At 44.7% G+C, this 144,179-nt stretch overlaps 1 non-coding gene across 1 annotated transcript; it reads left to right on the top strand.

Annotated features, from left to right (window-relative positions):
- Positions 1-40,431: 40,431 nt before the first annotated feature.
- On the top strand, positions 40,432-40,505 carry Trnat-ugu. The gene has a single exon. It is a non-coding gene; the product is annotated as a tRNA-Thr (tRNA).
- The last annotated feature ends 103,674 nt before the right edge of the window (positions 40,506-144,179 follow it).

The following is a 144,179-nucleotide window of genomic DNA, read 5'->3' on the forward strand; positions in this document are numbered from 1 at the left end:
GGGTGTGAATGTCGCTGATCGATTTGTTAATCAGGTGACATCCAGGTCTAGAAGAATTTGAATGACCCTTTTCGATTTGTTAGTCAGGTGACATCCAGTTCTAAAAGGGTTTGAATGTCCCTGATCGATTTCTTACTCAGGTTACATCCAGTTCTAGAAGGGTTTGAATGTCCCTGATCAATTTGTTAGTCAGGTGATTTCAAGTTCTAGAGGGGTTTTAATGTCCTTGATCGATTTGTTATTCAGGTGACATCCAGTTCTATAAGAGTTTGAATGTCTCTGATCGATTTGTTACTCAGGTGACACCCAGTTCTTGAGCGGATTGAATGTCCCTGATCGATTTGTTACTCGGGTGACATCCAGATCTAGAAGAATTTGTATGTCCCTGATCGAATTGTTACTCAGTGATATCAAGTTCTAGACGGGTTTTAATGTCCCTCATCGATTTGTTACTCAGGTGATATCCAGTTCTAGAGGGGATTGAATGTCTCTGATCGATTTGTTACTCAGGTGACATTCAGTTCTAGAAAAGTTTGAATGTCCCTGATCGATTAGTTACTTAGGTAACATCCATATCGAGAAGAGTTTGAATGTCCTGTTCGACTTGTTAGTCAGGTGACATCCAGTTCTAGAAGGGTTTGAATGTCCCTGATCGATTTGTTACTCAGGTGACATCCAGTTCTAGAAGGATTTGAATGTTCCAGATCGATTTGTTACTCAGGTGACATCCAGCTCCAGAAGAGTTTGAATGACCCTGATCGATTTGTTACTCAGGTGACATCCAGCTAAAGAAGGGCTCGAATGTCCCTGATCGATTTGTTACTCAGGTGACATCCAGTTCAAGAGCGGTTTGAATGTCCGTGACCGATTTGTTAGTCAGGTGACATCCAGCTCTAGAAGAATTTGTATGTCCCTGATCGAATTGTTACTCAGTGATATCAAGTTCTAGAGGGGTTTTAATGTCCCTGATCGACTTGTTACTCAGGTGACGTCCGGTTCTAGAAAGGTTTGAATGTCCCTGATGGATTTGTTACTCAGGTGATACCCAGTTCTAGAGGGGTTTGAATGTCTCTGATCGATTTGTTACTCAGGTGACATCCAGTTCTAGAAGAGTTTGAATATCCCTGATAGATTTGTTACTCGGGTGACATCCGGATCTAGAAGAGTTTGAATGTCCCTGATCGATTTGTCACTCAAGTGACTTCCAGATCTAGAAGGGTTCGAATGTCCATGATCGATTTGTTACTCAGGTGACTTCCAGCTCTAGAAGGGTTTGGATGTCCCTGATCGATTTGTTACTCAGGTGACACCCAGTTCTTGAGGGGTGTGAATGTCGCTGATCGATTTGTTAATCAGGTGACATCCAGGTCTAGAAGAATTTGAATGACCATTTTCGATTTGTTAGTCAGGTGACATCCAGTTCTAAAAGGGTTTGAATGTCCCTGATCGATTTCTTACTCAGGTTACATCCAGTTCTAGAAGGGTTTGAATGTCCCTGATCGATTTGTTAGTCAGGTGATATCAAGTTCTAGAGGGGTTTTAATGTCCTTGATCGATTTGTTATTCAGGTGACATCCAGTTCTATAAGAGTTTGAATGTCTCTGATCGATTTGTTACTCAGGTGACACCCAGTTCTTGAGCGGATTGAATGTCCCTGATCGATTTGTTACTCGGGTGACATCCAGATCTTGAAGAAAGAATGTCCCTGATCGATTTGTTACTCAGGTGACCTCCTGCTCTAAAAGGGTTCGAATGACCCTGATCGATTTATTACTCAGGTAACATCCAGATCTAGAAGGGTTCGAATGTCCTTGATCGATTTGTTACTCAGGTGACTTCCAACTCTAGAAGGGTTTGAATGTCCCTGATCGATTTGTTACCCAGGTGACACCAAGTTCTTGAGGGGTTTGAATGTCCCTGATAGATTTGTTAATCAGGTGACATCCAGGTCTAGAAGAATTTGAATGACCCTGTTCGATTTGTTAGTCAGGTGACATCTAGTTCTAAAAGGGTTTGAATGTCCCTGATCGATTTGTCACTCAGGTGACATACAGTTCTATAAGGGTTTGAATGTCCCTGATCGATTTGTTACTCAGGTGACATGCGGTTCTAGAAGGGTTTGAATGTCCCTGATCGATTTGCTAGTCAGGTGACATCCAGCTCTACAGGGGTTTGAATGTCCCTGATCGATTTCTTACTCAGGTGACATCCAGTTTTAGAGGGTCTTGAATGTCCCTGATCGATTTGTTAATCAGGTGACATGCAGCTCCAGATGGGTTCGAATGTCCCTGATCAATTTGTTACTCAGGTGACTTCCAGCTCTAGAGGGGTTTGCATGTCCTTGATCGATTTGTTACTTAGGTGACATCCAGTTCTTGAAGAGTTTGAATATCCCTGATAGATTTGTTACTCGGGTGACATCCAGATCTAGAAGAGTTTGAATGTCCCTGATCGATTTGTCACTCAAGTGACTTCCAGATCTAGAAGGGTTCGAATGTCCATGATCGATTTGTTACTCAGGTGACTTCCAGCTCTAGAAGGGTTTGGATGTCCCTGATCGATTTGTTACTCAGGTGACACCCAGTTCTTGAGGGGTGTGAATGTCGCTGATCGATTTGTTAATCAGGTGACATCCAGGTCTAGAAGAATTTGAATGACCCTTTTCGATTTGTTAGTCAGGTGACATCCAGTTCTAAAAGGGTTTGAATGTCCCTGATCGATTTCTTACTCAGGTTACATCCAGTTCTAGAAGGGTTTGAATGTCCCTGATCAATTTGTTAGTCAGGTGATTTCAAGTTCTAGAGGGGTTTTAATGTCCTTGATCGATTTGTTATTCAGGTGACATCCAGTTCTATAAGAGTTTGAATGTCTCTGATCGATTTGTTACTCAGGTGACACCCAGTTCTTGAGCGGATTGAATGTCCCTGATCGATTTGTTACTCGGGTGACATCCAGATCTAGAAGAATTTGTATGTCCCTGATCGAATTGTTACTCAGTGATATCAAGTTCTAGACGGGTTTTAATGTCCCTCATCGATTTGTTACTCAGGTGATATCCAGTTCTAGAGGGGATTGAATGTCTCTGATCGATTTGTTACTCAGGTGACATTCAGTTCTAGAAAAGTTTGAATGTCCCTGATCGATTAGTTACTTAGGTAACATCCATATCGAGAAGAGTTTGAATGTCCTGTTCGACTTGTTAGTCAGGTGACATCCAGTTCTAGAAGGGTTTGAATGTCCCTGATCGATTTGTTACTCAGGTGACATCCAGTTCTAGAAGGATTTGAATGTTCCAGATCGATTTGTTACTCAGGTGACATCCAGCTCCAGAAGAGTTTGAATGACCCTGATCGATTTGTTACTCAGGTGACATCCAGCTAAAGAAGGGCTCGAATGTCCCTGATCGATTTGTTACTCAGGTGACATCCAGTTCAAGAGCGGTTTGAATGTCCGTGACCGATTTGTTAGTCAGGTGACATCCAGCTCTAGAAGAATTTGTATGTCCCTGATCGAATTGTTACTCAGTGATATCAAGTTCTAGAGGGGTTTTAATGTCCCTGATCGACTTGTTACTCAGGTGACGTCCGGTTCTAGAAAGGTTTGAATGTCCCTGATGGATTTGTTACTCAGGTGATACCCAGTTCTAGAGGGGTTTGAATGTCTCTGATCGATTTGTTACTCAGGTGACATCCAGTTCTAGAAGAGTTTGAATATCCCTGATAGATTTGTTACTCGGGTGACATCCGGATCTAGAAGAGTTTGAATGTCCCTGATCGATTTGTCACTCAAGTGACTTCCAGATCTAGAAGGGTTCGAATGTCCATGATCGATTTGTTACTCAGGTGACTTCCAGCTCTAGAAGGGTTTGGATGTCCCTGATCGATTTGTTACTCAGGTGACACCCAGTTCTTGAGGGGTGTGAATGTCGCTGATCGATTTGTTAATCAGGTGACATCCAGGTCTAGAAGAATTTGAATGACCATTTTCGATTTGTTAGTCAGGTGACATCCAGTTCTAAAAGGGTTTGAATGTCCCTGATCGATTTCTTACTCAGGTTACATCCAGTTCTAGAAGGGTTTGAATGTCCCTGATCGATTTGTTAGTCAGGTGATATCAAGTTCTAGAGGGGTTTTAATGTCCTTGATCGATTTGTTATTCAGGTGACATCCAGTTCTATAAGAGTTTGAATGTCTCTGATCGATTTGTTACTCAGGTGACACCCAGTTCTTGAGCGGATTGAATGTCCCTGATCGATTTGTTACTCGGGTGACATCCAGATCTTGAAGAAAGAATGTCCCTGATCGATTTGTTACTCAGGTGACCTCCTGCTCTAAAAGGGTTCGAATGACCCTGATCGATTTATTACTCAGGTAACATCCAGATCTAGAAGGGTTCGAATGTCCTTGATCGATTTGTTACTCAGGTGACTTCCAACTCTAGAAGGGTTTGAATGTCCCTGATCGATTTGTTACCCAGGTGACACCAAGTTCTTGAGGGGTTTGAATGTCCCTGATAGATTTGTTAATCAGGTGACATCCAGGTCTAGAAGAATTTGAATGACCCTGTTCGATTTGTTAGTCAGGTGACATCTAGTTCTAAAAGGGTTTGAATGTCCCTGATCGATTTGTCACTCAGGTGACATACAGTTCTATAAGGGTTTGAATGTCCCTGATCGATTTGTTACTCAGGTGACATGCGGTTCTAGAAGGGTTTGAATGTCCCTGATCGATTTGCTAGTCAGGTGACATCCAGCTCTACAGGGGTTTGAATGTCCCTGATCGATTTCTTACTCAGGTGACATCCAGTTTTAGAGGGTCTTGAATGTCCCTGATCGATTTGTTAATCAGGTGACATGCAGCTCCAGATGGGTTCGAATGTCCCTGATCAATTTGTTACTCAGGTGACTTCCAGCTCTAGAGGGGTTTGCATGTCCTTGATCGATTTGTTACTTAGGTGACATCCAGTTCTTGAAGGGTTTGAATGTCGCTGATCGATTCGTTACTAAGGTGACATCTAGCTCTAGAACAGTTTAAATATGCCTGATCGATTTGTTACTCAGGTGACATCGTGCTCTAGAAGGGTTCCAATGTCCCTGATCGGTTTGTTACTCAGTTGACTTCCATCTCTAGAAGTGTTTGAATGTCCCTGATCGATTTGTTACTCAGGTGACATCCAGTTCTAGAATGGTTTGAATGTCCCTGATCGATTTGTTACTCAGGTGATATCCAGTTCTAGTGGGTTTTGAAAGTCCCTGATAGATTTGTTACTCAGGTGACATCCAGTTCTAGAAGGGTTTGAATGTTCCTGATCGATTTGTTACTCAGTTGACTTCCATCTGTTGAGGGGTTTGAATGTCACTCATCGATTTGTTACTCAGCTGACATCCAGATCTAGAATGGTTTGAATGTCCCTAATCGATTTGTTACTCAGGTGATATCCAGTTCTAGTGGGTTTTGAATGTCCCTGATCGATTTGTTACTCAGGTTACATCCGGTTCTAGAAGGGTCTGAATGTCCCTGATCGTTTTGCTAGTCAGGTGACATACAGCTCTAGAAGTGTTCGAATGTCCCTGATGGATTCGTTACTCAGGTGACTTCCAGCTCTAAAGGGTTTGAATGTCCCTGATCGATTTGTTACTCAGGTGACATCCAGTTCAAGAGCGGTTTGAATGTCCCTGATCGATTTGTTAGTCAATTGGCATCCAGCTCTAGAAGGGTTCGAATGTCCCTGATCGATTTGTCACTCAGGTGACTTCCAGCTCCAGAAGGGTTTGAATGTCCCTGATCGATTTGTTACTCAGGTGACACCCAGTTATTGAGGGGTTCGAATGTCCCTGATCGATTTGTTAGTCAGGTGACATACAGCTCTAGATGAATTTGAATGTCCCTGATCGATTTGTTACTCAGATGATATCCAGTTCTAGAAGGGTTTATTGTCCAAGATTGATTTGTTAGTCAGGTGACATCCAGCTGTAGAAGAATTTGAATGTCCCTGATCGAATTGTTACTCAGGTGTCATCCAGTTCTAGAGGGTTTCGAATGTCCCTGATCGATTCGTTACTCAGGTAACATCCAGTTCTAGAAGGGTTTGAATGTCCCTGATCGATTTGATACTCAGGTGACATCCAGCTCTAAAATAGTTTGAATGTCCCTGGTCGATTTGTTACTCAGGTGACATCCAGCTCTAGAAGAGTTTGAATGCCCCTGATCGATTTGTTACTCAGGTGATATCCAGTTCTAGAGGGGTTTGAATGTCGCTGATCGATTTGTTAGTGAGGTGATATCCAGCTCTAGAGGACTTTAATGTCCCTGATCGATTCGTTACTCTGGTGACAACCAGGTCTAAAGGGGTCTGAATGTCCCTGATCAATTTGTTACTCAGGTGACATCCAGATCTAGAAGAGTTTGAATGTCCCTGATCGATTTGTTAGTCAGGTGACATCCAGCTCTAGAAGTGTTTTAATGTCCCTGATCGATTTGATACTCAGGTGACATCCAGCTCTAGAAGGATTCGAATGTCCCTGATCGATTTGTTACTTAGGTGACTTTCAGCTCTAGAAAGGTTAGAATGTCTGTGATCGATTTGTTACTCAGGTGACATCGAGTTCTAGAGGGATTTGAGTGTCCCAGATCGATTTGTTAGTCAGGTGACATCCAGCTCTAGAAGGGATTGAGTGTCCCTGATCGATTTGTTACTCAGGTGATATCCAGTTCTAGAGGGGTTTGAATGTCCTTGATCGATATGTTACTCAGGTGACATCCAGCTCCAGAAGAGTTTGAATGACCCTGATCGATTTGTTACTTAGGTGACATCCAGTTAAAGAAGGGTTCGAATGTCCCTGATCGATTTGTTACTCAGGTGACATCCAGTTCAAGAGCGGTTTGAATGTCCCTGACCGATTTGTTAGTCAGGTGACATCCAGCTCTAGAAGAATTTGTATGTCCATGATCGAATTGTTACTCAGCGATATCAAGTTCTAGAGGGGTTTTAATGTCCCTGATCGATTTGTTACTCAGGTGACATCCGGTTCTAGAAAGGTTTGAATGTCCCTGATGGATTTGTTACTCAGGTGATACCCAGTTCTAGAGGGGTTTGAATGTCTCTGATCGATTTGTTACTCAGGTGACATCCAGTTCTAGAAGAGTTTGAATATCCCTGATAGATTTGTTACTCAGGTGACATCCAGATTTAGAAGAGTTTGAATGTCCCTGATCGATTTGTCACTCAAGTGACTTCCAGATCTAGAAGGGTTCGAATGTCCATGATCGATTTGTTACTCAGGTGACTTCCAGCTCTAGAAGGGTTTGGATGTCCCTGATCGATTTGTTACTCAGGTGACACCCAGTTCTTGAGGGGTGTGAATGTCGCTGATCGACTTGTTACTCAGGTGACATCCAGATCAAGAAGAGTTTGAATATCCCTGTTCGATTTGTTAGTTAGGTGACATCCAGTTCTAGAAGGGCTTTGAATGTCCCTGTCGATTTGTTACTCTGGTGACATCCAGATCTAGAAGGGTTTGAATGTTCCAGATCGATTTGTTACTCAGGTGACATCCAGCTCTAGAAGGATTCGAATGTCCCTGACCGATTTGTTACTCAGGTGACTTCCAGCTCTAGAAGGGTTTGAATGTCCCTGATCGATTAGTTACTCAGGTGATATCCAGTTCTAGAGGGGATTGAATGTCTCTGATCGATTTGTTACTCAGGTGACATTCAGTTCTAGAAAAGTTTGAATGTCCCTGATCGATTAGTTACTCAAGTGACATCCATATCTAGAAGAGTTTGAATGTCCCTGTTCGGCTTGTTAGTCGGGTGACATCCAGTTCTAGAAGGGTTTGAATGTCCCTGATCGATTTGTTACTCAGGTGACATCCAGTTCTAGAAGGGTTTGAATGTTCCAGAACGATTTGTTACTCAGGTGACATCCAGCTCCAGAAGAGTTTGAATGACCCTGATCGATTTGTTACTCAGGTGACATCCAGTTAAAGAAGGGTTCGAATGTCCCTGATCGATTTGTTACTCAGGTGACATCCAGTTCAAGAGCGGTTTGAATGTCCCTGACCGATTTGTTAGTCAGGTGACATCCAGCTCTAGAAGAATTTGTATGTCCCTGATCGAATTGTTACTCAGTGATATCAAGTTCTAGAGGGGTTTTAATGTCCCTCATCGATTTGTTACTCAGGTGATATCCAGTTCTAGAGGGGATTGAATGTCTCTGATCGATTTGTTACTCAGGTGACATTCAGTTCTAGAAAAGTTTGAATGTCCCTGATCGATTAGTTACTTAGGTAACATCCATATCGAGAAGAGTTTGAATGTCCCTGTTCGACTTGTTAGTCAGGTGACATCCAGTTCTAGAAGGGTTTGAATGTCCCTGATCGATTTGTTACTCAGGTGACATCCAGTTCTAGAAGGATTTGAATGTTCCAGATCGATTTGTTACTCAGGTGACATCCAGCTCCAGAAGAGTTTGAATGACCCTGATCGATTTGTTACTCAGGTGACATCCAGCTAAAGAAGGGCTCGAATGTCCCTGATCGATTTGTTACTCAGGTGACATCCAGTTCAAGAGCGGTTTGAATGTCCGTGACCGATTTGTTAGTCAGGTGACATCCAGCTCTAGAAGAATTTGTATGTCCCTGATCGAATTGTTACTCAGTGATATCAAGTTCTAGAGGGGTTTTAATGTCCCTGATCGATTTGTTACTCAGGTGACGTCCGGTTCTAGAAAGGTTTGAATGTCCCTGATGGATTTGTTACTCAGGTGATACCCAGTTCTAGAGGGGTTTGAATGTCTCTGATCGATTTGTTACTCAGGTGACATCCAGTTCTAGAAGAGTTTGAATATCCCTGATAGATTTGTTACTCGGGTGACATCCAGATCTAGAAGAGTTTGAATGTCCCTGATCGATTTGTCACTCAAGTGACTTCCAGATCTAGAAGGGTTCGAATGTCCATGATCGATTTGTTACTCAGGTGACTTCCAGCTCTAGAAGGGTTTGGATGTCCCTGATCGATTTGTTACTCAGGTGACACCCAGTTCTTGAGGGGTGTGAATGTCGCTGATCGATTTGTTAATCAGGTGACATCCAGGTCTAGAAGAATTTGAATGACCCTTTTCGATTTGTTAGTCAGGTGACATCCAGTTCTAAAAGGGTTTGAATGTCCCTGATCGATTTCTTACTCAGGTTACATCCAGTTCTAGAAGGGTTTGAATGTCCCTGATCGATTTGTTAGTCAGGTGATATCAAGTTCTAGAGGGGTTTTAATGTCCTTGATCGATTTGTTATTCAGGTGACATCCAGTTCTATAAGAGTTTGAATGTCTCTGATCGATTTGTTACTCAGGTGACACCCAGTTCTTGAGCGGATTGAATGTCCCTGATCGATTTGTTACTCGGGTGACATCCAGATCTAGAAGAATTTGTATGTCCCTGATCGAATTGTTACTCAGTGATATCAAGTTCTAGAGGGGTTTTAATGTCCCTCATCGATTTGTTACTCAGGTGATATCCAGTTCTAGAGGGGATTGAATGTCTCTGATCGATTTGTTACTCAGGTGACATTCAGTTCTAGAAAAGTTTGAATGTCCCTGATCGATTAGTTACTTAGGTAACATCCATATCGAGAAGAGTTTGAATGTCCCTGTTCGACTTGTTAGTCAGGTGACATCCAGTTCTAGAAGGGTTTGAATGTCCCTGATCGATTTGTTACTCAGGTGACATCCAGTTCTAGAAGGATTTGAATGTTCCAGATCGATTTGTTACTCAGGTGACATCCAGCTCCAGAAGAGTTTGAATGACCCTGATCGATTTGTTACTCAGGTGACATCCAGCTAAAGAAGGGCTCGAATGTCCCTGATCGATTTGTTACTCAGGTGACATCCAGTTCAAGAGCGGTTTGAATGTCCGTGACCGATTTGTTAGTCAGGTGACATCCAGCTCTAGAAGAATTTGTATGTCCCTGATCGAATTGTTACTCAGTGATATCAAGTTCTAGAGGGGTTTTAATGTCCCTGATCGATTTGTTGCTCAGGTGACGTCCGGTTCTAGAAAGGTTTGAATGTCCCTGATGGATTTATTACTCAGGTGATACCCAGTTCTAGAGGGGTTTGAATGTCTCTGATCGATTTGTTACTCAGGTGACATCCAGTTCTAGAAGAGTTTGAATATCCCTGATAGATTTGTTACTCGGGTGACATCCAGATCTAGAAGAGTTTGAATGTCCCTGATCGATTTGTCACTCAAGTGACTTCCAGATCTAGAAGGGTTCGAATGTCCATGATCGATTTGTTACTCAGGTGACTTCCAGCTCTAGAAGGGTTTGGATGTCCCTGATCGATTTGTTACTCAGGTGACACCCAGTTCTTGAGGGGTGTGAATGTCGCTGATCGATTTGTTAATCAGGTGACATCCAGGTCTAGAAGAATTTGAATGACCCTTTTCGATTTGTTAGTCAGGTGACATCCAGTTCTAAAAGGGTTTGAATGTCCCTGATCGATTTCTTACTCAGGTTACATCCAGTTCTAGAAGGGTTTGAATGTCCCTGATCGATTTGTTAGTCAGGTGATATCAAGTTCTAGAGGGGTTTTAATGTCCTTGATCGATTTGTTATTCAGGTGACATCCAGTTCTATAAGAGTTGGAATGTCTCTGATCGATTTGTTACTCAGGTGACACCCAGTTCTTGAGCGGATTGAATGTCCCTGATCGATTTGTTACTCGGGTGACATCCAGATCTTGAAGAAAGAATGTCCCTGATCGATTTGTTACTCAGGTGACCTCCTGCTCTAAAAGGGTTCGAATGTCCCTGATCGATTTATTACTCAGGTGACATCCAGATCTAGAAGGGTTCGAATGTCCTTGATCGATTTGTTACTCAGGTGACTTCCAACTCTAGAAGGGTTTGAATGTCCCTGATCGATTTGTTACCCAGGTGACACCAAGTTCTTGAGGGGTTTGAATGTCCCTGATAGATTTGTTAATCAGGTGACATCCAGGTCTAGAAGAATTTGAATGACCCTGTTCGATTTGTTAGTCAGGTGACATCTAGTTCTAAAAGGGTTTGAATGTCCCTGATCGATTTGTCACTCAGGTGACATACAGTTCTAGAAGGGTTTGAATGTCCCTGATCGATTTGTTACTCAGGTGACATGCGGTTCTAGAAGGGTTTGAATGTCCCTGATCGATTTGCTAGTCAGGTGACATCCAGCTCTACAGGGGTTTGAATGTCCCTGATCGATTTCTTACTCAGGTGACATCCAGTTTTAGAGGGTCTTGAATGTCCCTGATCGATTTGTTAATCAGGTGACATGCAGCTCCAGATGGGTTCGAATGTCCCTGATCAATTTGTTACTCAGGTGACTTCCAGCTCTAGAGGGGTTTGCATGTCCTTGATCGATTTGTTACTTAGGTGACATCCAGTTCTTGAAGGGTTTGAATGTCGCTGATCGATTCGTTACTAAGGTGACATCTAGCTCTAGAACAGTTTAAATATGCCTGATCGATTTGTTACTCAGGTGACATCGTGCTCTAGAAGGGTTCCAATGTCCCTGATCGGTTTGTTACTCAGTTGACTTCCATCTCTAGAAGTGTTTGAATGTCCCTGATCGATTTGTTACTCAGGTGACATCCAGTTCTAGAATGGTTTGAATGTCCCTGATCGATTTGTTACTCAGGTGATATCCAGTTCTAGTGGGTTTTGAAAGTCCCTGATAGATTTGTTACTCAGGTGACATCCAGTTCTAGAAGGGTTTGAATGTTCCTGATCGATTTGTTACTCAGTTGACTTCCATCTGTTGAGGGGTTTGAATGTCACTCATCGATTTGTTACTCAGCTGACATCCAGATCTAGAATGGTTTGAATGTCCCTAATCGATTTGTTACTCAGGTGATATCCAGTTCTAGTGGGTTTTGAATGTCCCTGATCGATTTGTTACTCAGGTTACGTCCGGTTCTAGAAGGGTCTGAATGTCCCTGATCGTTTTGCTAGTCAGGTGACATACAGCTCTAGAAGTGTTCGAATGTCCCTGATGGATTCGTTACTCAGGTGACTTCCAGCTCTAAAGGGTTTGAATGTCCCTGATCGATTTGTTACTCAGGTGACATCCAGTTCAAGAGCGGTTTGAATGTCCCTGATCGATTTGTTAGTCAATTGGCATCCAGCTCTAGAAGGGTTCGAATGTCCCTGATCGATTTGTCACTCAGGTGACTTCCAGCTCCAGAAGGGTTTGAATGTCCCTGATCGATTTGTTACTCAGGTGACACCCAGTTCTTGAGGGGTTCGAATGTCCCTGATCGATTTGTTAGTCAGGTGACATACAGCTCTAGATGAATTTGAATGTCCCTGATCGATTTGTTACTCAGATGATATCCAGTTCTAGAAGGGTTTATTGTCCAAGATTGATTTGTTAGTCAGGTGACATCCAGCTGTAGAAGAATGTGAATGTCCCTGATCGAATTGTTACTCAGGTGTCATCCAGTTCTAGAGGGTTTCGAATGTCCCTGATCGATTCGTTACTCAGGTAACATCCAGTTCTAGAAGGGTTTGAATGTCCCTGATCGATTTGATACTCAGGTGACATCCAGCTCTAAAATAGTTTGAATGTCCCTGGTCGATTTGTTACTCAGGTGACATCCAGCTCTAGAAGAGTTTGAATGCCCCTGATCGATTTGTTACTCAGGTGATATCCAGTTCTAGAGGGGTTTGAATGTCGCTGATCGATTTGTTAGTGAGGTGATATCCAGCTCTAGAGGACTTTAATGTCCCTGATCGATTCGTTACTCTGGTGACAACCAGGTCTAAAGGGGTCTGAATGTCCCTGATGAATTTGTTACTCAGGTGACATCCAGATCTAGAAGAGTTTGAATGTCCCTGATCGATTTGTTAGTCAGGTGACATCCAGCTCTAGAAGTGTTTTAATGTCCCTGATCGATTTGATACTCAGGTGACATCCAGCTCTAGAAGGATTCGAATGTCCCTGATCGATTTGTTACTTAGGTGACTTTCAGCTCTAGAAAGGTTAGAATGTCTGTGATCGATTTGTTACTCAGGTGACATCGAGTTCTATAGGGATTTGAGTGTCCCAGATCGATTTGTTAGTCAGGTGACATCCAGCTCTAGAAGGGATTGAGTGTCCCTGATCGATTTGTTACTCAGGTGATATCCAGTTCTAGAGGGGTTTGAATGTCCTTGATCGATATGTTACTCAGGTGACACCAAGTACTTGAGGGGTTTGAATGTCCCTGATCGATTTGTTAGTCAGCTGACATCCAGCTCTAGAAGAATTTGAATGTCCCTAATTGATTTGTTACTCAGGTGACATCCAGTTCTAGAGGGTTGTTAGTCAGGTGACATCTAGCTCTAGAAGAATTTGAATGTCCCTGATCGATTTGTTAGTCAGGCGACATCCAGCTCTAGAAGAGTTCGAATGTCCCTGAACGATTTGTTACTCAGGTGACATCGTGCTCTAGAGGGGTTCGAATGTCCCTGAACGATTTGTTACTCAGGTGACTTCTATCTCTAGAAGGGTTTGAAGGTCCCTGATCGATTTGTTACTCAGGTGACAACCAGTTCTAGAATGGTTGAATGTCGCTGATGGATTCGTTTCTCAGGTGATATCCAGTTCTAGAGGGGTTTGAAATTCCCTGATCGATTAGTTACTCAGGTGACATCCGATTCTAGAAGGGTTTCAATGTCCCTGATAGTTTTGCTAGTCAGGTGACATACAGCTCTAGAAGAGTTTGAATGTCCCCGATGGATTTGTTACTCGGGTGACCTCCAGTTCTAGAAGGGTTTGAATGACCCCGATCGATTTGTTACTCAGGTGATATCCAGTTCTAGAGGGGTTTGAATGTACCTGATGGATTTGTTACTCGGGTGACATCCAGTTCTAGAAGGGTTTGAATGTCCCCGATCGATTTGTTACTCAGGTGACAGCCAGTTCTAGAGGGTTTTGAATGTCCCTGTCGATTTGTTACTCAGGTGACATTTAGTTCTAGTAGGGTCTGAATGTCACAGTTCGATTTGTTACTCAGGTGACATCCAGCTGTAGAAGGGTTCGAGTGTCCCTTATCAATTTGTTACTCAGGTGACTTCCAGCTCTAGAAGGGTTTGAATGTCCCTGATCGATTTGTTACTCAGGTGACATCCACTTCAAGAGCGGTTTAATGTCCCTGATCGATTTGTTAGTCAGGTGATATCCACTGCTAGAGGGGTTTGAATGTCTCTGATCGATTTGTTACTGAGGTGACATTCAGTTCTAGAAGACTTTGAATGCCACTGATCGATTTGTTACTCAGGTGACATCCAGATCTAGAAGAGTTTGAATGTCCCTGATCGATTTGTTAGTCAGGTAGCATCCAGCTCTAGAAGGGTTCGAATGTCCCTGATCGATTTGTTACTCAGGTGACTTCCAGCTCTAGAAGGGTTTCAATGTCCCTGATCGATTTGTTACACAGGTGACAACCAGTTCTTGAGGGGTTTGAATGTCCCTGATCGATTTGTTAGTCAGGTGACAACCAGCTCTAAAGGGATTTGAATGTCCCTGATAGATTTGTTACTCAGGTGATATCCAGTTCTAGAAGGGTTTGAATGTCCCAGATTGATTTGTTAGTCAGGTGACATCCAGCTGTAGAAGAATTTGAATGTCCCTGATCGATTTGTTACTCAGGTGACATCCATATCTAGAGGGGTTGAATGTCCCTGATCGACTCGTTGCTCAGGTGACATTTAGTTCTAGAAGGGTTCGAATGTCCCTGATCGATTTGTTACTCAGGTGACATCCAGCTGTAGAAGGGTTCGAATGTCCCTGATCGATTTGTTACTTAGGTGACTTTCAGCTCTAGAAAGGTTAGAATGTCCGTGATCGAGTTGTTACTCAGGTGACATCCGGTTCTAGAAGGGTTTGAATGTCCCTGATCGATTCGTTACTCAGGTGACATCCAGCTCCAGAATGGTTTGAATGTCCCTGATCGATTTGTTACTCAGGTGACATCCAGTTCTAGAAGGGTATGAATGTCCCTGATCGATTTGTTAGTCAGGTGACATCCAGCTCTAGAAGAAATTGAATGTCCCTGATCGATTTGTTACTCAGGTGACATCCAGTTCTAGAGGGGTTTGAATGTCCCTGATCGATTTGATACTCAGGTGACTTACAGCTCTAGAAGGGTTTGAGTGTCCCTGATCGATTTGCTAATCAGATGACATCCAGTTCAAGAGCGGTTTGAATGTCCCTGATCGATTTGTTGGTGAGGTGACATCCAGCTCTAGAAGAATTTGAATGTCACTGATCGATTCGTTACTCAGGTGACACCCAGGTCTAAAGGGGTTCGAATGTCCCTGATCGATTTGTTACTCAGATGACATCCAGATCTATAAGTGTTTGAATGTCCCTGATCGATTTGATAGTCAGGTGACATCCAGCTCTAGAAGTGTTTGATTGTCCCTGATCGATTTGTTAATCAGGTGAAATACAGATCTAGAAGATTGTGAATGTCCCTGATCGATGTGTTGCTCAGGTGACATCGAGCTCTAGAAGGGTTCGAATGTCCCTGATCGGTTTGTTACTCTGGTGACTTCCATCTCTAGAAGGGTTTGAATGTCCCTGATCGATTTGTTATTCAGGTAACACGCAGTTCTAGAATGGTTTGAGTGTCCCTGATCGATTTGTAACTCAGGTGATGTCCAGTTCTAGAGGGGTTTTGAATTTCCCTGATGCGTTTGTTACTCAGATGACATCCAGTTCTAGAAGGATTTGAGTGTCCCTGATCGATTTGTTACTCGGGTGACATCCAGTTCTAGAAGGGATTGAATGTCCCGGATCGATTTGTTACTCAGGTGATATCCAGTTCTAGAGGGGTTTGAATGTCCCTGATCGATTTGTTATTCAGGTAACATCCAGTTCTAGAATGGTTTGAATGTCCCTGATCGATTTGTAACTCAGGTGATATCCAGTTCTAGAGGGGTTTTGAATGTCCCTGATGGGTTTGTTACTCAGATGACATCCAGTTCTAGAAGAATTTGAATGTCCCTGATCGATTTGTTTGTCAGGTGCCATCCAGCTCTGGAAGTATCGATTGACCCTGATCGATTTGTTACTCAGGTGACTTCCAGCTCTAGAAGGGTTTGAATGTCCCTGATCGATTCGTTACTCAGGTGACACCCAGTTCTTGGGGGATTTGAATGTCCCTGATCGATTTGTTAGTCAGGTGACATCCAGTTCTAGAAGGGTATGCATGTCCCTGATCGATTTGTTAGTCAGCTGACTTCCAGCTCTAGAAGAGTTTGAATGTCCCTGGCCGATTTGTTACTCAGATGACATCCAGCTCTAGAAGAATTTGAATGTGTCTGATCGATTTGTTACTCAGGTGATATTTAGTTCTAGAGGGGTTTGAATGTCCCTGATCGATTTGTTACTCAGGTGACATCCGGTTCCAGAAGGGTTTGAATGACACTGTTCGATTTGTTACTCGGGTGATATCCAGTTTGAGAGGGGTTTGAATGTCCCTGATCGATTTGTTAGTGAGGTGACATCCCGTTCCAGAAGAGTTTGAATGTCCCTGATCGATTTCATACTCAGGTGACATCCAGATCTAGAAGAATTTGAATGTCCCTGATCGATTTGTTAGTCAGGTGGCATCCAGCTATAGAAGTATTCGGATGTCCCTGATCGATTTGTTACTCAGGTGACTTTCAGCTCTAGAAGGGTTACAATGTCCTTGATCGATTTGTTACTCAGGTGACACCCAGTTCTTGAGGCGTTTGAATGTCCTTGATCGATTTGTTAGTCAGGTGACATCCAGCTCTGGAAGAATTTGAATGTCCCTGATCGATTTGTTAGTCAGGTGACATCCAGCTCTAGAAGAGTTTGAATGTCCCTGATCGATTTGTTACTCAGATGACATCGAGTTCTAAAAGGGTTTGAATATCCCTGATCGATTAGTTACTCAGGTGACATCCAGTTCTAGAAGGGTTTGAATGTCCCTGATCGTATTGTTACTCAGGTGACATCCAGCTCGAGAAGAGTTTGAATGTCCCTGATCGATTTGTTACTCAGGTGACATCCTGCTCTAGAAGGGTACGAATGTGCCTGATCGATTTGTCAGTCAGGTGACTTCCAGCTCTAGAAGGGTTTGAATGTCCCTGATCGATTTGTTACTCAGGTGACATCCAGTTCTAGAAGGGTTTGAATGTCCGTCATCGATTTGTTACTCAGGTGACTTCCAGCTCTAGAAGAACTTGAATGTCCCTGATCGATAAGTTACTCATTTGACATCCAGTTCTAGAGGGGTTTGAATGTCCCTGATCGATTTGTTACTCAGGTGACATCCAGCTCTAGAAGGGTTCGAATGTCCCTGATCGATTTGTTACTCTGGTGACATCCAACTCTAGATGAGTTTGAATGTCCGTGATTGATTTGTGACTCAGATGACATCCAGTTCTAGAGGGGTTCGAATGTCCCTGGTCAATTTGTTACTCAGGTGACATCCAGTTCTAGAAGGGTTTGAATGTCCCTGATCGATTTATTACTCAGGTGGCATCTAGCTCTAGAAGAGTTTGATGTCCCTGATCGATTTGTTACTCAGGTGACATCGTGCTCTAGATGGGTTCGAATGTCCCTGCTCGATTTTTTACTCAGGTGACTTCCATCTCTAGAAGGGTTTGAATGTCCCTGATCGATTTGTTACTCAGGTGACATCCAGTTCTAGATCGGTTTGAATGTCCCTGATCCATTCGTTACTCAGGTGATATCCAGTTCTAGAGGGGTTTGAATGTCCCTGATCGATTTTTTACTCAGGTTACATCTAGTTCTAGAAGTGTTTGAATGTCTCTGATTGATTAGCTAGTCAGGTGACATACAGCTCTAGAAGAGTTTGAATGTCCCTGATCGATTTGTTACTCAGGTGACATTCAGTTCTAGAAGGGTTTGAATGTCCCTGGTCGATTTGTTACTCAGGTGACATCCAGCTCTAGAAGAGTTTGAATGTCCCTGGTCGATTTGTTACTGAGGTGACATCCGGTTCTAGAAGGGTTTGAATGTCCCTGATCGATTTGTTACTCAGGTGACATCCAGTATCCTATACACATTCCGAGTTCTCCTACCAGCTCTGCCTGCTATTCTCTGGTCACAACACAATCGTCTCCGCTTCTTTTTATACTAACTGGTGTCATCTAGTAGCCATTTACGCATTAGATAGGGGTATCTGGATTCAGTTTGGGAGAAGGTGTACTTCCCCAAACCTTTCTTGCATTTCAGTTTCTCATACTTGCTTTCTCTCTTATAATTCTTTACTGATCTGTTCTGGATGTACCACCTCTTTTCTATACGCAGTGATTTAACAACCTTTGCCTCCGTACCGCTTCCGTGAAATTACACTATAAAGACTAATATTAGAGCGGTGCTCATATTAATTTTTGGGAGTGCCTTTTGATGCAGCTGAGGTATCGGTGTCGAACGACGTGCTCAAAACACGGTCCTGATAGCTAATTCTACTTAAACGGGGATTTTTCAGTTATTTTTAATTATTTAAGACATCAATAGTCATAAATCTGAACTGTCGTAATTCTTCTCCAAGATAATACTTTGTACCTGATAACAGAATCGTTTGATATGTATCACAATGTTTTGTTTGATTATAATTTTCACATTTTTCTAGTTATTTTTGTTATGTCATGTTTTCAATCCTACCACCCCCTACGCAGCTCTTTTCAAAGAAAATAAACTGTAAGATAAAAAAAGGGACGCACAATAAGGGAATTATCCAAATGGGACGGAAATTGGTAGAAGCGATGTACGTCTGCGGACGAACAGGTGACTACTGAAACTATGGATGATTTATCCAAGAGAAAGAGCATCACAAATTGAAAACGTCAATAATGCGTAGGTGACCCTGTGGCTCTCATACAACAGTTATTCGTCTTGCCATTGATAGACTCTGGAAGTCTTTCCGACGGATATCGTGACAAATTCTGTGAAACTGGCACGTTCCACTGTCAAAATCTCGAGAAGGTTGGAGGGCTCCTAACGTTCGCAACTGTGGAAAGATCCGGCGCCCTTGCTGGCCAAGTTAGGGGTTTAACAATCACGAAGACAAGCGGTAGAAACTCTCGCCGTGAGTGGGAGGGGATTATATTGCTGTAATTAAGCCCATGGTGGCTTGCCATGAAGGGCGACGAAACAGGCCGTTGAGTAACGTCTGTGTACTGCTGTGTTGTAAGAGTGCCGCGGATGGCAACCTAAGGGGAGCTTGATTCAAATGGTTCTGAGCACTATGGGACTTAACTGCTGAGGTCATCAGTCCCTTTGAACTTAGAACTACTTAAACCTAACTAACCTAAGGACATCACACACATCCATGCCCGAGGCAGGAGACGAACCTGCGACCGTAGCAGTCGCGCGGTTCCAGACTGAGGCGCCTAGAACCGCTCGGCCACCGCGGCCGGCAAAGTGGAGCTGCTACGGAAAGGAGTGGCATCCAAGCCCACCATTACTGGTTGTCGGGCTGTATCGCCGGCGACAGTTTGACATCCGACTACTGTCCAGTGTGTCTCAAGACACATCTTTGCTGGGCATCGGAGCTCATTGCGAAGCGGCACCGCCGTGTGGCCGGAGGACCAAGAGTGATTTTATAGCGTGGCGTTGCTTTTCACAGCAGAGCCCCTTTAGCTGTCATCCGCGTCACCGTTACAGAACAACGGCGATATTCTATGACCCGTTTTGTTGCCTTCATGGGAAGCCAAGCTTGGCATACCCCCCCCGCACACGGCGGTGATTTCTACTGCTTGTCTTCCCGCTTGCCAACCCCTACGTTGGTCAGCAAGGTCGACGGATCTCTCGCAATTTGAGAATGACATCTCGAGCTTTACGGACTCGGCCCTCCATCCAGCTTGGGATTTTGACGATCTGTCGCGTCCACCGTCATGTCCTGAGAGGGAGTAGGAAGGACTGCACGAATGCGCGTCATGGAACTCACCGACAAGGTACGTCGAGGACAACTTCTGCTAGTGGGCCGCCTGCTCTTCCCTTGCTTGGCTGAAAAGTAGGCTATTGAGAGGTTAGAATACGGAACTCGCCAGGAATCTCTGGGATCCGAGGAGGATACCATAAAGCGGGACATAGGATTACTATTACTGGAAGCACCCCCTGGCACATTCCCTGTGCACAAGTCTATCTACAAATCTTCTAGTAAACCTTCCGGGATGCAAGGTCGTGGTCCATGAGACTCTTCAGCTCCTAACGTTTCGTCCAGAGCTGCGCTGGACATCTTCAGAGGGGTGTTTCTCTTCCGGTGAGTCTTGCCGACTGACGGATCGGACGTCTGAGAGCGACTTATATATCGTAGAAAGTGGGCGTGACCAGAGTTACACGTGATATGCAGAGATAATCTTTGTCAGAGATAAAAATGCAGAATCTACAAATAATATAGTGATGTCCGAAACTGTTATTAACAAGTCAGACAGAGTTTTATCTCAAGACGAAATTTCAGTTCTTGCAAAAGGAGGAAACTACGCTATAACACCTCCGAAAGTTCCTGTTGAACATATTATTGCAAATGTAGAAGCAGGTATACGTACTCCGGATCGAAACCACCAGAGTATTATGCCGCAGTAAACCTCAGGAAAGTAATTTAACCAATGGCGAAAGAAAGGCTCTGAGAGATTTAAATGCAGATGAAGACATAGTGATTGTTCTTGCTGATAAAGGGAATGCTACTGTCGTTTTAAATACAGAAGTTTATCAAAGCAAAATTTTGAATCTTTTAACGTCAGGACAATACAAAAAACTTAAGAAAGATCCTACAGCCAGCGTACTATGGAAAACAAATAATCAGCTAAAATCGGCCACTTCTATTCAAAAAGAAGAAAAAAGAGCTTTATTGAAGACTGAAGCTATGTGTCCTAGACTCTATGGCCTACCCAAGGTACATAAGAAAGACCTTCCTCTGAGACCGATTGTTACTGCTATCAATTCTTCTACGTACGAAATAGCAAGATATCTAACAACTCGCTTACAACCATATATTGGAAAAACTGACTCATATATAAAGGACTCACGCCATTTTATAGAGAAAATTGAAGCTTTAATTCTGACTCCTGAAGATATTTTAGTAAGTTTCGATGTAGTATCTTTATTTACTATGATTCCAGTTAATGAAGTTATCGATTTTATAGCGGATATTTTTCCAGAAGATCAGACTGCTCTTTTCAGACATTGTCTTACTTCCAGTCATTTCCAGTGGAATAATGAATTTTATGAACAACTTAATGGCGTAGCAATGGGTAACCCATTGGGTCCTGCAGTAGCTAATTTCTACATGGAGAAATTCGAACAGTCAGCCTTGGAAAAAGCAGATAAGAAACCATCTCGCTGGTATCGGAATGTAGACGATACATTTGTGGTCTGGCCACATGGTAGAAAAGCCTTAGGCGAAGTTTTTGATTACCTTAATAATATAAATCCAGTTTACCATGGAGAGAGAAAATGATAACAAAATACCGTTTTTGGATGTTTTAGTTATGAGACAGACGGATGGAAGCTTGAAACAACAGATTTTTAGAAAAATAACGCACACAGACAGATACTTACATAAAAACTCTAACCACCATCCAAAACAGAAAAGAGGTGTGATTACAAGTCTCGTTGACAGAGCCAGACGGATTTGCACGCCGGAGTATCTAGACGACGAATTAAAACATCTGAAGCACGCTTTTGACAAAAATGGCTACTCAAAGAAAGAAGTAAGCAGAATTCTGCACCCAAACAACAAAAAGCTTAAGGACAAGTCCGAAAAACGATGGAAGAATACAGTCTCTCTCCCTTTTATAAAGAAAGTAACGGATCAGATTGGAAAGATGGTATTAGACCTGTTTTTAGACCAACGAAGAAAATTTGTCATGTTCTTCGGTCTGTAAAAGATAAACGCGCTCCTCTATCAGCCAGTGGCGTATATAAAATTCCGTGTACATGTGGTAAAGTTTATGTTGGAACAGCAAAAAGAAGCGTAAATACACGGTTAAAAGAACACAGAAGTCTTTGCCGATTAGGAAAAACAGATAAATCGGCTGTAGCAGAACACGCTTTTCAGCCAGGAAATCATCAAGTGAAGTTTTCCGAAACAAAAATTTTATCTACGACTACCAACTATTACCCACGGCTTTGTAGAGAAGCAATTGAAATATATAAACATAGGGATAGTTTTAATCGGAAAGAAGAGACCATGAAACTTAGTGATATTTGGACAGTAGCACTACAGAATTGCTAGACAGTTTTATCCGTGACGAGATTGCGATCGATAGTTAAGTTTTATCTCTGACAAAGATTATCTCTGCATATCACGTGTAACTCTGGTCACGCCCACTTTCTACGATATATAAGTCGCTCTCAGACGTCCGACCCGTCAGTCGGCAAGACTCACCGGAGGAGAAACACCCGTCTGAAGATGTCCAGCGCAGCTCTGGACGAAACGTTAGGAGCTGAAGAGTTTCATGGACCGCGACCTTACATCCCGGAAGGTTTACCAGAAGATATGTCATCCGATCGTGAAAGCTTTCATACTATGATCTATCTACAAAGATTCTTCATTTGGTTATAAGACTTCCTATTCTTCCTTGAGCCTAAGTCTCGTGGAGCACAGGCGCACAGGCGAGCGTGCCGGCCTAAGTGTAGATTACATCAGATCCTTACAAGTCCAGCCCCTGCCACAAAGTGACAATCGCAGTCCTCTTGCCGACGACTATGCAACGAAAGGTCTTCCCACTAGGGTGGGCAGCCCTTTTACAGACGTCTTTGCGCACGGCACTATCCTTCTGGAAGTTTGTATCCTTACGCATACGGGTGGGGCTGATCACGCGGGAGCGCGTGACACCCGCATGGCATACACGCATGATATTTCCACACTGACTGTTCAGAGGGCACTTTTCCTCGCTTATTCCGAGCCTAGTGGTGCTACAGAGTCCGCCCTTGTTGGCAGAACAAATAGTAAATAGTGGCTGCATCATCCGGTCACATACGCGCCTCTGCTGCTCTGGCTAAGAATTTATGTTCTACTATACTACTGAACTTAGCTTGTTTTTTTCTGCTTTTCGCGACAGATCTAACATCAGTTGGACAGCATTTGGCACGACATCCCTCAAGAGGACATCCAATAACTGTCAAAGAATGCCAAGCTGAATTACTGCTTGCAGAAGAAACAGCTCAGTTTGTGAATGTCTCTCTGTTCAATTTTCCTGAAATAGTGATCATTTGTTAACCTGTACATGTATCGGGTGCTTATAATTATTTTCCTATTTAACGCGTTATAACTAAACTAATGACTCTACAAGGACCAGAACTGGTAGCATTAATGTCAAGGACATAGGGAAGGGGATCCATACCATTTCGTGTCGGTAGCATTACTGCTACAAACGGGGCTCAATATGGCGCCCATTGGTGTCCAGAAGAGTCTGAGAGCGCAGGATCGCATTCTGCACAGCAGAACGAAGCATTTCCATAGGTATGTTGACTACCTCTCTTAATATGCTGCGCCGCAGATCAACACCTGTGTGAAAGTTCCCCTGGTAAACCGTGTCGTTCAGGTAGCCCAGCAACCAGCAACCACAGGGAATGAGATTAGGTGATCCTACCGGCCAGGCAATTGGAAACGATAGGCTGAAAAATCGATCGTTTCCATGTGTGTTTCGGATGTGCGGTGGGCCCCATCTTGCATGAAAACTGTTTAGTTCAATGCGTCTCTCTCCTGTACGGCGGGTCTGACGTGCTAGCGAAGCATATCGCAGTAACGCTGATCACTGACTGCTCGTCCTTGACCACCAAACTGTTCAAAAAAGAATGGGACAATGATGAACATAGCCGTCAAGCTACACCATACAGTGGCACATTCATCGTACAGAGAAACCTCATGCACAGTGACTGGAGCTCGCCAGGTTTCGAGAGGGTGCGTTTCTGGATGAGGTATTGAATATATTGCTTCCCCCTACTTATACCACCCGAGGAGATCACGAATGTAAAATTAGAGAGATTCGAGCGCGCACGGAGGCTTTCAGACATTCGTTCTTCCCGCGAACCATACGCGACTGGAACAGAAAACGGAGGTAATGACAGTGGCACGTAAAGTGCCCTCCGCCACAAACCGTTGGGTGGCTTGCGCAGTATAAATGTAGATCTAGTTGTAGATGTAGATGAGGTGAAGATCCCCACATTCAGCAATTCTGTGTGTCCACCTCACCCTCACCCGTCAGAGAAAAAAAGAGCTTCGTCTGTCCATAGAATGATCCAGGACCGCCCCTCCCCAACCTCAATACTTGCGAGAAAGTAGAGAGCGAAGCGAACACGTCGTCGTGCGTCCTGTGGTACAAGTTGCTGTACGATATGGATTTTGCACGGATACCATTTCAGAATGAATCGAAACACCTTTTATACGGTGGACCACTGGATGTTTAAATGTCATGATCCAGCACGCACACTGGCTGACGATCAAGAATTCGGTCTAAGGCGTTGCAGTCATGGACTGTGCGTCTGATCCCGGCGGAGGTTCGACTCCTCCCTCGGGCATGGGTGTGTGTGTTAGTCCATAGGATAATTTAGGTTAAGTAGTGTGTAAGCTTAGGGACTGATGAGCTTAGCAGTTAAGTCCCACAAGATTTCACACACATTTGAACATTTGATCAAGAATTGGCCGCAGCGTTGTCTGCCGTAGCAACAGCGATTTCACCAATCTTCTGTGGTGCAACAGGTCGTCGGCCTCTTCCCGGAGGGATGACCAGTCCTCCAGGTCATTCGAACTTCTTCATCATGCTACGCACAGCAGGTGGAGAAAGAAGACCCTTCCGTAATCCTATCATCCGGCGATATTCTCCAACATCAGCTGCAGTATTACTGTTGTTTTGACAATAGGGCTTCACCAATAATGCCCTGCTCCTTTTGTCCATGCTCATGTTGACACGTCAACAATTGCACTGCGGTTGGTCAGGTGTGTGAGACAATGAATCACGACCATTGATCACGGCACCTGGTGGCCATAGTTGGTACTGGACGGTGGCGCTGTGACGCATGGAAATCATGCACCCCATACTCTGGAAATTAATGCTACCGGGTTTGCTACACGTACATTAATCAGTTGCCTTGTTATAACGTGTTCAATAGGGGAAGTTTAATTATAATCACCCGGTATATCACATCTACCACTTTCTGTCCCATTCGGATAATTCCTCCGTGGTACTTTTTTTTTTAACTTAGAGTATATTACAGACGCGATTTGCATAGGAACAAAACAGACAGTTTGCCAGGAACTGCCAGTCTCATTTGGATAGACTGGATAATCTGTGTCGATCAATACAGCTTAATAAAAAAGAAGCACTGTCTGATTGGAAGGCTTCAATGTGTCCGCTTCTTATAATAATTTTGGTGGTGTTGCCTTATCAAATTGTGCTGCGTATTCTGTACCTGCTGCATTTGCTCATATTTTGCAGCTCATATTTTCAATGCCCGACGGGAATATCAGGCTGGGAAGCTTCATGCGTGTGTCTTTATTCTCAGCTTATTTACAATTAACATTCGGTACAACACATACCTACTACCTACCACCTGACCCAAACATCGATGATTGCGTATTTCAAATGAATGTTATGTGTATGAAGAGACGGATGCGACATTTGAAAGCTCTTGACTTAGCTCTTCAATAATCACCTGGGAAGGCGGCTGACGATTGTTTTCGGAGCCAAGTCGAGAGATTCTGACGCAACGCTGCAGTGCCAGATGGTGTCGCCAATACTCAAGCGTAGAATTTCGCGATTGGATGTTCTCAGATCCAAGCGTTTGGACGAAGTCTAGAAAATATCAGCCGTCGATCATGTGATAGAACTTACTGTGGGACCCTATGTGAAGTAATCGGTACCACGCTTTTACGTATTATACGGTAAACATTTCAAAGTATTGCAAATGTTAAAATATGACTTTTGGTGTACCAAATAACATTGTACACCAGATATACAAAATGCCACACCCATTTGGTCAACTACAGCTCATTTAAATGTAATTAAGAGGAATCATTGATTAGTGGGAAAGAATCATATCCTAATCATCAATTTTAAGAATTTTACAGAAAAACTAATCGTTTCATTTCTGTAGCTATCAGACAGTAACCACGTAGAAGTGTTAAGGTTAAAATCAGTTCAGTCATGAAATTAGAAATTAACTGTCAAAATTCGATTATTTCATAAAAAGTGAGAATTAATGTTTTGGATATATTTCTGGTTAACTGATGCATTGAAAGTTACGTTCACTCTCAAGAGACTATGTGTCTATAAAGATAGTTACCAGATTCAGCGTAACTAATACTTTAATTACGAGTTCTAGGACTTTCTCATAAATTATTTTGATCAGTTGGTCAGAATAGGATTGTTATGTAAAATTTGAACCTGAAAATCTATCTCTGAATTATATAAAGTATCCCAAGATATGTGAATGGCAAAATTCCTGTTGCAATTAAAGAGTTATTAATTATTTTGTATCAAGTATTGTTAGTCATTTCTCAAGCAGAATTTCGATACTAAATCTGAAAAGCAATTTTAGAAATGACTTTTGTTATAATCGCTCGTTTATTATCTTCAAAATTTTAACTAACCTCTCATGAAATTGTAACTCAGTGCGACTTTGTTGAAAAACACGTTTAAAGAACTTTTATTGTTAGTAAACTATATAAGCTGTGAGCCTAAGAGTTCGGGAATGGCATCAGAATGTAGTCGTTTTCAGTTAGTTCTGTGACTGATTTGTGAAGTTAGTTTCGTTGAGCTGCGCGTTGTGCAAATGTTCTGAAACAACATAAACATTAACACAAAATGCAAACCATGTGATAGTGTAAGTTATTTAACATCATCGGCTTTCCGCATTGACTCCAGGGATTTCTACAGTCAAGAAATTATTATGCACACTAATTAACACTGAACTGGTACAGAAAAGTCGTCGAAACCAAAAAGATAAGTACACACTCCTAGCATTTCATTGAATTTAAAACAAAGTCTACAAGTATGTTAATTGAACGTTTTTAGCTAGAACCTGGCAAGAAGAAGTATTTTAGGAACAGAATGGAATATCTTAGGCCGAGAGAAGCGGGCGTTTCTTCCCCTGTCTTCTGATTGGAGGGGACGTCTGTTCTTTCCAACAGAAGCAGTTTGGCGACTTGTCGGTTTGTCCATACAAAGTTACGTTGATTTCTGTATGCAGAGGTGAAGCAGTTTCTGTTTTGGGGGAGAACACTTGGAGACGGGCGAGACCAGTTATGGCAAGTAGTCACTGTTCCGTGATCCAGTAAGCAGTGATTTTTGCATGGGAAATGGACTAATTTCGAGTTAGTTTTCTCTGTAACGATGTACCTGCATTGTTCGAAGCAGCGTGGAATTCTCATAACTGATAATTTCGGTATTGTTTCCCCTAATCTCGAATGGCACCGAATTTTGCGTCTGATCGGTCACGAAATACACTCCTGGAAATTGAAATAAGAACACCGTGAATTCATTGTCCCAGGAAGGGGAAACTTTATTGACACATTCCTGGGGTCAGATACATCACATGATCACACTGACAGAACCACAGGCACATAGACACAGGCAACAGAGCATGCACAATGTCGGCACTAGTACAGTGTATATCCACCTTTCGCAGCAATGCAGGCTGCTATTCTCCCATGGAGACGATCGTAGAGATGCTGGATGTAGTCCTGTGGAACGGCTTGCCATGCCATTTCCACCTGGCGCCTCAGTTGGACCAGCGTTCGTGCTGGACGTGCAGACCGAGTGAGATGACGCTTCATCCAGTCCCAAACATGCTCAATGGGGGACAGATCCGGAGATCTTGCTGGCCAGGGTAGTTGACTTACACCTTCTAGAGCACGTTGGGTGGCACGGGATACATGCGGACGTGCATTGTCCTGTTGGAACAGCAAGTTCCCTTGCCGGTCTAGGAATGGTAGAACGATGGGTTCGATGACGGTTTGGATGTACCGTGCACTATTCAGTGTCCCCTCGACGATCACCAGTGGTGTACGGCCAGTGTAGGAGATCGCTCCCCACACCATGATGCCGGGTGTTGGCCCTGTGTGCCTCGGTCGTATGCAGTCCTGATTGTGGAGCTCACCTGCACGGCGCCAAACACGCATACGACCATCATTGGCACCAAGGCAGAAGCGACTCTCATCGCTGAAGACGACACGTCTCCATTCGTCCCTCCATTCACGCCTGTCGCGACACCACTGGAGGCGGGCTGCACGATGTTGGGGCGTGAGCGGAAGACGGCCTAACGGTGTGCGGGACCGTAGCCCAGCTTCATGGAGACGGTTGCGAATGGTCCTCGCCGATACCCCAGGAGCAACAGTGTCCCTAATTTGCTGGGAAGTGGCGGTGCGGTCCCCTACGGCACTGCGTAGGATCCTACGGTCTTGGCGTGCATCCGTGCATCGCTGCGGTCCGGTCCCAGGTCGACGGGCACGTGCACCTTCCGCCGACCACTGGCGACAACATCGATGGACTGTGGAGACCTCACGCCCCACGTGTTGAGCAATTCGGCGGTACGTCCACCCGGCCTCCCGCATGCCCACTATACGCCCTCGCTCAAAGTCCGTCAACTGCACATACGGTTCACGTCCACGCTGTCGCGGCATGCTACCAGTGTTAAAGACTGCGATGGAGCTCCGTATGCCACGGCAAACTGGCTGACACTGACGGCGGCGGTGCACAAATGCTGCGCAGCTAGCGCCATTCGACGGCCAACACCGCGGTTCCTGGTGTGTCCGCTGTGCCGTGCGTGTGATCATTGCTTTTACAGCCCTCTCGCAGTGTCCGGAGCAAGTATGGTGGGTCTGACACACCGGTGTCAATGTGTTCTTTTTTCCATTTCCAGGAGTGTACATCATGTAACGCGTGCCCAGTTGATTGTCAAGATTCTTCTCGTTGTCAGTCACGACCTGGCTTTGATGGTCAGCAATGGAAAGTGGTTAACTTTGCTTTCGAATCTTCGTGTGTGAGTATTAGCGCGTGATGTTGCGTTTCCTAGACCTATCCGACGCCTTGATGACAAATGATCAGTACGCTCCATCTGTGCAATACATGTTATTAATGCAGCTACTTGGTTTGCTAACTTTGTTTTGTAAACCCTCTTGGTCATTTTTGTAAAGGCCTCGTCGCTACTGCAGCGGAGGCTGAATTGCTACTGTTGTTACGGAAGGGCCGAGTTTGTGGGTACGTGAAACGGCTCCTGGTGCTGTAAGACAATTTCTCCCTGCCACTATTACACAGCTATGCCACAGGTCAGGTTAACAGGATAGGAGAACGAAGGTTCTACAACACACCAACAAATTAGTAACAGAGTTACACAAATGAGTTAAAAAGTTTTATTTATCTTTGTGACTTGTCGAATAGTGAAGTCTGCAACACTGCTTGCAATATAACACCAAAAGAGGCCCTCAATAGGTAAGAGCAAGTAATAATGAGTAACTTCACAGTACATCTACATCTACATCTGCATTACTACTCTGCAATTTAAGTGCTTGGCAGAGGGTTCGTCGAACCACAATCATACTATCTCTCTACCATTCCACTCCCGAACAGCGTGGGAAAAACGAACACCTAAACCTTTCTGTTCGAGCTCTGATTTCTCTTATTTTATTTTGATGATCATTCCCACCTATGTAGGTTGGGCTCCACAAAATATTTTCACATTCGGAAGAGAAAGTTGGTGACTGAAATTTCGTAAATAGATCTCGCCGCGACGAAAAACGTCTTTGCTTTAATGACTTCCATCCCAAAACGCGTATCATATCTGCCACACTCTCTCCCCTATTACGTGATAATACAAAACTAGCTGCCCTTTTTTGCACCGTTTCGATGTCCTCTGTCAATCCCACCTGGTAAGGATCCCACACCGCGCAGCAGTATTCTAACAGAGGACGAACGAGTGTGGTATAAGCTGTCTCTTTAGTGGACTTGTTGCATCTTCTAAGTGTCCTGCAAATGAAACGCAACCTTTGGCTCGCCTTCCCCTCAATATTATCTATGTGGTCTTTCCAGCTGAAGTTGTTAGTAATTTTAACACCCAGGTACTTAGTTGAATTGACAGCCTTGAGAATTGTACTATTTATCGAATAATCTAATTCCAACGGATTTCTTTTGGAACTCATGTGGATCACCTCACACTTTTCGTTATTTAGCGTCAACTGCCACCTGCCACACCATACAGCAATCTTTTCTAAATCGCTTTGCAACTGATACTGGTCTTCGGATGACCTTACTAGACGGTAAATTACAGCATCATCTGCGAAGAACCTAAGAGAACTGCTCAGATTGTCACACAGGTCATTTATATAGATCAGGAACAGCAGAGGTCCCAGGACGCTTCCCTGGGGAACACCTGATATCACTTCAGTTTTACTCGATGATTTGCCGTCTATTACTTCAAACTGCGACCTTCCTGACAGGAAATCACGAATCCAGTCGCACAACTGAGACGATACCCCATAGGCCCGCAGCTTGATTAGAAGTCGCTTGTGAGGAAGGGTGTCAAAAGCTTTCCGGAAATCTACAAATACGAAATCAACTTGAGATCCCCTGTCGATAGCGGACATTACTTCGTGCGAATAAAGAGCTAGCTGCGTTGCACAAGAACGATGTTTTCTGAAACCATGCTGATTACGTATAAATAGAGCGTTCCCTTCGGGGTGATTCATAATGTTTGAATACAATATATGCTCCAGAACCCTACTGCAAACCGACGTCAACGATATAGGTCTGCAGTTCGGTGGATTACTCCTACTAGCCTTCTTAAACACCGGTGCGACCTGCGCAATTTTCCAATCTGTAGGTACAGATCTATCGGTGAGCGAGCGGTTGTATATGATTGCTAAGTAGGAAGCTATTGTATCAGCGTAATCTGAAAGGAACCTAATCGGTATACAATCTGGACCTGAAGACTTCCCCGTATCAAGCGATTTGAGTTGCTTCGCAACCCCTAGGGTATCTACTTCTAAGAAACTCATGCTAGCAGCTGTTCGTGTTTCAAATTCTGGAATACTCCATTCGTCTTCCCTGGTGAAGGAATTTCGGAAAACTGCGTTCAATAACTCCGCTTTAGCGGCAGAGTCGTCGGTAACAATACCATCGGCACTGCCCAGCGAAGGTATTGACTGCGTCTTGCCGCTTGTGTACTTTACATAGGACCAGAATTTCTTCGGATTTTCTACCAAATTTCGAGACAATGTTTCGTTGTGGAACCTATTAAAGGCATCTCGCATTGAAGTCCTTGCCGAATTTCGCGGGTCTGTAAATTTTAGCCAATCTTCGGGATTTCGCGTTCTTCTGAACTTCGCATGCTTTTTTCCGCTGCCTCTGCAACAGCGCTCGGACCTGTTTTGTGTACCATGGGGGATCAGTTCCATCTCTTACCAATTTATGAGGTATGAATCTCTCAATTGCTGTTGCTACTATCTCTTTGAATTTGAGCCGCATCTCGTCTACATTTGCATAGTCAGTTCGGAAGGAATGGAGAGTGTCTCTTAGGAAGGCGGCTAGTGACACTTTATCCGCTTTTTTAAATAAAATTATTTTGCGTTTGTTTCTGGTGGATTTGGAAGAAGCGGTATTGAGCCTAGCTACAACGCGCTTGTGATCACTAATCCCTGTATAAGTCATGATGCTCTCTATTAGCTTTTTTGTGGCTAAGAGGTCAAGTGTGTTTTCGCAACCATTTACAATTCGCGTGGGTTCGTGGACTAACTGCTCGAAATAATTTTCGGAGGAAGCATTTAGGACAATCTCGGAGGATGTTTTCTGCCTACCACCGGTTTTGAACAAGTATTTTTGCCAACATATCGAGGGAAGGTTGAAGTCCCCACCAACTATAACCGTATGAGTAGGGTATTTATTTGTTACGAGACTCAAATTTTCTCTGAACTGTTCAGCAACTATATCATCGGAGTCTGGGGGTCGGTAGAAGGAGCCAATTATAAACTTAGTTCGGCTGTTAAGTATAACCTCCACCCATACCAATTCGCACGGAGTATCTACTTCGACTTCACTACAAGATAAACCACTACTGACAGACACAAACACTCCACCACCAATTCTGCCTGATCTATCTTTCCTCAACACCGTCTGAGACTTCGTAAAAATTTCTGCAGAACTTATTTGAGGCTTTTACGTAGTAAATGGGATTTATAACTGTCTGTTTATTTCTAAGGCTTTACTAAACGACGTTCCCTAAATCAGCCCTGGACGATGATCAATAACCAAGTGGATGAGAGCTGCTCTTCTGTTTTCCGAGTAGGATTCTGTCCTTTTTCATCCGGCCACTGGCGCATTGTACTCGGCTGGAAATTGGCCGAGGCGAAGTCGATATCTTCATCCTCAACGCCGCCCGTGGCGCTGGAGGAACTCGGGGAAGTGGCGAGTCTCTATAGCACCGGCACCAGCTCACGTCTTTGAGCCTGTGGTGCTTTTGCCCTGGATGTGTCTTGTTCGGGCGACACACCACTTTGCCCAAAAATACACGCCATTACCTTTTCCAGTTCCACGTAATCTAATCCCTTGCAGCCTGTGAGATAAAATTATTTGATCTACTTAGAAAAATGTTATCCCTGATCAGTCGTTCTGAAGTTCACTAGTAAAAATTCCCATTCTTTAGGGTACAGATTAGGGCTAATAACCAAAATTCAGAAAACGTCAGACGATTTGGCATTCACAAGAAAATAAATGATGGTAACCAAGTTAATAATGCACAATTAATGCTGAACTACCCAAAGTCCTTGTTATGAGGAGGAGGAAACTTCGTTAGAAAACACGAAGCTCACATTTAAATGTTTGTGCAAAAATTTATTTAGTAACGATAAAGAGAATTTAAAGATGGCAGTTTTGCCACACCCGGTTATGTGATCAGCTTATGTATATCCAAGCGATTGTGGCTAAATAAAGAGCATAGATTAAAATTACATGAAACTTTTTCGATTCTTAATATATTCCTTAATTCTGATTCGTGTCGTGGAAACGATGCCAAAAGCCACCAGAAAGAAAATATGCAATGGTTGTCACGTCATGTGGACCAGTCTAGTCGACTAACACTGACAGTTACAGGTGAGCCAACTCTCACCGTGGCACTCAGTTGTTTTACTGTAGATTAAAGGTGGCAACACTGATGCTACATCTACATGGATACTCTGCAAATCATATTTAAATTCCTGGCAGAGGGTTCGTCGAACCACCTTCACAATTCTCTATTATTCCAATCTCGTGTAGAGCGCGGAAAGAACGTACATATCTTTCTGTACGAGCTCTGATTTCCCTGATTTTAATTGTGGTGATCATTTCTCCCTGTATAGGTCGGTGTCAACAAAATATTTTCGTATTCGGAGGAGAAAGTTGGTAATTGGAAGGCAGTCTCCTTAGTAGGTCTGTAACATTTTCTAAGTGTCCTGGCAATAAAACTCAGTCTTTACTTGGCCTTCCTCACAACATTTTCTATGTGTTCCTTCCAATTTAAGTTGTTTGTAATTGTAATTCCTAAGTATTTAGTTGAAATTACGGCCTTTAGGTTTGACTGATTTATCGTGGAACCGAAGATTAACGAATTTCTTTTTGCACTCATGTAGATGAGCTCACACTTTTCGTTATTTAGGGTCAACGGCCAATTTTCGCACCATACAGATATCTTTTCTAAATCGTTTTCCAATTTGGTTTGAACTTCTGATGACTTTATTAGTCGATAAACGATAGCGTCATCTGCAAACAACCTATGACGGCTGCTCGGATTGTCTCCAAAATCGTCTGTATAGATAAGGAACAGCAGAGGGCGTATAACACTACCTTGGGGAACGCCAGAAATCACTTCCATTTCACTCTATGTCTTTCCGTCAGTTACTGTGAACTTTGACCTCTCTGACAGGAAATCACAAATACATTCACATAACTGAGACGATATTCCATAACCACGCAATTTCACTACAGGTCGCTTGTGTGGTACAGTGTCAAAAGCCTTCCGAAAATCCAGAAATACGGAATCAATCTGAAAGCCCTTGTCAATAGCACTCAACACTTCATGCGAATAAAAAGCTAGTTGTGTTTCACAAGAACGATGTTTTCTAAATCAATGATGACTGTGTGTCAATAGACCGTTTTCTTCGAGGTAATTCATAATGTTAGAACACAACATATGTTCCAAAATCCCGGTGCATATTGACGTTAATGATATGGGCCTGTAATTAAGTCGGTTACTCCTACTACCTCTCTCGAATTTTGGTGTGACCTGTGCTACTTTCTAGCACATGGAGCTAATGCATCAGCATACTTCAAAAGGAACCTAATTGGTATACAGCGTAGACCAGCAGACTTGCTTTTATTAGGTGATTTAAGTTGCTTCACTACTCCGAGGATATTTACTTCTACGTTACTAATGTTGGTAGCCGTTCATGATTCGAATTCTGGAATATTTACTTCGACTTCTTTTGTGAAGGCATTTCGGGAGGCTGTGTTTAGTAACTCTGCTTTGCCAGCACTGTCTACGTTAGTATCTACATTGCTAACGCAGAGAAGGCATTGATGGTTTCTTGGCGCTAACAAACTTCACACACGACCAGAAAATCTTTGGATTTTCGGCCAGATTTCGAGACAAATCTTGGGGATTTTGCATCTGTTTAATTTTGCCATGTTTGTTTCGTTGTTTGTGCAACAGTGATATGGCTCGTTTTGTGTGCCGAGGAGGATCAGCTCCATCGTTTGTTAATTTATTTGGTATAAATCTCTCAATTGCTGCCCATACTATTTCTTTGAATTCAAGCGACATTTGGTCTGCACTTACATTATTAATTTGGAATGAGTGGAGATTATCTCTCAGGGAGGCTTCAATTGAATTTTTATTTGCTTTTTTGAATAGGTATATCTTTCACTTATTTTTGGAGGATTTGGGGGTTACAATATTCAATCTCGCTACGATAACTCTGTGTTCACTAATCCCTGTATCTGTTTTGATGCTCGTTATTAACTCAGGATTATTTGTTGCTAAGAGGTCAACTGTGTTTTCACAACGGTTTACTAATCGCGTGAGCTCCTTAACCAACTGCTCGAAATAAGTTTCAGAGAATGCGTTTATCGCAATTTCGGATGATGTTTTATGGGTACCTCCGGAATTAAACATGTATTTTCGCCAACATATAGAGGGTAAATTAAAGTCACCACGCGTGTAGCCGCCTCATGACCTATTCAGCGGAACCCTAAACCCAACCACCCTTTGGAGCAAGTCGAGGAATCTGCAGCCTACACGGTCGCAGAACCGTCTGAGCGTTTGATTCAGACCCTCCACTCGCCCCTGTACCAGAGGTCCGCAATCTGTCCTGTCGACTATGCTGCAAATGGACAGCTCTGCCTTCATCTTGAAAGCAAGACAGGCACCCTATGCCACTTCTGTTAGCCGCTAGATGCCAGAGAGGATCTCTTCTAACCCAAAGCGACACACATCATTGTTTCCGACGTGAGCCACCATCTGCAGCTGGCTGCACCCTGTGCTCTTCATGGCGTCTGGGAGGACCCGTTCCATATCTGGAATGACTCTACCCGGTATGCACACAGAGTGCAAATTGATTTCCTTTCCCTTCTTGTCAGCCAAGTCCCTAAGTTGCCCCACAACGCGTCTAACGTTGGAGCTCCGAACTACAAATAATCCCACCCTCTGTGATTGCCCAGACCTTGCTCAGTGGTTTCCTCCTAAACAGGACAAGTGACGGCATCTGGCTCAGCGACAGCGTCAGCCACAGACCGTATCTAGAGACTATTTGTCAGACAAACGGGGGAGGCCTTACGTGCGGCCGCCTAGGAAGTTTTTCGCTGCCTGCTTAGCCCTTGGGCGACTTCCGACTCGATCACAGGTCAGGGGTCAACTTCAATGCGAGCAGTAACTGACCTTGCCACCGGTGAGGACCTATCGGAGGATCTGGAGATGCTTGACATCTATTGGAGCCCATGGCCAGCCCACAACAGTCGTGCCCATCCACTGCAGCCCCAAGCTGTGTAACCGGAGCCATCAGATCCTGGAGCTGAGAGCGAAGTGGCACCAACTTGGCTCGCATCTGCACACAACAATCGCAGTCCCAGTCCATACAAAAAACCGTGGCAAACTAAACTATGCAGATAAATGGACTATCAACACGTGCTGTGCAACTCTGCTGTAGATCCTGACGATAACGCAGGAACTGATAGATTAATATGCAGCGATTCAAAATCTAACTACCGTACCATGCAGGTGAAACTAAATAATTCACCCCTGATTAGGAACTTGTAATATGTTACAAAATCGGTTTACTTTCCGAACAAACGAAAACGCGAGAACTGTGGCTATTAGATATTAAATTAACACGCAGGAACTCAAGAAAGTAAACTGTTAAAGCACACAGATGATACTGTAAAATTCGATCCTGGTTAGGAACTCGTAAAAGTCACAATATCGGTTACTTCCCTGTTGCTGTTTGTCTCTTGGCCGGCTACTGCTGCCTGACGATGTATCTCAGTGCATCTCACTTATTTGTCGCTTACAGATGGAACGCAAATACATATTTCGCAGATATGTTAGTTGTTATTTACACAATTAAAAAAAGCATCGAACATAAAATGAGTGAGTGGATGTGCGTCACGAGAGAAAGACAACCACCCAAAGTAAGTTCAGCCAAAAGAGTGGTGGATTTGGGATTTCATATCATTTGCGGAGGTCATATTAATGATATTTCTCATAAGCGTAGGCAGATCACAGCTGGTCAAAAGGCTTTTTGTTTGTCACCAGCGTTGCGATTGGTTTGATGCGACCCACCATGAATTCCACATCCGTGCCGTTCTCTTCACTGCAGGGTGGCACTTGCTGCCAACGTCACCAGTTCTTTGTTCAGTGTACTCCAATATCTTTCTTTCCACACAATTTTTACCCTCTACAGCTCTTTCTGGCACCATATCAGTTGCACCATGATTTATTAACGTATGCTACATCAGCCTGTCTCTTCTTTTTATCAGTCTTCTCCACATATTTGCTTCGTCACCGAATCTACGGAGAAGCTCAGTCTATATTCGGGGCTGTTTCTTTAAGCTTAATCACCGTTCATCTGGAGCAATGTTACTAAACTCGCTAAGTATATATCACACTGTCTGGAAAGAAATACACGTAGCGGCTCCAGTTGTGAGGATTATGGTGAGTGTCTAATGATACGAATAAAAAGAACCATAATTATTGATCACCAGTAACAACTTCAAACATGTTACTCATTTACAAATAGTACGTACTGAGTGTAACAGAAATACTTTGGAGGTGAGACTTCCAATCAAGTGGACATGGGATGGATCCGTTACTTACAGGTAAAAGTTAGCCAAAATGGAACTCTAGAAGTAAATGAAATGAATAATGGTACTACCTGCAGGCAAAATATCTATCGCGTAGGTATGGGCGTTGAGCACTCTTTAACGCCTGGAGTAGTTTCAATTAATTTTGACTCACACGTCACTTAGCAACTGAAAGAATAAAATACCTATGCGATGGTAAACCAGTAGTACCCGTATGAAGGGATTGTTAATGAGAAGAAGGTGCACTGAAAATCTAAACGCACCTTGTGGACATCTGGAAACAATTCAACCGAGCTTGTAAATTAAGTAATTTGTACTACTATATAAAGGCAACACGTTTTTGCCAAAAATCTCGAGAATTTATTAACGAATTTACTTCAGATATCTGGAACACTAATAAAAGTTCATACGGACGTAGGGTACACATTTTTAATACATATAGTGTATAAGTATATAGACTACGGAAAAAGGCAATTTTGTAAGGTCTCGAAAAGATCTTGACCGACTGACATCAAAATTTTACACAATATTCCAATAAACATCTGGACAGACGTAATTTCGCACGGTACTGAGAAAAATACAGACTGACATAGCCCACAAAATTTTTCAACAACAATGCACAAATTTCCAGATAAAACCGATAGTGAGAAAGAAAATACTGCTGTGTTGCGAAAATGTGCGATTTCGTTTTATTTCTCGCTATCAGATTGAACTGAGATAACAGCATTGGAACCATTAGTTTCTGTCACATACTCGTATATTTTTCTCCTTACATATAATTTTAAACAAAAAATATTTACACATCTATGTGCTGCTTTGTTTTCTGCCTCTCAGTTGTTTTAAAAGGAAACAGAAAAGTTTTATTTGTGGCTTACCAGGCTATGGTTAGAAAATAACCACGGAATTTGAATTGTCCCAGCTTTGTGATCCTACCCGTTTGCTGACTAAAACCATACGAAATGCTGTCGTTAAAGCTACGATCCTCACAGATTCTGCAGTAAAAGAAGTCTCTCGAACCCAGTACGTCAATGCTGCAAACAGAGTTAACCATTCATTTTAAGTGACTTTGCCGGCCTTTGTGGCCGAGCGGTTCCAGGCGCTTCAGTTTGGAACCGCGCGACCGCTACGGTCGCAGGTTCGAATCCTGCCTTGGTCATGGATGTGTGTGATGTCCTTAGGTTAGTTGGGTTTAAGTAGTTCTAAGTTCTATGGGACTGATGACCTCAGATGTTTAGTCCCATACTGCTCAGAGCCATTTTTTGTAAGTGACTTTGGTTGGCAATAACAAACAAGGCTCAACGTGTGCGACAGTGGGAGAGAGAACATTGCCAGAGGGTGATGGGAGATGGGACAGAGAGGGAGGGAGGGGGTGATGGGACAGAGAGATGAAGAGAGAGGAGGTGGAGATGGGATATAAGAGGAGAGAGTAGGGGGTGACCAGACTTAGAGAAGAGGGGAGAGGAGGGGGAGATGGGACTGAGAGGAGAGAAGAGGGGCAGATCGGACAGAGAGAAGAGGAGAAAGGATGCGGAGATGGGACAGAGAGGAAGAGGGAAGAGGAGGTGGAGAGAAATAGGTTGAGGAGGAGGTGGACCGAGAGGGGGGGGGGACAGACAAAGAGATAAATAAAGGGGTGAGAAGAATTACAGAGAAATAGGGGGGAGAGGAAACAAGGTCGTACATCATTCAGTAATTGTGAGGCATTGCCTGGTTCGCTTGTTTACTACCTAGACAGAAGCACCCACCAGCTCGTGTTATGACGGACTTCATGCAGCTGCCGCGCGGTGTAGCCATGCGGTTTCAGGCGCCTTGTCACGGTTCGCGCGGCTCCCTCCGTCGGAGGATCGAGTCCGCCCACGGGCATGGGTGTGTGTGTTGTCCTTAGCGTAAGTTAGTTTAAGTTAGATTAAGTAGGGCGTAACCTTAGGGACCGATGGCCTCAGCAGTTTGGTCCCATAAGACCTTAGCACAAATTTCCAAATGTACTTCATGCTGCATGATACTCTAGAGCATATGCAGCAGGAGTCTTGTGTTGACTTGGTACAATGCGACAACTGGTGAAGGAAATAATTATGACCACTGCCCAAGGCGAGACAGAATGCCACCTGATAGCACGACCCATACTTGACTATGCGCATACTGAATGCCATCGTTAGTTGGGATTACAGTGGCCAGTGGGTCATCGAAATTGGATAGTGAATTAATTGAAATGTGTCGACTGGTAGGGTAAAGCGGTTTTTTTGTAATACTAAGGTGATCCTCTTGTGTGGATACGCTGTCATCGAGGCTAAAGGCTGTTCGAATTACGCAACGCACTACGGACGCAGGCCAGTACTGGGGTAGACAGTATTATTATACAGCGGACACTCGCCTGGTCTGGCTCGGATTTTTGGAGAAATCGAAAGCATCATGACAGTTGGGCACTACGTGAGCATAACAGTAGACCACCAGCACCCATTCACCCTTGATGTGTTCCCGACGGTGACTCCATCTGCCAGCACAATACTGTACGTCTTACAAGGCCGAAATCATGCTACAGTCGTATGAGGAGCACGATAGTGGGCTCATGAAGTCTTCGCCAACAAATCGCCTGATCTGACCCCAATGTGACACATCAGAGTCGCTATCTGACGTCATTTCCGCGTGCATAAACCACTCACCCGTAATTTATGGGCTTTGTTCATCGACATATGGCGCCATATTCCTCCAGACATCAACCAGACAGTCATCGAATTGTACGAAGATGTTATCTGTTCCCGAAAGAACAGATACCACTGATGACCGTGCAGCTTCTCTAGAATGAAATGATAATTAAATCGAAACCCTTAGCTGTCGACAGGTGTTGTTGATATACATCAATGGGGACAGCTGAAAATGTGTGCCTCGACTAGGACTCTTCTGTGCGAATGCGCACACTTTGCCTGAACTCTTACGGGACTCGTCAGATTAGTTTGGCGCGAGTAATGAGTGAATGGGCAAATATCTATTAGAAACACTACGAATGTAGGTTGTAGACAGTTGGAAATGTGTGTCTCACGGGAGGCGTGACGGAGATAAGTCCGTGTAGTTGCGCTATCCTCTGTATCCTCGGTGGCTCAGATGGATAGAGCGTCTGCCATGTAAGCAGAAGATCCCGGGTTCGAGCCCTGGTCGGGGCACACATTTCAGCTGTCCCCAATGATGTATATAAACAACACCTGTCGGTAGCTGAGGGTTTCGGTTCAATTATCACTTATCTAATTTATACCACCCAGAATCCCTGTTGTACTGCGCTCCAAAGGTGAACCAACACGCTATTACGCAAATGTTCATAATTCTCATTATTGTGGGTTGTTGAAGGTGCCAAGATGACTCAAAAGTGATGAAGCATATTCGCGAGCCCACAGATAAAACTGTGCAGCCAACAGTTCGACTGACAATTGGGACAGACTCGTGAAAGAACTGGGCCAGGGTTTTAATTACCATACACATCATCCACCATATGGCAAACTTTGTTGCCATTAAAAAACCAGTACATATACTAAGAGAACGAATTTCAGAGGGAGTTTCCTGTTCGGAATAACAGGCATAGTAATGGATTTATCCGCCGCCACCAGGCAAGCGACTTTCAAGTAAAATGTCTCTCCTGTACGGCAATATATATAATACACTGAAGAGCCAAACAAACTGGTACACCTGCCTAGTATCGTGCAGGACCCCACGAGGACGCAGAAGTGATGCAACACGATCTGGTGAGGACTCGACTAACGTCTGAAGTACTGCTGGAGGGAACAGACAACATGAATCCTGCAGGGCTGCCCATAAATGTACAAGAGTACTAGGGGGTGGAGGTCTCTTCTAAACACCACGTTGCGAGGACCCCCATATGCTCAATAACGTTCAAGGAGTTCGGTGGCCGGCGAAAGAGTTTAAGTTCAGAAGAGTGTTCCTGCCGCTACTCTGTAGCAATTCTGGAAATGTGGGGTGTCGCATTGTCCTGCTGGAAATGGAATGCACAATGGACATGAGTAGATGCAGGTGATCATACAGGTTGTTTGCGTACGTGTCACCTGCCAGAGTCGTATCGAGGGTCCCATATGACTCCATATGCACACGTCCCACACCATTACAGAGCCTCCACCAGCTGGGACAGTCCCCTGCTGACATGCGGGATCAATTATTTCGTGAGGCTGTCTCCATACCCGTACACGTCCATCCGCTTGATACAATTTGAAACGAGACTCGTCCGAAAATGGTTCAAATGGCTCTGAGCACTAGGGGACTTAACATCTGAGGTCATCAGTCCCCTAGAACTTAGAACTACTTAAACCTAACTAACCTAAGTACATCACACACATCCATGCCCGAGGCAGGATTCGAACCTGGAACCGTAGCAGTCACGCGGTTCCGGACTGAAGCGCCTAGAACCGCTCGGCACCGCGGCCAGCAGACACGTCCGACCAGGCAACATGTTTCCAGACGTCAACAGTCCAATGTCGGTGTTGGTGGGCCCAGGCCAGGCGTAAAGCTTTGTGTCGTCCAGTCATCAAGGGTAGACGATCGGGCCTTTGGCTCTGAAAGCCCATATTGCCTATGTTTCACTCAATGATTCGCACGCTGGCATTTCTTAATGACCCAGTATTGAAAACTGTAGCAATTTGTGAAATGGTTGCACTTCTGTCACGTTGAACGCTTCTCTTCAGTCGTCGTTGGTCCTGTTCTTGCAAGATCTGTTTTCGGCAGCAGCGACGTCGGAGATTTGATGTTTTAGTGGATTCCTGATATTCACGGTACACTAGTGAAAGGGTGGTATTGGAAAATTCCCACTTCATCGGTACCTCGGAGATGCTGCGTCCCATCGCTCGTGCGCCAACTGTAACACCCCGTTCGAACTCACTTAAATCTTCATAACCTGCAATTCTAGCAACAGTAACCGTTCTAACAACTGCGCCAGACACTTGCTGTCTTATATACGTGTTTCCGACCGCTGTGTGGGATACTGCCAGTTTACATATCTCTGTATTTCAATACGAATGACTATACCAGTTTCTTTGGCGCTTCAGTGTAGATGTACGAGTACAGGTCGGAGACGCATGGTTGACGACATACGGAAGTATGGATATGGCCGTGAGTCGTGCACCGATAGCCAGAGCGTCCAAGGCGACGTGTGAAGCTGGAAATGTGGGTTTGAGTCCCAGCCCGACACAAGTTTTCACTGTCGTCATTCCAGTATACAGCCGATGGTTGTCACTAGTCGCAAATGCAAATACATTTCATAATGGCTGTAGTCGCCACAGTGGTTGTTCTTTCGGACATGTGTTTATATCTGAAGGAACACCGCATAGTCATTCGGAATAGCAGACACTGCTATATCATGTGAACAAGATTGAAGAACACTTAGAATGCAAAACATCGATCAAAATTGTTAAACACCTTTAGGAACATCTAAAGATGGAAGAAATCGTTTCCCCGCACCTTTATATTCTGACAAATTGGTATAAATTTGTAACTGGGTAAAGCGAGTTCATCAGATAACAATAGAAACAAAAAAAATCTCTTTGTTCAGCATCTGTTATCATCTTCTCTCGGCCTCTCGTATTTCTAAAGTTTCTAACAGCCCCATCACTGAGAATAGGTAATATGCTCGTGTGAGATTTGCCCTTCAGAATTTTCCATTCAGTGGGCTCTTAACATCATTTTACTACCGAGGTAAGTGGCATAAAGCACAGACTTGTTAAAGCCTTCATAACACAAGCGTTCAAGGTGAAATGCTATACCAACGTGTAGTAATTCTCGGGAAAGCTTTGTACAGAATTACGCGTCTCGGTATATGCCATGTTTACTACCGTAAAATGGAGCTATAATGTTGCATATGGTATTAAAGCTCCCCCGCCTGCCCTAGCATTTACTACCGGCGAGGAAATAAACAGTTTTAACAGCCAAGTCACGCCTCTAGGAGGAGGAATCAAAATTCCCCACCCGTGCAGGTGGGGATATGAATAAATGGGCCATTATACATGCGCCACGTTCCGCCGATCGTCTGTTTCGGCGGGAGACACGGATATGGGGGGGGGGGGGGGGGGATATCCACAGCTTCTCTCTGCCTCCCACACCTAGCGTCATTGTGTGTGAAGCAAGTACTACCAGAACAGTTTTTGCGACACTGAGGTACGAGTAAAAGTGTTAGTGTAATTACTAATACGTCCTCTCTGTATTCAACCTCTTACACTAGCTTACACTTTGGAAATAACGAAATGGCGGTATTCTACTGACACAAGCACACCAACATCTTTTATCATCTTTTCTTTGAATTATATGCGTGCAATGGGTATAAGTACACACATTTCTGTTGGTGTGTGAGGAGCGTGAACTGAACTATATTGCAACAGTCTTTACATCTGGAAATTACTGATTAAATTCATTACCAGCTGTAGGTTTTTATGTTGGTTAGTACCCCCAAGTAAATTTGGCAAGATCAAGCCATTAATGCTAATTTTCCCCGGGGGAGCAGGTAGTGTGTTGAAGTAGTGACGTGTGGATGTAAACAGTTAGTCTGCTCTGACAGGTGTGGTCCTCATAGTGTTGCAGTGCGAGCGTGCATAAAACATCAGCTGGTGAAGTCTGTGACCTGTTTGTGGGAAGATTGTTCGACGTAGACAAAAACAACAACCACACTATTGTGTGTACATATTAAGGTACGACATAAAAAAATATCAGCACCCCATCACACCCCATATATTCAACCCTCACGTCACACAAATGTTATCAATAAGGGTTTCGATTTATTAGCCCGTAATTTTTAGATGATCGTCCAAAAACAAGGAAAACATAGGATAGTAAAATACTAGGCAACTAAGTTACAAAGGAATCTAACGTCCATACACAATTATATCTACGTGTGTGTCAGCTACAAACATTCACGTTATATTTCTTTCCAATTAAAAGTACAAATTACACATTTTCACATGTGTTGAGCAAATACTCAGAAAAACTGACTAATCTTTGTAGTCTCAAATAATCAGTAAATTTCTTTTCAACTGCATTCGTATATCGTTCACGTGCACTATGATCAGGCTAGTATTTCACCAGCATTTCTTCGTCCTAAGCTATCTCCACCAGGTGTTGCAAATGTGCCATTACTCTCTTCAGCCTATGTGCGTGTCAAAATCTCTTCAGAGTCCCTGAGCGCCAACTTTGTCAGATATCCGTATCGTCACTGTAGACCAACAAATCGCTATTGCTTCATCATCAGAAGTCATACGAGTAATGCAGCCAGCATCATCCTCACTTCAGAGCCAGCCACTTAGCAGTGTAACACCACCTCAGCTTACTGGGTGCTTCACTAACGCCTTCACATCAAATTCTGAAGCAATGCTTTTCTACCGTTCTTTATTCATCCTGCTCTGGACAACTAAATTTTTTTTTTCCCTATCCAGTTATTTCTCTTTGATGCCAATTTTCCATCTATAAAAAACGAGGGCGATACAGTACTTAAGTGGTTGGTAAGGAAATTTGTCTTCTGTAATTTCTATGCGTTAATTTGCCAATATGAGAATTTATTTCCAAAATAAACTTATTGCATTGTTCTTAACGATATTTTTCATGCAGGGATAAAATGATAATGAATGCAACCTATAATTTGAGACTTTGTATCTGCAAATGTATTCCTTTCTTGTAAAATTGTGCATTGTAAATTTTACGGCGTATATTGTTTCATACTATGTCCATTAGGTCAAAATTTATGTGTGTGTGTGAGTTGTAATTGTAGGAGAGTGGAGACAGTTGTAGGTGAAGGCGATGGAAGTCTATTATTGTGGAAATTGTCCTGTTATGCTGTAAAAGAAATATTTTGAAGTAATATTTAGATTGTAGTTCGTGAAGAAATGTTCGGAAATAAACACTGTAACGAGATGAGTTAAAGTGAAGTATGAATGTAATTAAGAGTTCTGCAGGAGACTGTGTACTGGCGTCATCGTAGGGTTTGTTGGTGGACATTTATTGGCAGAGTTACGCATTTAAATTATTCAAAGACGATGGAGGTGGCCCAAGAAAGGAAGAAGGCAGATGGACTTTCTTGAGGAAGATTTTCGAGAAAGGACAAAGAATGCAAGGAATAGAGGGAAGGGGAATTCGTTTAAGGATGGTAAGCAACTACATCGAGTTTGAAGGAAACTTAACTGCTTGAACTCTTATTGGAGATGTGCGGGTGCAAACAGGCAACAACAGACAAGAATAATTTTATTTGTCCTGTCTTTACAGAGAAAGACTTGTGCCTGAAGTGTCAAAACGTGGCGTAAAAATAAAAATTTATATTATCTTGGAAATTCTACAAAAAAGTTAGACCTGTTTATTTTGCGAGAGCATAGCAAGTATTTCTGCTTGAAAGTAAAGCTAAATGAGTATGTACAACACGTTCACATTTTGAAGACCATATCTACATATTAGTTAAAAATTACGTCGAACCCCAACACATATTAGTCGATGAGGAATTTAAAACATCACTTTCTAGTGAAGTTGATATTCAGAACAGTATTGTGCATTGAAATTTTATCTTCATTTAGCTAAATAAAACAGGAGTCTCTGCCATTTTTCCCAGTCTTCTCAGCTCAGCTGTGACAGGGTGGTACAGGAATGCACAGCATCCAACGACAGAAGACGCGCAACAACCAGAGGCAGGAGAATATTAGTTCATTTTTGGTTACCGGATATTAAGTAAGAATAAAACTTGTTAGCAGAGTCAACCAACTAAAGAAATATATGTTAATGAAGTTACACTGCGAAACATAGACCCCTCTGACAAAAACATTCAAGTTCTTGGCTTGCCACGCTGACATTATATGCACAGTCCTATCACATTAATGTGACTATCTGTCAAAAGCCTGAATAACCACCTTCTGCAGCGCATAATGCTGCGATCCATACAGGAAGAGAGTCAGCGAGGTTCTGGAAGATATTGAGCCCCACTGACTCCAATACAGTGGTCAGCTGTGCTAGGTTTCTCAGTTGAGCATCCAAGCTGTGAACAGTACAATCGAAGTGGCCACGCAAATTCTCGACTGAGTTTTATTCAGGGAGTTTGATGGTCAGCTGCCTACAGTAAACTCAGCCTGGTGCTATTCGAACCACACACGTACATTGCAAGCTGTGGGTAGCGTTGCACTGTCCTCCTGGTACAGGGCTTCGTGGAGAGGGAAAGCACATTGTAGGACTGGACATGGTCCACAGCGGTAGATGAACAATTGTATAGATCCCTCATGCCTTCCAGAACAGCGAGATCATCCAGAGAATGCCATCCACCCTGCACCTATCTGTCGATTCACCCTCCACTGTTAATGCTTCCACCTGGCATCAGTTTGATGGAGTAGAAAATGGGATACATCCGAAAAGGCCACCTGTAGCCACTCAGTGGATGTCCAGTTCAGGTACTGGCATGTAAATTCCGGCCTTCGTTGCCGATGAACAGCAGCGATTATGGGTGCATGGACCAGGCGCCTGCTGCGGAGGGTATATGTACCAACGGTCTCTGAATGGTCGTTGAGGAGACACTGCTCGTAGACCCTAGGTTCGTCTCAGCAGTCAGCTTCTCAACTGTGCACGTCTATTCGTCCGTAAACATCTCCACAGCCGTCGTTCACCTCTGTCATCCATGGCCCGTGGTGCACCGTAGTGACCTCGGCGCCAGTTTTGGTTCAAATGGCTCTGAGAACAATGGGACTTAACTTCAGAGGTCATCAGTCCCCTAGAACTACTTAAACCTAACTAACGTAAGGACATCTCATACATCCATGCCCGAGGCAGGATTCGAACCTGCGACCGTATCAGCCGCGTGGTTCCGGACTGAAGCGCCTAGAACCGCTCGACCACCGCGACCCCAGTTTCGGACAGCGCCATTCTGCCACACACGATGTAATTTAGCCACGGCGACACGTGATCATTTCACTAACTTAGCTATTTCGGAAATTCTTCCACCCTTGGCCCGAAAGTCAATGATCACTCTCACTTTTGAATGTCAGATAAGTCGTTCTGTTTTCGCCTTGCGACAAGGACTGGCATCCCCACCACGCGCTTTCTCTATACCCTCCGCGGCTAGTGTTGCCAAACGCCTTGTGTGAATGGATGTAGCACGTCGGCGTCGGATACAGGCGGTGGTCTCCATGTGACTGCAACATGTAGCTACGCTTGTACTTGGATTTGTTCCACTGCGGTATAATAACGTTAATGTTTGATGTTGGTCTGCTGCAGTGCAGGCAGTGAGTACATATAGCAGCGAAATGTGCTTAAAATGGGAAAAACAACATACCAGAGCACCTGGAAGCACACCTTCAACTAGTCACGCCAAGAAAGTCTAAAAACCGATATCGAAGTTTAGATCTCTATAAATTCAGTAGCAGGCTCCTGCCTGTCTCGAAATTTGCGATAAACAAGACGTAAACCCACGGGCTGGAACTGCTATGATACTTGTTTCCGCGTCGGGTTTCAGCCACGACTCGGGAACGAGAGGCACTTGCTCTTGTGCAGCCACTCGGAACTCAAATCTGGCGAGAAGTCTTCACGCACCCTCGCAGGTGCTATTAGCCCTCCTTAAGGGGAATTTCCGCCGCGAAATTGCCCGTAGCCACGCGCATTATCTGAGAACAATAACCGCCCCGCAGGTAAACAGCGCGCCCGCATCTTCTCCTCCGCGCCCTTCTGGCTTATCTAGGGCGCCCTTTGTTCTGCGTGAACCTGCGAGCACTGCACGCCCCCTGCTACCCCCCCCCCCCCCCCACCCACATACACACACACCATGACATTTCACTCTCGAGCGCGCTGTCTCTCCATTCCGTCAAACACACACACAGAGACACACACACACACACACGCTCGCACACACAATATGGGCATTATCAAATAGGTACGAGAATGACTACCGCGTTCACATCCAGAGCACCGCCACACGAAGACCTTTATAAATACTGTGGGATTGCTCAGGTCACATCAGTACACACATAGCAAACAGAAGCAATATGCTAAGCTGTAGATCCATGTCACTGACATCGATTTTTAGTACGATTTTTGTACACTTACGGCGTTCGGAAGTTTTGAAATATCTCGAAGATAAACTATCTATTAACACATAACCTGCATGGAATCAGAAAGCACCGTTCTCGTGAAACCCAACTGGCTGTTCATTCACACAAGGTAACGAGTGCTAACAGCACGGGATCTCAAGTACATTTCAAATTTACATATTTTCAGAATGGTTTTAAGAAACTCCTCAGATTTAGCATCTAAAGAAATTGTTTGACTGTTATCTTTTTGTGCGTCTGGATTCGTGATTTTCCGAACACAGTTCGTAGTAACTGAAACCAGCGATTGGAACGGAAGTTATACAGTAAATGGCCTTCTCCAGGGAAGTGTTACAGGCCTTCTACTGCTCCTAATCTGCTTAGGAGACAATGTAAGTAACCCTCCCAGTGATCAGATGATGCTGTCGTTTAAAGTGTAATAAAGTCATCAAAAAATCAAAACAATTTAGACAAGACGTGATGTGAAGAGAGGTAAGTGACCCTGAAAAAAAAAAGTCAGAGGTCCTCAAAATGAGTACTGGAAAAAAATGGGTTAAACTTTCGTTACAGGATGAAACGTACACATTAAAGGTTATCGTTTGAGAGATTAGAAGTACAAAAACTAAAACCATCACAGAAAATGTTACGCTGAAGGCGTTGTTTCACTGGCATAATACTTAGAAGATGCAACAAATGCACTGAAGCGACTGCTTACACTAAGCTTGTCCATTCTCCTCTGGAGTTTTGCTACGCAGTATGGAATCTTTACCAGATATGATAAACAGAGGACGTCGAAAAATTTCAGAGGAATCTCGTTTCATATTGTCACGAATAGGGGAGAGAGTTTCATGGATATAACACGCTAGTTTAGGTAGAAATCATCAAACCAAAGACTTCTTTGTAACGTGTAGGTGTTTTCGCGAGATTTCGGTTACGAACTTTCTCTTTCGAAACATTTAGTTGACTCCTGCTTAGACAGAGATAAATGGCCATCAAAACAGAACGAAATGAATCAGAGCTATTGCGGAAAGAATGACGTTTGTTTTCCCCCACGTGCTATTCAAGAATGGAACAGTCGAGAAATAGTCACAAAGTGGTTCTATGAACCCTCAGCCAAGCACTTAAAGAGTATCTACACAGATGTAGACTCACTGGCTCTAGTGTGACACTAAAAGCGCGCAGAAACGGTAGTTTATTGTATATTTGTCGGATTTTAAAATGTGTGACAAAGTTGACGATCCTGTGCAATATGAGGTTTGCAGCTTAGTAAGATATCTGAATGCGAAAGTTCGGCCTCCAGAAATTACCGACAGCTAACCAAGTTCTAAAATGTTGTATAATGTTTAAAGGCAAACTAATGAATATTCGCGACAAAGAGCAATCTGACCTTGAGTTGTGACGGATGAACTGAAGGATACAGCAAAAAAATACACGGGGTTCATGTTACAGTACAGATACCATGACTTTACACTTTCCTCAGATTCGTCGATCAGTTCATTATCAAATTGTTATTTGTGATTTGGTCGAAGTGTGTGCTACTCACGTGTAGCTGCAAACTCATGGAAGGGAGGCGTATGACATTGCATAAAATCAGCGTTATCATCTGTACTGTTGGAGAGGAATGCGCTTTGTGCTGGCACCATTTCTCGCTAAATCCATACCAATAAAAAGTCAAGAGACCGTTGTATGATGTGGACACTGTAATGTGACCGACGGCCATAGGCGTAAACATATATGAACTTGAGAGGTGGCATGAGCCCCCTCTCATATTTCTATCTTAGATTTTCGTCTCTAATTACATGCGGTGAAAAGTTGCTATTCCTTCACACGCAGCGTCTCTCGTCACCCAGGTGGTCCGGTGACAGGCGGGCTCTGCGGATCTCGAGAGGGTTAAGCCGACGAGTGTGAGGGAGTCGAGTGAATGCTTTCCAGACGCCGACATTGTCAAAAGACACGCCCGGAGGGGCCTGAAGTAGCGGCTGGGCTAGAGGTTCCGTTACTTCGCAGAAACTTAGCGAAAACACTTTCTGGCAGGCTACCAGCGAGGCGTGGGAATGACTTGTGTACCCAGGCAGTTGTGGCGGGAAAATTCCCGCGCTTTCTGCAAAATAATAACTGTGATTGGCTTGCTCAGGGCATAGCTCCATGACGTAGCGAAATCAGCGCAGAAATTGGCGCCAAGAATCTCCATTGGTGGAATGGTAGTGCTCCGGCAATGGAGTGGAATTTTCCGCTGGTTTTCGAGTTGCTGATTGGAACGTTTAACCATGGCCACTGTCGTGGGGGCGGGAATGTTGTGTGTTCGGCCTGTATGGGTGCTCTAGGGAGTAGGCTCTCGCCTTTCGGTCGAGGACGTCGAAGCAACCAGCCATCGCCTCCGGTACGCCAGATCGTGTTCTGGCAGTTAAGAAGACAGTTTGGTAATGTATGTCCGCAGCACCGGAAGATAGGGATTTTCCTAGGTGATAATCAGAGCTCAGCAGAGCGCGCCTGTTTGTCTTTTTCTAACTTTGTTCTGTCTTGAGTAGCAGCAATTAATGTTGGGTTAGCTGTGTGTCTCTCTTAAGATTTGAGTGGGAAGGAATTGGCTCCACATACCACTTCGTCATAAACCTCACAATCTAGTTTAGGGACAACTTCACCTTCACAGCGTTTGTTTGAGTATCCAATTTGAGCCAATTTGATGTATTATAAAAGTTTCATGTGTTTTTGTTTATTATTTTGTGTTTATTCTTAATAAATCACATTGTTATTTTGGACAGAACTTTCATTCTGTTAATCGTTAGAGCAACCCATCATTTCTCACTATGTTAATGAAACCTTTCTTTATTTAACTTATTTATCAAATTAAATTATTGCGGGAGCCAAGCTCTTTTGTGCTCCACTTGCATGGTTGATTACAGTCAGTTTGCGTATATTTTTTAATCCATGTGCAACAGTAAAAGTCGGAGTTAGAATAGGGGGGGGGGGGCTTAGAGCATCATTTACATATGTAGATTCTAGAAGAATTTAGTGTTAAATACACTGCTTGCCCCGGCACCTCGCAAACTTACATCGTTGCAGAGGGAGGAACGATGCAGGGGGTAGGACGAAAGGAAGTTGATGAGGAGGGTGGCGGAGAGTAGTGCGGGGGGGGGGGGGGGCATGCCCCTGCACCCAGTCTCAGGGCCGTCGACGTAACGCTGTGATGTGTGCTGCTGGAAAAGGAGGACTGTCACATGGCGGTATCGATAGCCTCTCCTTTTTCTGGTGTCGAGATTGATACTAGAATCCTTTAGATCATGAGTACTTTTAACCGTTTTTGAAATGGGAAACCAAAACAACGTCTAATGTAAAACACAACTCTAGACTGAGTACACAAATCTTTTGGTACTGGCTGCCATGGTTGCTTATTGAGTATGCTGATGCTATAAACGAGCTAGTTCGAGGTGGGCAGACTGATACTGACATAGAAAAAATTCGATACACCGTTAGACAGGCAACCCTACTTGCTTCTACCGCACCTGGTGTGAGTGGCGTACGTTAGGTTTCCTATGTCAAGCGCATCAAATATTTTCCATGTCAGCCTGTACTGATAACTCGCACAACTACTGTTCAAAGTTTCTTGAAAGACATCATGTTTACGCCAGTGATTATTAAACTTTTTATTTCCGCTATTGCAGTTTCGGCCATAGGCCATTATCAAGTGCAGATGTGCTGATGTGCTGTTTTACGATATATGGACATGCGTGCTCGCACTACTTAACAGCGTTACGAATGTATATAACAGCAAATGACAACGACATATAAATGTGTCAGCTTGTATAAAGCAGACATGGCTTAAAGCCAAAACATCTGCACTTGATAATGGCCAAAGGCCGAAATTGCAATAGTGGAAATAAAAAGTTTGATAATCACTGGCGTAAACATGATGTCTTTCAAGAAATTTCACATGACTGTGAATCCCAGTCATGAAAAGTTAAGTAACTGTTCAAAGTAATCCCCACCTATGACTTCAGTATTTATGTGTACTCACGACGAGGCCACTCTTTACAGTCATCCACGCATCATAGGTACACACCTTACACTTGATAATAGGTGGGACAAGGACGGCCAACGACCTACACTGCAACCGCGGACAGGACGTCAATACGGGATTGCTTGCAACTGCCGCCAAAACTCATTTCCTTAATGTGGGACTAATATTGAGTACAAAAGTATACTTACATATTTACATAAATACATACATACCCAACGGTCACAGTCCCTGCAGACCACGTGCTTCTTCCACGCATTTCCTCCATTCCTTTTTGTTTTGTGCCCGGTTACTGCACGTGTCTTGAACCTCAAGGGCTCCCTGGTCCTTCGACAGGCCATCCATCCAGTGCTCCCTTGCTCGTTCTGTGCGCTCATCTGGTGGTTCGTTTCCTCTCAAATGCTTTCTTCACCTATCGCCTAGCACTCGGACTACATGGCCTGGCCACTGGATTCCTTCCCTCTTCACCTTCTGTATTATTGGTGGTGGTTGCATCAAGAGGTAGATTTCCTCATTACTCTTCCTCCTCCGATATCCTTTAACAAGGGGAGGCCATGACAGTTTGGATCACCGCTTCAAAATTTGTACACCAACAGTAGGCCATTAAGACAACGTAATCCGCATGCAGTAAGGTGCTCTACTGTGAAAACTCCGAAAAAATCTCAAGAGAAGTTTTACGTGTATCTTAGGTAGCTGATGTATCTGTGCGAAGGGGCTGGCTCTAAGAAATCATTATATTATAATTACGACTCCAATAGCCAATTATGGACATTTATAGGCGGAAACTGATTCATATAAGGACAGAATTGTGCGAGGCATCGAAAATACAAGACCTCACTTGGCACCCAAAGCTTCCAGAAATGTATATCACCCTGAATTAATGGTTCGTCGTAAGCGCATGTCTACACGCTGGCTTCACAGCAAGTTGTGGTGTCACACGCCCTCCTCTTTGTCACAGTCGTTAAATGCGTTCATATCACGTTCGGCACCATCTTTAATGTTCAATATAGATCGTCCAGGCAGTCTCTTGGCAATCGCCATCTCATCAAACGGTGTGCCTCGGAGAAGAAGTGACTGGTCCGTCTTTTGTGTGACGTCATAAGCGAGTGACTGCGTGTGAGATCGCTCTCCAAGTTTTTATATATTTTTAGGTTTCAGATACATATTTTAACGGTTTTTGTGATAATATTTACTATATAAGTGACTTATTAGTGGTTTCTTCATTCACCTCTGCCTTTCTTGTGTTGTACCCTGATATTTGTGAGTGTTTCGTATCGAGCAACGTAATCTCTTACCTGTCTTTACATTCCGCGCTGACCAGTTTCAGCTGTAGCGGCGCATCGAAAGCTAAGTACTAATTAACTGTTTGTGTATAGCGGTTTATTTAGGAACTTTAGTAGTCTTCAACCGGAGTTTTTTGTGTTTTCTGGTGAAGTAATTTCAGAAGAACCTCTTGGGAACTGTTTTCAGCTTCGTTACTGTGTCATTAGAAGTTTGATTCTCTTTCTGTATTAGTCTTTTGTTATATTCACATTTGTTGTTTATTAATACTGTTAATAATAGTAGTTACTTCCCTTGTAGAGTAAGTTTGTGTTTATTGTAGTCAGGTTTTTTAATATCTTCTTATTGTAGTAGCGGAACTTAGAAAAAGTAAAATTTTACCATGAGTGAGAAGTGTGGGCTTTGCCGTAGGTTCGTGAGTAGTGGATTGCGGTGTGAGTCTTGTTCCAAGTATTTTCACTGGGGGGAATGCAGTGGGGAAGCCAGTGGGCATTCTGGTGAGATCCTCTCCTGGAACTGCAGGTTATGTAGCAAGAGTAAGTTGATAGAGGAGCAGGAGCGTAAAATCTGTGCCCTTCAGGTGCAGCTGGAAAACGCACAGGAGGAGCTAGATAGGATGAGGAGGGAGAAGGTGGTTGGGGAATGGGAGCTGGCTATTGGCAAGAGATCTGCTAGGAGAAGAAGGTTTTCAGATAGTTTTACTATTGGTATTTACAATAGATATGACCAACTGTCAGAGTCTAGGGGAGAGGAATCTCTAGTAGCTGTAGATGTAGGAAGTATGCAGCAGACCTCAGTAGTTACGGAGGCTAAAACAGTTACAAAGTCGAAGAGGAAGAAGAAGGTTCTGCTGTTAGGTAGTTCTCATGGCATAGGTGTAGGCCAGCAGTTGCAGGAAGTGCTGGGGAGTGAGTACCAGGTCACCAGCATTGTGAAGCCTAATGCAGGATTGGCTCAGGTGACTGTTAACGTAGGGGGGTTATGTAGGGATTTTATTAAAGAGGATCAGGTAGTGATTGTGGGTGGGGCTGGTAATAGTACTGATAGGCATGGGGAGTATGACATAGATGGTGACCTGGAAAAGATACCCACTCAGACTGGCAACACGAATGTGTATTTCGTGGAACTGTTTCAGCGTCACGATCGGTCCCATCTTAATACAGCCGTCAGGCGTAATAACATGAGACTTGGGGGTGCGCTGATGACAGAAAGCATGGGTCACATTTCAGTGGTGTCGGTGGAGTCTATCAGCAGGACAGGTTTCACTAGACATGGCCTGCACCTCAACAGGTATGGGAAGGGGAGGTTGGCAAAGGTTATAGGTGACAGCTTAGGTGGGGTTGGTGGGATCACTTATGGGAAAATTCCTCCAGTAGTGGGTGTTAGAGCTGAACCTTTCTTAGATTGAAGTCAGCTGATAGGTATTCCTGCTTAAGGGAAGTCTCTCTAACAAAGGAACCACTTTTGACAAAGCTTAGGGAATTAGTATATATCATCAAAATATACAAGGTATTGGAGATAAAGTTACTGAACTGCTTATAGATGTTGACTCTGAAATTATTGGTATACCTGAACACTTCTTAAATAAGGAGATAATTCAGAGGCTTCCTTTACCAGGATACAGGTTGGCTGGCAACTTTTCGAGGAGCTCTTTGTGGTGTGGGGGAGTAGCCATACATGTGAAAAACGGCATCCCATTTGAGTCAATTGATGTTTCAAAGTACTGCACTGAAAAGGTATTTGAATGTTGTGCAGGTGTGGTTAAATTTAACGGAGCTAAACTTCTAACTTGTTATTTATAGATCCCCAGACCCCGATTTCACAACATTTTTGCTAAAGCTAGAGGAGGTTCTTGGTTCACCTTATAGGAAATACAAAAAGTTAGTTATATGTGGTTGTGCAAGGAAGAGGATGCTGGCAGACCTCCTTAATTCATATAATCTTATGCAAACCGTATTCTTTCCAGCGAGAGTGCAAGGGAACAGTAGAACAACCATAGACAACATTTTTCTTCATTCCTCATTACTAGAAGGGCATTCTGTTAGCAAAAAGGTGAATGGCCTCTCAGATCATGATGCACAAATTTTAACTCTAAAAGATTTTTGTGCTGCAACACGTGTTAAATATATGCATCAGCTATTTAGCAAAGCTGACCCTTGCAGGGTCTTTTACCGGCCGCAGTGTTGTCGGAGATTTGATGTTTCACCTGATTCCTGATATTCACGGTAGAATTGTGAAATGGTCGTACAGGAAAAACCCCCCTTCATCACTGCCTCGGAGGTGCTTTGTCCAACCGCTCGTGGGTCGAATGTAAGACCACGTTCAAACTCACTTAAATCTTGATAACCTGCCATTGTAGCAGCAGTAACTGATCTAACAACTGCGCCAGACACTTGTTTGTCTTGTATAAGCGTTGTCGACCGCAGTGCAGTATTCTGTCTGTTTACATATCCCTGTATTTGAATACGCTTACCCATATCGATTTATTTGGCGCCTCAGTGTAGTTTAGCGTATGACGTCAAGGTTTCACCAAGAAGGTGCGTAGCACACATCCTTGGAAACGAGTATCATTGTCTCTTGCCCTTGGCCGACCTTCACGAAAGTACCGTATTACTGAGGCTGTGATGCTCAGAAGTACGATTCAATGTTCCTGCAGGCATGTATGTGAGCAGAATTCACCACCAGACCCACTCTTCCATATGTCATCAACCACCTGCACTGCTAGTTCCATTATGTGTATTCCCGTACTGGGGAAACATTTTGAATGAAGGTAGCTAGCCGCGCGGGATTAGCAGAGTGGACTTGGGCGCTGCAGTCGTGGACTGTGCGGCTGATCCCGGCGGAGGTTCGAGTCCTCCCTCGGGCATTGGTGTGTGTGTGTTTGTCCTTAGGATGGTTAGGTTAAGTAGTGTGCAAGCTTAGGGACTGATGACCTTAGGAGTTAAGTCCCATAAGAATTCACACACATTTTCTTTGAAGGTAGTGTCAGAGGATAAATACGATATTGCAGTGTCAGCATTACTCAAAATTTTGCTGCAATGCTCCTTCGAACATGCATGTAATACACGAAACGTATTAGCAATTGCGAATATATACAACCATCAGCTGTATAATGGAATAATGACTATGAAAAACTGTGTCGGACCGGGACTCGAACCCGGATTTCCCGCTTATCGCGGGCAGTCGCCAAACCATTAGGCTTCCCGAGCAGTCCTCACGGTCAGACCCAAGTTTGCATTTGTCGTCAACTATGTGTCTACAGCCTGCACTCTTACATCCATTACGTAAACTCCCTTGCAGGAGAGACATTTCAATTGAAAGTTACTTGCCCGGTTTTGGTGGATATATACGATATTGCAGTAATTGGTAGTCACTTCAAGCAGCGGACAAATCGGACGTAAGGAATGACTGTACAGGTAAACCTTATTGTTTAATTTATTGATATTGCAATCTACAGTCAAGACCATCTTCATGCTTTCATTGCACAGAAGCAACTCATAGCTTCAAGGCTTCATTCAGCATCCATTGTTCACACAAATGTTTTTTGGGCTATGGTGCTCACTGGTTCTGATCAACATCCAAAATTTCGTCGGTGGAATCACTCAGTATAATATGAAAACACTACATGTTTCTAAAATTTTAAAAGCTGTCAACGAATTGTAATGGAAAATACAAGCGCGCACCCTCCACCACTGGGAACCAAATCCACGTGGAAAGTCTTACCCCAACACTTTTCAGTTTATTCAGTCATACACATAAACCAAGACTGGTTGAAGCTTCACCAGGTATCCTACAGTTTTGTCTGCATGGCATGGCTTAAATTTCTTCATGTCTTTCAGAGCTGCGTTTACATACATCTATGTACTCATCTACGTCCGTACTCCGCAAGCTACCCTACGTCGTGTGGTGCACTAACTGTGCCACTAATAATCACTTTTTCCTGTCCTACTAGCAAATACAGCGAGGGGAAAACAACTATCTGTATGTCTCCATCACGGTACTAATTCCTCTATTCCTATCTTTGTAGTCCTTATGCGAAATTTACGTTTGCTTCAGAAAAAATTTTTCTGCAGTCAGCTTCAAATTCTGGCTCTCTAAATTTTCTCAGTAGTGATCCTCGAAAAGAACGTCGCTTTCCCTCCAGGAATTCCCAATTAAGTTGCCAATGCATCTGCGTAATTTTTTCGTGTTGTCCGAACCTACAGCCAGCTTCTGAATTACTTCGGTGTCTTCCTCTGATTCGACCTGGTGCGGATCCAAAACACTTAACAGTACTCAAGAATGGGTCGCGAAGTGTCCTGTATGCGGTTTCCTTTACAGATGAACCATGCATTCCTAAAATTCAGCCAATAAACTGAAGTTGACGATTCACCCACCCTACTACAATTCTTACATATACGTTGCATCTCACATAACTTCGCAACGTTACGCGGCCATATTTAATCCATGTGACTGTGTCCAGCAGCACACTACTAATGCTGCATTCGAACGTTGTGGGTTTTCTACTCATCCGTATTAACTTACATTTTGCTACATTTAGAGCAGTCTGCCATTCATCATAAAAATTAAAAACTTTTGTCTGTGTAATCTTGTATTCTTCTACAGTAACTGCATGAAAACACCTTCCTGTACGCCACAGCATCATCGGGAAACAAGTGCATATTACTAGTGACCCTGCCTGCTTGATCGTTTCGGGTCTAGGCACTACAGTCGGGAGCCGCGCGCCCGCCACGGTCGCAGGTTCGAACCCTGCCTAGGGCATGGATGTGCGTGATGTCCTTAGGTTAGTTAGGTTTAAGTAGTTCTAAATTCTAGGGGACTGACGACCTTAGAAGTTAAGTCCCATAGTGCTCAGAGCCATTTAAACCTTTTTTTTTTTTTTTTTGCTTGGTCGTTTATGTATAACAAATAACAAATAAACCTGTCGGAGGAACATCCGCAGCTGTGCGATATACCAGAGGTTGAAAATACCGCTACACCAATATTTATGTATACAGATGACAACGGCGGTCCTAACAAGCTTCCCTGAGGCTCTCCTGACGGTAGTATCGTCTCTACTAAACATTCGCTGTCGGGGACTACATACTGGGTTCTATTACATAACAAGTCTTCAGACGACACAGCTCACAGCCTATCCCCTATGCTCGTACATTCGATAATAGTCTGGAATGGCGCACCATGTCAGTACAGAGATATGTAGACAGGTTGTATACTGCGCTGCCGTCGGCAACGCATGTACGAGGGCTGTTCGGAATGTAAGGAACGATTGGTCGCGAAATGGAAACCACAGTGAAAACCAAAACTGTTTTAGTAGCAACGGTTAGCTACTTCTCTACACAGTCGCCGATCAGACTTGACATCTGTCGTAGCGTTGTACCAAATTTTCAATTCTCTCGTTGTAGAAGACAGCCGCCAGTTCTTTTCGCCAATTTCCCACTCTGGACTGCAACTCGTTGTCTGTGTCAAAATATTGTCTTAATAGCCAGCGGTTCATCTGAACAGACATGAACCTCAGGGGTAGCCAATTACGGGCTGTGTTATGGGTGATCAAAAACTTCCCATCGAAAACGCTGCAGTAGCATCTTCATTGCCCCTGCAGCGTTCGGCCGAGAATTGACTTGTGGAACGAATCGCATGACAGTTATGTGGATTGCATAGCTTCAGGCGAAATGTTTCGCCAGGCCCTCATACTTGGCGGGAGACGCTAATTTCTAGCCATCTTTACGTCTCACTGTGAGCTCAGAACTGAAAAGAGCGACATGATGCGATCGACGGGCGTACTAGGCACAGTGCCAACGCATCTGTGTAATGCTTCATCAGATTTTCAATGTACACTCCTGGAAATTGAAATAAGAACACCGTGAATTGATTGTCCCAGGAAGGGGAAACTTTATTGACACATTCCTGGGGTCAGATACATCACATGATCACACTGACAGAACCACAGGCACATAGACACAGGCAACAGAGCATGCACAATGTCGGCACTAGTACAGTGTATATCCACCTTTCGCAGCAATGCAGGCTGCTATTCTCCCATGGAGACGATCGTAGAGATGCTGGATGTAGTCCTGTGGAACGGCTTGCCATGCCATTTCCACCTGGCGCCTCAGTTGGACCAGCGTTCGTGCTGGACGTGCAGACCGCGTGAGACGACGCTTCATCCAGTCCCAAACATGCTCAATGGGGGACAGATCCGGAGATCTTGCTGGCCAGGGTAGTTGACTTACACCTTATAGAGCACGTTGGGTGGCACGGGATACATGCGGACGTGCATTGTCCTGTTGGAACAGCAAGTTCCCTTGCCGGTCTAGGAATGGTAGAACGATGGGTTCGATGACGGTTTGGATGTACCATGCACTATTCAGTGTCCCCTCGACGATCACCAGTGGTGTACGGCCAGTGTAGGAGATCGCTCCCCACACCATGATGCCGGGTGTTGGCCCTGTGTGCCTCGGTCGTATGCAGTCCTGATTGTGGCGCTCACCTGCACGGCGCCAAACACGCATACGACCATCATTGGCACCAAGGCAGAAGCGACTCTCATCGCTGAAGACGACACGTCTCCATTCGTCCCTCCATTCACGCCTGTCGCGACACCACTGGAGGCGGGCTGCACGATGTTGGGGCGTGAGCGGAAGACGGCCTAACGGTGTGCGGGACCGTAGCCCAGCTTCATGGAGACGGTTGCGAATGGTCCTCGCCGATACCCCAGGAGCAACAGTGTCCCTAATTTGCTGGGAAGTGGCGGTGCGGTCCCCTACGGCACTGCGTAGGATCCTACGGTCTTGGCGTGCACCCGTGCGTCGCTGCGGTCCGGTCCCAGGTCGACGGGCACGTGCACCTTCCGCCGACCACTGGCGACAACATCGATGTACTGTGGAGACCTCACGCCCCACGTGTTGAGCAATTCGGCGGTACGTCCACCCGGCCTCCCGCATGCCCACTATACGCCCTCGCTCAAAGTCCGTCAACTGCACATACGGTTCACGTCCACGCTGTCGCGGCATGCTACCAGTGTTAAAGACTGCGATGGAGCTCCGTATGCCACGGCAAACTGGCTGACACTGACGGCGGCGGTGCACAAATGCTGCGTAGCTAGCGCCATTCGACGGCCAACACCGCGGTTCCTGGTGTGTCCGCTGTGCCGTGCGTGTGATCATTGCTTGTACAGCCCTCTCGCAGTGTCCGGAGCAAGTGTGGTGGGTCTGACACACCGGTGTCAATGTGTTCTTTTTTCCATTTCCAGGAGTGTATTTTCCTTTTCGCGACCGTTCGTTGCTTAGTTTCCACATAACCCTCATATAACACGAAAAAGATCTAGAGCCGTTGTTAGATGGGTTACTGCTGCTACAATGCCAGGTTATCAAGATTTCGGTGAGTTTGAACGTGGTGATATAACCAGCGCTCGAGCTCCAAGGTAGTGATGAAGTGGGGAATTTCCCGTATGGCCATTTCATGAGTCTATCGTCAATGTCACGAATACGGTAAAAAATCAAACCTCTGACATCGCGGCACCCGGAAAAAGATCCTGCAATAACGGGACCAACGACGACTGAAGCGAGTCGGTCAATGTGACAGAAGTGCAACCCTTCCGCGAATTGCTGCATATTTCAATGTTGGGCCATCAGGAAGTGTCAGTATGCGAACCATTCGACGAAATATCATCGATATGGGCTTTCGGAGCTGTACCTTTGATGACTCCACGACACAAAGCTTTACGCCTCGCCTGGGCACGCCAACACAGACATTGGACTGTTGATGACAGAAAAAATGTTCAGTGACGGACGACTCTCGTTTCAAATCTTATCGAGCGGATAGACGTGTTCGGGTATGGAGGCAACCTCATGAATCCATGTCATGCATGTCAGCAGGGGACTGTTCAAGCTGTTGAAGACTTTGTAATGGTGTTGGTCGTGTGCAGATGGAGTGATATGGGGCACCCGACACGTCTAGATACGACTTTGACAGTTGACACGGACTTAAGCATCCTGTCCGATCAGTTGCATCCATCTATTTCAAATGGTTCAAATGGCTCTGAGCACCATGGGACTCAACTGCCGTGGTCATAAGTCCCCTAGAACTTAGAACTACTTAAACCTAAAGACATCACACACATCCATGCCCGAGGCAGGATTCGAACCTGCGACCGTAGCGGTCATGCGGTTCGAGACTGTAGCGCCTTTAACCGCTCGGCCACTCCGGCCGGCTATCCATCTATTTCCATTGTGCAGTCCGGCGAACTTGGGCAGCAGGACAACGCAACATCCCACACGTCCAGAGTTGCTACAGAGTTGCCCCAGGAACAGTCTTCTGAGTTTAAACACATCTGATGACCACCAAATTCCCCAGGCAGGAGCTTTATTGAGCATATCTGGGATGCCTTGCCACATGTTCAGACTCGATCTCCCCCTCCCCCCCTCCCCCCCCCCCCCCCCCACTCGTACTCTTACGGATTTATGGACAGCACAGCAGGATTCATACGTAAATTCCCTCAAGCACTACTTCAGACATTCGTCGAGTCCATGCTACGTCGTGTTGCGGCACTTGTTCGTGGTCGCGAGAGCTCTACACGATATTATACAGATGTATCAGTTTCCTTGGCTCTTCAGTATTGCTGAATAGAGTGATGAGAATCATGTGTCCCGGTTATCTCGAGTCATATCAAGAAGCAAATAGCTTACGAACGGAAGGAGGCAAGGTAGTCGGCTTGTAACCTTTCAAGGGCGCTCTAATCAGCTACCAGTTTGACGATCTAACGAGACCATTCGACAGAATTTAGCACGATATCTCTTAGCTAGATATCAAACAATTCTGTCAATCAATGCCAAGCCAAATAACTGCTTACGTAAAGGTCAGAGGTAAACCATTACGTTATTGGCTTGTTCAGTTTGTGAAGGTTTCCTTCTTTAATACACTACTGTCCATTAAAACTGCTACGCCAAGAAGAAATGCAGATGATAAACGGGTATTCATTGGACAAGTATATTATACAAGAACTGACATGTGATTACATTTTCACGAAATTTGGGTGCACAGATCCTGAGAAATCAGTACCCAGAACAACCACCTCTGGACTTAGTAACTCCCTTGATACGCCTCGGCATTGAGTCAAACAGAGCGTGGATGGCGTGTACAGGTACAGCTGCCCATGCAGCTTCAACACGATACCACAGTTCATCAACAGTAGTGACTGGTGTGTTGTGACGAGCCAGTTGCTCGGCCACCATTGACCAGACGTTTTCAATTGGTGAGAGATCTGGAGAATGTGCTGGCGACGGCAGCAGTCGAACATTTTCTGTATCCAGAGAGGCCCATACAGGACCTGAAACATGCGGTCGAGCATTATCCTGCTGAAATGTAGGGTTTCGCAGGGATCGAATGAAGGGTACAGCAACGGGTTGTAACAAAAATGGTTCAAATGGCTCTGAGCACTATGGGACTTAACATCTGTGGTCATCAGTCCCCTAGAACTTAGAACTACTTAAACCTAACTAACCTAAAGACATCACACACATCCATGCCCGCGGCAGGATTCGAACCTGCGACCGTAGGAGTCGGGCGGTTCCGGACTGAGGGCCTGGAACCGCTAGACCACCGCGGCCGGCGGGTCGTAACACATCTGATATGTAACGTCCACTGTTCAGAGTGCCGTCATTGCGAGCAAGAGGTGACTGAGACGTGTAACCAATGCCATCCCATACCATCACGCAGGGTGATACGCCAGTGTGGCGATGACGAATACACGCTTTCAGCGTGCGTTCACCGCGATGTCGCCAAACACGGATGCGACCATCATCATGCTGTAAACATAACCTGGATTCATCCGAAAAAATGACGTTTTGCCATTCGTGCACCAAGGCTCGTCGTTGAGTACACCAACGTAGGCGCTCCTGTCTGTGACGCAGCGTCAAGGTTAACCGCAGCCATGGTCTCCGAGCTGATAGTCCATGCTGCTGCAAACGTCGTCGAACTGTTCGTGCAGATGGTTGTTGTCTTGCAAACGTGCACATCTGTTGACTCAGGGATCGAGACGTGGCTGCACGATCCGTTACAGCCATGCGGATAAGATGCCTGCCATCTCGACTGCTAGTGATACGAGGCCGATGGGATCCAGCACGGCGTTCCGTATTACCCTCCTGAACCCACCGATTCCATATTCTGCTAACACTCATTGGATCTCGACCGACGCGAGCAGCAATGTCGCGATACGATAAACCGCAATCGCGATAGGCTACAATCCGACCTTTATCAATGTCGGAAACGTGATGGTGCGCATTTCTTCTCCTTACACGAGGCATAACAACAACGTTTCACCAGACAACGCCGGTCAATTGCTGTTTGTGTATGAGAAATCGGTTGAAAACTTTCTTCATGTCAGCACGTTGTAGGTGTCGCCTCCGGCGCCAACCATGTGTGAATGCTCTTAAAAGCTAATCATTTGCATATCACAGTATCTTCTTCCTGTCGGTTAAATTTCGCGTCTGTAGCACGTCATCTTCGTGATGTAGCAATTTTAATGGACAGTGGTGTAAATCATCTTATTGGTCTGAAATTATAATCAACTCTTTGTATTTGTCCAACACATCTACCAATTTTCGTCTCGTTTGAATAATTTCTTCGTGGTGCTTCGTCTTTTTTTGTCGTCTTAGAGTGTATAATAATGCGATAAGTCACCGAAACAATTGTACATGAGTTGGGAGAGGATTTTAGCAGTTTTTACTCATGTAAATAAAAATCACTTGACAGTATTTTAAGGAAAAATGTGAAGAGGGATTTGTCTTGTCTGTTGCTGTCAGCGACGCTTGTTCCCGGTTGTGTACAAATGTACACCGGTGACGTGGGTCAGACACTGTATGAATGAGAGTGGTTGGGGGTGGTGTCGGAGGGTGGGCAGGGGGTGGGTGGACAGCGGTGTTCTGTCCAGCCGTCTGTGGCGAACAATCGGCCACAGCTGATTTACACAGCGCTTCCGCAGTGATGAACACAGGCCTCTTGTACAATGCCGTGTCGGACGCAATACTGGAACACGGGCCGTACAATCAACTCTCTCTCTCTCTCTCACCAAGAGAAAGGACGGACAAGGGAGGCAGAGGAAACCAATACGAGGATGTAACAAATGCGTCTTTGAGGACGAGTCTTTACCTGAGTTATCTGAGCACGGGTGTTATTTAAAGAATAGCCAGTGACAAATCGTATATGATTAATTACCTACATCTCGATAGCGCCATCTACTGCTCGTTTGTACGTACTCGCCGATTCAGTGGTGAACTTTCTTGTGTCTTATTGGTGTACGAAATTTCTAACTTGTTTCCCCCTACCGAAGGACGACGGTTCAAATCCGCGTGTGGCCATCCTTATGTAGGTATTATGTGATTTTCCGAAATCGCTTCAGGCAGATGCTAGGATGGTTCCTTTGAAAGGGCACGGCTGACTTCCTTCGCCATCCTTCCCTAATCCGATGGTACCGAAGACCTCTCTGTTTCTTCCCCTCCCTCAAATTGACCAACCTAATCATCTTTCCCTTGTTCAGACTATTATTCTTTTCCGGTGTTCCCTTCCATACAGTCATCTATTCAAAATCTACATTCTCTGTAATTACTTAATGAAATTATGGTCTACATTAGACAGTACCAGATTCGTTTCGAGTTGAAACGAGCGTTTCTGTTAGCATGTACGCGTGGATCTTTATTTACAATCATTCGTTCATTCTCCAGTATTATTGTGTAAAATATCACGTATGATTTTAATGTACATCTTGTGACAAACTGCAGAATTATATTCTGCTATCCAAAAGCGTAAATATCACATATATTATTTGTGAAGTCAACGTCCCTTTTTCTCAGCACATAGTCATCACACACGGATAAATGAGGTACAGTTAGAAGGTTTTTTTACCGGTTTCTGACATGCCTGCCTATTTTCGCTAAAACCGACTACTAGTGGAAAACTTCAACGTAAAAGAGACTTTTAAATATAATTGGGAAAACGACATCTTGAAGGCCCAGCTTCATACATAATACTTACAAAAGGTTCAAATGTGTGTGAATTCCTAAGGGACCAAACTGCTGAGGTCATCGGTCCCTAGACTTACACACTACTTAAACTAACTTAAACTAATTTATGCTAAGAACAACAGACACACACACTCATGCCCGAGAGAACTCGAATCTCCGACGGGAGGCATAATGCTTACGATGCTAACTTACTAATCACGAATGGTATTACCTTATTACAAGTAATATTTTATTTGTTTTAAAGCACTTATTAACTCCATAATTTGTACACACTGACACAGATAATATGAAGGGAAAAGGTAATGTGCAGTGGTCACTGTCATAATAATAGCGACCACTGCTTAGAACATTTTCTCTGACCGTCGACAAGGTGAATTTTCTAAACGAATATGTTTTCGAAATGACAAACATACTGTGCCCAAGAAATGAAAACTGCACTACAATAAAAGAAGAAATTGTGAAGAACATTCTGGAGGGCAATGAAAAATTTATCGAAGTCTTGACTCTGTACAGTCCAACGAGGGAACTGACAATCAGTTGTGTCCTGTAGAATTCTTACATCTATTAGATCTGTCGGGATTACCGACTCGTAAACTTGTATTAATGAAAAACACTGCTGTCATGTCGATAAGAAATCTAAATGCTAAACAGGACATAGTCGATGGAGCACACATGGTTGTAGCAAAATTCAATGATTTTACAATTAATGCTGTTCTACTGATCTCGGAAAAACTGTCGTAAAACCAGCGATAAGCATCTGATCGAAGCATGCCTTTTCAAATGACAAGAAGACAGCTGCCCATCAAAGTCGCATTTGCCGTCACTATAAAAAAGTCGCAGGAACAAACGCTTCAAAGAGCAGTGTTGTATTTACCAGATCCAGTCTTTACTCAAGGAAAATTGCATCTAGCCTTTTCAAGGGTGACTAAATCAGTTACCATTTGTGTATCCCTTGAAGAAAATGGATAAAAAAAAAGTACTCGAAAATTACAGGATGCTGTGTTTAAATACGGGCAAATGAACTTTCTTTTTCAAATTCAAATTTATTAAAACAAAATACAATTAAAAATCATTTAATATATAACTAGTGGTATCATTTAGGAGTAACGTTACTCGACGTAACCCCCTTCAGCAGCTGTGGCCGCATCGAATCGCTTCATCTACATCTACATCTACATCTATACTCCGCGAGCCACCTTACGGTGTGTGGCGGAGGGTACTTATTGTACCACTATCTGATCCCCCCTTCCCTGTTCCATTCACGAATTGTGCGTGGGAAGAACGACTGCTTGTAAGTCTCCGTATTTGCTCTAATTTCTCGGATCTTTTCGTTGTGATCATTACGCGAGATATATGTGGGCGGTAGTAATATGTTGCCCATCTCTTCCCGGAATGTGCTCTCTCGTAATTTCGATAATAAACCTCTCCGTATTGCGTAACGCCTTTCTTGAAGTGTCCGCCACTGGAGCTTGTTCAGCATCTCCGTAACGCTCTCGCGCTGACTAAATGTCCCCATGACGAATCGCGCTGCTTTTCGCTGGATCATGTCTATCTCTTCTATTAATCCAACCTGGTAAGGGTCCCATACTGATGAGCAATACTCAAGAATCGGACGAACAAGCGTTCTGTAAGCTACTTCTTTCGTCGATGAGTCACATTTTCTTAGAATTCTTCCTATGAATCTCAACCTGGCGCCTGCTTTTCCCACTATTTGTTTTATGTGATCATTCCACTTCAGATCGCTCCGGATAGTAACTCCTAAGTATTGTACGGTCGTTACCGCTTCCAATGATTTACCACCTATGGCATAATCGTACTGGAATGGATTTCTGCCCCTGTGTATGCGCATTATATTACATTTATCTACGTTTAGGGAAAGCTGCCAGCTGTCGCACCATGCATTAATCCTCTGCAGGTCCTCCTGGAGTACGTACGAGTCTTCTGATGTTGCTACTTTCTTGTAGACAACCGTGTCATCTGCAAATAGCCTCACGGAGCTACCGATGTTGTCAACTAAGTCATTTATGTATATTGTAAACAATAAAGGTCCTATCACGCTTCCCTGCGGTACTCCCGAAATTACCTCTACATCTGCAGATTTTGAACCGTTAAGAATGACATGTTGTGTTCTTTCTTCTAGGAAATCCTGAATCCAATCACAAACCTGGTCCGATATTCCGTAAGCTCGTATTTTTTTCACTAAACGTAAGTGCGGAACCGTATCAAATGCCTTCCTGAAGTCCAGGAATACGGCATCAATCTGCTCGCCAGTGTCTACGGCACTGTGAATTTCTTGGGCAAATAGGGCGAGCTGAGTTTCACATGATCTCTGTTTGCGGAATCCATGTTGGTTATGATGAAGGAGATTTGTATTATCTAAGAACGTCATAATACGAGAACACAAAACATGTTCCATTATTCTACAACAGATTGACGTAAGCGAAATAGGCCTATAATTATTCGCATCTGATTTATGACCCTTCTTGAAAATGGGAACGACCTGCGCTTTCTTCCAGTCGCTAGGTACTTTACGTTCTTCCAGCGATCTACGATAAATTGCTGATAGAAAGGGGGCAAGTTCTTTAGCATAATCACTGTAGAATCTTAAGGGTATCTCGTCTCGTCCGGATGCTTTTCCGCTACTAAGTGATAGCAGTTGTTTTTCAATTCCGATATCGTTTATTTCAATATTTTCCATTTTGGCGTCCGTGCGACGGCTGAAGTCAGGGACCGTGTTACGATTTTCCGCAGTGAAACAGTTTCGGAACACTGAATTCAGTATTTCTGCCTTTCTTCGGTCGTCCTCTGTTTCGGTGCCATCGTGGTCAACGAGTGACTGAATAGGGGATTTAGATCCGCTTACCGATTTTACATATGACCAAAACTTTTTAGGGTTCTTGTTTAGATTGTTTGCCAATGTTTTATGTTCGAATTCGTTGAATGCTTCTCTCATTGCTCTCTTTACGCTCTTTTTCGCTTCGTTCAGCTTTTCCTTATCAGCTATGATTCGACTACTCTTAAACCTATGATGAAGCTTTCTTTGTTTCCGTAGTACCTTTCGTACATGATTGTTATACCACGGTGGATCTTTCCCCTCGCTTTGGACCTTAGTCGGTACGAACTTATCTAAGGCGTACTGGACGATGTTTCTGAATTTTTTCCATTTTTGTTCCACATCCTCTTCCTCAGAAATGAACGTTTGATGGTGGTCACTCAGATATTCTGCGATTTGTGCCCTATCACTCTTGTTAAGCAAATATATTTTCCTTCCTTTCTTGGCATTTCTTATTACACTTGTAGTCATTGATGCAACCACTGACTTATGATCACTGATACCCTCTTCTACATTCACGGAGTCGAAAAGTTCCGGTCTATTTGTTGCTATGAGGTCTAAAACGTTAGCTTCACGAGTTGGTTCTCTAACTATCTGCTCGAAGTAATTCTCGGACAAGGCAGTCAGGATAATGTCACAAGAGTCTCTGTCCCTGGCTCCAGTTCTGATTGTGTGACTATCCCATTCTATACCTGGTAGATTGAAGTCTCCCCCTATTACAATAGTATGATCACGAAACTTCTTCACGACGTTCTGCAGGTTCTCTCTGAGGCGCTCAACTACTACGGTTGCTGATGCAGGTGGTCTATAGAAGCATCCGACTATCATATCTGACCCACCTTTGATACTTAACTTAACCCAGATTATTTCACATTCGCATTCGCTAATAACTTCACTGGATATTATTGAATTCTTTACTGCTATAAATACTCCTCCACCATTGGCGTTTATCCTATCCTTGCGGTATATATTCCATTCTGTGTCTAGGATTTCGTTACTGTTCACTTCCGGTTTTAACCAACTTTCCGTTCCTAATACTATATGCGCACTATTTCCTTCAATAAGAGATACTAATTCAGGAACCTTGCCCTGGATACTCCTGCAGTTTACCAATATTACGTTAACTTTTCCTGTTTTTGGTCTCTGAGGACGGACGTTCTTTATCAACGATGATAATGTCCTCTCTGGTAAGCCGTCAGGTATTTTATCGTTTCGCCCAAGGGGGGGTCCCTCTAACCTAAAAAACCCCCGTGTGCACGCCACACGTACTCTGCTACCCTAGTAGCTGCTTCCGGTGTGTAGTGCACGCCTGACCTGTCTAGGGGGGCCCTACAGTTCTCCACCCAATAACGGAGGTCGATGAATTTGCAACCATTATAGTCGCAGAGTCGTCTGAGCCTCTGGTTTAGACCCTCCACACGGCTCCAAACCAGAGGACCGCGATCGACTCTGGGCACTATGCTGCAGATATTAAGCTCAGCTTGCACTCCGCGTGCGATGCTGGTTGTCTTCACCAAATCAGCCAGCCGCCGGAAGGAACCAAGGATGGCCTCAGAACCCAAGCGGCAGGCGTCATTCGTTCCCACATGTGCTACTATCTGCAGCCGGTCACACCCAGTGCGTTCAATAGCTGCCGGAAGGGCCTCCTCCACATTACGGACGAGACCCCCCGGCAAGCACACCGAGTGCACACTGGCATTCTTCCCCGACCTACCCGCTATTTTCCTGAGGGGCTCCATAACCCGCCTAACGTTGGAGCTCCCTATAACTAACAGGCCCGCCCTCTGTGACTGTCGGGACCTTGCCGGAGAATCGGCCACTGGCCCAACAGGCGAGGCATCCTGTGGTGGCTCGGAAACGATGTCATCACCACTAGGAAGCACCCCGTACCTGTTGGAAAGGGGTAAGGCAGCTGCCACGCGGCCAGATCCCACCTTCGCCTTTCGGCCAGGCACGCGCGAGCCCACCACTGTCCGCCATTCACCCTGGAGTGATGGCTGACCGGTAAGATGCTCACTGCCGGAAGACGCAGCGACATCAGGGGTTCCATGTGATTCCAAGGCCACCGAAGTAGGCATAGGTCTCACCACAGTTGCCCCAACGCCACTACGAGCCGACGCCTGCGCCTCGAGCTCGATGAGCCTAACAGACAAAGCCTCCACCTGCCCCCGAAGAGTGGCCAATTCTCCTTGCGTCCGCTCACAACAACCACAGTCCCTACACATGACTATGTTTACCCTACTCTATACGGTGACAAATTCCCAAGATAATCTTCTGATGAGCTACTCTGATAATCAAGAAACACTCACTGAAATACGAGACGCGAAAACTACGCTAGGTTTTCCCAGAAAAACTATTTAAAAGCTAAGCGCAGCAAATAAGTACAAAAACGCTTTATACAAACAGTACTCGCTACTGCTGGTGCTCTCGCTCTGGCTGTCACAAGACAATCGCACGAGCCACGCGAAGTGGCCGCGCGGTTTCAGGCGTCATGTCACTGACTGCGCGGCCCCTCCCGCCGGAGGTTCGAGTCCTCCCTCGAGCATGGCTGTGTGTGTTGTCCGTAGCATAAGTTAGTTTAAGTTAGTTTAAGTAGTGTGTAAGTCTAGGGACCGATGACTAAACATTTTGATCCCTTAGGAATTCACGCACATTTGAACCTTTTGCAATCGCACGTGCTCTTTAAAACAGCGCTCTCCGCATTCACGAGCGCTGCTTCGATAACGATGAGTAAAGAAGCGACATTTGGGTGTCTAGTCTTATCGGTAACTCTTTGGACGACGCTCCTAACATTGTAGATGAGGGGGTTCAAATACTGGATATTCAGGGGTCAGACTCCCTTTGACCAGAACATGTCAACGTTATCAGAGAGCCAGTTTTGGACTAAATGACTATCCGAGGTCACAGTTACCATCCACGATTACAACACATTCGTCAAAACTTGTAGATAAACCTCTTTTGTGACAGTTTCATCCTTTTCAAAGAAATATGGGGGCGTGATATCATCCTCACTGGACGCAACACCTAGGATGTGAACCCCAAACCTCTCCGAAGCATTACACTTGGCGCGATATCGTAAATTGTTGATCGTGGGAACACGAAGGATCAAACTACCTGAATTGGCGAAGGCCCAGTGTAAAGACTTTCGATGATCGCGAATCCTCGATTCTACTCCACACTTGTCCGTAGCACGTCGCCAATTTTGAGGTTATGACTGTCTACAATACGCCTATGACTTCCAGGAACGTCAATCGCGACCTTCGGTGTAACTACGATATGGCGGGAAATTCGAACTGAAATTAGTCCGGATTTAACCGTCACACCCTGTACATTCTTACGTCAAACATCTCCGTTTTCATCGAGGTTCTCTAATGCTTTCGAAAGAAAAAAAAATGGTTGAAAATGGCTCCGAGCACTATGGGACTTAACGTCTGTGGTCATCAGTCCGCTAGAACGTAGAACTACTTAAACCTAACTAACCTAAGGACATCACACATATTCATGCCCGAGGCAGGATTCGAACCTGCGACCGTAGTGGTGACGCGGTTCCAGACTGAATGGCCTAGAACCGCACGGCCACACCGGCCGGCGCTTTCGAAAGAACTTTGTTCAGAAATATACATGTAACTATCATTAATTTACGATTATTATTTCACGGCCTTCGCTTCATTTTTAATGATATTTTTTTTCTCTTCATTCACCCAACTACCCATATCCCAACGACTGCACTTATTCCAAATTCATTTAAAACTATAAAAGTGAAGATGTTCCGCACTGGTCCTCTAGTTGTCCATATAGTAATTACTATATGATATAACAGTACCATTCTACACTGAAACGCCAAAGAAACCGGTATAGCCATGCGTATTCAAATATAGAGTTCGTATACGGGCAAAATATGGCGCTGGGGTTGGCAACGCCTATATAAGACAAAAAGTGTCTGGCACCGTTGTTAGACCGTTTACTGCTGCTACAATGGCAGGTTACCAAGATTTAAGTGAACTTGAAAGTGATGTTATAGCCGGCGCAAGAGCGGTGGGACACAGCATCTCCGACGTAGCGATCAAGTGCGGATTTTCCTGTATGACCATTTCACGAGTATATCGTGAATATCAGGAATCCGGTAAAACACCACATCTCAGACATCGCTGCGGGCTGGAAAAAGATTCTGCAAGGACAGAATCAACATCTGCTGCAAGACAGAGAGACAAAAGTGCAACCAGTCCGCAAACTGCTGGGCCATCAACAACTGTCAGTGTGTGAACCATTGAACGAAGCATCATGAAAGTCTGCTTTCGGGACCCAAGGCCCACTCGTGTACCCTTGATATCCGCACGACACAAAGTTTTACGCCTCGCCTGGGTCCGTCAACACCGACATTAGACTGTTGGTAACTGGGGACATGTTGCCTCGTCAGACGAGTCTCGTATGAAATTGCACCGAGCGGATGGACGTGTACAGGTATGAAGACAACCTCATGAATGCTTGGACCCTGTAAGTCATCAAGGGACTGTTCAAGCTGATGAAGGCTCTAATGGAGTGGGGTGTGTGCAGCTGTAGTGATATGGGTCCCCTGATACGTCTATATACGACTCTGACAGGTGACACGTACGTAAGCATCCTGTCTGATGACCTACATCCATTCGTGTCCACTGTATATTCCGACGGACTTAGGGCAATTCCAGCAGAACAATGCGGCACCCCACACGTCAGAATTGGTACATAGTGGTTCTAGGAACACACTTCTGAGTTTAAAGACTTCCACTGGCCATCAAACTCTCCAGACATGAGCATTAATGAGCATACTTGGGATGCCTTGCAACGTGCTGTTTCAGAGGGGACCTTCACCCCCTCTTACTCTTACGGATTTATGGGCAACCCTGCAGGATTCATGGTGTCAGTTTCCTTCAGCACTACTTCATACATTTTCGAGTCCATGCCACGTTGTGCTGTGGCACGCTCTCGGGGGCTCTGTAGGATATTAGGCAGGTGTACTAGTTTCTTTGGCTCTTCAGCGTATATGCAAGGTAATGTAATGTAATGTGTCAGTTAGAGATATATCTTATCTATGTACAATATTGTGAGACCGACAGATTGTGAATTGCCTTCCCTGGAGATTGCTGTGAGATTATTTGCTAATGGATTTCGGCTTGAAGTGTGAGTAGTTTAGTAAGGTGATCCGCAGAGACTACATGAACTATTTTCAGATGTAGGCGGAAATATTTGTCTTCATCGCAGGGCCATTCGCTGTGTGAACGTCCTCATCTTCAGAAATCCTCCAGTGCCGTGAATCAGTTCCTCGGCTGTGTTATCATTGTCGTCTGTGTTCGTGGTCGAACTCTTTTCCGATGAGCATCAGCCGCGACTTTGCGGGCTTGGTCAAATTGGTGGCACAATTTCACTACTGCGGGACACTTAATTGCACTTGCAAGTTAAATACCCGTTGGGATGCTTCATTTCGGTGACTCCTCTTGCCTCTCACAATTTGGGTGCTTGACACCAGAGTGATGGGAACAGAAAAGAATTAAATACATATTATCGTTCCTGGATCATGCTAAACTTAGTTCCGAACCAGGCAGTAAGACGGTGAACCACATTGTACTGCCGCGCGGGGTAGCCCGCGGTCTAGGGCGCCTCGCCACGGTTCGCTCGGCTCCTCCCGTCGGTGGTTCGAGTCCTCCTTCGGGAATAAGTGTGTGTGTTGTCCATACCGTCAGTTAGTTTAAGTAGTGTGTAGGCTTAGGGACCGATGACCTCTGCAGTTTGGTCCCATAAGACTTTACCACAAATTTCCAAATTTCCCCATTGTAACGTACAATAAAATTTGCAATAATAAACTAAATTTTGAAAAAAAAAACAACGTCGGAACAGAAAGGTTTATATTTACGTCTTAAGTTAAATGAAGAATCAAATGCGCTGGTTTTTAACTGCAATAACAGGCACGCTTGGTAGTTGTTGTAGAGAATCCGAATATGCAGTAAAAATGGCGAGTTCCCATTCGAAAATGAAGCTGATCCGGCCCACGCAGTGGGGAGTTCTTAGGAGATGGCCAGATGTAACACAGACAGATGTCTGCTCTACTAATATTAACTTTTCACTTAGAAGATTTTGTTATCGTAGGTGTCGTTTTCGAGATATTTAGCTGTCTTAAGTTAAAAGACACACCGGTATATGCACGGTCGTCAGAAACAGCATGGAAAGTTTCTAAGGACGATGCAGGGTAGTGTGTGCTAAAGAATAATTGCCCAGGAAATATTTCCATACACTGCACCCTTTACGACTGTATTGGCGTTGAAGTTAGCCATTCAGCCCATTAGGCACGCAAATTCAAGTGGCCCGCCGGAGACGCTGTCGCCAAAGGCTCAAAATTTACAGAAACCAGAGAAGAGAGCGACACAAAGGTAGTAACGATCGAACGCGTGACAGAGGCTGATCAGTCCCGTGCGGTATCGTCTTCGCTATGACAACAACTGACACTAATTGTATTTGGCGATCCGCTTGAATTTGCATGCGACTGCCTGGGCTAATTAACTGGGAAACGGCGGAACGTAAAGAATTTCCTTCTGAAGAGTTATTTGTCACCATAACCCACACTGCAATACCCTTACTAGCTTTTCAGATTCTTCCTGAACACACTACACAGGGTGATTGGTTGCTCCTACCACTGTCGTTTCATACAGTCCGCAATGTTATATCTAGTCTTCATAAACTATGCAATATTTTCATATTCTCTCGCTCGATATGCGTTAACTATTAGTCCTACAGAAAAAATGAACAGTATTCTTTTTGTAGGATATTTAATATAGTTAATTTTTTAAAGAAATGCACTCCCACTTCCCCAATCAGCTCCCACCCCTCAGGTTTTCCAGTCTGTTGTTCATTGCAGTCCCTATTACCGCTGTACAAAAATTTTGCAGCTTCACGAATTATTTCACATATTCGACATCATTTGGTCTTCACTAACTGGCCTTATTATGCCATCAGCTTGGTCGAGCACTTACAAAGTGTAAAATAGGCGTGTCTGTAAATTTTACATAATAATTGTCAGTTTTTGTATCGTTGCATTCGTCAGGCTTTCTGATTACAGAACTACTGTGCTTGTAAGCGTTACACTTGGATCGAATTAGCTGTAGCGTAAGGTTTACTAAAGTCGTGTTTCGTCCATTAGCCTCATGGTCAGCTTTAAATTGTTAATGCAGATGAAGCTGAAAGGTGGCGGAAGTGACGGTTTCGTTGACATTCACAATATCGATATATACAGAATATTCCTTTATTTTTACTAAACATCATCCGATAGGGATTGCCAATAATGAAGCGCTTGCAGGCGTCCTATTCCACCATTTTTTTGAAGTCTGTAGGTCCATAATTTAGCGTTAATAAAAAATCCTTGCGCAACACATGAAAGCTTACAGACTCTATTGGTTATCTATATACCGATACAGGGTAATTGCCTAAAGGCGTAGGCGGTGGGTTAATACAAAGTAGCCGACTATGCTACTGGCGTAATAGGGAAATTAATAAGAGACCAAAAAAGTCGAATATCGGAAAATGTTATTGTAGTCGGAGGTTTTTATAGGACTGCTAGGAGACAGTGCCTCGAATATCGTACTATAAATCATGACAAGTGAGGGATGAGTGTTGAGTGGAGGTGCGTTTGAAGCTCACTTTTTTACGTTTTTCTTGAAGTACTCTAAATGCGTGGCCTACAGTACAAGGACGTCCTACCAATTTTTTTTCTGTAAGGTTAACAGTTTGCGTATATGGTGTGAGATAATACGAAGACCTCGCGCTTGATTTATGAACGGCGGCTATACCTTTTCGATTTGCGTAAAACGACAGCGGTAGGGGCAACTGAATCACCCTGTATGTAGTACATTCAAATGAAACACAAGTATGTCACAATTACTACTGCAAACAATACTCAAGAGTAAACTAATTACATGAAGCGATAGTGCAGTGGTGGCGTGTAGAAAGTTCACCTTCTCTAAAAACAAACTACAATCACAAATCAAAAAAGATACTAATTCCTTACACAGATATGAACTCTATTCTAAGCGCAAAATTTATAGCTGATTTCAGCGAAATCTAGCCGTTCGTTACATCATCTTTTTTATTCTTTTATTTGTGTGTAGTGTGAGCTGAAGAGATCATTCTTGATGACTTATTCAAATGGTTCAAATGGCTCTGAGCACTATGGGACTCAACTGCTGTGGTCATAAGTCCCCTAGAATTTAGAACTACTTAAACCTAACTAACCTAAGGACGGCACACAACACCCAGCCATCACGAGGCAGAGAAAATCCCTGACCCCGCCGGGAATCGAACTTGATGACTTATTCTTCAACATCATTTCCCACCCAACTCCCTCTTAAAAGAGCCCACTGCTCGCTTGGAGCGCTGTACACGGTGCAAAAGTGGCGCGTGTTTTCTAGTCGCTTTTGGGTCGCGCAGTTAAGATGAGTGATGTGGATACATGATCGAATGACAAGGAGAAACTGCTGTTTCTCGGTCCTCTAGAGCACACTATCAGTAAAGTAGCCCTGCTTACTGGGGTATCAACGCAAAACTGTCCAACGTGTCTACAAGAAGTAGTGTACCACACACGGATATGTGGCACGTCGTGAGAACTGGTAGTAAAAAGATTATTGTGTACATAGTTCCGCGCGGTCAGCGCGTACACAACTTCCCCACTAGAGCGCAGCCCGCTAAGCAAAACAGCGGAGGCACAGCGCTCGTCCGTCTCCGCACTACGAGATGGCGCTGCCTTAGAGACGGACCAAATTCTGCTTCATCCGATCCGCGTATTAATATGTAACGCAGCCAATTAGATTGCTGCTAATGTAGAACCTTTCCTCCTCACGGATCACACTCACGCAGTGATACCCGAACGCTTGAGGTATTATAATGAGTGTACAGACCTCCAATTAGTCAGTCTGCATTAGTCTGTACCAGTCTGCATTACCTGTAGTCAAGTTTCAGTCTGCGCCTAATAAGACTATCATATTCCTGTACACAGCCATGAAGAGGAATGTATAGACACTTTGTCAAGTATCAGAGATATGTGAGAATAAGATTAACATACCAAGTCCAAAGGAATTTCAGATTGTCAATTTTAAATAGCATCCAGAACCAGGTTAAGTAATTTCTATGCTTTTTATTATTTTAATAAATGTATGTGAAAATTAATCAAGTTCTGTTTAAAGTTGGTCACCGTCAATGTGCTACTCTAAGCGTGCAAGTAGCATTTCTATCGTCTGACCTAACGGCAGAAGATAAACACGCCACGATAAGACCAAGAGACATACACTCCTGGAAATGGAAAAAAGAACACATTGACACCGGTGTGTCAGACCCGCCATACTTGCTCCGGACACTGCGAGAGGGCTGTACAAGCAATAATCACACGCACGGCACAGCGGACACACCAGGAACCGCGGTGTTGGCCGTCGAATGGCGCTAGCTGCGCAGCATTTGTGCACCGCCGCCGTCAGTGTCAGCCAGTTTGCCGTGGCATACGGAGCTCCATCGCAGTCTTTAACACTGGTAGCATGCCGCGACAGCGTGGACGTGAACCGTATGTGCAGTTGACGGACTTTGAGCGAGGGCGTATAGTGGGCATGCGGGTGGCCGGGTGGACGTACCGCCGAATTGCTCAACACGTGGGGCGTGAGGTCTCCACAGTACATCGATGTTGTCGCCAGTGGTCGGCGGAAGGTGCACGTGCCCGTCGACCTGGGACCGGACCGCAGCGACGCACGGATGCACGCCAAGACCGTAGGATCCTACGCAGTGCCGTAGGGGACCGCACCGCCACTTCCCAGCAAATTAGGGACACTGTTGCTCCTGGGGTATCGGCGAGGACCATTCGCAACCGTCTCCATGAAGCTGAGCTACGGTCCCACACACCGTTAGGCCGTCTTCCGCTCACGCCCCAACATCGTGCAGCCCGCCTCCAGTGGTGTCGCGACAGGCGTGAATGGAGGGACGAATGGAGACGTGTCGTCTTCAGCGATGAGAGTCGCTTCTGCCTTGGTGCCAATGATGGTCGTATGCGTGTTTGGCGCCGTGCAGGTGAGCGCCACAATCAGGACTGCATACGACCGAGGCACACAGGGCCAACACCCTGCATCATGGTGTGGGGAGCGATCTCCTACACTGGCCGTACACCACTGGTGATCGTCGAGGGGACACTGAATAGTGCACGGTACATCCAAACCGTCATCGATCCATACGTTCTACCATTCCTAGACCGGCAAGGGAACTTGCTGTTCCAACAGGACAATGCACGTCCGCATGTATCCCGTGCCACCCAACGTGCTCTAGAAGGTGTAAGTCAACTACCCTGGCCAGCAAGATCTCCGGATCTGTCCCCCATTGAGCATGTTTGGGACTGGATGAAGCGTCGTCTCACGCGGTCTGCACGTCCAGCACGAACGCTGGTCCAACTGAGGCGCCAGGTGGAAATGGCATGGCAAGCCGTTCCACAGGACTACATCCAGCATCTCTACGATCGTCTCCATGGGAGAATAGCAGCCTGCATTGCTGCGAAAGGTGGATATACACTGTACTAGTGCCGACATTGTGCATGCTCTGTTGCCTGTGTCTATGTGCCTGTGGTTCTGTCAGTGTGATCATGTGATGTATCTGACCCCAGGAATGCGTCAATAAAGTTTCCCCTTCCTGGGACAATGAATTCACGGTGTTCTTATTTCAATTTCCAGGAGTGTATTTCTGACACTCGCCTATTTTGTTAGATCGACAAGTCAAATAATCTGATGGTGTGCGTACTGTAAGACCTGCGGTACATACTAACCGATCGGGCCAGAAACGTGTCCGAAACATTGTCAACGACTATCACCTCAAAACCGGGCAGGAATTTCCGTGGTCGGTGAGTGGAGGTGCAGCTCAGCCTATTTCTGAACATTGCGAACGGAATTGCATACCGCGGGCATCTGTAATAACAAATGTCTATTGCCCGCAGCGGCACATAAGGATGCAAGTGCTCAGTGCGTCGAATAATACCTACGCTGTACAGCAAGTGACTGGAGTTATTTCGTACGGTAAACGAAGGCATTAGGACAGCGAATGATGAATACACGAATGTTCTTCTGTTTGTATGTGATATTGTGCTTACTCAAATGAAATGAAGATGATCTCCACTGATCAGTATACCAACTGAAAGAGGTAAGTAAGGAAGACACTAAGATGACAAAAGTCATGCGATATCTCCAAATATCGTGTCGAACCTCATTTTGCGCGCCGTAGTGCGGCAATTCGATGTGGCATGGAATCAACATATCGTTGTCCCCCCCTGGCAGCCTGAGTGGTCAGCGCGACGGCCCGGGTTCGATTTCCGACTGGGTCGCAGATTTTCTCCGTTCAGAGACTGGGTGTTGTGCTGTCCTTATCATCATCGTTTCATCCCCATCGACACGCAAGTCGCCGAAGTGGCGTCAAATCGAAAGACTTGCACCTGGCGATCGGTCTACCAAACGGGAGACCCTAGCCACACGGCATTTCCATTTCCAACATGTCGTTGGAGGTTCCCTCTAGTAATATTGCTGTCTCCATAGCCGTCCACAATTGCAGAACTATTACCTGTGGAGAATTTTGTGCACAAATCGTCTTCTAGATTATGTCCCATAAATGTTGGACGGTGGACGGTGGACGGAATTCGGGTGAGGCGATTTTTCATTTTTTTTTGTTTTTTTTTTTTTGTTTTAGGGTGCAAAATCAGCTAAGGTCATACGCGCCCATGTCAGAACCTGAGAACACTAATACAAAACAGGAGTTAAAATGACTACACGTTAAGTAAAATCGATGGGAAGGAAGAGCTAAGATCAAGCACTTCCTTTTGGAGAAATATTCCGAACAAAAGATTAAATAAATTCGTCGTATTGCTGCCTCGAATAAAAAGTTCAAATGGTTCAAATGGCCCTAAGCACTTAACATCTGAGGTCATCAGTCTCCTAGATCTTAGAACTACTTAAACCTAACTAACCTAAGGACATCCCACCAATCCATGCCCGGGGCAGGATTCGAACCTGCGACCGTAGCAGCAGCGCCGTTCTGGACTGAAGCGCCTAGAACCACCCGTCCACAGCGGCAGGCTGGATAAAAAGTAAAACGCGGGGGACAGCCAGCGCGACTTTCGCTAAAACAGCCGATAACTCAGACGGCAAACATACATTAGAACGTAAGTGGTTAAAAGAAGGGCGTTCGGTAAGGAAATGGCGAACTGTCAAAGGTTGATGACAGTGACACAAAGTGGTGGGGACCACCACTTAAATGGCGATGGCTAAAACGACAGTGTCCAACACGCAACCTAGCTAAAGTGATCTCCTCCTATGAAGGGAGGACCACTGCCGATGCCAAAGTGACACCGCCTGCTGACAAAGGAATGGAAGAACCAGCGGACCGAGGTGGGAGGACTTCAGCCTTGGGAGCAGCGTCAGCAGCCTCGTTTACCGTCAGACCGATGTGACCACGGATACATATCAACATCACAGTGTCTCCCTCACAAGTAAGCAAGTGGAAGTTTTCCTGAACACGTTGCACTAAGCGATTGACTACGTACAACACACAGAGTGTTTGGCGGCGGGTAAGAGTTAATCATTTGTTTGTTCGCCGTTATTCTCACGCGGGCGTGGCAACTAATTTTGTGATCAGCCGGAAAGCGAAGGGAAGTAAATTGACTTTAGTTTCCAGTCTGCACGGCCACATTCTGCTCCAGCCCACTGTAAGAAAAGTTTCTGTCCTCATATTTCTTTGCGGGATCAGGACTATGATTTTAAATAAAAGTATGAAGTTCCAATCAAAATGGTATTGCATGAAGTTTCTAACATACAACACTTGGAAATTCACTGTTTTCAATCAAATAATTATTTCTATTCTAACAGCACATTTAGCAGTTCAGAGGCGACATCTACGGTACGTTCCTACCACCCTGACTAAAATCACTCAGTGAAAGTTTGCAATAAATGTTCAACCCTAATGCTCGTCATAAAAGTGGAACTTAAGTCACCACTTGCCACGCGGAATTGTATTTCACACGGACGGCACTCTGTCACTTACTTAGGCGAATTCTAAGCGATCCAGGACGATGTACAGTCCTCGCGAGTTCACTATCCGTTTTTACCGCAAAATACGCGCTTTGACACAGTTCGGCTCTGACATCATCCGAGGCAGTACGCGATACGACGTTTTACAGACGTGGATCTTACCGTCGCTGGGTGCGAAGCGAACCATACTATTGCCTCTCGGGCTGCATTTAGGTGCATATAAGTGCCGGAGCTGACGGCCGAGGGAACATCTGTTATCTACGGCTATCTGCATACTGAAGCAGCCACCGAATGATCGCTTTCTCGGACACATAAACGTTGATTACATGGTTACAAATTAATTCAGAAACTTATTAATTTTTAATTGTATACAATTAAGCGGTTTGAAATCACAGAAAAAGTTTCAGCATGCTAGACTGAAAACTTTACCTTCTAGAATTTTTAGATTCCTACCTCTGAACCTTCAGAAGGATGTAGGTTGCAGTAGGTACTGGGAGATGAAGAAGCTTGCACAGGATAGAGTAGCATGGAGAGCTGCATCAAACCAGTCTCAGGACTGAAGACCACAACAACAACAACAACCTCTGAACCATATATTTACTGGAACTTATGTCAGCAGTTATTAATACTACAACTCTCAAATTTGGTATAGCTCTATCAATTGGTATGTTTTATCATTCATTTCAACCAAAATTCTGTATCATTAAAATTACAGATACTTAATCTACAACAATTGGGTTCATTTTGGTTACAAAATTGGATTTTACTTAATTACTCAAAAACTGTAAGAGGCAGCTTAAAGTAGTCTTTCAGTTATTATTTTTGGGGTGAACTAAAGCATAAAACAAAATTTCATGTTTCTAAGTCCATTATTTAGAACCTCTGATTTTTCCTAAAAACGTCGGTTCCGTCGTTAATTTTTGTAATATGGTTTACGAAACCTGCCCCATTTATGTATGAGCTCTAACTGCACCTTCTGACCAAATTTTGGCTTTCTAGCTTAATTATTTAGTGCAACATATTTTTCTCTTAAAACAGCATTTTTACGTAAACTATTAAGTCTAGAACATAAAGACTTGGTATTTGGAACATTATTGAACTGAACTATACCTAAACAAAGTTTTAAACATAAATGTTTATTTTTAATTTCATATTTAATTGTGATGAAATATTTGCGCGCTACGTGCAGACGCGTTAAGTTGACGTGGTGCTACTGGCAGGCCGGCCGGAGTCGCCGTGTGGTTCTAGGCGCTACAGTCTGGAACCTAGCGACCGCTATGGTCGCAGGTTCAAATCCTGCCTCGGGCATGGATTTGTGTGATGTCCTTAGGTTAGTTAGGTTTAATTAGTTCTAAGTTCTAGGCGACTGATGACCTCATATGTAAAGTCGCATAATGCTCAGAGCCATTTGAACCATTTGCTACTGGCAGTGAGCTGGGGTAAGTCCCGGCACATACGCTCGCCTCTGTATCACACACACGATACAGCGCTTTGCTTGCTTCAAGATGTAGTGAAGAGCACAGAGAGGCGGGCGATCTGGGTGGTGAAATCAATCCTTTATGTTTTCCAGAATGTTCTTCAAACCAATCGTGACCCGATGACATGGTTCCTTGTCATCCGAAAAAAAAAACCTTTGTTTGGGAACATGGAGTCCATGAATGGCTGGAAATGATATCCATGTACACGAACGTAACAATTTCCTGTCAATAATCGGTTCAGTTGGACCAGGGGAACCAGTCCATTTTTTGCAAACACAGCCCACATCATTATGGAGACACCACCAGCTTGCAAAGTGCCTTGTTGACAACTTGGGTTCATAGGTTTGTGTGGCCTGCGCCGCACTACAACCATCAGCTCTTACCAAACGAAATCAGGACTCATCTGACCAGGCCAGGATTTTCCAGTCTTCTAGGGTCCAACCGATATGGTCACGAGCCCAGGAGAGGCACTGAAGGCGATGTCGTGCTGTTAGCAAAGACACTCGCGTCAGTTGTCTGCTGCCAATAGTTCGTAAAAGCACTGTCTTAGCTTTACTCCTGTTTTCTTGTCCTTTGTTTATATAATAAATTTCAAAATTGTTACCGAGCGAGGTGGCTCAGTGGTTAGCACACTGGACTCGCATTCGGGAGGACGACGGTTCAATCCCGTCTCCGGCCATCCTGATTTAGGTTTTCCGTGATTTCCCTAAGTCGCTTCAGGCAAATGCCGGGATGGTTCCTTTGAAAGGGCACGGCCGATTTCCTTCACCATCCTTCCCTCACCCGAGCTTGCGCTCCGTCTCTAATGACCTCGTTGTCGACGGGACGTTAAACACTAATCTCCTCCTCCTCCTCAAAATTGTTCAAATGACTGAGCACTATGGGACTTAACATCTGAGTTCATCAGTCCCCTAGAACTTAGAACTACAGGGCTATTACAAATGATTGAAGCGATTTCATAAATTCACTGTAGCTCCATTCATTGACATATGGTCACGACACACTACAGATACGTAGAAAAACTCGTAAAGTTTTGTTCGGCTGAAGCCGCACTTCACGTTTCTGCGCTCGAGAGCGCAGTGAGACAAAATCGCGACAGGAGCCGAGAAAGCGTACGTCGTGCTTGAAATGCACTCACATCAGTCAGTCATAACAGTGCAACGACACTTCAGGACGAAGTTCAACAAAGATCCACCAACTGCTAACTCCATTCGGCGATGGTATGCGCAGTTTAAAGCTTCTGGATGCCTCTGTAAGGGGAAATCAACGGGTCGGCCTGCAGTGAGCGAAGAAACGGTTGAACGCGTGCGGGCAAGTTTCACGCGTAGCCCGCGGAAGTCGACGAATAAAGCAAGCAGGCAGCTAAACGTACCACAGCCGACGGTTTGGAAAATCTTACGGAAAAGGCTAAAGCAGAAGCCTTACCGTTTACAATTGCTACAAGCCCTGACACCCGATGACAAAGTCAAACGCTTTGAATTTTCGGCGCCGTTGCAACAGCTCATGGAAGAGGATGCGTTCAGTGCGAAACTTGTTTTCAGTGGTGAAGCAACATTTTTTCTTAATGGTGAAGTGAACAGACACAATGTGCGAATCTGGGCGGTAGAGAATCCTCACGCATTCGTGCAGCAAATTCGCAATTCACCAAAAGTTAACGTGTTTTGTGCAATCTCTCGGTTTAAAGTTTACGGCCCCTTTTTCTTCTGCGAAAAAAACGTTACAGGACACGTGTATCTGGACATGCTGGAAAATTGGCTCATGCCACAACTGGAGACCGACAGCGCCGACTTCATCTTTCAACAGGATGGTACTCCACCGCACTTCCATCATGATGTTCGGCATTTCTTAAACAGGAGATTGGAAAACCGATGGATCGGTCGTGGTGGAGATCATGATCAGCAATTCAAGTCATGGCCTCCACGCTCTCCCGACTTAACCCCATGCATTTCTTTCTGTGGGGTTATGTGAAAGATTCAGTGTTTAAACCTCCTCTACCAAGAAACGTGCCAGAACTGCGAGCTCGCATCAACGATGCTTTCGAACTCATTGATGGGGACATGCTGCGCCGAGTGTGGGAGGAATTTGATTATCGGCTTGATGTCTGCCGAATCACTAAAGGGGCACATATCGAACATTTGTGAATGCCTAAAAAAAACTTTTTGAGTTTCTGTATGTGTGTGCAAAGTATTGTGAAAATATCTCAAATAATAAAGTTGCCGGCCGCGGTGGTCTAGCGGTTCCAGACGCGCAGTCCGGAACCGCGTGACTGCTACGGTCGCAGGTTCGAATCCTGCCTCGGGCATGGATGTGTGTGATGTCCTTAGGTTAGTTAGGTTTAATTAGTTCTAAGTTCTAGGGGACTGATGACCACAGATGTTCAGTCCCATAGTGCTCAGAGCCATTTGAACCAGCCAATAATAAAGTTATTGTAGAGCTGTGAAATCGCTTCAATCATTTGTAATAACCCTGTACTTAAACCTAACTAACGTAAGGACATCACACACATCCATGCCCGAGGCAGGATTCGAACCTGCGACCGTAGCAGTCCCGCGATTCCAGACTGAAGCGCCTAGAACAGCTCGGCCACACCGGCCGACTAACGTATTTCATTAATTAGATAACACTGTTAAGCTTATGGTGACCATGAACGAATCGTCGCCAGTGCAAATGACTTGTGGCCAGTGCTAAATAGAAACATACAAATCTCTTCTTTGCATATACAGCAGGTTTGTCTGCGAAGTCGATAAGGAGCTCGCTCCATGGTCTGGGTCTACAGCGACTAAAGTAATCAGTAGGCGTTGGTAAAAAAATAATATAGTGTACTTAACTGGTGGTACAAGAGTCTTCATATTCAGGATGAATATAATTACCAACAGAGAGCTGTATAGGCATCACATGGGCCATACTTTAACTAAGCGCCTTGTCAGCGGTTGCTTCCTGTCCGCTGAAGGCTATGCTACTTTCCGAGTTGACGTCCCGACCAAGAGTGGACGAGAACTCGCTAGAGACTTGTTGCAAACCGGGGAGCGGCGCTAGTCTCGATTGGCGGGTCCAGCGATACTAGTACGGACCGCGGTCGATAACTGCAACCCCTAACAAGTGTCCTATCGAACCTTGACGCCACGGTTAATTGTACGGTGTCTTATTATTTTCTTGGAACGGCGTGTCTCAGGGTGCTAGGGGCCCTCTGGCGGTGACGTTCCTCTGTCCACTTCTCGCCTACGCGATATTCTGTCCGTCACGCCAACAGGGGCGCTGGCTAGGTACCACACTGTTTTAATTCATTTGGCTTCTTTCCGTACTTGTTTTAGCATTTTTATATTATTCTGTGAACTCCGTAATCCTGTTCTTACGTATGTCATGTTATCTAAAATTCGCCAAAAGAGCGTATCAGAATGATCGCTTAACTATTCCGTTTGTAACAGTCTAAGTTTGGTCGTGTTTTAATTTATTCTATTTTATTACTGTAATGACATGTACGCCTGGCAAGCCTACTACGGACTTTACCGATCGTATTGTTCTTTTCATTACATATTGCGCAGTTATATCTGGCGAGCTTGCGACACAAAAATTTTATGGCTTCTGTATGCAGTGTATTTTGAACAGTAGCATTGTTAACAAAATGATGCAAATGCATGCGATATTAAATTTATGTGTAACGATGCTGAGCTGAGATAGCATATATCTTTTTACAACGCCACTGTGGCTCTATTATATCAGGACTCATTTTAAAACAGGTGTTGATCTTCATACGTGAACCGCACAATTTGCACATGTATGTCAGTAATACCTTTCACTGTGATCTATTTTGTTGTTTTAAGCTGTGGACAGTCCATCTGCTGTATTTGTGTGTTCCTCATCTTTTTCTGCAGATCTGAAGATGGTCACTGTGACCGAAACTGGTAGTCTGAGGACCTAACATTTTGTTATCACTGGGGAGTTTGGTGGCTAGCGGAAGTGTTTAAACTCAGAAGTGATTTCCTGAACCCACTCTGTAGCAATTCTTGACTTGTCGGCTGTCGCATTGTCCTACTGGAATTGCCCAAGTCCGTCGTAATATACAATGGGCATGAATGGATGTAGGTGATCACGCAGGATGCTTACGACCTTGCCACCTGTCAGAGTCAGAGTCCCATATCACTCCAACTGCACGCGCCACACACTCTGAGAGAGCCTCCACCAGCTTCAACAGCCCCTGCTGACCTGCAGGACGTTCATCCACTCGATACAATTTGAAACGAGACTCGTCCAACCAGGCAACATGTTTCCAGTCATCAACAGTCCAATGTCGGTGTTGACGGGCCAAGGCGAGGCGTAAAGCTTTGTGTCGTGCAGTCATCAAGGGTACAGGAGTGGGCCTTCGGATCCGACAGCCTTTATCGATGGTTTCGTTGAATGGGTCCCACGCTGACACTTGTTGATGACTCAGCACTGAAATCTGCAATAATTTGCGGACTGTCAAGTTGAACGATTCTCTTCACTCGTCGTTGGTCCCCTTGTTGCAGGATCTTTTTTCGGCCCCACCGACGTCAGAGATTTGATGTTTTCCCGTATACCTGATATTCACGGTACACTCGTGAAATGGTTGTACGGGAGAATCCCCACTTCGTCGCTGCCTCGAAAATTCTGTGTCCCATCGCTATTGCGCCGACTATAACACCACGTACAAACTCACTTAAATCTTGATAACCTGCCATTGTAGCAGCAGTAACTGATTTAACAACTGCGCCAGACACTCGTTGTCTTATACGCATGCCGATACCAGTTTCTTTGGAGCTTCAGTGTAGATAACGAAATAAAAGTATCAAGTAAATAAATAATCCTAATCCTGCAACAAGACCGCTGTTATCTCAGAATCTGATGATTTGGTTTATTAGATAAAAGGTAAATCAAAATTGTGGACAGCTTGTACTGGGGTGTTACTAAGCGCTCTTCAGTCGCATTGAAGGCAGCCTGCTCAATTTCGGTCCCCGCGGGCTCTTGTCCCTTTCTTCGAAATAAATTAAAAGTGGCTGCCAGCGAATTTCGGCACGAACTTACGAAAGAACTTTATCATACCGACAAACTGGGCGATTCTCTCTTCAGTTCTAGGAGGACGATAACTGTCACTAACCCGTGTTCTGGTAAGGCCCATTCTAATCCTGACAAATGAAACTGAATGTCAAAAAAATTAAATCTCTGACTGCAATAAGTCAACCTTTCAAGGTTTAACAGTTGAGATCGCTTCTAACAACCTTCCCAACACCTGTCCGCCTCGGAAACGCAGTGGTAGCCTTACCGCCTACCACGGAAGAGGGCCCGGTTTCAATTCCCGGCGGGGGACTGGGTGTTGTGTGTCTTTCATCATCATTGACACGCAAGTCGCGAAGTGGCGTCAACTAAAGAGACTTGTAATACGGCGGCCGAACCCTGAAGGGGATATCCCAGCCAATAAATGCGATACCATAATTTCATTTTCGACTCGCGGCACCTGACGCAGGTGACGCCAGATGTTCGGGAAAAGTCCTGCTGTAAATGATCATACAAATAGCTCAAAAAATGGTTCAAAATGCTATGAGCACTATGCGACTTAACTTCTGAGGTCATCAGTCGCCTAGAACTTAGAACTAATTAAACCTAACTAACCTAAGGACAGCACACACATCCATGCCCGAGGCAGGATTCGAACCTGCGACCGTAGCGGTCGCTCGGTTCCAGACTGCAGCGCCTAGAACCGCACGACCACTTACAAATAGCTGTAATGAAGCTGGATCCTGATATCATCCGAAACACAGTCGAGCAAGCAGGACAGAAGCGCTGCTCCAGTGGACAAGCCGAAAGGGACACGCCTGGATTCGTACAAGTTCCGATCTGTAACAAATGCCGTCGCAGCCTTTGATTCCTCAGTCAGGGGAATTTCTTAAAGTCGTTGTTCGAGGTCGAGGACGGTGGAATACCTTGCCCCGACAAACTACGTAAAAAATGGTGCAGACTGGGCTAGGTAACAGATTCCAGAGCGACCTTGTCATTCAAAGCACGGTGATGAACGAAGGGCCTAATTTCCCCGACCTGCGCATGCCTCGCTTTCGCTTTAGCAGTGCCAATGACGTCAGAGGCCACACGTTCAGGTCACAAATGTGGTAGACTTCTCTGCAAACAAAACTCGCGAGCTATCTTCTTCATTAGTGCCCTGCATGATGGTAGTCACAACCTCTTATCAAAGCTGCACACAGAGAACAAGGGCTGCAGCACGCACTTGCCACATGTTATCGGTAAGGGTTTCGTCAACCTGCTGCATGCGGAAAAATATTGCTTATCAGCTCGTTCCGGACCCGGTCCTATATCTCTGCCTAGGGATCACAGAACGAGCAAATATTTTTCTCTTGAGGGCAGGCTGAAATAAACCGCTTTCAGCTGTATATGAACTTTTAAAGGAACACGACCGGTTTCGTTATATCCAATCACATCTTCAGGTGTACATTTACAAGATAGGAACCGAACAGTCGATCTTATGATTAAAAACGCACCTATCCTAAGCTATGCTCGTGACAAATAATATGAAATACTCACACTTCACTATAACACTTATGCCCTGATACGGTCCGGTCAGCCGGCCGGAGTGGCCGTGCGGCTCTAGGCGCTACAGTCTGGAGCCGAGGGACCGCTACGGTCACAGTTTCGAATCCTGCCTCGGGCATGGACGTGTGTGACGTCCTTAGGTTAGTTAAGTTTCATTAGTTCTAAGTTCTAGGCGACTGATGACCTCAGAAGTTAAGTCGCATAGTGCTCAGAGCCATTTGAGCCACGGTCCGGTCGTTCAGTGGTGTCTGTCTGGACTCCAGGTTACATCGGAATCCTAGGCAACGAACTTGTCGACAGCCTGTGCCAAACTGCTTATGGGGATCGGCTTCTCTGCAACTTACCTGCGTTCAGTACTACGCTGCAAGGTTTAGCGACTTTGGGAGACGAAATGGCATAACCTCAGTACGCACAACAAACTGCGTGCCATTAAGGAGACTACGAATGTGTGGCAGTCCTTCACGCGGGCCTCTCGCAGGGACTTTGTGGTTCTCTGGTGGCTCTGCATTGCCCTTGTTTGGTTGACACACGGCTACCTCCTGCGCCGTGATGACCCACCTCGGTGTCGGTGCGGCGACCGGCTGACAGCGGCCCATCCATTGGTGAGCTGTCCTTGGGCTGCGCTGCCACGAACTCTTCAGTTACTGGTCTCGTTGCCATTAATTTTAGCTGACAATGCCTCATCGGCTAATTTAGTTTTATGTGGGTTTGATCATTCTACACTGCTGGCCACCGTAAATGCAACACCCTGAAGGAAGCATCCGAATCAAGTGAAATTTACACCATGGGTTTGCAGCGATGAGATATGCAACTGATTAGAATTTCAGCGCAGACGCACATCACGCGCGCCTGTGGCGCCACCTCATAGCGCCATGTAAGGCTTGGCGATTTCGACGAGTGTACGTTCGGCACGTGTGTTTACCTTGTGGTTGTTTCACAAGACGATCAGTTATGCCTCGTAGACAACAGCGAACATCGTTTGATCAAGTATCCGAGTTCGACAGAGGAAGGATAGTGGCTTACCGAGATTGTGGATTATCATACAGAGAAATCGCTAGTCGTGTTGGACGAAACCAAACAACTGTAATGCGGATATGTGACCGTTGGATGCAGGAGGGTACGACGGACCGACGTGGTCGATCGCATTCACCTCGGTGCACCACTGCACGTGCTCATAGGCAAATTGTGCGCATGGCAGTGACGGATCGCTCAGTGACATCCCGAACCATAGCACAGCACATTGCGTCTGTAACGCATCATCCAGTGTGTGCGCGTACCATTCGACGCCGTTTACAGCAGAGTGGTCTGTCCGCAAGACGTCCATTGCTTCGTCTACCATTGACGCAGAACCACAGACGTCTCCGTCGCCAATGGTGTGATGACAGACGGATGTGGACGGCAGAATGGAATGACGTTGTCTTTACTGACGAGGCACGCTTCTGTCTGCAGCACCACGATGGTCGGATTCGAGTGCGCAGACACCGTGGAGAGAGGATGTTGGACAGCTGCATTATGCACCGCCACACTGGTCTTGCACCGGGTTTTATGGTATGGGGCGGTATTGGATATTACTCTCGCACGCCTCTCGTACGCATTGCCGGTACTTTAAATAGACGGCGCTACATATCCGAGGTGCTGGAGCCAGTTGTCCTTCCTTACCTTCAGGGCTCGGCCACAGCCATATTTCAACAGGATAATGCGCGACCACACGTGGCACGCATTGTCCAAAGGTTCTTCGTCAATAACCAGATTGAAGTGCATCCCTGGCCGGCTCGCTCTCCGGATCTTTCGCTGATAGAAAACATGTGGTCCATGGTTGCTCAACGAGTGACTAAGATTACATCCCCAGCTGCCACACCAGATGATCTTTGGCAACGTGTGGAAGCTGCTTGGGCTGCTGTACCCCAGGAACACAACCAACGTCTCTTTCATTCAATGCCGAGACGTGTGGCAGCGGTGATCTCCAACAATGGCTGCTACTCTGGCTACTGATTCTGGCAGGAACCACATGTCACAGACGTCTGTAAACGTAATCATTTGATACTTGGTCAACATGTTATCTACAAAATAAATTTTGTTGTGCTACCTCTCGTCTTTCTTGGTGTTGCATTTACGGTGGCCAGCAGTGTATATAAGTTTTAGCGCATGTCCTTTGTCCCTCTGTGTTCTCCGCTCTAATGATTTTAGAGTGCACGTTTTAATGTGTCGCAGAGTGATGGGCTTTTCCTTTTCATTCTCGTGGCCGGCCAGCCATCGTCATCTACTCTATTATTTTTACCACTTCTACCTGTATTTTGCTTCTCTCTATGGTTTCTTTTCCTGTTCTTCCTTTCTCTTGTCATTGTGCTGTACGTCTCCTTTCTTTTCTTGTTTCCGTTGTGTTATTATTTTACTGGGAACAAGGGACCGATGACCTCCCAGGTTGGTCCCTTCCCCCCTCTTTTAAACCAACCAGCCCACCCACCCTGATACGGGAAAGTGGGGACTCAGATTTCGCTAAATAAAGTACTATCATCCGCAACAAGCAGTTAAAATGACCAGTTGAGAAACTGAGTGTTAAAAACGCGTTTACCTACAATGAAAAGAGCAAAGTCAGAAAAGAAGAAAGATAAGAACCTCAGCTACCAACATAATGACGATTGTATGATTCCTGTTGTAACATACCAAATTATTAAAATCTTTCATCTGGTACTGAATGCGTAGCTTGCAAAAGAGCCGAGGGCAGAGCGGACTTTGGTTCTCACACTCGCACAGCTGACGCTGGCTGCCGGGCCGAGCGAGCAGTTGTACTTGCTTAACGCTAGGTGCAGTACGTCAAACATACTCTCTTTGAATCTGAAGAGGTGCCGTTAAATATTACTCGAAATTTTTCGTACTTAGTGTACCAATTCTATGGATAACAAAACCATACAGCTAAAATTTCAAATCAATAACTTCAATACTTTCGGAGATATAAATTTCTACCTAAAATACATAATAACCGTGCTGGCATTGTGAAACTGACTAAGGACTGGAAACTACAACCAAGAGGATGGGTTCATATAATCCAATTTTCTGACATTTTCGTTAGTTCCATTGCCACAGGTTTCTGGCGTAATCAACAGTACATTGAGAAACTATTATTTCATTGTGTTTTGGTTGTGTGAGTGTTTTGAAGAGGCAGAGATGATGAATGAGGGACACACATACAGTGAGAATGTCGTATTTTATTAAAACTATCTAAATTTAAGTGTGAGAAAGTTGTGTAATAGGGGAATTTGTGACGTATGTCCGAGTGAGCTTGATTTTGTAAAGAGCAGCCACAAAGGGCGTGGAGTGTTAAATTTATTAGTAACTTATTTTGTGGAAAGCAATAGTGCTTTGTTTTCATGAAATTTTATTTAGTTTCAGAATTACGAGCTTTCTATTCTGAATTACTTGTGGTAATCTGATTGGCTGACATTAGAAATACGGTACTGCGAGTATAGAAGGACTCGAGATGATCTGAGTTGCTTAACATATTAGTCGGTAGCAATTCAGCTTTTCCCGCGCGCATGAGTAGGGCTTCGTGCCTCAGATCTACGAGTCGAGATAGTCGCTAGGGAGCTGTCGTCTCGTAAACACCTATGTTAAGTCGCGCTGTTGAAATCTGTACCAAAATGAAGAAATTCGCGCGCTTGATAGGTTCTCGTGTCGTTGTAGAAGAGCGACAACCGTATTGAGTATTTTGTGAATGTTTGAGCTTTGTGAGCGCTTTATTTAATGAGATATTCGCGTGTGAACATTTCATGTCGTCCATAAAATCCGCGTGGCGTGTTTCGTGCAGAATACGAGACATTATGGCGCATACCTCTGTACAAGAAGACTACTGTATGACTGAATGTACTAACTCGCAAGTAGTCGTGGGTCAGTGACATTTCAAGGCGTTGGAAATATCGGGTCGGGCTAAATAACTTACCGAGAGAGGTGGCGCAGCGATTAGCACACTGGACTCGCTTTCGGGAGGACGACGGCTCGATCCAGCGTGTGGCCATCCTGATTTAGGATTTCCTTGATTTTCCTAAATCGCTCCAGGCAAATGCCGGGATGGTTCCTTTGAAAGGGCCGACTTCCTTCCCTGTCCTTTCCGAATCCGATGAGACAGATGACCTCGCTGTTTGGTCTCCTACCCCAAAACAACCTAACCAATCAAAACTAAATACCTTTTGACTGCTTTCGGATCTGAACTTGGAACAGAGACAATCAACAACATTTCATAATTGATATCGGGATATTAAATACGTTCGCACTTCTTTAAAGGCAATAAAGCACCTGAAACGAAATTTTTAACAGCTTTTTGAAACGACTCATACAAGAATCCCGAACGGTCAATAGTTTAACTTTCAGATGCTGCCCTTGGGGTTACATGGCCTTCGCATGGTAGGTCATTAGCTGGCTTTTTGTTAATGCTGCTTTTATCGACTAAACCAGTATCTAAAATCGTAGAGTGAAGGGGCAGACAACATGAAGCCTATCCAGGTTGGTGGAAAGATTGTGTATAGGATAGTGAGAGCGATCCGCTCCGCCGTACACGTCAAGATATGATCTGGAACAACGAAACCGATCGTGTTCCTGTAAAAGTTCATATACAGCTGAAAGTGGTCTACTTCACAAAAATCATTGAGTGTAGCGCAAGTAAATCACCCTAACTGGCCAGAAAACTGCTGACAATTCCAGTTCATGAACCCTTACACAAGGGGTAAATAGCCCGAAAAAGTAAATCCCAAGCAAACTTGACAGCTGACTTGTTTTTCAGGATTAACAGAGAACCCCAAAAATTTTACTAACAGTATTTATAGCAAGATAATCTCTTCCCTTGATGACATTAAGGAATGGATTCAGAAGTTTGGCGAAACAGATTGCCTCTTACACATATTCCGTTCTACTGGAGTATGATTCTCCCCTTTACACTCTTCTGTCGCACTGCTTACCCCGCTATTACGGGATCCACCGTCCTATTCAGAGGCGCTCAACACTTTTGCACGGTTATGATCCCAAGCAGTAATTCATTAAGTTTAGCTCTGTTTGGGACATCAGATTACAGATCCCACATCTTCCACTCGGTTAGAAGAACGCGCGACCTCTGTCTGCAGACCATAAACTTGGACGCGAAACAGTTTAAACTGTTTAGAGCCTGTCAAGGTTTAGAACTTGGCAAGCGAGTCACTAACCTGCCCAGTAGGCTCCGCCGTGATTTGTACGGGAAGGGTCAGCGCTTAACGAAGACGGATATAACTCGCTGACATCATCTCCTTTCGTTTTTGAGACAAACTGTCAACTCTCAACTGCTCCTTCTTCAATGTCCCCACTCCAACTGCGATACTAACTTCCACGTTACAGGGGATACCTAAACCACCAGCAAATAGTCTCCAAACACAAAAACTGGTACCCGAAGAAAAGCATATAAGGGAAGTAATTCACCGAACAAAAAAATGGCTATGAGCACTATGGGACTTAACTGCTGGGGTCATCAGTTCCCTAGAACTTAGAACTACTTAAACCTAACTAACCTAAGGACATCACACACATCCATGCCCGAGGCCGGATTCGAACCTGCGACCGTAGCAGTCGCGCGGTTCCGGACTTTCACCGAACAACACAAGATAGACTAGAACGCTTCCACGTCTAGCTACCATTCTGATACGGCCTAAGAAGATCGTACATTAATGAGAGTACAATCAACAGTTGCTAATGGAAGCACTGGGTAACAAACTTAATATCGTTTGTTTCTCATAAATAATATCTTCACAAAATTAGTTTGCACAATCCAGTTCACCAATATATCACAAATATTTATAAGTTCCTTCTTTGTCAGTGAACAATTTACTAGTTGAAAGAATTAAATTTTTAACATTAAAGCAGCGCAATGGGGCCCCCTTGAGCACGCAGAACTGCTGAAACACGTCGTGGAACGGAGTCGACTAATGTCTGAAGCAGTGCTGCAGGGAATAGACACCATGAATTCAGCAGAACTGTCTATAAATCCGTAAGAGTACGATGTGGTGGAGATTTCTTATGAACTTGCGCATTGCAACGCATCCCAGATATGCTCAATAATGTTCTTGTCTGGGTAGGTGGGTGGCCAGCTAAAGTGTTTACATTCAGAAGATAGTGTTTCTGGAGCCACTCTGTAGCAATTCTGGACGTATGGGGTGTCGTACGCACTGTCCTTCTGGAATTGCCCAAGTCCGTCGGAATGCGCAATGGACATGAATGGATGCAGGTGATCAGACAGGATGCTTACGTACGTGTCACCCGTCATTGTCGTATCTAGATGTATCAGGGTCCCATATCACTCCACCTACACACGCCCCGCACCATTAGAGAGCCTCCACCAGCTTGAACAGTCCCCTGCTGACATGTAGTGTCCATGGATTCATGAGGTTGTCTCCATACACGTACGCATTTATCCGCTCGATACAATTTGAAACGAGATTCGTGCGACCAGACAACAAATCTCCAGTCATCAAAAGTCCAATGTCGGTTTTGATGGGCCCAGGCGAGGCGTAGGGCTTTGTGCCGTGCGTTCATCAAGGTTACGCGATTGGGCCTTCGCTCTGAAAGCTCGTATCAATGATGTTACGTTGAATGTTTCGTATGCTGACACTTGTTGAAGATTCTCTTCAGTCGTCCTTGGTCCCCTTCTTGCAAGATTTTTTTTCCGGCCGCAGCGATGTCGGGGATTTGATGTTTTACCGGATTCCCGATATTCATGGTACAGTCGTGAAATGGTCGTACGGGAAAATCCCCTCTTCTTCGCTGCCTCGGGGATTCTGTGTCCCATCGCTCGTGCGCCGACTATAACACCACCTTCAAACTCACTTAAGTGTTGAAAACCTGCCACGGTAGCATCGGTAACCGATCTATAACAACTGCACCCCACACTCGTGCTGTACAGGCGTCGTCCGCAGCGCCGCATTCTGCCTGTTTACATATGTCTGCCTTTGAATATCCATTCCTATACCAGTTCGTTTATGTTTCAAGCTTTTCTAGCTAAACAATTTACTTAAGAGGTTCCTTATACCAGAATCAAATAATGGTGGAGCACGACAAGAGATCATGGTGCGAGCCCTCGGACGGCTCTGATTCCCGATACGCGGCGACAAGGCGTGAAGTTAACACTTGCTCAACTCCAACGCCGGTAAAACCCCTTAAACAATAGTTCATTGGCCTATCTCAATAGACATTGTACTCGAGGCTAGGTTAGAGGTGGGCGCAACAGCATTAAAACACGAATATTATTCTCCGAAAAAATTAATACTTAATTTCATCAAGCATGTCAAATGATGCGAAGTACTTTTTCACGGTGCACGCATCGGCTGACGGTTTCCTCAACCGTGAATGAATGCTCGGCTAGGAAAATTAAGGTAACCAGCTTACAAGTAAACAGCACTTCAGTACTGCATGTCCGAAGGATTACTCAGGCGAGTATTAACTACAACTTGATAAGAATTACAAATTGCTGATGTCACCGCACAATAGTTGTTACTACAACCAAGTGGAGCGCTGTATTTTACGAACAAAAGCTGAACATTAATTTATGAGAACATTTCTCTAGGAGAATAGCAGTTTTTTTTTTTTTTTTTTTTTTTTTTTTTTTTTTTTTTTTTTTTTAAAAAAAGCCAGCCGCGGTGCCCGTGTGGTTCTGGCGCTGCGGTCTGGAACCGCGGGACTGCTACGGTCGCAGGTTCGAATCCTGCCTCGGGCGTGGGTGTGTGTGATGTGCTTAGGTTAGTTAGGTTTAAGTAGTTCTAAGTTCTAGGGGACTTATGACCTACGATGTTGAGTCCAATAGTGCTCAGAGGTGGCGCAGTGGTTAGACACTGGACTCGCATTCGGGAGGACGACGGTTCAATCCTGCGTCCGGCCATCCTGATTTAGGTTTTCCGTGATTTCCCTCAATCGCTCCAGGCAAATGCCGGGATGGTTCCTTTCAAAGGGCACGGCCGACTTCCTTCCCCGTCCTTCCCTAATCCGATGAGACCGATGACCTCGCTGTCTGGTCTCCTTCCCCGAAACAACCAACCAACCATCCAATAGTGCTCAGAGCCATTTGAACCATTTTTACTTTAAAATGAACATAAACAGTGAAACCAGCAAGAAATTATTATTTTAGATTACGTATTTGAATCTGTTTCAGACCATCTTCAGACCTCGCAGCATGATGGTAATGATGTAAATCAGACTGAACCCGGTAATCTAAAAAAATAGTTTCTAACGGTTATAGCTGTTTATGGTCATTTTAAAAGCTGAGCAGTTAAAGTACAACGGTCGCAAGAACTTCTAAAGGAACTTAAACACTAATAACACTAAAATGATCTCCCCGAAATATTTGCCTTTTTCGTTTAAGAGGAATTGGCCTTAATAGATGCAGTTTCGAAGAGAGAGAAGGTTGAGCACACGTGACCAGAGCTCAGAAATACAAATTACAAATTATCAGCCGGCCGGGGTGGCCGAGCGGTTGTAGGCGCTACAGTCTGGCACCGCGCGACCGCTACGGTCGCAGATTCGAATCCTGCCTCGGGTATGGATGTGTGTGATGTCCTTAGGTTAGTTAGGTTTAAGTAGTTCTAAGTTCTAGGGGACTGATGACCTCAGATGTTAAGTCCCATAGTGCTCAGAGCCATTTGAACCATTTGAAAAAATTATCAAAACAAGACTGCAAAACGGACGGCGGAGACTTGAGCACCAACTGGCTGATAATCACCAAACCGGAGCCGCACACAAAAGAACAACCGACCGGGACGAGTGTCATACAAATGTCAAAGAACGCTCACCATTAAAACAGGCAGAGGCAAATCCCAAGCTCTGTCTTCGACCAAGCGTGGCGAGCAATCTGGCAAATGTCCTGTTAAACTGCTCACCAAACGATCCGGCCGGAATACACTAGTAACGCGTTGCACACCGCAATAACTGCCGCAGAACTCTACATCGTCAGTGCCGAAAGACGGGGTCGGCTGCTGGAACATGCGCACACCCGGAAAGCTGGCCACGCTAAGCCGAAACAAGACCGCTGCGTCTCGAGCCACGTCCTCTAGAAGACTTGCCCCAGACCTCGGATCCTCCCTTCCTCCGCCAGAGAGCGCCAGCTCCCCCGACACCTGAAGATGGTGCTCAAGTTCTCCGGGTACGAGGTACCGACCTCGCCCCACGCCTCAGTGACGAATGATAAAATGTGATTTCTAGTTTTTTTAGGTATTTTATTAAAGCACAAACTAATGATTCACTGAGACAGTTTGGTACTGCTTTTATTTAACAATGTACTTTATATAATGGTCAAGGACTTACCAGTGTATTGCGAGTGGCACTTGCGAGTGGCACCTACAACTACTTCAGAAAACAAATTCTACTGTCCAATTTGGGTGTAGGCAGGTGTCATGAAATCTGCTACCTCTTCAACACTCGCTTCAGTCTCGTTTAAAATCAATCAAGTTAAACTGTCTGGACTGTACCTACTGTACGTGAATCACCTGGTCTCATTATTTTTTAACTGACAAAAATTTCAAGACTTCAGGCTGTCAATGTGTTATGTCTGACCACTTCACAACTACAATAATAATAATAATAATAATAATAATAATAATAATAATACCATGTACGCCTTACAGCAGTATTGTTACACTACTGCTGTTGTGCTGCCAATTAGTCTGTTTATCTGTTCCAGAGTGAATAATGAATTTCTGGTCCATTACAGGAACTATCTGCAGTTCGGACAATGCTTATTTATGAGATTTTTAACCCTAGACAACTGAACCCTCGTAAAAGTTAAGAACAGGACATTATGTAACATACCATTGGAGATCTAGCAGTTGTAGTTAACTAATGCGTGACCTATATTTTATGATTCCCTGTGAATGAAATGTCCGTTTAGCATTTGAGGTTAAGCATCTGTGATGCATATGTGTCAGTTCTACTGTCATGGATGAATAATACGAAGTACAAAGGGCTATTCAGCTGCGCCTACCACTGTCGTGGTAGCGGCATGTTACACCTGACCGTCAAAAATTAGTCCCACAGAAAAAATTAATGTAATTCTTTGTAGGGAATACAATGAACTTAAATTGTGTACTGACATACGTTTTCGATGGAGTCCACTGACATACCTTTACGCTGGAGGTCACGGTATCCGAGTTACGCAAGGAAAACGTACAAAAGTGACCTTGAAATGCTCCTCCACCCTCACACTCATCCTTCACCAGTCAGGATTTCTGGTACGTTTCGGTGTCACTCATTCCTACCACCGTTCTAAGGTATCCGACTGTATGAGCTATTCCCGATATTGGACTTCATTTGGTCTCTATTAATTGCGCTATTGCCCCACCATCTTAGTCAGATACTTCGTTAACATTATTAATTTAGACGTGCATGTGCGGTTATTGGAAGAAAAAGTACTTTAGTAAACGTTACGCCGTGACTAATTCCGTTGACAATTCAATCCAAACTCATCTCTTCCAAGCACAGTAGTTTCGTAATCAGAAGGCCGGACGAATACAACGGAATAATTGTTCATTTTATGCTCTTATAATTTTCAAAATTTATAGAAACATCAGCGTTAAAATATGTAAGTGCTCGACTAAGCTGGTGACGTTATAAGGCGCATCCTTGGACACCAGAGAGGGTTAAATGTGGGAACACAGTTCTCTGTACAGCAGCAGGAAGGAGGGTCGTTAACAACATACTAGAAAGCGAGACCAGCGCGGTGAGGGTGGGGGGGGGGGGGGGGGCGCTAAGTGTAGGACTGGGGGTGAGTTTGAAGATCACTTTTTCTTGAATAACTCGAAAGCTAAGGCCTCTAGCGAAAACATAACCTCGTACAAAATTTAACTGCATTAAATTTTTTACAAAATGAATCCTGTTCATTTATTTATCTACGACTAACTGTTTGCGAGCACCGAGTGAGAGAATATGAAAATTTCGCGAGTACAGATATAGCATTGTGGCTTGCATAAAATGACAACAATAGGGGAAGCAGACTAACCATGTATTGTGAGGGTGATGTGTGATGCAGAGCTTGCACATACTTTCACTTAATAGACTGTAACGTTCACCACATTCACCCACATCTTAATGCTAATATTTAAAAAAAAAAAAAAAACGAAAATCGTTCGTAAGGTAAGTAATCAGTATCACAGCCCTGAGATACACTCATGTTAGTAATGATTTTCAAAACGTTGTCTAGTTCCGTGGCCAAAATATAAGAAAACCTTTTGTTTTTACTTCTCAGGAAAATGCATTTTATCCATTAGGCAGTAATTACCGTCAGGTTTGGAATCACTGTACCAAATGCTTGACTACCGCTAATTTTCACATTTTGTCTTATGCGTGTGTGGTGTTCGGACTCTTTATCGGAAGAAATGATTCGTTGTCTGGAAACCGTGGTATAAGGACTACGTTTTTCAGTCAACGCAATATAAAAGACTTTGGCTAGTAACAAACGTGCCCGACTGCATCCACACTCCGGAAGTGTTTACAGTGACATGTTGTTGTGGCAAAGTACACACACCAAAAAAGTTTTGCATCACCCCGGTTCCGAGAGCTCTCAAAGATAGACGTTGACTGTGGATATTGTATCACAGACACAGTCCCTTTGCCTGTTCAAAGATGTCACTAAACCCTCCCAAAGATGTAAACAATCATGCATGAGCAGCGCCTATTAGACGGTCAATACCGCGGTTCGATAGCGTCCGAATTGTTACTTTGTGCCAGGAAGGCCCTCAACAGGGGAAGTGACCAGGCATCTAAGAGTGAACCAAAGCGGTGTTGTTCGGACATGGAGGAGATACAGAGAGACAGGAACTGTCGACGATGTGCCTCGCTCAGGCCCCTCAACGGCTACGACTGCTGCGGATGACCGCTACCTATGGATTATGGCTCGAAGGGACCCTGACAGCAACTCTACCATGTTGAATAATGCTTTTCGTGAAGCTACAGGACGTTGTGTTACGACTTAAACTGTCCGCAATAGGCTGCATGATGCGCTACTTTACTCCCGACGTCCTTGGCGAGGTCCATCTTTGCAACCACAATACCATGCAGGGAGTTACAGATGGGCCCAACAACATGCCGAATGGACCACTCAGGATTCGCATCACGTTTTCACCGATGAGTGTCGCATATGCTTTCAAGCAGACAATCATCGGGGACTTATTTGGAGGCAACCCGGTCAGGCTGGACGCCTTAGACACACTGTACAGCGAGTGCAGTACGGCGGAGGTTCCCATGCACGCCGCTGGTGGTCATGGAAGGCGCCGCAGCGGCTGTACGACACGTGAATGCCATCCTCCGACTGATAGTGCAACCATATCGGCAGCATATTGGTGAGGCATTCGTCTTCATTGAGTTAGTTAGTGTTCCATTGATCAATCTCACGGTACAGGTGCCGTTATGATGTGGAACGTGTCAAGTGCACAAGAAATGCACATACGAAATAAGATTTTTTAATAAATATGTATTACAATACGAAGGATTAATATTTCTATTATTTACTCTATTCCCTTAAATGGCATAAAATGCATATACTATTGTTTATAAATTTATTTATTCCTATTCAAGAATTCATCTTTGGTATAGTAGGAGTTGTCAAGGAGATATGATTTCCATTTATTTTTGAAGCTATTACTGCAGTCTGTCAGACATTTTATTTCATCTGGTAATTTGTCGAAAATTTTTATAGCAGAATATTTTACCCCTTTCTCTGCCAAACATAGGTTGAGTAAAGGATAGTGTATGTCTTCCTTTTTTCTGATATTATAATCATGAATGTCACTGTTGTTTTTAAACTGGTCCATGTTGTTGAGAACAAATTTCATGAGTAAATGTGCTGTGAGGTTGTTTTAAGAATTCCCAATCTTTCAAAAAGATGCTTACAAGATGTACAACTACGAACCCTACACATTATTCTAACCACTTTCTTTTGAGCAGTGAATACTTTTTGTCTAGATGTTGAGTTACCCGAAAATATTATTCCGTATGACGTCAGAGAGTGAAAGTATGCAAAGTATGTTAGCTTACTAATTTCTATATCCTCAAAATGGGCAATTATTCTGATTGCAAAAGTTGCTGAATCTAGTCGCTTTAGAAGATCCAAAATACGAATTTTCCAATTAAGATTCTCATCTATGCATACACCCAAAACTTAGTGTGCTCTACCCTGTCTACTGACTTATGTTGATGTGTTATATTTACGGAAGGAACTGTACCTTTTGGAGCTGAAAATTGGATGTACTATGTTTTTTCAAAGTTTAGAGCAAGCTCATTTGCAGGAAACCAATTAATGAATTTTCCAAAGAACTTATTTGTATCATTTTCAATTGAAGTTTCTTTTACCGGATTAATAACGATGCTTGTATCATCAGAAAACAGTGTCAGTTCAGCTTCCTGTTTCAGATAGGAAGGGAGGTCGTTCACATTTATCAAGAACAGAAGGGGACCCATAATTGAACCCTATGGAACACGTTATGTAATGTCACCCCAGTCAGATGAAGTGGAAAACTGATTTAAATCACTTGACCCATATAAGGAAACTTTTTGCTTCCTGTTCTGCAGGTACGACTTAAACCACTCATATGCTATTTCATTTATACCATAGAACTGTAATTTATGTAACATAATGGCATGGTTCACACAATCAAATACTTTGGACAAGTCACAGAAAATTGCTATTGGTGACATTTTACTGTTTAAAGACTATTATGTAGACAGTGAAATTGTATATTGCTGTCTCAGTGGAACAGCATTTTTGAAATCCGAACCTTGATTTACTAAGTATCCCATTACTGTTGAGATGGCTAACCACTCTTGAGTACTTTACTTTCTAGAAGATTTTTGAAAATGCTGTAAGCAAGGATACTGGCCGATAATTATTGACATCTGTGGTGTCCCCCTTTTTGTAGAGCGGCCTGACAATGGCATATTTTAAGCTGTCTGGGAAAATACTTTGAGTTAATGATGCATTACATATGTGACTCAAAACCTCAGCTGCAATTTCTCCACATTGTTTTAATACCGTATTAGAGATGTCATCTACTCCAACAGAACATTTATTTTTCAAAGATTTAATAATTTTACTCATTTCACAAGAGATTGTTAGGTGAAACTTAATCTGACTAATTTTTTTCAGAACAGACTCTTTCATGTACTGCCTGGCTTTTCCTTTTGAACTGTTCTCACCAATTTTTTCTCCTACACTCAAGAAATGGTTGTTAAACACATTAGCTACTTGTGTACTGTTGGTTAGGATGGTCTCGTTCTCCTTAATACTACCTATCCCAGTTGTTACTTTTCCTGTCTCCCTTCTAACAACATTCCATATTGATTTTATTTTATTGCTGGAGCTGTTAATTTCTTCTCTAACATACATATTTCTTGATTTCCTTAGAACTTTTCTGAGTATCTTACAATAATTTTATAGTGTAAAACTACTTATGGATCTTTACTAGTTCTTGTTGTCTCATAAAGTTTTATTTTCCTTTCTGAAGACACTTTAATACCTGTAGTAATCCAAGGTTTCTTTGAAGAGTGTGTGGTGTTACATTTAGTAATTTTCTTTGGGAAACAATGTTCAAAAAGGGATATAAGTTTATCACGAAATATGTTGCATTTATCATTAGCATTTGACTCATTATATACATCTCCACAATTAATGTTTCTTAAGCTTTCTTTGAAGCGCTCTATAGATACCTGGTTGAGCGACCTTATACTTAATGTAATGGTGTCTGAACTGTACATGCTGTTAGGTTTTGTAAGTTAATCAGTTGTGCATCATGGTCTGACAATCCATTTACCACAGGGAAAGCATGTATTTGTTTTACATCCTCTTTCTGTACAAATACATTATCTATTAGCATGCTACTGTCTTGAGCTATACGTGTAGGGAAATTAATCACTGATTAATGTTGTTAATAACACTTCTAGTTCACTTTTCCTCTCAGAATTAATTAGAAAGTTTACATTGAAATCACCTCAGATTAATAACTTCTTGTTTTTGTCTGACAGACAGCATAATAGGGAGTCAAACTTTTTATGAACAGCTCTCAGTCTCCTAACGGGGACCTGTACACTGTTGCTAATATCAGTACTACATTATCTAGCTGAAGTTCACATGTACAAACCTCAAAGTGCTGATCAACACAAAATTTGCTTCCTTCTACAGTTTTGCATTTATACCCTTGTTTTATGAAAATGGCAACTCGTCCTTTATCCATCTTAGATCTGCAAGTGTAAGATGCTAAATTACACCTACTTACACTGACACTATCCATGCCCACAGTTACAGGCAGAGCATATTAAACTCATTTTCATTTTTGGGATCATCTAAACACACTAATAGCTCATCTACTTTATTTTTTATTTCCCTGATATTGTGATGAAGTAAGTTGATGCTGCTCTTAGCTTTACCCCTATTTACTATACATGAAGTTTCTTTTATCCTATTTGTCCTGATTGTCATCTATCTGGACTTTGGCTTTAACCTAAAAAACCTGTCTGCCTGGACCCATTAACCATGGGGATCACCCCTTGTGTGACTGTGGACCCCCTAACAGTTTACGCTAATAGAGAGACTAACTTATTTTCACCCATCCTATTCAGGTCCTGGCAATGTGTAGTGTATCCCCACCTACCAATAGCATTGTAACAAGACTTATGTGAGATTTTGCCGGTGTCTGGAGCATCCCGTTCAGATCAGTGTTAACTTGCCTCACAGCAGTGTTTACCCAGGGCTGATCATGGCGCTGAAAGACCTCCACAAACCCCACATTTGTGTGCCCAGTTTCTGCTCCTATTTTATCCAGGTCACTTCTAAGACTGTATCTCGGATGCACAGCCAGGCTGTTTCCTGCTCCCCAACTATAATTACCTGATCTTCCTTCTCAAAGTCCCTGCATAGTTGACCTAAGTTTTCTGTCACCTGGCTAAGGCTAGCACTTGGTTTCACAAAACTTGTGACCTGGTTCCCTGCACCTAATTTCTCCTGAAGCTGCTGGTCCATAACCCTCCCATGACTGCTGCCTATAAGCATAATAATTCTTTTCCTATTTTGGATTTCTTCCGACCTGTCTTTTTCCTTTATGCTAATATTCTGCTTCAACCTAGTTTCAACTACATCTGGATGAAGCCCTTCCTCCATTTGAGATAGCAAGCCAAACTGATTTACTAATTGAATTTCTGGAGTTTTTTCAATTGTTTCCCTATGTCGTCCCTTGCTTGCTACCATTTCCCAGTTCCCAGTCTCTTTTTCCTCTCTTAACCTACGTAATTCCAAGTTCGCGTTTTCTAACTCAGCCTTAAGGGCACAAATTTTTGCCTCCTGTTCAGCGATTTTTCAGTCCTTTCTATATAACCTACACTGCTATGGAAGAGCCTCATTTTCTATCCTCGTTTCGTCACCGCTACATTCGCCCCAATGAAGCCGTAATTTACAGTCTACACAGAACACCCCCTCTTTCAAATTTCTACGCCAAAAACCACATTTGTCACACATGGTGTTATAGACAAACTTAACACAAAAGCAGAAAATAAGTTGACATAAGACCACAGTAGTTTCGTAACCTGTAGCCTACTAATTCGTAAATAAACATTAATGTAAACAAACTTTTTAACTTACTTCCGAAAGTTTTAACTATGACCGACACGAATTAATTTGACTTTGAGGCGATAACACTACTCAAAAACGAAAATCTGCACTAGAGCGATATTTACGCCTAAAAAACGTAAACTAAACTATCTACTACCGGCCTTTTAAGAAATACATCCTTTTCGATCTAAATACGATCACAAAAGCGAAACCTTCAGTAGCTATCCTAGAGAACAAGTATATACACTAGTCTAAAACGTAATATTAACTAAATTAGCTCTTATTTCAATATTAATCACTTAACTTAGCGAGAGCTTCGTATACGCCCACAGTTGCCCAATACAAACGCGACAATCTGCGCTCTCGTCGTGGACATCTCTTGAATGACGTCCGTCAGGATAACGACATCGCTCGACTAGAGTGACCAGCATGTTCTCCCGACATGAATCCTATCGAACATAACTGGTATAGATTGTTTATGGACGACGTGAGCCGCCGACCACTCTGAGGGATCTACGACGAATCGCCGTTGAGGGGTGGGACAATCTGTACCAACAGTGCCTTGATGAACTTGTGGATAGTATGCCACGAAGAATACAGGCATGCATCAATGCAAGAAGACGTGTTACTTGGTATTAGAGGTAATGGTGTGTACAGCAGTCTGCACCACCACCTCTGAAGGTCTCTCTGTATGGTGGTACAACATGCAATGTATGGTTTCCATGATCTTTAAAAAGGGCGGAAATGATATTTATGTTGATCTCTATTCCAATTTCGCATTAGGGAGGACGACGGTTCAATCCCGTCTCCGGCCATCCTGATTTAGGTTTTCCGTGATTTCCCTAAATCGCTTCAGGCAAATTCCGGGATGGTTCCTTTGAAAGGGCACGGCCGATTTCCTTCCTCATCCTTCGCTCACCCGAGCTTGCGCTCCGTCTCTAATGACCTCGTTGTCGACGGGACGTTAAACACTAATATCCTCCTCCTCCTATTCCAATTTTCTGTACAGGATTCGGAAGTCTCTGAGCCTGTGATGCAAAAATTTTCTTAATGTGTGTATACATCGACCAAAATTGCAGAAGAGTAAAATATCGCTTTAAAGAGCAATAGCGTCACAGACGTTCAAGAGGAAATGTAAGATCAGTGGTATCGGAACATCTAGAATAATGTGACAAGATTGTGGATTTTAAGGGCGTACGAGTGCTAGCCAGAGAAAGTAACATTTACGGAAAGTAAGTGTGTTGTACCGCGCGGGCAAGTTTTGTTATGGATAGTTCCCGTTCGATAGTGGTCCGCAGCTCGTGGTTTAGTGGTTAGCGTAGCTCCCTCTGGACCACGGTGTCCCGGGTCCGATTCCCGGCCGGGTTGGGGATTTTCTCCGCTCGGGGACAGCGTGTTTGTGTTGTCCTCATCATTTGTAAAAGTAGCTACACTGGACAGTGTAAATATTGGGAGTTGGCGCGGGCGCTGATAATCTCGCATTTAAGGGCCCCGGAAACCAAACATCATCACCCGCTCGTTATTAGCTCTGTGGCCGCAATAGCTTCTCGAGCGGCTGGCCGCCTGCAGAGGGCAGGTCCGTGGGCCATTGAAGAGCTGTCGTGGCCTGGAGGCACTCTCGGAGTGACGGGTGGTTGAGCCGTGCGTTTGACAGCGGCGAAGCACGGATCCTGACTTGTTCTCCGCATCTGTAGTTGCAAGAAGCCTTTGCCCACTGCGGAGCAGGTTTGGGTTCCTGTTTGCCAAATTAAAGAACCGGGTGCAGGGGCATCCGGTGAATAGCATCCGTTTGTGCCTTTATAGTTAGTAGACTCGTCATCATGCCTACTTGATGACAGCCCTCGATTGAGCGGTTGTCAACTTATGCTTCCATGAATAAGAAGTTACGGTGTGCATCCTATTACCGTGTGTACGATTATGTTGTAGCGCAGTAGCAGTTCTAACTTGCCACCTAGGTTACCCAGCGTGATATGTGAACATCTTCATTCACGAATACTTTAAATGTTATCACCCAAGTAACGTTTCTATGAATGTTTGTGACCAAACTGGTGGTGCTAGAGCTCATTAACTAAGCTTGGGCTCACCTACAGTTAAAGTTTGTCTAGTATTTTGGAATCACGTGCTTCATGCACTACATTCCCCTTTTTCAAGTGCATTTACAATGTCTGTTTGCGTTGTAAACGTAAATTGTTAATTAGTGGTTCGTATGTTACAGAGCAGCTTGATGTATCTGTTGTTTATATTGTGTATCCAGCTAAAGAGAGTTGGGTGCGATAAATGCCTTCACTGGGAGTGTCTATTTCACAGTGGCGAACGCCGTCCGCACTTACGAGAAAAAGAGAAATTCCTTCCCTCTGCGACATCCACTTTGTAAGTCGTCCGTAGGCCCTTACTATAAGTTTGCACTCGGCACAGGTCGATAGGGCAAACGATCGATAGTGTGTCGGGTTGCGAGAGCGAGTGGTGAGTTGAAGTTGGTTCCCAGGTTGCGGGCCGTGCCGTGTGGAGGCCTGTTGCTGTAATGCAAGGCTTACCGACAAAGGGAGTGGCCATCGCCGCGGTTTAACCCCTTTGTGTTAGAATAATACGGGAAAGTGAAGAAGTACAATTACGAGAGTGATCAGTGATATTTCTGTGCCGATATTTTTGGTTTCGCGTCTACCGCGCCGGCATCATTTGGATTGCAGTGTTGGATTGCAGTGTTGGATTGCAGTGATTGAATTTGCGTGTGACAATAATGAATAGCGAGGAAGCCTGTGCTGAGATTAGCCGTTATTAAATATGTATGACAAAGGCAGTGGCTGTCTCCTTTTTCTTGTGTTTTTGAGACGAATATAGGTCTTGATTAGTGAAGCTGTGTTGGCGTTCTTCTTGTCACCAGACATTTCATTATTACAGCATTTGAGAAGGACAAAATGGAATGTAACAATTCCGTAGCAGTCAAATCCGATTGCCAGCCCCATTAGGTAGACGGTCACATTAATTAATTATTATTTGGGCTGCTATTCAGATCCCGATCGAGCGGGATACATAAATCGGAGGTGTTACAACTTGTATCTTGGTTTGAATTTAACGTTACCAAATTATTCCGTTTCTTGGGACGAACGGTCTCCCTTATAATTATCTGCAAACAGTCAGGTGATAGTGGATAACTAATGTTAATGACTTGTAAGCTATCTTCAGTATGTTTTCGAAACTTGTAATGTGGAATATGCACTTAATTTTATAGACTTGTGACCTGATTAGACTTCATGTTGTTCTTAATATATATACTAGGTTTGGAGCCTAAATAGTGCAACTGCTTATTCACATCTGATACAAAAGAGTTACATGATTCCATCTGTTCCTTTCCTTCAAAGCGGTCACCAGTGTTGTGTAGAACCCGTTGCCAGCGATGTGGAAGGCTTTGTATACCGTTCGCAGAGCCTGTTCTGTTGATGGTGCGAACAGAGCGATCTACTGCTTGTCGAACCTTTGGAACAGTTCTGAAGCGAGTGCCACGAAGTGGTTCCTTCATCTTCGGAATCAAATCAAAGTCACCAGAGAGTCCGAGGAGTATGGTGGATGGTACAGTACTTCCCAGTCCCATCGACGGCACAGAGCAGCCACAGCTTGTGGTGTATGCGCCCGCGCATTCTCGTGCAAAATGATGGGTGGGTTGCGCAGAAAGTGTCGCCGCTTCTTTCGCAGAGCTGGTCGCAGGTGATGCTCCAAAAACGAACAGTAATACTGTGAATTGACGGTCTGCCGTGGAAGAACGAAATGCGTTAGAATAACACCCTCATAGTCTTGCGCGAGAATCACCATAACCTTCACCATACTGGGGGTCTGACGCACTTTCGACTTTCGCGGCGACGCATAATGACGTCATTCGTTGGACTGGCATTTCAGTTTCGGCTTCATGGCATTCGTTTTAGAATTGTTCCAGAGATTCGACAGGCAGTAGACCGCTCCATTCGAACCATGAACAGAACAGGCTCTCCTCACGGTATACTACGCCTTCCACATCGCTGGCAACGGGTTCTATACAACGCTGGTGACTACCTTTGAAGTACAGTAACAGGTGTTAACATGTAACTCTTTTTTATCGGTAGTGAATAAATAGTTGCCACTAACTATTGAACCTTAATTTAATTAATTCTAGGAGTCGCTGTTCAGTTTGTCTTGCATCGTTTTGTGTGTTTTAATAAATATGTTATTATATTTGTGGCCCAGTGTCCTTCCACCCAACACCAGCCGCCTACCTCATTACAGCTGTGAAGCAGTCGAATTATCGTAGTACGGTTCCAACAGAGATGGCCCAAGGATTTCGCCTTCATTGTTATCTGTTATCACGGAAATAAACATCCAGGCATAGCGAGCGAGCGGGGAACATACACAGCTACTACCCGACCAAGATATTACTGCCCACCGTAGGCGTTACCGTGTACATACGGTGACGTTACAGTAAATCATTACAGTGGTGACTAAGGAAAACGTATCACAATCTGAATTATTTCAAGACTGCAATGTTACTTAAAATCCGTCTCGATTGCAAAAATGTTTATTCACATGACAGGTTTCGGTTCCTCTAGAACCATCTTCAGATCTGAAATGACAAAGATACTAATTTACTATTTCACAAATGCAAACCTACTTCCTCCTATCCGATCAATATCAAATGTACCATAACGTACCTGCAATTTCGGTTACAGGAATAGCCCATCTACACACAGTAACCTTCACATGCTGCGTTACATTAAAATTGGTTGGCAGAATCCACGTGATATATATCAATTATAAAACTCTCACCGACAGGTGGCGTCTGGTACATTTGTAACATTACATATGCACATACTTTAGTAAATAGATTTTTCTAATTTGCTTTTATATCTAAAAATACTTAGTTAAGATCTGTAGTTGTCAAGATTAAAATCCGTACTTCTCAAAATTAAAATACACAATAAAATTATCGTTTTTGTACGATCGAAAACAAAGGGCGATTTCTGTATCCATGGCGCTCGTGTAGGTGTGTTTTCCTCCATGGTCTGCTTCCGTGGTTCCGCGGAAAAAGAAAGACCCGGATTTAATCCTCAACGAGCAAAGCGAGTTCCATCATAATGTCTATTTTAGTATTTATGACGACTTACTGAAATGATCACTGTTTCCTATAGAAGTCCAAGCCGAAGGATGAGAGATGGTGCGCGGTGAAACAGCTGGAAGATGCGTGCAGCGCCTAGCGTCGTTGACGGGGCCCTCCTACACGGCCCTCTTACCCACGGCGATGGACATCAGACGACTGAACGGCTCGCGACACAACACCGAAATGGCGGGAACCACGGAAGCAGACCATGGAGGAAAACAAGTCTACACCAGCGCCATGCATATAAAAATCGCCCTTTGTTTTCGATCGTACAAAAACGATAATTTTATTATGTATTTTAATTTTGACAAGTACCAATTTTAACCTTGACAGCTGCAGATCTTAACTAAGTATTTTTAGAGATGAAAGCAAATTAGAAAAATCTACTTAATACAGTATGAGCATATGTAATGTAACAAATGTACCAGACGCCACCTGTCAGTAAGAGTTTTATAATCAATATAAATCACGTGTATTCTGCCAACCAATTTTAATGTCACGCAGCATGTAAAGGTTACTGTGTGTGGACGGGTTATTCCTGCAACCGAAATTTCAGGTAAGTTCTGGTACATTTGATGTTGACCCGATAGGAGGAAATAGGTTTGCATTTGTGAAATAGTAAATTAGTGTATTTGTCATTTCAGATCTGAAGATGGTTCTAGAGGAGCCGAAACCGGTCACGTGAATAAACATTTTTGCAATCGAGACGGATTTTAAGTTACATTGTATAACCAGTGATTGCGATATCCCTTCAGATGTTATGTCCGTTTTTGCAGAGATTTCAAGACCGTTGTGCATGTGCTATCAAGTGACTGAGTATGTCGTCATGAAATATCACGATAAAAACTTACGACAGGCCGACTCAAGCGCGCTCGTTCTCAGATGTAATAATTTTGTGGTCGACTGATGCAAGGCGACTACCGCAACGTTGGTTGGTTTTGGGGAAGCAGACCAGACAGCGTGGTCATCGGTCTCATCGGATTAGGGAAGGATGGGGAAGGAAGTCGGCCGTGCCCTTTCAGAGGAACCATCCCGGCATTTGCCAGGAGTGATTTAGGGAAATCACGGAAAACCTAAATCAGGATGGCCCGACGCGGGATTGAACCGTCGTCCTTCCGAATGCGAGTCCAGTGTCTAACCACTGCGCCACCTCGCTCGACTACCGCAACGGCACAACAACAATAACATTCTGGGTTCACGCTCTCTTCCAGTATCTGCTATAATTATTTGCCCAATGACGACGGCACACCAGTGAGGGACTAAAGATTTCTACGCAATAACACCACCTCTTTAAATAAATAAATAAATAAGAAGAAAGAAATGTTAACATTGCCACCACCAGATCCTGTTTCCTCTGAGTTCGGTTCTCAGCTATACCGGAGATTTCTTCGGCTCGGCGACTGCGTGGGTATGTTGTACTCAGAATTTCATCAACTCTATAAAGTAGCGGCAAATGCAAAGAGCTGCCGCAGCCCACCAAAGCTATACGATCATTGCGAAACTGCGCGACAGTACTTTTTTGTAAGTCTTCGACAGGGTTCAGATACCCAGCGGCACCAATGGATAGCTAAAGAAGATCCCTACAGAAGGATCGAAACGTAGATTTTTGAAGAAGTTTGGATAGGATTATTACGCAACCTAACGACTCGGAAGATTTTGTCACCTCAATCGTTATCGTGTATTCCGTTTGAGTGATTGAGAACCCAGACGAGACCTCGAGGCTATTCCTGTCAAGCCCGCGGCGTATATACCGTCCCCTCCATCCACGGCACAGTCCCGACTTGATTATCTTCTACCAGCGCGTGGCGCAGCCGCGCTTCTACGGAAATTTCGAGGTGACGCGGGGGATCTAAAGTTCCTCGCCTGTTAAAGTATGCAAAAAAGGTGATGAAGGCGTGTTTATGTAGGCGAGAGGGATGCCGCCTGAGGGGGAAACGCCGGCCGAGGCGGTGCTATATTGTACGAACGCACCGGCCGTGCGCGAGTGTGTGCGCGTGTGCGTGTGGTTATTGCGAGTGGTGATATGGAGAGCCGTTGTTCAGTTCCCCTTTGCCGGCACGCGAGGGAACGCAGCCCACGGCCGCCCCAGAGGCGCGTAAGTGAACAGCGGGGCCTGTTATCCTCTCGGCAGGGCAACCATCGTGCGTCAAGGATGGCGACCCGGCTAGAGCGTTATCACTTCTCCGTGAAATTCGAGCTCCAGAGACGGAAATTTTTGCTCATCGCAGCAGCAACTCATCCAATCAGTGGAATGCGGCGTGCACTTTTTACTTGCATCACAAGGAATATGTAGAAATAAAGGTGAATCTCAACTTTAATGACACGATGAAAGAGAAATACCGATGTCAGTCGCAATATGGCATTTTAATATTTCAGTGGCGACAAGTGAAAATTTGTGCCGAACGGGGTTTCGAATCCGGATTTACCGCATTACGTGAGCAGTCGCCATAGTAGCTTTGACTACCTGATCGCGCTTCATATCCAGCCTAATTTCCAAACTTGTCATTCTTATATCAAAAATGGTTCAAATGGCTCTGAGCACTATGCGACTTAACTTCTGAGGTCATCAGTCGCCTAGAACTTAGAACTACTTAAACCTAACTAACCTAAGGACATAACACACATCCATGCCCGAGGCAAGATTTGAACCTGCGACCGTAGCGGTCGCTCGGTTCCAGACTGTAGCGACTAGAACCGCACGGCCACTCCGGCTGGCCAGTCTTACATCAGTAGCTCCCCTTGTACATGTTACTCACTATTCGTAGCATCTCGCATGATCCCGGCAACAGGTCCGACCTAGGATACATCTACACTTAAGGTATCACGAAGTGTCTTGAAGGATTAGATATTACAGTAATACGAGGACTATTCGGAAAGTAAGAAATGGTAGGTCACGGAACGGAAACCACAGTGAAAATCAAAACTGTTTTATTTGCAACAGTTAGCTACAACTTCTGGCTACTTATCTCCATAATCGCCGATCTGACTTACACGTTTGTCGTAACGTCGTACCAACTTCCCAATACTCTCGTTAATAGAAGGCAGCCGCCAGGGCTTTGCGCCAATTCTCTACGCTGGCCTACAGCTCGTTGTCTGTGCCAAAATGTTGTCTTCATAGCCAGCGGTTCATTTGAGCAGAGATGAAACTCAGAGGGAGACAATTATGGGTTGTATTGTGGGTAATCAAACATTTACAACTGAAAACGATGCAGGAGCATCTTCAGTGCCCCTGCAGAATGTGGCTGATAAATGTCTTGAAGAAGAAAACGCACGACAGTTATGTAATGTTGGATGCATAGCTTCAGGTGAAATTTCTCACCCGGCTCTCGTACTTGGCGGGTAATACTATTGTCCCAGGTATCTTTATGTGTTCCCTGTGTGCTCAGAACTAAAAATAACGACGTAACGCGATCGACTGGCATACTAGAGACACTGCCTAACACACCTGTGCAATATTTCATCAGATTTTCACTGTGGTTCCCATTCCGCGACCGATCGTCCCTTACTTTCCGAATAACCCTCGTATGTGTGGTGTATGTTCTAGATAGCATGTCCGAATGCACTCTAGGTCCGATCTCTTGCGTTATTCGTACGAAATTCTGCGAGTAGTGGGGAAAATGGACAGGGGGGCACTGCGGAAACACTCTGCGACATATGGGTTGGGGATTAAGCATGTCCGGATAGCCGAAACGGTTATGGTAGCCACTCGTGTAAAGCGGTCAAATCGGGTTCGAACCCCAGACCGGCACAAATTTTCCCTTCTAAGCATCAAAATTTTTCATCGTCCCAATACTGATGACATCGGTATTTCTCTTCCATCTTGTAATTATGCACCCGTGGAATCATGAATTTGTGGTGTCTGTTCTTCCGGACAGAGACCACGTATATAACTGTAACTGTAATTACGTTTGATGTAATTTGCTTCGTGTGAAACATCAGATTGGCACTGCCCGCAGTAACAGTAGAAATACTGTATGCTGCCAGACAAAGTGAAACTCCCAGAAGACATGGCTGGGTGTCACTGCAAATTGGTATACATACACGTCACCACCAGTTACGTAAATTATAGGAGTTGCAGTTCTCTATACCAGGTAGGAAAGCCACCAGATGTTTTTGGTGTTGTTAGCAGGCCTGGTTGTGTATAGAAAGAGTGTGGACAGCGTCAAATGTTGGGTGAACACTGAGAAGGATACACAGAGCTTGCACACTCTTGTGAGACAACGTTAGTGGCACCTGGCGGTGCTTGAAAGGGCCCCATTGTGGGTTGCATAGTCGAATCGTGTTATACCCAGATTTGTGGGATATTCCAATGTGACAGTGGCCCGTGCGTGGGAACATGAGGCATGGCATACCAGTCGGCAAGGTTTCGGTGGACCATGACTGACCACCATCAGAAAAGATCGTTTTATTGCGCACAAAGCACATCGTGACCCCTTCACATCTTATCTGACGTCACTGGGATCAATGGACTGCCGATGAATGTCATGGCATTGTGTTCAGCGATGAACAGTGGTTGGCCAGTATGGCGGAGGCCTCATTAGAGGTTTCATTCTTCCAATGTCATGACACAGTGGTGCTGTGCCTGGCGTAATGTTATCGGTCGTAACGTAGGACGTAAAAATACGTTTGTCGGTATAGTTGTATTAGTAACAATAAAATAATAATATGCCCGTTAATGTATAAACATACTGCAAACCGACTCGTTCTACTTGAGTTCAAAAAAGAATCGTTCAGATGATTTACGGAAAATGCAACTAAATAATTAAATGGGAGCAGTGACTGGAAAAGGGCTGAGATTAGTTGCCGGCCTCTGCCCTGTGACCTTTCTCCAACGTCTCCGTAGAATTTGCATAGACCGCCACGCTTGACGTGAGATCGGCACTACAGCTTCCTTTGAATCCAAGAAATTGAGGCAGCACGAAGTACTGATTTCTTGAAGATATTATTGAGGTCTAAAATGCGCAGTTAGTATCTCCAGGTTCGTAGGAGTAGCTTTGTCGAAATTTATGTAATGGATTCTGTGACGCTAGCTGAAGTAAATTGCACAAAAGTCGTAATCTTAATGGTCTATTGTTTCTTCTGGCTTTAATTACTTATTAGTACACTTAACTTTATAAAAACATTATACAATACTTTGACATAAGTTTAATTTACAGAACGCGTGTTCCCCATATCACAACTGACAAACAAATCCCTTCTCAGTCTTTCGTCACCAAACATGACGCAGCTTTCCAATGGAAACGTGATTTTTAGACATAGATGTCTTTATGTGCAGGGCACTGACAATTGTTCATGTGTACGTTCAATAGTAAACAGGTGTTGATAACATTAACACAATATTTCCATTTATATGAATAATCATTTTCTATACAAATATAGTTTAACACTTCCGTATTTCAAAGCCCAAGAAACTTGACCAGCGTGGTTGTTTTCTTAAAGAAAACTTGGCAATTTAACGTTACTTTTTCTCCGAAATAAGTTTTCAGTGTTACAAAAATGAAAACATGGCGTTAGTATCAGTAAGGGAGATTACCATAATCGCCTGCCATTCGTACAAATTGGCTCATGCTAGTTCGTATCGTACGCAGTTTCGCTTGCTTTGGATCAGATGTAAACTACAAAAACAACGTCAGCCCTGTAATCCGAAAACGAACATTATCCGCAATCAAGGGCCACCATGGTCTCATGCCGAGGAACAAGAAACTGCGTGTAGCGGTCGACATAGTCCCACGGACAGATGCTTACATACGTTGATCAGTTCTCGCTTTCAGAATGACGTGACTGCCACGAAAATATTGCCCAGACCATAACGCTTTCAGACATTTCACTCTATGCGTGACAGCAGCCGTCGTTCGACTCAGCGTAACACGTGATTTATCTGGAAACGTCACTTATCGTAGCTCAGTGGACGACCACTTGCGACACTGGTGTGCTAATTCCACCTCCGTCCCCGATGAACAGCAGTGAGCACAGGCGCATGAACCAGGCACCCGCTGCAGAAACCCGTACTCAGCCACGTTCACTGACCGCCCATTGGGGAGACACTGTTGGTAGATTCTAGGTTCATCTGGGCAGTCAGTTGCACAATAACTGCACGTATATTCGCCCGTACTCATCTCCGTCGTTCACCCCTGTTATCTAGTCCCAAGTTTCACCACAGCTACCTCAGCGTTGCTTTTGGATACCGCCATTTTGCCACGCACATTATACTTCAACCACGGCGGCACGTGAAAAGCGTACACATGTAGCCGTTAAGGAAATGCTTTCCCCATTGGCCGGAAAGCCAATGATCATGCCCTTTTGGAAATGAGATAAATTGATCCGTTTCCGCATTACAACACCGAGTGCACTATTCTCCACGTATCAACGACACGGTTTATTTACCCTCCACAGCTAGTGACTGGATTGTACACACATCAAAGAACGTTCTGCAGCATCCTGGTTCCCAGAACTCCTGAAGATATACGTTGACTATGGATATTGTATCACAGACACAGTCGCTTTGACTGTTCATAGATGTCACTAAGCCCGCACAAAGATGTAAAAAAACCATGCATGAGCAGCGCCTATTAGACGGAGGGAGTCCGACAGCGATCAGTCCCAGTCATTCCACCAGGAAGGAAGTACACAGCCCGTGTTGTCTGTAGTTCAACCATGCCTAGACGGTCAATACCGTGGTTCGATCGCGTCCACATTGTTACTTTGTGCCAGGAAGGGCTACCAAAAAGGGAATTGTCCAGGCCTCTCGGAATGAACCAAAGCGATGTTGTTCGGAACATGGAGGAAACACAAAGAGACAAGAAGGTCGATGACATGAATCGCTCAGACGGTCCAAGGGCTACTACTGTAGTGGATGACCGCTCCCTATGGATTATGGCTCTGAGTAATCTTGACAGCAACGCCACCGTGTTGAATAATGCTTTTCGACCAGCCACAGGACATCGTGTTGCAAGTAAAACTACGCGCAATAGGCGGCATGATGCGCAACTTCACTCCCGACGTCCATGGCGAGGTCCATCTTTGCAGCAACGACACCATGCAGTGCGGTACAGATGGGCCCAACAACATGCCGAACGCACCTCTCAGGATTGGTGTCATGTTCTCTTCACCGATGAGTGTCGCATATGCCTTCAACCACACAATCGTCGGAGACATGTTTGGAGACGACCTGGTCAGGCTGAAGGCCTTAGACACACTGTCCAGCAAGGTGGAGGTTCCCTGCTGTTTGGGGTGGCATTATGTGGGGTCGACGTATGCCGCTGGTGGTCATAGAAGGCGCCGTAACGGCTGTACGATACGTGAATGCCATCCTCCGACCGATAGTGCAACCATATCGGCAGCATACGGGCAACGCATTCATCTTCATGAACGACAAATCGCGCCCCCATCGTGCACATCATATGAATGACATCTTTCAGGACAATGACATCGCTCAGCTAGAGTGGCCAGTATGTTTTCCAGACACGAACCCTATCGACAATGCCTGGGATCGATTGAAAAGGACTGGATGACGTGAGCCACCAACCACTCTGAGGTACCAACGGCGAAACGCCGTTGAGGAGTGGGAAAATCTGGACCAACAGTGCCTTGATGAACTTATGGATAGTATGCCACGACGAATATAGGCATGCGTCAATGCAAGAGGACGTGATACTGCGTATTAGAGGTACCGGTGTGTACAGCAACCTGGACCACCATCTCTGAAGGTCTCGCTGTATGGTGGTACAACATGCAATGTGTGCTTTTCATGAACAATGAAAAGGGCGGAAACGATGTTTATGTTGATCTGTATTCCAATTTTCTGTACAGGTTCACAAACTCTCGGAACGGAGGTCATGCTAAACTTTTTGTTGTTGTGTGTATATAACATTCATGGCTGATATAATTAAGTCATTTTATTGCAGTCAGAAGTGTTGAACGAAATGGATAGTGTCTTAAAAATGGGTTATAAGATGAACGTTATGTAAAAGAAGTGTAAAGGACTACTGTAGAATAGGGCCACGCGGTTCCGGTGGATGTATAAGGGGCAGTCAAGCGAAAAAGAGAGATGGTAAAAAGTAAATAAACTCATTTCAAAAGTTAACATATTTATCCTACAGAGTGACAAGACGGTCCTGGAAAACTGTTAGCGGTTAGCTACCGAATCCTGATTGTATCCAGCCGTGCACTCCTTCGTCCGAAGCAAAACGACTCCAACGAATGTCTTCAGTTTCCAAAAATATGTAAAACACATGGGGAGAGGTCAGGGCTGAGTGGAGCATGTGTAAGGGCTTTAACGAAACTCCTGTAGTGGCAGCGGAACACACTCAGCAACATATGCGGACATTATCCTGCAATACTATGATGCCGTCAGTCTGCATTCATGGGCAGTGCGACTTGATGGCACGCTTCATTTTACGAAGTGTACATGTACCGCTGTGCATTGACTGTGGCACCGTGTTCCTGAAAGTTAATCAACGGTGGCCTCTTGCAGCCACAGCAAAACGTCATCGTAAGTTTCCAAGATATGGCATGTCTGTTTCCACCAGCCTATGTTGCTGAAATTTCGACTGAAAGTTCTTACATATAGTCCTTATCTCTCCACTTGCGATTTCCATATTTTTGGGGCCCTGAAGAAAGACATTCGTGGCTATCGACTTGCTTCGGATGAACAGGTGCACGCCTAGGAAGAATCGTGATTCGTAGGCAACCGCAAACATTTTTGCATCATGCCTTCACCGTCTTGTCTCACTTTTGAAATAGCAGAGTTACCTGCATTTTATCCATTTACCTCGTTTTCATTTGACTGCCTCTTATATTGATTAGCAAATGAGATGTTCAAAGTAGTAGGTAAGTTTTTCTACACTCCTGGAAATTGAAATAAGAACACCGTGAATTCATTGTCCCAGGAAGGGGAAACTTTATTGACACATTCCTGGGGTCAGATACATCACATGATCACACTGACAGAACCACAGGCACATAGACACAGGCAACAGAGCATGCACAATGTCGGCACTAGTACAGTGTATATCCACCTTTCGCAGCAATGCAGGCTGCTATTCACCCATGGAGACGATCGTAGAGATGCTGGATGTAGTCCTGTGGAACAGCTTGCCATGCCATTTCCACCTGGCGCCTCAGTTGGACCAGCGTTCGTGCTGGACGTGCAGGCCGCGTGAGACGACGCTTCATCCAGTCCCAAACATGCTCAATGGGGGACAGATCCGGAGATCTTGCTGGCCAGGGTAGTTGACTTACACCTTCTAGAGCACGTTGAGTGGCACGGGATACATGCGGACGTGCATTGTCCTGTTGGAACAGCAAGTTCCCTTGCCGGTCTAGGAATGGTAGAACGATGGGTTCGATGACGGTTTGGATGTACCGTGCACTATTCAGTGTCCCCTCGACGATCACCAGTGGTGTACGGCCAGTGTAGGAGATCGCTCCCCACACCATGATGCCGGGTGTTGGTCCTGTGTGCCTCGGTCGTATGCAGTCCTGATTGTGGCGCTCACCTGCACGGCGCCAAACACGCATACGACCATCATTGACACCAAGGCAGAAGCGACTCTCATCGCTGAAGACGACACGTCTCCATTCGTCCCTCCATTCACGCCTGTCGTGACACCACTGGAGGCGGGCTGCACGATGTTGGGGCGTGAGCGGAAGACGGCCTAACGGTGTGCAGGACCGTAGCCCAGCTTCATGGAGGCGGTTGCGAATGGTCCTCGCCGATACCCCAGGAGCAACAGTGTCCCTAATTTGCTGGGAAGTGGCGGTGCGGTCCCCTACGGCACTGCGTAGGATCCTACGGTCTTGGCGTGCATCCGTGCGTCGTGCGGTCCGGTCCCAGGTCGACGGGCACGTGCACCTTCCGCCGACTACTGGCGACAACATCGATGTACTGTGGAGACCTCACGCCCCACGTGTTGAGCAATTCGGCGGTACGTCCACCCGGCCTCCCGCATGCCCACTATACGCCCTCGCTCAAAGTCCGTCAACTGCACATACGGTTCACGTCCACGCTGTCGCGGCATGCTACCAGTGTTAAAGACTGCGATGGAGCTCCGTATGCCACGGCAAACTGGCTGACACTGACGGCGCAGCTAGCGCCATTCGACGGCCAACACCGCGGTTCCTGGTATGTCCGCTGTGCCGTGCGTGTGATCATTGCTTGTACAGCCCTCTCGCAGTGTCCGGAGCAAGTATGGTGGGTCTGACACACCGGTGTCAATGTGTTCTTTTTTCCATTTCCAGGAGTGTATTTGGGGAGAATAATAACTGATGGTGACCGAAGCAGAAACGGTATGGAATGCAGACGAAAAACGAGACATTTCTTAAAAATGAATATAAATTCGAGTGTTAGTAGGCAAAGTAGTAGGTAAGTTTTTCTATTTGGGGAGAATAATAACTGATGGTGACCGAAGCAGAAACGATATGGAATGCAGACGAAAAACGAGACATTTCTTAAAAATGAATATAAATTCGAGTGTTAGTAGGTATTCTCCAAAGGTATTTTGTAGGTAAGTGAGAAGTGGACGATAGGCAGTTAAGACAGAAAGGCAATATAAACGTTTGAAAAGTTTGAAAAGTAATCGCCATAACTTTTAACATATTTATCCCACAGAGTGACAACACGGTCAAAGCCACGTAACCATGATTGTATCCAGGAGAGGGAAAACGACAGCAACGAATCTTTTTCTTCAGAACACTTGCTCGGGCATGAATGAATCGTCAGGTTCCTAGTGGTAAGGAGTGTATTGGGTAAACGTCGTAGAGGGAATCCAAGACTTAACTACAGTAAATAGTTATGTAGGCTACCATGGATATGCAGAAATAAACAGCCTGCGTAGGCTAGACTACAGCGGTGGGACGAATGAACTCAGTCTTCAGACACAACAACAACAACAACAACAAAGCAATGTTGATGTCAGATACGAACGTTTAATGCCATGTGATGGACTCATGTATGTAAGTAGCGACGGAGAACTGAATGTAAACCGGATACTCAAAAACTGTCAGAAAAATAATTTAGATATAATGGAAAGGAGAGAAATAGTATTACTGTAATTAAAAGCGGCGTTCAATAAGTAATGCAACACTTTTGGTTGAAAAAATACCGAATTTGTCGTGGGACGTAGTGAATTATTCCTACGTAAGCACCTACAGTTTCTTGAAGTTCCGATAGGTCGGGGCGCTATGCGTAGCCTTAAAAATGGCGTCTGTAAAGGAGGTGAGCCGGCCGCTGTGGCCGATCGGTTCTAAGCTCTTTACTCTGGAACCGCGGTGCTGCTACGGTCGCAGGTTCGAATCCTGCCTCGGGCATGGATGTGTGTGATGTCCTTAGGTTAGTTAGGTTTAAGTACTAACTCTAGGTGACTGATGACCTTAGATGTTAAGTCCCATAGTGTTTAGAGCCATTTGAACCATTTTTGTACCGTAGATGAGCTCCAAGCAGAGAGCTGTCATTAAGTTTGTTTTGGCGAAAGACCAGAACGTCGCAAATATTCACAGGGGCTTTCAGAATGTCTACGGTGACATGGAAGTGAACAAAAGCACGTTGAGTCGTTAGGCAAGGCGTGTATTATCACCACAATAAGCTCGCGCAAACATGTCCAATCTCCTACGTCTGGCCAGCCGCGAACACCTGTCACTCCTGCAGTGTTGGGACACTCTCACTGGAGGTGATAGTCGGATCACAAACACTTCGCTGCACTACTGGACGTCTGCAGTACCTGCGGGGTACTCAAAGATGTGTGCCAGCTGGGTTCCTCGCAGCCTAACAGGAGACCCTGAGGATCAACGAAGGATCACCCGGGCGGAATTACTTGCGCTTTTGGAGTCAGATCTTGACAACTTTTTGTCAAACATCGTCACATGCCATGAAACACGCGTCCATCGCTCCTAACAGAAAATAAGGCAGCAGTTTATGGATTGGCACCACATCACCTCTCCTCCGAAGTAAATTTTCAAAGCCGCACCTGCAACCGGCAAAGTCATGATACTCTGAAGGGGTTACTCTGTTAGATGTACTCCCTCATGTTGCAACGGTCAACTCTGAAGTGTACAGTGTGACCCTCAGGACACTGAAGAAAGGACTTCAGCGTGTTCGTCGGCACAAAAATAAAAACGAACTTCTCCCTCACCACGAGAAGCAAGGCCTCACACAAGTCTGCGCACCTGAGAGGAGCTCATAAAACTTCATTTCACTGTTCTTCCTCACCCTCCCTACATCCAGAATTTCTCACCTTCCGACTTCTGTTTGACACAATGAAGGATGCACTTCGCTGGATGCAGTACGTGGACAATGGGAAAGTTGTTGATGCACAGAACTCTGGCTTGCACGTCGATCAGTAGAGTGGTACCACGTGGGCGTGCGGCGAGTAAAGTAGCGAAAATCGTCGCACTGAACGGAGATGATGTTGAAAAATGGGATTTTGTAGGCAAAAGAGTGGGGAGTAATATGATGTACTGGAATCCTGAATAAAATTAACCTTCTTACAGGAAAATAAGTGTTGCATTAGTTAATGAACTCCCCTCGTCTGTAGGTTGTATTATTTATGGAGAAATGAAGAGGATGCACAGAGTAGGAAAGCGTTTATGGCTAAATGAAATCAATCTTCAGACTGAACATCACAACAAAAACACAGCAATGTTCATACCTTGTAAGAACGTTTAAGGGCACGTGATTGACTGACCGATATAGGTAGCGACGGAGAAGTGAATGTAGCCCAGATTGTCAGCAATTGTCAATAAAATAATTTGGATGGAACAGAAAAGGAGAGAGAAGAACACTCATGCTCATAAATTAAGGATAATTGCAGAATGTGGCGCCACAAAACGTGGCACTACATAAAACTGGCGCCAATAGCATAGGCACATAGGGAACACACACGACACACAGATCTGTAAGTCCACGGTGTTGGTGATACGTTGAGAAAACCGTCCCGAAACACAAGTGCTACAAAATGCCACTGTTTCCTGCGCATGTACCCAGACATCAGTATGGGATATGATCACCACACACACGAACACAGGCCACACAACGGGTTAGCATACTCTGGATCAGGTGGTATGGGTATGGGGTATGGGGTATAGCCTCCCGTTCTTGCACCAGTGCCTGTCGAAGCTCCTGAAGTGTCCTAGGGATGCAGCGATACGTCCACTGAGAGCATTCCAGACCTGCTCGATGGGGTTTAGGTCTGGAGAACAGGCAGGCCACTCCATTCGCCTGATATCTTCTGTTTCAAGGTACTCCTCCACGATGGAAGCTCGGTGGGGCCGTGCGTTATCATCTATGAGGAGAAAGGTGGGACCCACTGAACCCCTGAAAATGCGGACATCTGCAAAATGACGTCCCAATACACCTGATCTGTTACAGTTCCTCTGTCAAAGACATGCAGGGGTGTACGTGCACCAATCATAATCTCATCCCACACCATTAAACCACGGCCTCCATACAGGTGCCTTTCAAGGACATTAAGGGGTTGGTATCTGGTTCCTGGTTCACGCCAGATGCAAACCTGGCGAGAACCACTGCTCAGACTATACCTGGACTCGTCCGTGAACATAACTGGGAGCACTGTTCCAATGACCATGTACTGTGTTCTTGACACCAGGCTTTAACGGCTCCCCTGTGATGAGGTCTCCAGGCGAATAAACCATGTCTGTTCAGTCGTCTGCAGACTGTGTGTCTGGAGACAACTGTTCCAGTGGCTGCGGTAAGGTCCCAAGCAAGGCTACCTGCAGTACTCCGACTGCGGGCACTGATGGTGACCAGCCTCCTGTCGCCCTAGTATTCTACCCCTCATAACGTCATCAGTATGTGTTCTTTGAGCCATTTTCAACACACAGTTATCATTACAACGTCTGAAAATGTCAGCACAATTACTCTCTTCACCGTACTCTGACATGCAGCGACACACCTCTGAGTATGTGGACTGCTGCTAGCGCCACCGTGCGACGACTGCAGGTCAAATGCACCGCATGGTCATAGCTCGAGGTGATTTAACCCCACAAACCGCTCACAATAGCGTTGTTTCACCATGTATCAGCATTATCATTAATGTATGAGTGTAGTATTATGGTAAGTATAAATCACTAAACTGGATTATGGTAAGTAAAAATCACTGAACAGTATGGTCCGTTGGAAAGTGGTTATGGAGAAAGTGGGCAAAGCTGAAGTGGGAACCGAACACGCCAAAGGTGTCTTAACTATCCCTGCATCTCGCTTGGTCAGACGCATATAATGATTTCGACTGTAAAATAACAGCGAGGATGAGCAATAGTTAGGCAGTATTGTTGTCTTGAATGCGACGAGCTCATCCACTATGCGTCGTCTCTGAAAGGCATTCAGCACAAGGCGTCAGGAGCAGTAGAGGACTGTGGACGTGGGGAGAGGTTTGCTGTGGGACCAGGGGGGGGGGGGGGGGGGGGGGCGTTAGGGGAGGATGGTGTGTTTGCGTGTGAACTCGCAACCACGGCACACGGCCGCGTGACCTGCAGATAAGCGCCGACTGCCGGCTTTGATCTTCAAATTACTACCGCCGCGCCAGATATGGCTCTATTCATTAGGCGCCGTGTAATTCTCCGCTCGTGCGACAACGCCGCCAGGACAAACTGAGGAAAGACACGCGCTACGAGTCATTTGAGGCCATCAGCTGCTGCAACTACACCAGCAAAAACTGGGTAATAACAGGCCAGGCCGTGCTCTTTAGGTGCCAGGTGTGGGCTGTCCCAGAACAGCATTTTCACCCCTCGGGCGGCACTGTGAAACGCCTCGTTTCACATGACCGTGTGCTGGCGTATCTCGGAACATCGTATTTCTTGTACATACCTATTTTTTTAATTAGGTCGTCGTATATACGAGGGTTATTCCAAAAGTAAGGTCCGATTGATTGCCAAATTGAAACCACAGTGAACATCAGAAATGTTTTACTTGTAACAATTAGCTACACCTTTCAGCTACTTCTCTACGTAGTCGCCGTTCTGACTTAGACTTTTGTCATAGCGTTGTACCAACTTTTCAATAGCCTCATCATAGAAGGCAGCCGCCAGTGCTTTCCGCCAATTCTCCACGCTGGCCTACACCTCGTTGTCTGTGTCAAAATGTTGTCTTCAAAGACAGCGGTTCATGTGACCAGAGATGAAACTCAGGGGGAGACAATTGCGGACTGTATTGTGGGTAATCTAACATTTCCATTTGAAAACGATGCAGGAGCATCTTCATTGCCCCTGCAGAATGCGGCTGAGAATTGTCGTGAAGACGAAACAGCACGACAGTTATGTAATGTTGGCTGCATAGCTTCAGGCGAAATTTCTCACCAGGCCCTCGTACTTGGCGGCAGACACTATTTTCTAGACATATTTACGCACTCACTGCGAGCTCAGAAATGAGAAGAGCGACGTGATGCTAACTGGGGTTATACTAGAGACACTACCCAACACATCTGTGCAAAGCTTTATCGGATTTTCATAGTCGTTTCCATTTCGCGACCGATCGGACCTTACTTTTGGAATAACCCTCGTACATTTGGTTTACAGGTTAATGCCAGAAGCACTGTCTTTACCACCCATACAGAGTTGCCATTTGGACGGCGACTTAAGTCAATATTCTCAAAACGTTGCTTTAGCACTGGTGGGGGACAAAACCCAGCACCAAGAAGATGGGCGGGATAAACGAAAGCCTAGATGAGGTCTATTCAGATTTCGTGCAAGTGCCGTAAGACTGGAAGCTAGTAGAGCCACTATGAGGGTGCAGATCAGGTTTGCGTTAAGGAGAGATTTATTGTCTTTGGCCCGAAAAAAGCATGTTCTTTGAGATGTTTTTCTCCGAATGTGTTATCGATATCAATACCATATTTGCTAAAAATGTTTACTGATACTTCCTCTACAAACTGGAATTTTGTTGACCGAAAATGTCGAAGAGCAAAGGCGGAAGTGCCGTCGGAACTAAATTTCGATGTAGATCTCCACACGCGGTCACAGGTCAGCCGGCTCGTCTGAAATCAAAATTGAATCAACGTTAGCGAAGTATATAAGAGTCTTTAGGAGTTGTACCTCGCTTAAGTTATTTGGACCGTGAGAAACAAAATGGCGGCCATTTGAAGAAATAGGTTTTTTTAATCGATTTTTTGACTTCGTCGGCCAAGTAAAAATATTTATAGTTGATGGATCGGAATAAAAGTGGTACAACTCCTAGACAATTTAGTTAGCTTCGTCGGAAACAAAGAATCATGCCAATCGGTTCAGTAGATGTGAAGTTACCATACCGATCGATGAAAAAAGTCATTTCGAGAAAATGCGTTTTGAAATTTTGACTACATATAAATGCAATATTATGGAACGTACGTTCAGTCTGCTATTTCGGGTCCATAAACTAGTCCTTCCTCTTCCTCACAGAGGGCGTTTTCCTCGATCTGGGCCATCCTGCACTGCTCCAGAGCCGCTCGTACGGCCGGTGACAAGCGGTTTTCGGCCACTTGAATCCGGTGGTCGTCCGAATGCTTAGCGAACTGCGTAGAATAGAGTCCCAGGGTGACGTCCATTGTTGTCATACTCTTCAGAATTGCTGAATACCCTTCGTTGAAGCTGCTCACTACCAGGAAAGTCGCAATCTTTACACTCTTCGCACCAGAATGCAAATGCTTGGGGGCTAACTTCCTAACACACGCGTTCAAACTTTCATTTCAATTTTGTGTGTTTCCTCTCAAGCACCGGTACAATAACTCGTCCTCTGAAACAAAAGAACTGGTGAGTGAAAAAGGCCGATTTCAGGCAGGTGCCTTCTTTTGTTCAATCTCGGATAACAAACATTTCCGTTCTGTATTCGGAAAAACCGTTGCAGGAGAAGATGCTAAACACTTCTGTGCATCCAAAAATGTAATGTGAATAAAATCGATTTTTTGAACCAAAAGATAGTAAGTCTCCCCTTAAATACGCGCTGCAGCAGTCATGAGCGTTAGTTATCTTTGGGACTCGACATAGTGAGCTGGTGTCGGAGTCACGAACGATTGCTGTCGAGTTTAAGCCTTTTCTGCACACCGACGTGACGCATTCTCCGACAGCCAGTGAGCGTCCTGTAGGGTTCTGAGCACTCTGCTGTGTATGCCGTAGCTAATGTGAGCGTTAAACGTGATAGTAGTGAATCGATTAGTGAATATCCATTCCATTTGTTGAGAGATGTCATCGCTGATGGTGGCGGTAAGTGACAGATTCTGCACAAGGAAGCGAGAGACACGATTTGCCGGATATACGCTTTCTGCAACTCAAAGCACACGCATGCGCATACTGCAACTATCGTTTGGAAGACGCAACAATGCAATCTCTGTCCGTGCCTCCACATGCAACAACCGCCATCGTTCGTGAATAAGACTGTAGCCAAAACCGCCTTTAAGACGACCGAATGCCCTTATGAACAGATCACTGAGGTTGAACGAGGTCATGTAATAAGGTCTACACGAACCTCAATGTTCCTTCTGCAATACTGCGGAATGACTAGGCAGGAAGGCAGTTACTGTATACATGATTGCTGGCAGTGGTGGTTGTGGGAAGATAAGGTCGCAAAATGACCGGCTTCTGGACGGCCACATGGCAATGCCGAAACGGTGGACTGTCGTGTTCGGCGTAACGTACTGTATTTGCTGCACCAATTCGACCAGCAGTTCGTACCACAGTGACACAATGAACCGCTACAAATCAGTTACTTCAAGGACAAAAAGAAACGGCTCTGAGCACTATGGGACTTAACTTCTGAGGGCACTTCAAGGACAACTCCGAGCCAGCCGTTTGCGACATCAGTTGTGTCAAGCAAGTGTTCTCTACAGCACGGAGTATGTATTTTGATGAACTCCGGTTCTGCCTCGATGCGAGTGATGGCTGTGTGTTGGTTAGGAGGAGGACAGTTGAGGCCCCGTAAGCAGCCTGTGTATGTGCTAGACACACTGGATCTACATCTGGAGTTATTTTCTGGGGTGCGATTTCTTATGATACCAAAGGCACTCACGAGGTTATCCCACGCACACCGACTGCAAATTTATACGTCAGTCTGACGATTCGATCTTTTGTGCTGCCAATCATGAACACGCCCTGGGGCGTGTTTTCCAACAGGATAACGCTCGCGCACGTACCGCTTTGGTAACCCATTATGCACTACAGAGTGTCGACATATTGTCTTAGCCTCCTCGATCAGCACATCTGTCTCCATTCCACAAACAGCATTAACAGTTGCCGTAACGACCGACTGAATGCAACAGGCAAAGTGTTCCGTCTTACAAACTGACGTCCGTGACTTGTACGTCTGCATACTTCCATTCAACATTCTGGCAGCTACACCGGTTGTTAATGAACCAATATTTCACGTTTCAATTGGATTTTCCCGCGCTTACATTAACCTGTGCCAAAGGCCTTGCCGCAGTGGTGACACAGGTTCCCGTCAGATCAGCGAAGTTAAGTGCTGTCGGGCTGGTCTAGCACTCGGATGGGTAACCATCCGGTCTGCCGAGCGCTGTTGGTAAGCGGGGTGCACTCAGCCCTTCTGAGGCAAACAGAGGAGCTACGTGTGTTGCTTGAGGCTTTCCCGACGGACATGTTGTATGTATGGTTTTTGGGGGAGACGTCGGATGTCATAGTGAAAACTCCACAATATTTCGTCAGCGCAACTGGCCGACATCTTCAGGTGCGACGAACACACTGCTAAGGCAGCTTTTCTTTTTTTTTTTTCTTTATTGTGATTTCATTCCCCTGCCCCATATGGGCAGGGGAGGGCTGTCAGCAGCACAATCCGCCGCTCTTCAGCCGAGTGACATGACAACTAAAACAAGAATAAAATAATACATACATAATGAGGTAAAAAAGGGGAACATAAAACAGAGTAAGGGGAGAAAATGGAGGTAAAAATACACTGACATGTAGACGTTCATTGCGGACAGTTAAAAAAGTTACCAGAAAGTTAAAAAAAAAACGCAGTTGGCGATTCTTAAATCGCAGAGAAGACACTGGATGCGCATGCACAGGTTAAAAGTTGGCCACAGTATTAAAAACACTCCGAAACAACACACTTAAAACCCACTTGGAGCACACACGACGAAGAATAAAACTACCAGGTGGGACCTGCCGAGGGAAAGGGCAGAGAGGATTGAAAAGGAGGGGAGAGCATGGGGCAGCTGGGGAAGCGGCGGGATGAAGAGAGGAGGGGCAACCGTGGGTTCACGAAGAGGCAGGAGACACATGGGCCGGGAGAGGAAGAGGGAAGACAGGGCAGGAGGGAGCGCAGAGACACTGAAAGGAGGCACAAGAGATGGAGGGGGAGTAGGAGGGGAAATTCGCTCAGACGGAGGGAGGGTTAAGGCAGCTTTTTTTTTTCCTTTATTGTAATTTTCATCACCTGATACAGGCGGGCTGTCAGCAGCCTAGTACGCTGCTCATCAGCCTTAAGCGGAACAATAACAAGACATATGGGTGATACAGACACTACAGTAAAAACGGCGGGCAAAAAAAAAAAGGAGATTTAAAAAACAATAAACATGAAGCCGTTCACGCTGGACTCGAAAAAACAGGAAACACTTGGTGACATGGCGCACAGAACACGGATGACGGCGACGGCACACGTGAACAGTTGATGCGCGATGGTGACAGAACACTAAACACAAATCGAGGCACACACACGACACACAGATGGCGAGGATCTCTGGCGCGCGAATGTTCACTGAGCGTGTACGAGTCCGGGGACCTGCCAAGAGAGGAGGTGGAGGAGGAGGAAGGGGAAGGGGACTGGGAGAGGGGAGAGCAGAGATGCCATGGGCAAAGGAGAGAGGGGGAGGGAGGAAGGGGGAGGAATCCTGGGGGAGAGTGGAGGAGGGGGGGGGGAAAGGAAAGAGAAGGGAAGGGAAGGGAGGGAGGGAGGGTGCCTAAAGGAAAGGACACAGGAGGTGGGGGAGGAGGATCAAAGTTGATAGGAGGGGTAGATGCAGGGGAGGAGGACATCATCAGGGAGGGGGAGCTGGCGGAAGCCACCTTGGGAGAGGGTAAGGAGGGTGGAGAGATGGAGACCGGGTGGGACGTGGGAATACAAGCGCTGAAGCGGGCGGGGGTGGGAGAGGATCGGGGAGACGAGCGGGTGAGGAGGATCGAGTTTGCGGGAGGTGTACAGGATCCGTATCCTTTCAAGGAAAAGGAGGAGATGGGGGAAGGGGATGAGATCGTACAGGATCCGCGTGGGGGAGGGGGGCTAAGGCAGCACCAGGGCCCCCTATTTATGCCAGTTTTAGGCAGGAAGTGCGCATGCGTGGAGGCGCCAAATTCGATGGCCAATAGCGACGATATCAACTGATAGCTGGAAGGACAGTAACGCCACCTACAGGATGAAGGACCAAATACTTCGGCGCACGCGCGGAGGCTGCCGCCGCTGCTCTGCGCTGCCATCGGCAGCCCCAGCGACCTCTGTCGGAATCCGCAAGCAAAACTGCGCGTCCACGTAGGCGCCTCCCGTTGTCAACGGAATATTTATGTTGCTGGCGAATCATCGTCCGTCTTATGACCAATAGTATTCCTCTCTGCTCGAAGCGACTTCAATATGGCCAGTGCAGGATCCCATGCTGAACTAAGCTGAAAGCCCGTGTCTCTGTTTACAAGATTCATTGAGCTACGTATTTCCACTGCTTCCTTAATAACACTGTCCCAGTACGAACTCGTCGATGCGAGAATTTTTGTATGTTGATAATTCATAGAATGTCCTGTACTGAGACAATGCTCGGCCACTGCAGACTTTTCTGGTTGCTCCAGACGAGTGTAGTGTCGGTGTTCAGTGCATCTCTCTTCTACAGTGCGACAAGTTTGTCCGATGTACGACATGCCGCAGCTACAAGGAATCTCGTAAACACCGGGTCTTCTTAGGCCAAGCCTGTCCTTAGATGAGCCCACGAGAGCTCTGAGTTTTGTTGGCGGACGAAAAACACATTTAACTTTATGCCTCTTCAATAGTCTTCCTATTTTTGAAGAGACACCGACGATGTATGGCAAGATGACCATTCCCCTTTGTTCTTCGCCTTCTTCCACTTCCTCACGTTGGGTAACCCGCTTCGGTTGTAAGGCACGGCGAATCTCCCGTTCGGAGTATCCATTTTGTTGGAAAATGGTACGCAGATGGAGTAGCTCATTGGATAAGCTGTCCGAGTCTGATATGGCTCGTGCTCTGTGAACCAACGTCCTCAGTACGCCACTTCGTTGCGAAGGATGGTGACAGCTGTTGGCCTGTAAGTATAAGTCCGTGTGTGTTGGTTTACGGTACACTGCGTGACCTAATGTGCCATCTTCTTTTCTCCAGCAACATAAATATTCCGTTGACAACGGGAGGATAATCAAGGCGCTTACGTGGACGCGCAGTTTTGCTTGCGGCTTCCGACAGAGGTCGCTGGGGCGGCCGATGGCAGCGCAGAGTAATAGCGGCAGCCTCCGCCCTTGCGGCTCTCGACAGAGGTCTCTGGGGCTGCCGATGGCAGCGCAGAGCAGCGGCGGCAGCCTCCGCGCGTGCGCCGAAGTATTTGGTCCTTCATCCTGTAGGTGGCGTTACTGTCCTTCCAGCTATCAGTTGATATCGTCGCTATTGGCCATCGAATTTGGCGCCTTCACGCATGTGCACTTCCTGCCTAAAACTGGCATAAATAGGGGGCCCTGGTGCTGCCTTAGCAGTGTGTTCGTCGCACCTGAAGATGTCGGCCAGTTGCGCTGACGAAATATTGTGGAGTTTTCACTATGACATCCGACGTCTCGCCCGAGAACCATACATACAGAGGAGCTACTTGATTGAGAAGTAGCGGCTCCGGTCTCGTTAACTGGCATACGGCTGGAAGCGCGGTGTGCTGACCACGTGCCCCTCCATATCCGCATCCAGTGACGCCTGTGGGCTGAGGATGTCGCGTCGGCCGGTCGGTACCTCTGGGCCTTCATGGCCTGTTATGGAGGAGTTTAGCTCTTTAGTACATGAACCTGTGATCTTGTAACGTTAGTAAATCACATACGTTACTTAGACAAATGTTTTCCGAGAATTTCATTACTGTACATTCATTACTTGCTTATACTGAGATTTTTTTTCCGTTTTGTATTTCGTTGCTATTGCTGCAGACCAGTGATATTTCTCTTTACTCACTCGTTAATACAGCGTCAACGAGAGAGGCATTAGCACTTTACTAAACGCGAAAAACTTCTAAAATTAGACGCCGTCTGTTAAATTCATTCCGCACCTTTATGTACAAATTATAAACATGGTTTTATGACGTGCCACAGTGGTATAGAGGAAGTCGAGACGGACAGTTCGATATATGACACCTGCTTCTGCCTCAGGAAACAATCGCAAGACGATCCACACAAACCACCTAACCTACAGAGTTTACGTGGTGCGGGAGATTTTCTATACTGTATCAGTCTCTGTGCGCAAACTGTGGATCCTAGAGCAAAAAATTAAAAGGATTCTTTCTGTAGGAAATTTAATGTAGTTTAACTTTGTACTGAGATATGTTTTCCACGGAAGGCTATTATTACTGAGTCACGCGCCAGCAATCTTTCCCTCCAATCGTCGATCCTGCAGCACGCCCCTACCTCTTTGGTCTGATCAAGTGTGGCCTTTAGTTTCCCTTCAGAAGGTGGCGAGGGCAGAGATGTGTGCTATTTAGGTGACACTGGAGATCAGCTGGCTTAAAGAGAGGTGACCAGTAGTTCGAAAGCGTGTTTCTGTCGGTTAAGGCCTCAAGTTCGCTACACATGCCGGTAGTAACCAACCACGACATTATTGCGCATGGCCTCCCGTGTCCGCTATCGGAAACGCGTGTTGGCATTACAGAAAAAAAGAACATCGTAAATTTTTTCGACTGTCGTATACATTGTGGATGTACAAATGGAATCAAGAGGAACTTGTCTGGTCTTTAAAACAGCAGAGAGAGCTCTGATGGGTTTCAAGCGCACTGACAGACACGAGGTGACCGAAGAGCCCTCGCTTCCAGCTGTAATATTATCGTGGTCGACTAACATAATGGTTCAAATGGCTCTGACCACTATGGGACTTAACATCTGAGGCTATCAGTGCCCTATAACTTAGAACTACTTAAACCTAACTAACGTAAGGACATCACACACATTCATGCCTGAGGCAGGATTCGAACCTGGGACCGTAACAGTCCCGCGGTTCCGGACTGTAGCGCCTAGAACCGCACGGTCACCGAGGCAGGCGGACGACTAACACAGTCTGCCCGCAGTGTGTGAGCCACATACAGAATGACCTCTGAGGACATCAGTTAGTGTAGTAGAGAGGGCAGTCTTCACCCTTGCGAGTGGTGGCAGTATCTTGGAAGTGACCAGCCAGCGCTGGGAGGTACATTCGTACGGATCAGCCGTAAGTCCGTAATATACATCTGAGCTCAACTCTCACCGGTACAGTCCCACGCTCTCGGCATTGTGACAAAGCAAATCACGGGAGTCATGATGGGAATTTCATGCTCTGTTAGTCTGTTACGATGTTGTTATCGCTGCGGTGAGAGGAAACTGTAACATACAAACCTTGTTCTTTCTTCTTCAATATTTTGATCCATCCAAAAGCGGTAAGGAGTCATTTACTCATATAAAATAAGGCAGAAGGGATAAATAACATTCAATCAGAATTTCTAAAATCATAGGGGGGGGGGGGGGGGGGCACGAGTGGCAACAAAACGGCTATTCACGTTGGTACGTGCAATGTATGAGAATGATAGCGACATACCGTCTGACTTTCGGAGGAGTATCATCCACATTATTCCGAAGCTTGCAAGAGCTGACATATGAGAGAACTACCGCACAATCAGTTTATCAGCTCATGCATCCAAGTTTCTGAGAAGAATAATATACAGAGGAAAGGAAAAGAAAATTTAGGATGTGGTAGGTGACGATAACTCTGGCTTCAGGAAACGTAAAGGCACCAGAGAGCCAACTCCGATGTTCTATTTCATAATGGAAGCAAGCCTAAAGAAAAATCAAGCCCCGTTTATAGGATCTGTCGACAAGGAAGAAGCGATCGGCAGTGTCTAATGGCGCGTAATAGGGGTAATATATAGGGAGAGATGGGTAATATACTACGTGTACAAGTGTCAAGAGGGAGTTATAAGAGTGAAATACCAAGAACGAGGTGCTCCGATGAAAAAGGGTGTAAGACAAGGATGTAGTCTCTCTCCCATACTGTGCAGTCTGTGCTTCGAAGAAGCAATGATGGAAATAAAGGAAAGGTTCAGGAGCGGGACTAAAATTCAGGGTGAAAGGATATCAATGATAAAATTAGCGGATGACATTTCTATCCTGAGTGAAAGTGAAGAAGAATTACACGATCTGCTGAATGGAATGAACAGTCTAAAGAGTATGGAATATGGATTTAGAGTAAATCAAATATAGACGAAAGTAATGAGAAGTAGCAGAAATGAGAACAGCCATAAACTTAACATCAGGATTGATGGTTATGAAGCAGATGAAGTTAAGGAATTCTACTACCTAGGCAGAAAAATAACCAATGAGGGACGGAGCAAGGAGGACATCAAACGCAGAGCACCACCGGCAAAAAGGGCATTCTTGGCCAACAGAAGTTCACTATTATCAAACATAGGCCTTAATTTGAAGAAGAATGGTTCGAATGGCTCTGAGCACTATGGGACTTAACATCTGTGGTCATCAGTCCCCTAGAACTTAGAACTACTTAAACCTAACTAACCTAAGGACAGCACACAACACCCAGTCATCACGAGGTAGAGAAAATCCCTGACCCCACCGGGAATCGAACCCGGGAACCCCGGCGCGGGATGAGAGAACGCTACCGCACGACCACAAGCTGCGGACCCCATGCCAAAGGTGGACATAGCGGCTATTAGGTAGATGGCCATAATGTTCTGGCTGAGCGACGTATACAAAATTTTACTCACATTATATTCAGAAGTTTGGGAATTAACATCTTCCATTTAACTGCAGTACATTTTTCGGCACTTGACAGCGAAGCAGTATAAATTTTTACAAGTACTGCACAAAAAATATCATGTTGTAATTCGTAATCTGAAGGAGCAAAGCGTTATAAGAATCCATTGTCTATTTGTGGATGAATGCCACAACAAAGCACTGTCATATGACTATTGCGCTCTGCCACAACCACTCTGGGGTAGTTTTAGTATAGTACATAAATGACGTAGTAAATGGTAGTATTAGAAGTAATATTGGTAGCATTAGCAGGGAAAGGAACATAAATGAGCGTTTCAGAGAGAAACCGGGAACCGACGGCTTCTTTTTGTTTTTGTTTGTTCCTTTTGCACCTAAAGAGAATCACACATCGTTCAGTGTCAGTCCATTGTGTATTTTATTTCCTTACATATCTTAAATTGCATTTTATACGTAATAGAAATTAGTTGATTATGTAATTTCGGGGCTTTTATATAATCAAAGCAATTACTTCTGATGCAAGTACAGTTTACGCGCACCAACATAAATAAATCTATATAATTATTGCTGTTGTTTTGTACTGAATAGAACGTTCTGATCATGATCTTTCTTTGTAAGTGCGAAAGTAGTTTTTGATTAACAGAAACATGTTTAATGTAATATCGACGAAGTGTTGGAGTGATGGGGGGGTATTGGGTATTCGTTTTGCGTTTTTCTTTTTTTTTTTTTGTATTTTAACTCTGTTTGAGGAGATTGCTATTTTAAACGATTTCTAATAAATATGTATTTTTTTATTTTTACTACAACGCCCCATTGTTTTACGATACAAATCAACAATTTTCCAATAAGCATGAATTAAACATTGACAATTTCGATTTTTCTACATATATTGTTCACTTTTAAGTAACAGAAAGGAGAAAAACTCTGTAGAACAAAATTGGTCATAAAATATGTGGGCCTTTACGTGCCCTCACACAGTTTCTAAATGAGTCACTGCTTCCGGTTTATAGGGGAATCTAATAAGAATTCTAATAAGACACTGATAGCATACGCAGGCAAACCGATCGAAATGTGGCGATGCCCAGTAGATATGCGACACACCAAATATACTATATTACCAAGGCAATTAGGAAAACTATCGCAGTCTAAACATACTTATGACAGTCTACTGTAACCTACGGTAGCTATACAGATGCTTATCTTAATCTGATCTTAATGACACAGAACGTAAAGGAGCACCCACCAGGAAACACAGAAGTGTAGGCGCTGCTTTTCGACGTCCGGGGTGTCGCAAACGAGGTGACAAAGGAAATCGTGTAAATCACTCTGGGATCTGTTTCCAGCATCATGCACGACATTACGAACACGACAAAGGCCGCAGCGCACTGAATTCTGCGACTGTTCACACTCGTACAAAAACCTGCCAAATCGAAGCAACAGCGGAAACGTTGCACTTTTTTATCAGGCCAATACAGATGATTTACTCAGCCGCCCAGTCACTGTGGGCGCGTACCAGGTGCATGACTATGACTCAGAGACGAAGGAGAATAGCAAGATGTTAGAAACGTGTGAATTCACCGAAAACTGTAAAGGCACAGTCATGTGGCAGGGTAAAACTTAGTGCGATTGCGGAGTTCCATGGTGTCGAGTTACAAGGGTCGTTCGGTGAGCAATGCCGCACTTTTTTTGCTCAGAACATATTTATTGTTAAGAGTCAGAATTTGATGACAATGTAAATCAACATGTCTTGTCCATGTCATATTTTTCTACGTAGTCTCCACCACGTTCTATGGCCGTACGCCAACCTTGTGGAAGAGAATGTATTCTCTGCTGGTAAAAGCTCTTGTCCTGTAGGCGCAGCCATGTTTTCACTGCATGACTGGCACTCTCGTCATCTTCGAAGTCTGTTCCAAGTTTTTTTTTTCTGTAGTCATCAGTCTACTGACTGGTTTGATGCGGCCCGCCACGAATTCCTTTCCTGTGCTGACCTCTTCATCTCAGAGTAGCACTTGCAACCTACGTCCTCAATTATTTGCTTGACGTATTCCAATCTCTGTCTTCCTCTACAGTTTTTGCCCTCTGCAGCTCCCTCTAGTACCATGGAAGTCATTCCCTCATGTCTTAGCAGATGTCCTATCATCCTGTCCCTTCTCCTTATCAGTGTTTTCCACATATTCCTTTCCTCTCCGATTCTGCGTAGAACCTCCTCATTCCTCACCTTATCAGTCCACCTAATTTTCTACATTCGTCTATAGCACTACATCCCAAATGCTTCGATTCTCTTCTGTTCCGGTTTTCCTACAGTCCACGTTTCACTACCATACAATGCTGTACTCCAGACGTACATCCTCAGAAATTTCTTCCTCAAATTAAGGCCGGTATTTGATATTAGTAGATTTCTCTTGGCCAGAAATGCCTATTTTGCCATAGCGAGTCTGCTTTTTATGTCCTCCTTTCTTCGTCCGTCATTGGTTATTTTACTGCCTAAGTAGCAGAATTCCTTAACTTCATTGACTTCGTGACCATCAATCCTGGTGTTAAGTTTCTCGCTGTTCTCATTTCTACTACTTCTCATTACCTTCGTCTTTCTCCGATTTACTCTCAAACCATACTGTGTACTCATTAGACTGTTCATTCCGTTCAGCAGATCATTTAATTCTTCTTCACTTTCACTCAGGATAGCAATGTCATCAGCGAATCGTATCATTGATACCCTTTCACCTTGTAGTTTAATTCCACTCCTGAACCTTTCTTTTATTTCCATCATTGCTTCCTCGATGTACAGATTGAAGAGTAGGGGCGAAAGGCTGCAGCCTTGTCTTACACCCTTCTTAATACGAGCACTTCGTTCTTGATCGTCCACTCTTATTATTCCCTCTTGGTTGTTGTACATATTGTATATGACCTGTCTGTCCCTATAGCTTAACCCTACTTTTTTCAGAATCTCGAACAGCTTGCACCATTTTATATTGTCGAACGCTTTTTCCAGGTCGACAAATCCTATGAAAGTGTCTTTTCTTTAGCCTTGCTTCCATTATTAGCCGTAACATCAGAATTGCCTCTCTCGTCCCTTTACTTTTCCTAAAGCCAAACTGATCGTCACCTAGCGCATTTTCAATTTTCTTTTCCATTCTTCTGTATATTATTCTTGTAAGCAGCTTCGATGCATGAGCTGTTAAGTTGATGTGCGATAATTCTCGCACTTGTCAGCTCTTGCCGTCTTCGGAATTGTGTGGATGATGTTTTTACGAAAGTCAGACGGTATATCGCCAGACTCATATATTCTACACACCAACGTGAATAGTCGTTTTGTTGCCACTTCCCCCAATGATTTTAGAAATTCTGATGGAATGTTGTCTATCCCATCTGACTTATTTGACCGTAAGTCCTCCAAAGCTCTTTTAAATTCCGATTCTAATACTGGATCCCCTATCTCTTCTAAATCGACTCCTGTTTCTTCTTCTATCACATCAGACAAATCTTCACCCTCATAGAGGCTTTCAATGTATTCTTTCCATCTATCTGCTCTCCCCTCTGCATTTAACAGTGGAATTCCCGTTGCACTCTTAATGTTACCACCGTTGCTTTTAATGTCACCAAAGGTTGTTTTGACTTTACTGTATGCTGAATCTGTCCTTCCGACAATCATATCATTTTCGATGTCTTCACATTTTTCCTGCATCCATTTCGTCCTAGCTTGCCTGCACTTCCTATTTATTTAATTCCTCAGCGACTTGTATTTCTGTATTCCTGATTTTCCCGGAACATGTTTGTACTTCCTCCTTCCATCAATCAACTGAAGTATTTCTTCTGTTACCCATGGTTTCTTCGCAGCTACCTTCTTTATACCTATGTTTTCCTTCCAACTTCTGTGATGGCCCTTTTTAGAGATGTCCAATCCTCTTCAACTGTACTGCCTACTGCGCTATTCCTTATTGCTGTATCTATAGCGTTAGAGAACTTCAAACGTATCTCGTCATTCCTTAGTACTTCCGTATCCCACTTCTTTGCGTATTGATTTTTCCTGACTAATGTCTTGAACTTCAGCCTACTCTCCATTACTACTATATTGTGATCTGAGTCTATATCTGCTCCTGGGTACGCCTTACAATCCAGTATCTGATTTCGGAATCTCTGTCTGACCATGATGTAATCTAATTGAAATCTTCCCGTATCTCCCGGCCTTTTCCAAGTATACCTCCTCCTCTTATGATTCTTGAACAGGGTATTCGCTATTACTAGCTGAAACTTGTTACAGAACTCAATTAGTCTTTCTCCTCTTTCATTCCTTGTCCCAAGCCCATATTCTCCTGTAACATTTTCTTCTACTCCTTCCCCTACAACTGCATCCCAGTCGCCCATGACTATTAGATTTTCGTCCCCCTTTACATACAGCATTACCCTTTCAATATCCTCATACACTTTCTCTATCTGTTCATCTTCAGCTTGCGACGTCGGCATGTATACCTGAACTACCGTTGTCGGTGTTGGTCTGCTGTCGATTCTGATTAGAACAACCCGGTCACTGAACTGTTCACAGTAACACACCCTCTGCCCTACCTTCCTATTCATAACGAATCCTACACCTGTTATACCATTTTCTGCTGCTGTTGATATTACCCGATACTCATCTGACCAGAAATCCTTGTCTTCCTTCCACTTCACTTCACTGACCCCAACTATATCTAGATTGAGCCTTTGCATTTCCCTTTTCAGATTTTCTAGTTTCCCTACCACGTTCAAGCTTCTGACATTCCACGCCCCGACTCGTAGAACGTTATCCTTACGTAGATTATTCAATCTTTTTCTCATGGTAACCTCCCCCTTTGCGGTCCCCTCCAGGAGATCCGAATGGGGGACTATTCCGGAATCTTTTGCCAATGGAGAGATCATCATGACACTTCTTCAATTACAGGCCACATGTCCTGTGGATACACGTAGAGAATCTTTAAGCGGCTCAAACAGATATAAGTTCGAGGGTACCAGGTCTGTATGGGGATGACAGAGGCAGTGACGTCCTACTCAATTTGGCGACGTGTTTCCGGATTATCAAACTTGTTTGCGAGCGTGTATTACCGTGTTGGAGCAAGATTTCTGATCGATTCTTATCCGATAGAACACGTCGGAAACGGTTCTTGAGTTCATTCAGAGTCTTCACGTATGCCTCTAATTTGATGGTTGACCCTCTGGGCATCACATCCAAGAGAATGACGCCATCACAATCCCAGAAGACTCTCAACATGACTTTTTCAGCAGAGGGGGTTGTCTTGAATTTCTTCTTTTGTAGTGAATGAAGATGATGCCACTTCATGAATTGTCATTTTGTTTCCGGCGCTAAGAGGAGCACCCTGCGTTGGTCCCCCGTAACGATCCGTGACAGAAAGACCTCTCCGTCGGTCTCAAAACGCTTCAATAATTAAGATAAAATGGCCTTTCTTTGAATCTTGTGGTCCGCTGCGAGCATTCGTGGAACCAATCGTGAGCACCTTTTTAGATATCCGAGAGTCTCGATCATTGCAGACGCACTTCCTATGCCGACCGACAACTGTAGAGCCAATTGTCGAGTTGTCGGCACGAATAATGGCATCCACACGATTCAGCTTGTCTGGAGCAGTGGCTGTCTCAGGACGTCTCGTGCGTGGCTGATCGTGGAGCTCTGTTTCTGCATTTCCTGAGGCGGTAACTTACTATACCCATCTCCCAACTATACTCCTATCAACTGCAGCATCGCCATGCACTGCACACAAACGTTCATGGATGTCCGCTACGGGTTGTTTTTTCTGCACACAAGAATTCAACAACACACGCTGTTTGTAATGTGAGTTGTATGTAGATGCGATTTTGACGCTGTATTGTGGCTGTGCCATCTGCCACAATAGTTTGAAACTTCACCAGCGCACGAAGCAAACCCCACATTATGAAGCAACAACAATGACGTTTGTCTACGTGCATTAATGGCTCTTTAAAAAAATGTAAGGCATTACTTATTGTACGACACTCGCTACAATCACAATACGTCATGAGGTTACGGGTGCCTGTCAAGGCGAAACACCACGCTTAGGTGTCCAGAGCGGTGCTTTTGCTCCACGAGAAACCAGAGATTATTTCCCACAGGACAGGCGAGAATCAATGCTTAGGCACAGGTGGTATAGGCTGGACTCGTAAGTGCTGGTTCCGATGTAAAGCGGTGCACTCGGAGGTAGACTCGCAGCACTTCTGAAGCATATGTCGATGTCGAGGCCAGATTGCCACAGGCTGGTGAGGTGGACGGTGTCCAATAAACGCCACTTGCTGCATGGAATACCTGGCAACAGTCAGGTGTCAAGTGGCTCGCGAATGCAATCTATCGCTGTATTCGGTGACTTTGGCACCCTCAATACTGCAGCGGCTGGCGCAGGCAAGCGGAGCTGCAATGAATTGCATGTATCCTGACATGGTGGCAACCCGCACTACTGTGCTGTGTGGCGTGTGGTTATGTTAACAAGCTGTGAGAAAAAAAGGAGACGTAACATTTCTGACTTGACAACCATTATATTCAGCTAAAATGAGCTCTTCTTAGAGCAGCTGAGAAGGCAGCAGTGACAAGATGGTGTAATGTGGTGTGAGGTACCGTTGACAGATGATTTATTCGGTGCGACCATAGTGAGGGAGACTACCTAAATTGTGTTCCTTCTCCACGATTGGCTGCTGCGTTCGGTAGTTGCGACCAAATTAATAATCTTCTGGCATCAATATTAGAAAAACTAAACAACGTATTTAGCAATTTTTGAGAACATATCTCTCTGCAGTACGGCGGTGGAAGTATACCACCTGCTCCGTTCACAGCCACCATCTACCATCATGGTGTATGTCTGAAGATGGTCTAAAACACTCGGAAACCGGTAACCGTATATAAAAAAGTTTGTTGCAATCGCGACTGCTCATATTTAGTTGTAAACAGTCTTTACTTGGATTTCATATTAAAGCATCTCTCAATAGCGTGTTACTACTCCATTATTTCACAAGTAATAATACCCAGAAGAGTAATAAAGAGCTTCTATGAAAAGGCAGCCGAAGCACTTCCGAGATCTTCGGATCGCTCCTAACTTCGATGGCGGGTGAACTGGTTCGGCTGTAAAACCAGAGCTGGTTCGGCAGTCTCGTAGGACGTACATGTTGTTAGCCGCGGTCGGTGTCAATTAAGACTTTATTAACAATTTCTGTTTATTTGGACACGTCATTAAAGAGACTATGATAATACTTACGGAAATACGCAGTTCATTATTTTGTGAAGAATGGAAAGTGTATGTAACTTTAAAGTGGAATGTAACTGTGCCGTTTCTCGTGTTCTGCTAACAAAAAGCGAGTGGCCTCCTGTACAAACAAAATAATTGGAAATCTAATTATTACTGAAATATTTGGTTATCGCTAAAGATTTATTACAGCTGGAAGATAACGGATTCACGAAGTACGTGCTGTTTTCTGCGCAGGGGACAAAAAATGTAGAAGACATTAATTAGAACTTACGCATTCCACTCATGGCCGTGGAAACAAATACGCACCTGGCGTGTACTGCAGTTTTACTACAAAGGAGGTAGGTGACACGTCTTCTGTTGTAACGCAGAAGAGATACTGTATGAAGGAGAGAAGTTTTCGAGGGAAGAGGTTTGTCATACACACGTATGTATCACCGTACCGCTACCTCTCTTCCTCTCCTTTTCTGCTTGCCGTAGATGCACTACGAAGTAATTATCCGAATCGGATGGAAACTGATAGATGTACGTGAGTAGACAAACAAATGATTGCAGTATCGGTAGAAATGTGTTATATGCACAAGAGGAATAGCGTCACCAATTTAGCAAGTCAATAGCGTGTTGGTCCACCTCTGACCCTTGTGTAAGCAACTATTCGCCTTGGCGCTGACTGACGTTGTGTGGGATATCGTCTCAAAT

This window comes from Schistocerca americana, chromosome 9 (genome assembly GCF_021461395.2).
Source record: "Schistocerca americana isolate TAMUIC-IGC-003095 chromosome 9, iqSchAmer2.1, whole genome shotgun sequence".
Classification (NCBI taxonomy): domain Eukaryota; kingdom Metazoa; phylum Arthropoda; class Insecta; order Orthoptera; family Acrididae; genus Schistocerca; species Schistocerca americana.